Genomic DNA, 144,179 nt, shown 5'->3' with positions numbered 1-144,179 from the left:
CTGACATTATTGCTAAAGCAGCTGCTGCAAGGTGTGTATCTGGCTTCTGCTGTGGCCTCGCCTGTTGTTGATCTGCAACAACAACAGGCGACTGACCACGTCTCACTCCCTTTGGGAGGCCAGAGGTTGCTCCCGGGGCCCTGATGGCCTCTGGAGACAACACTTTTCAGGTAAACCTGTGTTGCCAACACAGCTTATCCCGTCGGTTTGCCGAATGGAACATGGGATGTGTCATTCGTCAAGAGGGGATATGGTAACCAAAATTTCACATATGGTAACCAAGATTTCACAAGATTGGTTTTGCCCAAATTTAAAGGTTTTGCCCAAATTTAACAGAACATGTGAAACAACACATTTTTAAATGTGTCACGTGCATACAATACAGAAGTCTCAAAGAGGGGAATGATGGGGAATATATTATCTATTATGCACATGTGCTTACATTATTAAAAACTATGGAGGCCTTGACAGCAGAAAGTTCTCAGAAACCTGCAACCACAATTGCCACATTGTCTTTTAGACATGTCTCATTTTATTGTCTGACACCTCACCCCCTGATACTGAGTTCGTGGGAAGACAGGATTAGGGAGAACACGTTGTTGTTGCTAGGGCAAGTTCAGGGTCAGGGGTAAACATCACGCTATGGGAAGGGAGTGCTAGTATAAAAAGCAGAGATTGTTTTAGACACTTTGCTGAACTTATGAAGAGCTATACAAATCCTGTTGACTCTGTATTAACTTCTGCTTGCAATTGCATAATGAAATATATTTTACATATACTCAGAAGCCGTTGTCTGTGTCATTTTCTAAAGTTGAAAGTTTGTTTAAGAATAAGATAATATCAGCACTGGGCAAAGAACCCTCAACACTTGCCATAATAAGGACTTGGTCTTATACTAAATAGGGCTATCTTCTGTATACCACCCCTACCTTGTCACAACACAACTGATTGGCTCAAACACATTAAGAAGGAAATCAATTCCACAAATTAACTTTTAACAAGGCACACCTGTTAATTGAAATGCATTCCAGGTGACTACCTCATGAAGCTGGTTGAGAGAATGCCAAGAGTGTGCAAAGCTGTTATCAAGGCAAAGGGTGGCCACTTTGAAGAATCTCAAACACTTTTTTGGTTACTACATGATTCCATATGTGTTATTTCATAGTTTTGATGTCTTCACTATTATTCTACAATGAAGAAAATAGTAAAATTAAAGAAAAAGCCTTGATGAGTAGGTGTGTCCAAACTTTTGACTGGTATTGTATATACAACCAATTGACACTTACACTACCGTTCAAAAGTTTGGGGTCACTTAGAAATGTCCTTGTTTTTGAAAGAAAAGCAATTTATTTGTCCATTAAAATAACATCAAATTGATCAGAAATACAGTGTAGACATTGTTAATGTTGTAAATGGCTATTGTAGCTGGAAACGGCTGATTTTTAATGGAATATCTACATAGGCGTACAGAGGCCCATTATCAGCAACCATCAGTCCTGTGTTCCAATGGCACATTGGCTAATTGATCATTAGAAAACCATTTTGCAATTATGTTAGCACAGCTGAAAACTGTTGTGCTGATTAAAGAAGCAATAAAACTGGCCTTCTTGAGACTAGTTGAGTATCTGGAGCATTAGCAATTGTAGGTTCGATTACAGAATCAAAATGGCCAGAAACAAATAACTTTCTTCTGAAACACGTGAATCTATTCTTGTTCTGAGAAATTAAGGCTATTCCATGCGAGAAATTGCCAAGAAACTGAAGATCTCGTACAATGATGTGTACTACTCCCTTCACAGAACAGCGCAAACTGGCTCTAACCAGAATAGAAAGAGGAGTGGGAGGCCACGGTGCACAACTGAGCAAGAGGACAAATACATTAGAGTGTCTGGTTTGAGAAACAGACGCCTCACAGGTCCTCAACTGGCATCTTCATTAAACAGTACCCGCAAAACACCAGTCTCAACGTCAAAAGTGAAGAGGCGACTCCGGGATGCTGACCTTCTAGGCAGAGTTGCAAAGAAAAAGCCATATCTCAGACTGGCCAATACAAATAAAATATTAAGATGGGCAAAAGAACACAGACACTGGACAGAGGAAGATTGGAAAAAAGTGACAGACGAATCGAAGTTTGAGGTGTTCGGATCACAAAGCAGAACATTTGTGAGACGCAGACCAAATGAAAAGATGCTGGCGGAGTGCTTGATGCCATCTGTCAAGCATGGTGGAGGCAATGTGATAGTCTGGGGGTGCTTTAGTGGTGGTAAAGTGGGAGATTTGTACAGGGTAAAAGGGATCTTGCAATGCCATGCCATACCCTGTTGACAGCGCTTGATTGGAGCCATATTCCTCCTACAACAGGACAATGACCCAAAGCACAGCTCCAAACTATGCAATAACTATTTAGGGAAGAAGCAATCAGCTGGTACTCTGTCTATAATGGAGTGGCCAGCACAGTCACCGGATCGCAAGCCTATTGAGCTGTTGTGGGAGCAGCTTGACCGTATGGTATGTAAGAAGTGCCCATCAAGCCAATCCAACTTGTGGGAGGTGCTTCAGGAAGCATGGGGTGAAATCTCTTCAGATTACCTCAACAAATTGACAACTAGAATGCCAAAGGTCTGCAAGGCTGTAATTGCTGCAAATGGAGGATTATTTGATGAAAGTAAAGTTTAAATTATTATTTATATTAAAAATCATTATTTCTAACCTTGTCAATGACTACATTTCCTAAGCATTTTGCTATATTTCCTACTCAAACTCATTTCATGTATGTTTTCATGGAAAACAAGGACATTTCTAAGTGACCCCAAACTTTTAAACGGTAGTGTATATATACACTGCTCAAAAAAATAAAGGGAACACTTAAACAACACAATGTAACTCCAAGTCAATCACACTTCTGTGAAATCAAACTGTCCACTTAGGAAGCAACACTGATTGACAATACATTTCACATGCTGTTGTGCAAATGGAATAGACAACAGGTGGAAATTATAGGCAATTAGCAAGACACCCCCAATAAAGGACTGGTTTTGCAGGTGGTGAACACAGACCACTTCTCAGTTCCTGTCACGGATTCTGCCGAGGCTGCTCCTCCTCCTTGCTCGGGCAGGCTTCGGCGTTCGTCGTCCCCGGAGTACTAGCTGCTGCCGATCGATGTTTTCGGTGTTTGTCTTGTGTTGTCTAGTTTATACACCTGTTGCTTATTAGTGTTGATTGTGTAGCATATAAGTTCCCAATATTGTGTATTGTCTCGTTGATGTTCGGCATAGCTATTTCGCCTCATTACGCACAGGGTGTTTTTCCCCTCCAGTGTTTTGGAGACTTTTGTTTGTGCGTTTGCATTCAGTAAAGTAGTCATCCTGATTCTCTGTGTCCTGCGTCTGACTTCACTTGCCGCGTACACATCACCCTTTTGACAGTTCCTATGCTTCCTGGCTGATGTTTTGGTCACTTTTGAATGCTGGCAGTGCTTTCACTCTAGTGGTAGCTTGAGACAGAGTCTACAACACACACAAGTGGCTCAGGTAGTGCAGCTCATCCAGGATGGCACATCAATGCGAGCTGTGGCAAGAAGGTTTGCTGTGTCTGTCAGCGTAGTGTCCAGAGCTTGGAGGCGCTACCAGGAGACAGGCCAGTACATCAGTAGACGTGGAGGAGGCCGTAGGAGGGCAACAACCCAGCAGCAGGACTGCTACCTCCGCCTTTGTGCAAGGAGGAGCAGGAGGAGCACTGCCAGAGCCCTGCAAAATGACCTCCAGCAGGCCACAAATGTGCATGTGTCTGCTCAAACGGTCAGAAACAGACTCCATGAGGGTGGTATGAGGGCCCGACGTCCACAGGTGGGGGTTGTGCTTACAGCCCAACACCGTGCAGGATGTTTGGCATTTGCCAGAGAACACCAAGATTGGCAATTTCGCCACTGGCGCCCTGTGCTCTTCACAGATGAAAGCAGGTTCACACTGAGCACATGTGACAGACGTGACAGAGTCTGGAGACGCCGTGGAGAACGTTCTGCTGCCTGCAACATCCTCCAGCATGACCGGTTTGGCGGTGGGTCAGTCATGGTGTGGGGTGGCATTTCTTTGGGGGGCCGCACAGCCCTCCATGTGCTCGCCAGAGGTAGCCTGACTGCCATTAGGTACCGAGATGAGATCCTCAGACCCCTTGTGAGACCATATGCTGGTGCGGTTGGCCCTGGGTTCCTCCTAATGCAAGACAATGCTAGACCTCAAGTGGGTCAGCAGTTCCTGCAAGAGGAAGGCATTGATGCTATGGACTGGCCCACCCGTTCCCCAGACCTGAATTCAATTGAGCACATCTGGCACATCATGTCTCGCTCCATCCACCAACGCCACGTTGCACCACAGACTGTCCAGGAGTTGGCGGATGCTTTAGTCCAGGTCTGGGAGGAGATCCCTCAGGAGACCATCCGCCACCTCATCAGGAGCATGCCCAGGTGTTGTAGGGAGGTCATACAGGCACGTGGAGGCCATACACACTACTGAGCCTCATTTTGACTTGTTTTAAGGACATTACATCAAAGTTGGATCAGCCTGTAGTGTGGTTTTCCACTTTAATTTTGAGGGTGACTACAAATCCAGACCTCCATGGGTTGATACATTTGATTTCCATTGATAATTTTTGTATGATTTTGTTGTCAGCACATTCAACTATGTAAAGAAAAAAAGTATTTAATAAGATTATTTCATTCATTCAGATCTAGGATGTGTTATTTTAGTGTTCCCGTTATTTTTTTGAGCAGTGTAGTTGGTTCAGTGTTGGTTTTGATATTTCAACCTGCGTGCCCTGATCGTGTCTGGTGTGGGCGGACGCACGCGCGCGCCTGGTCTAGTCAGCATGTTACACATTTCCTTTCTGGAAACACTTCTAAGTCACATAGACACACACTCACTGAGACTAACATGCTTTAGTTTCATGTTGTTTGACAGGTACGGGTATGAACAACAGAATGTCATTTGGAAGGTTGCTTCACACTTACACAGAGGCACATCACATACTGTAGGCCTACACTCACATACGCATCATGCACACATTTACACACTGATTTGTGTATTCATGCACTACTAAACATACACCACCTACGCAATCACATTATTTATCTGCATTAATGTAAAAAATTAAAACAAACCAAGACTCACTGCAATGAGGCAAACACATCAACACTATTCGGTATGGTACACTAGTCAACAGATCTAATTTGTTGTCAGTCGGTGACTTAGACCATTCATCTATTTCATCCAAATGGCTTTGCTGGTCTATCCCTGGTATGTGATTTAGAGCATAGTTCCACTTTAACAGAACACAGACAAGACCTCCATCCTCGTCCCTGTTTTAATCATCCCCTCCAGCATTGAGAAAGTCGATTAAAGTTTCATGATTAAAGTTTCCCATGTACCTTCTCAGGCTGGAACGGCTTTACTCCTCTCCTTTCTACTGGACAGCTGCTTGGAGCTGTGGAGAGGCCACAGATTCTAAACACTCAACAATCTAGATTGCACAAAAGACACATTTACGTTACCATTCTATAATGGACTAATAAAGTGCTATCCAAAACACTCTGTTCTTACAGCTCACACTACAATTAAACTCATAAATAAACACAAACCTGTCACTCGTAGAAAATCCTTGATTGCAAAAGAACTGTGCTTTCACAACAGGGTACCACTAGCTTCAGAATATCACTGTTTCAACACCATGGGGTTCACTGAATGCAACAGTGAATGTGTCCAGCAGGCAGCTGCTTCCAGGACCTCCGTGGTGAGACATGTGGAGGCTCAGGCTGACATGAGGCTCTCTGACAGTGGCCATGGTAATTAGATTAGCTGCTGCTCTCTGGCTCTGGCCCACTGGCTGTTCTGGTGGCCCTGCACAGCAAGCTGATGGGGGTCACTGCCATGATGCCATAATCACAGGGGGTCACACAGGGAATCATAGACCAGCCTGTCACTGAGGGAGATGCAATGTCAGGATCTTGCTCAGTGCTTGTGTTAAAAAAAGCTGCGACTAGCTGTTTCAGTATTGCAATAGAACCCGCCAGCAGTTGGAGGAAACACAAAGAGAGAAAAGCTCAAACTCAAACAGATCATATTGGCAGAGACATGTTAGCTAGGTGAGGACCTTCTAGAGCCTAAAGGTTACTGCACAATGATGAGGAACATCAAGGCTACAGTACAAAATGTAGAACAGAGTGGTTCCTAAATGGAGGTCAGTGTTACTAAACGCTACACCAAACATTGTAGCTGCTTCATAAGTACATTATATGGGACATACAGACTGAGTCAGCCCTGTACTGTGTTGATGTCTGTCAGGCAAGTTACTGTAACACTAATGGCTGTCCACCTTTGCTCTGTAATTCGCATGACACCGCAAACACTCTGCTTCCCAGTCCTGGGAGTAGCTATCTGCTATTGCTGTTAGCCTGCGTAAGCACTCTTCCTCTGTCCATCAGAGACAGTTTTGTCTGATGTTGATAAAGGACTTTATTTTTTATATTTTTTTACTGCATCTATATCTTTGTTAATGTATCTCCTCTTGAACTTCAAGCCCCTTCTAATAGATCATTTTAATAAAGTCAAACTCCTAGGTCAGCAGGGCTTGATAAAGTCCTCAATGTATTTTCTACATGACAGACATTCTGTTCTATTACAATAGCTGGGCCATTGGGTCCCTGGATCTTTAATCAAGTTCTCCAATCAATAGGGGAATATAGCTCGCCAGCTTGTAGTCCTTAAAACTGAAAATAAGTTAGCATTTTCTACCTCTGGTTCGTTGGCCATTCCTATGGTGGAAATGATTGGGGAAAATAATGGGGTTTTGGGATATACGCCGAAAATAAGGTCTGAGGTTAACACAAGCTTAGGAGATCTTATACGTTTTGTTTTATGAGATAATATCAATCAGTTAACATGACCTTTATGAATTATGGAGCCTAGCGGTTAAGAGCATTGGGCCAGTAACCGAAAGGTTCAAATCTCAGAGCTGGCTAGGTGAAAAAATATGTCGATGTGTCCTTGAGCAAGGCACTTAACCGTAATTGCTCCTGTAAGTCGATCTGGACAAGAGCATGTGCTAAATGACTAAAATATACATGTAAAATATATGTGCTCAAAATAGTCAGATGCTAACAAGTCGCTAACTGCTAGAGAAATGGAACTACAACATTAGTTGCAAAATGTTTCACTTCACTACGCTGACCCAGCAAAGTAGTGTATGCTACTAACACTAGTCCGCCAAAAAGCTAGTTTGCTTTATACTTACTAACTCGAACGAAAACGCAAGGATGGTATATTGTTTTGCTCCAGGTTGCAACCACATATCTTCAGAGGGAAGATGCTCATTTTATCGGTTCTCGAACGATGCTGTCCAGAGGAGACTTTGGGTCTGTTGGATAACGTAAGCTAAGCCTGTTAGCTATATACGTCAAAGGCATGCGACCTGAGGTGTAGTTTTATTTTTTACATGTTAGCACTGCGTTAGCTTTTTACTTGTTTTGATTACATAAATGCTTCAAAATAAGAAAAAAGTGATGTTAACTGATTAAGATTATCTCATAGAACAAAACGTATAAGATCTCCTAAGCCTGTGTTTACCACAGACCTTATTTTTGGCTTATATCCCCCAAAAACATTATTTTCCGCATAGGCTTTGGCCAACGAGCCATGGCGGAGTTAGCATCCGTTAGTGCCTACAAAAATGACTATTGCTCTCTATTAGAACAACATTAGCAGAGATTTGTAGAACACTTCAAAACTCAATTAGAAGCCCTTAGTGCATAAAAAGCATGAGCACGTCTCTGTGAACTCCAAGGGTAACAGACTTTTCTTGCTGAAGGATTTTATTTTGGGAGAGATTTGGGAAACATTCTAATACTGATAGATAAGAGTTCTATTTCTAGAATGTTAGATTGAATATGGAAAAGAATGCTGTTAAAAAGCTGAGGGACTACTTTTGTTGGTAACACATTAATGTATTAGTGTAAATGTTGAGGGTTACCTGCGGGCTGGCCTGATTGTGAGAGAGCTGAGAGTTACAGGTGGTCAAATCAGGCTGCAAGGTTGACTCAGTCTGACACAGAATGTTTCTATTTTTAACTTATTTTATTTAACTAGGCAAGTCAGTTAAGAACAAGTTCTTATTTACAATGACAGCCTACGCCACCCTATGGGACTCCCAATCACGGCCGGTTGTGATACAGCCTGGAATCTAACCAGGAGGTCTGTAGTGACGCCTCAAGCACTGAGACGCAGTGCCTTAGACCGCTGCGCCACTTGGGAGCATTTGTATATTTCCTCTTTACTAGTCTATGTTGAAGAAGGCTTTTAATAACCCCACTATTACAACATAAATAGGAATAGCCAAACAATGGTGATATTTTCATATCAGACTTTTGGCTAGCAGTTGAACCTGATGGGCAGAGAGGAATAGACTTGATCTTAGCTTAGTATAAAGAAAGATGAGAGAAGTAATGAGGCTCAAAGCGATGGAAACCTTTCATCCTAAAATGTTACAGATGAAAGAGCAAAACAACCTGAATATGCCTGAAGGAGAGAAACCTTGAGAAATACAATAGCACAGCAACAAGAGTCAGAATGCTTTGAACCCCATTTAGCGATTTTATAGCAGCAACCTACTGTTTTACATAAAGTCCGCTATTTCATTGTTTAACATCCAAAAATGATCATTTGGAGTTTCTCACCTTCAACTTCTGTTACAATGTATGATATGATGAAGTCATGGAGAATATATCATCAGTGAAGAGAAATAGGCAAATCTTTTTTTTTATCATTTCATGTATTATTCACTATAATCGCCATGTGGAGATAATATTAGCAGATTTACCTTTTTTGAGACAGCAAATCAGAACATCTCTCCAAGTTTCAGACAGTTGCTTAAAGTGTGAGCTTTGCCCATATAACTGGATTGACATTAGGAAACTGAAACCAAAAATAGACATTATATCACATCGCACGCACGCAGACACACACACACACATACACACACACACACACACACACTTACTCACATTCACATTCACATTGAAAAATAAATTGTTACATTGTAATACTTTAAATGCACTCTGATTGACCAAAGGAAAGCGACAACCATTCATTATTGCCCTCTTTCATGTTATGTCCTGGAGGATTGTCTGGTAGTTGGACATTTTGTAAGGCATGTAACATGAAATCGTATCACTTTCTCAACTTTGGTTCTTCATCTTCAGCAAATAAAACCAAAATCCACTCACAGTGATGATTCCCTGAGGGCAGTGGTGGAAAAGTACCCAATTGTCATACTTGAGTAAAAGTAAAGATACTTTAATAGAAAATGACTCAAGTAAAAGTGAAAGTCACCCAGTGAAATGCTACTTGAGTAAAAGTCTAAAACAGGGATCATCAACTAGATTCAGGCGTGGGCTGATTTTTTTTTGAGTGGATGGTCAGGGGGCCGGAACATAATTACAAATAATTTGTAGACTACAAATTGACCGCAAGAAGCCCAAACAGATTAAAACTGAAAAGTCATCAATAATATATACAGTGGGGAGAACAAGTATTTGATACCTTGCAGATTTTGCAGGTTTTCCTACTTACAAAGCACGTAGAGGTCTGTAATTTTTATCATAGGTACACTTCAACTGTGAGAGACGGAATCTAAAACAAAAATCCAGAAAATCACATTGTATGATTTTTAAGTAATTAACGAGTTCAAACAGGTGCAGTTAATACAGGTAATGAGTGGAGAACAGGAGGGCTTCTTAAAGAAAAACTAACAGGTCTGTGAGAGCCGGAATTCTTACTGGTTGGTAGGTGATCAAATACTTATGTCATGCAATAAAATGCAAATGAATTACTTAAAAATCATACAATGTGATTTTCTGGATTGTTGTTTTAGATTTCGTCTCTCACAGTTGAAGTGTACCTATGATAACAATTACAGACCTCTACATGCTTTGTAAGTAGAGTACTTGTTCTCCCCACTGTGTATATATATATATATATATATATATATATATATATATATATATATATATATATATATATATATATATATATATATATAAAGAAGCCCAAACAGATATAATGTTTGACTAAAACATAATCATTTCAAACCTTGTTTATATTTGTATACGATCACGTTGTGTCCCTCTATTATGCATGGGAATACTTGGGAACAGATTTCTTAACTTAAAATCACTTGGAGCTGATTTCCTGGTGTTTTTTTTGTGTTTTATGTCAACAAAGAAAATTCCACACAAAACAAGTTTGTATTTTTTGCTCAGAAAACTTGGGGGGCCAAATAAAACCACCCGTGGGCCAAATTCGGCCTGCCAGTTGGAGATCCCTGGTCTAAAAGCAGTATGTTTTAAATATACATAAATATCAAAAGTAAATGTATAGCGCATTCGGAAAGTATTCAGACCCCTTGACTTTTTCCACATTTTGTTACGTTACAGCCTCATTCAACAATAGATTAGCAAAACAATTGTTCTTATCAATCTACACACCCCATAATCACAGAGCAAAAACTGTTTTTTAGAAATGTTTGGAATAAAAAATAAGATAAAAACGGAAATATCACATTTACATAAGTATTCAGACCCTGTACTCAGTACTTTGTTGAAGCACCTTTGGAAGCGATTGCAGCCTCGCGTCTTCTTGGGTATGACACTACAAGCTTGTCACACCTGTATTTGGGGAGTTTCTCCCATTCTTCTCTGCAGATCCTCTCAAGCTTTGTCAGGTTGGATGGGGAGCGTCGCTGCACAGCTATTTTCAGGTCTCTCCAGAGATGTTAGATCGGGTTCATGTCCGGGCTCTGACTGGGCCACTCAAGGACATTCAGAGACTTGTCTCGAATCCACTCCTGCGTTGTCTTGGTTGTGTGCTTAGGGTTGTTGTTCTGTTGAAAGGTGAACCTTCGCCCCAGTCTGAGGTCATGAGTGTACTTTGCTCAGTTCATCTTTCCCTCGATCTTGAGTAGTCTCCCAGTTCCTGCCGCTGAAAAACATCCCCATATTTAGCTAGACATGTAGGCAGGTATTAAGGGCTGTATGGTGTCTTATTAAAAATGCAATAAAAGCTCCAAGTACAGAATGACAGTCTGATTGCTTTAATATTTCAAATGGTCAGAAAGAGTTTGACTGAATTATTCTTCTGCCAGTACTATGGGGAGTTGCAAAACATTTTAATAAGGCACCAGGGAGAGAGATCTGGGGATCTGCCAAGTTTTAAATTGTTCAATCTGTCGGTTTTGTTTTAGAGTGAAATGTTAGGGATCACTGTAATAGGGTTGCATTTCACATCAAGTAGCCGTCAGGGAGCACCCTGTTGCTTAAGAACTTTCCTCACCATGTCATTGGATTTAGGTTAAAAGTTGGTAAAGAAAAAATGACAAAATGCCCTTACATTGATGACTTTTTGCAAATTCAATTAGTTTTCCGCGTTTGTTCACTGTCATCACATTTATTTATTTTCCACCCGTTTTTGCCCAGTGGGAAACTGTCTCAAATTAAGATCCTACATATGTAGAACTTCTATAATGAAAACATTGTCACAACGGCACCCCACACTTCATGGGTCATTGTCATATCATATAAGTAAAGAGTTTTTGTGACCTCAAGCCTGTTTTAAATTAATTAACCTCTGCACAGCCACATCTGGTATGAACGTTCCCATGGCACCTAATTTCAGCTGTGTCACAGAGCAGGGGCTGGGTCTGGGTCACCTCATGGTCCTCAAGTCAAGACTAGAGCAGTCAAATGAAGCAATGTCATACATACATGCAAAGTGGAGTTCCAGTGTCCTCTGGTTAGTTTGATGACTTCATTCATTTGACTTTGACGGTTATCAAAATAGCACAGTAAAGGAAAATGGAGGTCCAGGTGTTATTCAGAGTTGGTGTTAATAATTGATATTGTGCTAATTGACCTATTCAGTGTCTGCTAAGACAGTGGTTCTCCTGTGTCAGGACTCACTTGTGGGTCGCAGCAGGGGTCTAGGTGGGTCACGAGATGGCTGTTTTGAGCCCCACATTTTTAGCAACAAAAATACCTGTCACATATCAGTTTGCAAAAAATGTACAAAAATCAATAAATAATAATTTAGTTAATAAAGACGCATACAAACATGGTCTCTTTTTTGCTTTCTTGAGTAAAGCAGCTCTAAAATGCAGGTGTTTCAGCCTAGCTCAGTGCTTTCTGTGGTGGTGGGGCAGCCAGCGGAAAATACGGAGCGTAGGGGTTGGTAATGTTCTCTAGTTATGCAGTGATTGGCTCAGTGTTCTGTCACTCATGGGGACACTATGTCACCGCCAAATCTAAGGGTAGAGCTCGAAAATGTAAGCCCCTTGGGTGCTGCGATAGAGTTACATTAGAAGTGTCCATCCAAGAAGGCTCAAGGTCATTGGCCACAGATAAAATGATGTCAAATCACGTTATATCTACAGTAGCTTTGACTGGACTGATCATGTCAACATCATACTTTCGAAATCTTAGCTAGCAGTCATCATCATGAATCAAGTTGACAATCTACTGGCAAATCCTTTTTAATCCTTGTCATATGAAGATAAATAATGAAGACAAATTATAGATGAAACGTATCGGTGCTCATCGGCCATTTGACATAAACATTACACAACAATTTGGAAATTGCAAATTCAATAATGAGTGGTTTGGAAGGAATCAGTGGCTAACTGCAAGCATTACAAAGCAATCACTAGCCTGCTATTCAGTGGAGTGGCTGTGTGGTCCCAAGTCTGGGTTCAAGGGTCTCTTGTCCAAGCTTAAAATGATAAACATTCAACATTGGCCATGCTGTCAATCCAGCATGATTACTGCCGCGCTCAAAACAACTGTTAACTCAGAACTGGGAAATCTGTCTTCAGTGAGTTCAAGACAATTGGGAACTCGGGAAAAAAACAGCTCAGACTGGGAAAATACGTTTTGAACGGTCATCCAACTCAGAATTGTAAGTCGGGAACTCTGGCCTCTTTCTTGAGCTATGACCTGAAGATCACTGACGTCATTATGATTCGACCTTGTTTTTTTCAGAGTTCCCAGTTGTCTTGAAAGCACCATAAATCCAGAGAATGCCAGACTTTGATGACAAAGTTTGATGACAAAATTTGCCCACGAATGACCGACACGCCACCTTCCTGTTCAAGTGAGCACAGCACAACAAGGTGAGTCCAAAAATGTATTGTATGCTGCTGCATAAATGATGTAATATGCCAGGGAGATATGTATACTGTAACTAAGAAAGTAATACTAAGTGTATGTTGTAAAGTAAACTGTTTGTAGCCCATGTGCCTCACCCTAATAATTTGGCCTATTTTCCCCTCTTAATTTCGCCTACTGTTCTGACTTGGTGGTGCACATGTAGCCTATAACCTGTTTTAGATAAATGTAATCATCGAATATTGTACGAGCTGTCATTGTCTGCTTATATGCCCCCTTTATTTATCCTACAGTTCTGACTTGGTGTCAGGGAGAACACTGTAAGAATGGCCCATGTTCTGAATTCTGTCGCTGTACCTTTCAAAAGTGCTGAACAAATAGTTATATTGACTACGGCCGTCCTAGCTCGCTCACTAATGTTTTAATCGAAACTACGGATTGCCTCTTATCCGTTTGTCTTCCCCTTACGCCATAGTTTGTACATCTCAATTGTCAGTAGAAACCACATTTGTTTAAGCAAGTCCATATCAGTTATGTTTTTTTCAAAGGCAGTAAATGTAGCAGTGGTAAGGTGTAGGGACTGGTGTAGGGACTGTGTGGTGGCTTTGCTGGCAAGCATCCCCCTCATAAAAATGTGTTTGCCCCACCAAGATTTACATGCTAAAATCGGCACTGCTCTCTACCAACCACACCTGCTGTCTCGACCTCTGAATGCTTGTCTATGAAAAGCCAACTGACATTTACTCCTGAGGTTCTGACCTGTTTCACCCTCTATAACCACTGTGATTATTATTTGACCTTGCTGGTCATCTATGTATGTTTGAACAACTCTTATAATCTCCACCCGGCACAGCCAGAAGAGGTATGGCCACCCCTCAGAGCCTCAGTCCTCTCTAGGTTTCTTCCTAGGTTCCAGCCTTTCTAGGGAGTTTTTTCTGGCCACCGTGCTTCTACATCTGCATTGCTTGCTCTCTGGGGTTTTAGGCTCGATTTCTATATAAGCACTTTGTGACAACTGCTGATGTGAAAAGGGCGTTTGCCCTGTAGATTAGAAGCTCTTGAAATAGGAGTTATGTATACATTTGAAGTTGCCATGTTCTTAATAAAAGCTTGGACAAAGACCTGTACCAGTCAGACTCTGCAATTAGAGCAGATGCCGGTGGACGGGGGACTCTCTCCCTCTTTGGGAAGGTAGTTCATTACCCACCAATCAATAGATGGTTTGTTAATCCATGTAAACAAGTTCATTAATGAATGCATGGTCGATAGAGCACTGTGTTACATGTAATGGAGGCTTATTTCCCAGAGGACACGGAACAAGAAATCACAGCAGGGTTGGGAGTGATTTTTGTAGCATCTCTGAAATTAATGGGCTCAAAGAGCTCAGTTAGAGTTAAGCAGACGGGGCAAGAAATGTTCCTGCCTGCATAGAAGTTATTCCACAACACTATTATCACATGTGTGAACCATTAATTAAGGAGTGGTCCTGTGTGGCTCAGTCGGTAGAGCTTGGCGCTTGCCACACCAAGGGTTGTGGGTTTGATTCCCGCTGGGCCCACCCATATCTAAAATATATATATATACATGCTAAAAGTCTCTTTGGATAAAAGCATCTGCTAAATGGCTTATTATAATGACATTGGATCTTCTGGGTTGATACTATCTTGTTTGATGAGTTTGGGATACACATGAAAACAAGAGAAGCTGTTTAAGTGAGACCAAGTCACGACTGTAATGTGATATAACATCAACAGCCAATAAACCATCCTAAATACATAAACAGGGTGATGGTTCTGTGATGATGTTGTTTTACTGTTGCCACTTAGGCATCGAAAAAACTATTAGTGTGATAATTCACTTGACGTGTAAACACAGTCCTAGAAAATGAATGAAAATGTAATAAATGATCAGTTACAGTGAGGGAAAAAAGTATTTGATCCCCTGCTGATTTTGTACGTTTGCCCACTGACAAAGAAATGATCAGTCTATAATTTTAATGGTAGGTTTATTTGAACAGTGAGAGACAGAATAACAACAACAAAATCCAGAAAAACGCATGTCAAAAATGTTATAAATTGATTTGCATTTTAATGAGGGAAATAAGTATTTGACCCCGTCGCAATCAGAAAGATTTCTGGCTCCCTGGTGTCTTTTATACAGGTAACGAGCTGAAATTAGGAGCACACTCTTAAAGGGAGTGCTCCTAATCTCAGTTTGTTACCTGTATAAAAGACACCTGTCCACAGAAGCAATCAATCAATCAGATTCCAAACTCTTCACCATGGCCAAGACCAAAGAGCTCTCCAAGGATGTCAGGGACAAGATTGTAGACCTACACAAGGCTGGAATGGGCTACAAGACCATCGCCAAGCAGCTTGGTGAGAAGGTGACAACAGTTGGTGCGATTATTCGCAAATGGAAGTAACACAAAATAACTGTCAATCTCCCTCGGCCTGGGGCTCCATGCAAGATCTCACCTCGTGGAGTTGCAATGATCATGAGAACGGTGAGGAATCAGCCCAGAACTACACGGGAGGATCTTGTCAATGATCTCAAGGCAGCTGGGACCATAGTCACCAAGAAAACAATTGGTAACACACTACGCCGTGAAGGACTGAAATCCTGCAGTGCCCGCAAGGTTCCCCTGCTCAAGAAAGCACATATACAGGGCGTCTGAAGTTTGCCAATGAACATCTGAATGATTCTGAAGAGAACTGGGTGAAAGTGTTGTGGTCAGATGAGACCAAAATCGAGCTCTTTGGCATCAACTCAACACGCCGTGTTTGGAGGAGGAGGAATGCTGCCTATGACCCCAAGAACACCATCCCCACCGTCAAACATGGAGGTGGAAACATTATGCTTTGGGGGTGTTTTTCTGCTAAGGGGACAGGACAACTTCACCGCATCAAAGGGACGATGGACGGGGCCACGTACCGTCAAATCTTGGGTGAGAACCTCCTTCCCTCAGCCAGGGCATTGAAAATGGGTCGTGGATGGGTATTCCAGCATGACAATGACCCAAAACACACGGCCAAGGCAACAAAGGAGTGGCTCAAGAAGAAGCACATTAAGGTTCTGGAGTGGCCTAGCCAGTCTCCAGACCTTAATCCCATAGAAAATCTGTGGAGGGAGCTGAAGGTTTGAGTTGCCAAACGTCAGCCTCAAAACCTTAATGACTTGGAGAAGATCTGCAAAGAGGAGTGGGACAAAATCCCTCCTGAGATGTGTGCAAACCTGGTGGCCAACTACAAAAAACGTCTGACTTCTGTGATTGCCAACAAGGGTTTTGCCAACAAGTACTAAGTCATGTTTTGCAGAAGGGTCAAATACTTATTTCCCATTTAACATTTTTGACATGCGTTTTTCTGGATTTTTTTGTTGTTATTCTGTCTCTCACTGTTCAAATAAACCTACCATTAAAATTATAGACTGATCATGTCTTTGTCAGCGGGCAAACGTACAAAATCAGCAGGGGATCAAATACTTTTTTCCTTCACTGTATCTTGCAATCCCGATTCATAAAAAAAAGTTATCTGCTAGGAACATATTTCCTAGAAAATGTGGGTTGGTACTTACATCACTGGAAATCATCAAATGTAGCTAATGTACCTCATGAGTTGGTAGTGGACTTACAGTATTGGAATTATACTGTATGTATTTTGCATAATGCATACTGCGCATGCTTGCATGTGCTGGTGGTAGGCCTAATTATACTTAATTTATGTTTGTATGTATGTGTATGACTATATGTGTTGGTACTATAACATGCATGATGTCACAAGCCCTATGAGAAATGAATTTCCTGATGTACACTACCGTTCAAAAGTTTGGGCTCAATTAGAAATGTCCTTGTTTTCGAAAGAAAAGCAATTTATTTCACATCAAATTGATCAGAAATACAGTGTAGACATATGCGTACAAAGGCCCATTATCAGCAACCATCAGTCCAATGGCACGTTGTGTTTGCTAATCCAAGTTTATCATTTTAAAAGGCTAATTGATCATTAGAAAACACTTTTGCAATTATGTTAGCACAGCTGAAAACTGTTGTGCTGATTAAAGAAGCAATAAAACTGGCCTTCTTGAGACTAGTTGAGTATCTGGAGCATCAGCAATTGTGGGTTCGATTACAGGCTCAAAATGGCCAGAAACAAAAAACGTTCTATTCTATAAACTTCGTCAGTCTATTCTTGTTCTGAGAAATGAAGGCTATTCCATGCGAGAAATTGCCAAGAAACTGAAGATCTCGTACAACGCTGTGTACTACTCCCTTCACACAACAGCGCAAACTGGCTCTAACCAGAATAGAAAGAGGAGTGGGAGGCCCTGGTGCACAACTGAGCAAGAGGACAAATACATTAGAGTGTCTAGCTTAAGAAACAGACGCCTCACAGGTCCTCAACTGGCATCTTCATTAAATAATACCCGCAAAACACCAGTCTCAACGTCAACAGTGAAGAGGCGACTCTGGGATGCTGACTTTCTGGGCAGAGTTGCAAAGAAAAAGCCATATCTCAGACTGGCCAATACAAATAAAAGATTAAGATGGGCAAAAGAACACAGACACTGGACAGAGGATGATTGGAAAAAAGTGTTATGGACAGACGAATCGAAGTTTGAGGTGTTCGGATCACAAAGAAGAACATTTGTGAGACGCAGACCAAATGAAAAGATGCTGGAGGAGTGCTTGATGCCATCTGTCAAGCATGGTGGAGGCAATGTGATGGTCTGGAGGTGCTTTGGTGGTGGTAAAGTGGGAGATTTGTACAGGGTAAAAGGGATCTTGAAGAAGGAAGGCTATTACTCCATTTTGCAACGCCATGCCATACCCTGTGGACAGCACTTGATTGGAGCCAATTTCCTCCTACAACAGGACAATGACCCAAAGCACAGCTCCAAACTATGCAATAACTATTTAGGGAAGAAGCAGTCAGCTGGTATTCTGTCTATAATGGAGTGGCCAGCACAGTCACCGGATCTCAACCCTATTGAGCTGTTGTTGGAGCAGCTTGACCGTATGGTACGTAAGAAGTGCCCATCAAGCCAATCCAACTTGTGGGAGGTGCTTCAGGAGGCATGGGGTGAAATCTCTTCAGATTACCTCAAAAAATTGACAACTACAATGCCAAAGGTCTACAAGGCTGTAATTGCTGCAAATGTAGGATTCTTTGTTGAAAGCAAAGTTTGAAGGACACAATTATTATTTATACAAAAAATCATTATTTCTAACCTTGTCAATGACTACATTTCCTATGAATTCTGCTATATTTCCTATTCAAACTCATTTCATGTATGTTTTCATGGAAAACAAGGACATTTCTAAGTGACCCAACATTTTTGAACGGTAGCGTATGTGTAAAGTCAATCCTATACATTATCGATGCCGATGTAAGCCCAGAGGAGGACTGAATATGGAGGAGCAAAGTACTTGTGGGTACTGATCTATACTATAAAATGTATCAATGGGACATTGCAGGCAGGTAGCCATTGAGTCAACCAAAATGACCACACGGGACGAAAAGCCCAGAGGAACCACAGTGAGAGCCTCATCCAAATGTACCATGTAGCACATACATGGACTCACAATCAATCGAGTTGTACATAAAGCTCAAGATAAATGAAGTAGCATTAGAGGCAGAGTTGAAGGGAGCAGGGACACTTGAGAAAACGGCACAACACTGATCCCTCTGTAGTAAATTTATGGATGATCTATGCTCTCAAAGCAACTCACTTACTGAATTAAAAAAGTTTGTGCCAATAGGGTTTTTTCTCTCAAATTGTCTTAAGAAATGGAAGAGAAATGTGCACACTAAAGTCCAAGCAACTTTGTCTTTATTTACAGCCAAGATCTGACAAAGGTCAGGTGTTACCTGTCATTCTTCAATGACCTTTGGTATTCTCTCATATTCTCCTCCATGTGTCAATCGTTTAGGAGCTGCTAAACCACTGTGTTAACTTTGTCATGATTTTAGTTAGCCTCCCAGGGGTATTGTTATTTTGTGCTGGAAGAATCTCGCTCCGGGCAGAGAATGAAATGATGCTATTTTCTGCCTGTGTGTATCTGTCTGTCTGTCTTTTTGTTTCTTTGTTTGTTTCTTTGTTTGTTTGATTTTTTGTTTGTTTTAACTGATAAAACTTGTCTACTTATATCTATTATCAGTATGGTGTGATGAAAATATATGCAATATCAGCTGAAAAAGATATAACACTGACAAAAAAGCTTAATCTGTTAGAATATGTCAAACCTTTCAAATTATTCTGTAAGATTACTACAAAGGACAATAAATATAATGTATGTAGCTATGTCTTTGGGCAATTTGACAGGAATCCTGAAAGGCACGACATGTTTTGAGCATTTCCTTTATCCTCACTGTTGGACATTGTGGCCCAGTGAATTGCAGGATGATAAAAAACACTATTTTGTTAACAAGCACAGTCTGCAAGTGCCTTGCATGGCCTTGAGTCTCCAAAGCCTCTTTCAATGGTCTGCAAATCCTTCACTTTTCAATTTCTCCTCATCTGTGGACACATTCACTGGCAGAGCGGGGAAGAGAACACACATGCCATCTCTGTCTCTCTCTCTCTCTCTGACCTTTCAGAGTTTGACCTTTCAGAGTTTGACATCGTCTCCTTGATACTAGCCGACAATGGAGGAGATACTGGAGGAAAAATACTGATACTGAGAGGAAAAAATCCTGCACTTCCATTCAGGTGTCTGCCGCTGATACACCAGCTCAAGGATAAATAGCAAATTGATTTCAGAAAACAAGTAGGTGAAGAAGGTGCCAAAGCCCACAGACAATAAGAACTCAAAAGAAAAGGTCTGAGAGAGGACAGGCTTCAAGCCACCACCAATATCAAATTGAATTGTGCAACTGACATGCACTTTAGTGACTAAAGACTAAACTTGTTTGGTGTCCATTTTCTTCCGAACAATTTCTTTTGAGGAAGTACAAAATGGATCTTGAAATAACATTTTCCTTCAGTCCGGAAGCAGGCAAAGAATTTTCCACTTTGATTACGCGAGAGATACAACCAACCTGAAGGCCAGAGACCCAGAGAGCTCTCCTGGTTATTCAACATCCCAAAATACAGTGGGGAGAACAAGTATTTGATACACTGCCGATTTTGCAGGTTTTCCTACTTACAAAGCATGTAGAGGTCTGTAATTTTTATCATAGGTACACTTCAACTGTGAGAGACGGAAAAAATCCAGAAAATCACATTGTATGATTTTTAAGTAATTCATTTGCATTTTATTGCATGACATAAGTATTTGATCACCTACCAACCAGTAAGAATTCCGGCTCTCACAGACCTGTTAGTTTTTCTTTAAGAAGCCCCCAGTATTAACTGCACCTGTTTGAACTCATTACCTGTATAAAAGACACCTGTCCACACACTCAATCAAACAGACTCCAACCTCTCCACAATGGCCAAGACCAGAGAGCTGTGTAAGGACATCAGGGATAAAATTGTAGACCTGCACAAGGCTGGGATGGGCTACAGGACAATAGGCAAGCAGCTTGGTGAGAAGGCAACAACTGTTGGCGCAATTATTAGAAAATGGAAGAAGTTCAAGATGACGGTCAATCACCCTCGGTCTGGGGCTCCATGCAAGATCTCACCTCGTGGGGCATCAATGATCATGAGGAAGGTGAGGGATCAGCCCAGAACTACACGGCAGGACCTGGTCAATGACCTGAAGAGAGCTGGTACCACAGTCTCAAAGAAAACCATTAGTAACACACTACGCCGTCATGGATTAAAATCCTGCAGCGCACGCAAGGTCCCCCTGCTCAAGCCAGGGCATGTCCCGGCCCATCTGAAGTTTGCCAATGACCATCTGGATGATCCAGAGGAGGAATGGAAGAAGGTCATGTGGTCTGATGAGACAAAAATAGAGTTTTTTGGTCTAAACTCCACTCGACGTGTTTGGAGGAAGAAGAAGGATAAGTACAACCCCAAGAACACCATCCCAACCGTGAAGCATGAAGTCGGAAACATCATTCTTTGGGGATGCTTTTCTGCAAAGGGGACAGGACGACTGCACCGTATTGAGGGGAGGATGGATGGGGCCATGTATCGCGAGATCTTGGCCAACAACCTCCTTCCCTCAGTAAGAGCATTGAAGATGGGTCGTGGCTGGGTCTTCCAGCATGACAACGACCCGAAACACACAGCCAGGGCAACTAAGGAGTGGCTCCGTAAGAAGCATCTCAAGGTCCTGGAGTGGCCTTGCCAGTCTCCAGACCTGAACCCAATAGAAAATATTTGGAGGGAGCTGAAAGTCCGTATTACCCAGCGACAGCCCCGAAACCTGATGGATCTGGAGAAGGTCTGTATGGAGGAGTGGGCCAAAATCCCTGCTGCAGTGTGTGCAAACCTGGTCAAGACCTACAGGAAACGTATGATCTCTGTAATTGCAAACAAAGGTTTCTGTACCAAATATTAAGTTCTGCTTTTCTGATGTATCAAATACTTATGTCATGCAATAAAATGCAAATGAATTACTTAAAAATCATACAATTCCGTCTCTCACAGTTGAAGTGTACCTATGATAAAAATTACAGACCTCTACATGCTTTGTAAGTAGGAAAACCTGCTAAATCGGCAGTGTATCAAATACTTGTTCTCCCCACTGTATATTTACACTGACATAATTGTGATCTGTGGTCCTCTGTAGCTCAATTGGTAGAGCATGGCGCTTGTAATGCCAGGGTAGTGGGTTCGGTCCCCGGGACCACCCATACGTAAAAATGTACGCACACATGACTATAAGTCGCTTTGGATAAAAGCGTCTGCTAAATGGCATATTATTATTATCTGACATTGAAAAAATATAGAGGGTGAATTAAATATTAGCCTATTGTACCGGTCATGGACAGTTACATTCTGCAGCCTCTTATGTTTGATATAGACAATGGGAATGGTGCACCACATTTAAAGTATGTGTGAGAGTGCAGGGCACACATGCATAAAGCATACAGTACATATGTAGGATCTTAATTTGATCACCCTGTTGCAGGATAACTTTTTGCAGGAGAACTTTCCTGCAATGCAGGAAATTTAAAACTTGTAGTGTATTTGAGGTTTAAAAATGCTTCTGAAGTTTGTAATTTCCACTTTGAAATGTCAGACTTTATTTTCCCGTACGAAAAATGTATCAACCCCTACAAAAATGTCCATTCATTATAATCCACATAATAATTCACATTTCCTGTTACTGCAGGATTATTTTCCTATTGTAACAAACTGGCTCAAATTAAAGATCCTACATTTGTACATGTATAATATCCGCATCCAATAAACCATCATCTCACTTTTGCATCCTCTCCCTGTCTCTCACTCTTCTACCAGACAGACGTATAGACAGACTTATATTTTTTAAACTCTAGAGACCGGCAGCAGTGTCGATTCAGGGGTGATAGAAAATTTCAAGACCAAACAAAGCCCAGAGCCTTATACATACAGTACACACAACCAACTCAAAGCAGCTCCAAGTTTAAACTTAACCAAGGCCAGATAGAGTTTGAGTTCTCTTGAATTCTCCTGGGGCCTGTCTGTAACAGAGTGGTGCAGTGCAGTACATCCAAGTTCTGAGATATTGTTGAGCTATACAGTATACCAAAAAGAAACACTGGCCTCCCAGTTTAGACAGAAATACAGTCATGACAACCATTGAAAATAATTGATAATTTTGGAAAATCCAATTTTGTGTTTTCTTATGCTATGTGTACTTCTAAGATTAGCCATTTAGTTTATCTATAGATGTTTGTGGGTAACACTTTATATTACATTGTCCAGTTATGATGTTGTTGATTCTCTACCATGGTGTGTAGTGTGTAGTGATGCATCTAGAACTACTGACAAATTATGAAAATAGTGTCATCAGACACTTATCTGTTGTATGAAATGTTGCTTAATTTAAAAGCAGAATACAGATGTAGGATCTTCATTTGAGCCAGTTTGAAACAGCAGAAAAAGAATCCTGCAGCAACAGGACATTTTAATTATTATGTGGATGATAATTAATGGATTTCTTTTGCATTTTTCATTAGGGTAAATCAAGTCTGACATTTTAAAGTGTAAATTACAAACTTTAGAAGCCTTTTTTAAAACTTTAATACACTACAAGTTTGCGTTTCCTGCTGTGCAGGAAAATTCTCTGCAAACATAAGCATGATCAAATTAAGATCCTACACAGTAAAAACAGAAGTGTTAATTTAACTCCTATCGAGTTGAATTTAACTCTGTTTCAGATAACATTTGGTCCCACTCAAAATCAGTGTAAAATGTACTCTTTGGTCAGTGTAAAACTTTTAGAGTTAATTCTACTCCATATTGTGTAAAAAATAACAATGAAATGTGTCAAAATATTTAACACTGTAGTTTAATCACACTGTTGAGAGTAATATGATTACACTGTATAGAGTTAAGTCAACTACAATTTTACTTCAAAAAATGACACTTTAAAGTGTAATGATATTTACTTTTCATTTCTCTACAGTGTTTTTTTTTTTTAATTTAAATCATATGATGTAGTGTTACTGAATTATAGAAATATCAATACTATCAAATAAAACAAAGCACAATAATACAAGATGAGAGCACCCACATTTATTGAAAAAAAAAGTATAATTTCAATGTCCGTGAATTTACATTGTACACCCATTGCCTTGTCTATGACAGAAGTATAACATCATAAAAATGTTCACCAGAGAAAGCAATATGGCACAACAAGGAGAGCTGTGTCATTTCCTCCATATGACCTTTGTATGTCAAAAGGTCTAGGGTAGTGCAGGTTGTCGACATGAAAAAAAACTAAATCATGCTTTGATCTGATCACCTCATATGCATGGAAATGTTCTTGAAAAGTTACTGTAACTAAAGGCACTGTGAGTAGTAACAGTTTTTCACACATTATCAGAACTGACTCAATCTGATAAAACAAGGGCACTTCAGAGTCAACTTCGCCACAGATAACCAAGTGTGGGCGATAAACATACCCATTATGTTTAGCCCAATTAACCTTCATAACCTGAATGCTACTGGGCACTTGCATTGCCAAAGCAATTTCAGAACCTCCTTTTACCATATTTAAAGCCACCATTTTTCCTGGACCAATATCTAACCGACTAAAAGTTGTTGATCTTCGCCAACTATATGCCATATGATTCTGATGCTTTTTTGCCAGCGTTTTGGTAATATTTTTAAACGATTTAAGCTGTTTTTTGAAAAAATTATGTTTGCCTTCATACCTCATACACCAACTATGAAGTACAGGCCCTATTTTCTGGATGCAGCGGGGATAGTGGATAAGAAAATGGTGCTTTGGTAAAAGTTTTTCTGAGGATACAACTTCTTAAACAGTGTATGGTGATCAACAATCAAATGTTTTAAATATACACATAGACCTTGAGATAACATGGGCGAGAATATAATGTTAATTATTTGCAATAATAAAAGAAGCAGGCCCCAGTGTTGGTCAGTAGAAGTTACCAAATCTCCAAAGATAAGAGGAACATTCCTAAGTAAGCACCAGGACTGAATTGCATTCAGTCCCAGATCATTAGATCCTTCACTTAAATTAACAGTCACAGGCCTGTTATTTCTCTCTGTGAAACCATAATCAAAACTTTGTATTCTTGAATGTATTTCTCCTGATGTAACATGTTTTTCATTCAAATACAGAAATAATAACTTCAATTCGTACTGGCCAACCCCTTCTAACACATCATGCATCACATCAACTGAGAAGTTCTCAGTTGTGTGAAAATACCTCAATGAATTTAATATGCATGACCTTTTTCACACCAAAAACATACGGAAGGGATGGATTACAAGCCATTTCTTGACAGTGAGCAGTATGCATATCTTTGGTGCGTAAAACTATTTTGGAAGAATCTTCAGAGAATTCTGTTTGAAAGTCCTCCTTTTCTGCTAAACAGAACCTGCAACAGTACCTTGCACTGAAAGACTCCACCAGACCAAACAAACTATGCAAACCCAAATTATCACCTGTTACCTGTACTACAGTGCCACGTACATAACCACTGTATAATGGAATCTCAATACCATCGCTCTCTAACACTTTAATGTCTCGAATAATGGGAGCAAAAATTTCACTAAAACCATATCGTTTAACATCTTGAGTATGAAATAAGGCGCACAGGTGTATGTTAGCCAAAAAAGAATTCCATTTTGGAGAGAAGTTTCTTAAAGTAAAATATACTCCACCCAATTTATGAATACCTCGCTTGGAACCCAATGGGTTGGCGACCTCAAAATCATCATAGAACATCTGGACCTGTATTGTCTGCTTCTCAGTTGAGAACAGGGGGTGACTTTTAAAAAAAGATCCATCACAAATATCTCTCAGTCTAGAGTTGCTGGTAGCTGAGCTTTGCAACATTTCTGCAAAATACTGACTTTTAAATATTGACTGCAGTGTAGATAAAATTGGAATATACATGAATTTATCTTGAACTACTACCTGATCATATGTTCCAGTCTTTTTATTTCGTCTTGTGTCAAATCTTGAACCAATCACACATTCAACTGGTTCTACTATTTCCCACTTGGCAGTCATAAATTTTGATCGCTTGTATTCGAATTTAGAACTGTGAAAGGATTCTCTAACCCCTCAAAACACGCCTCAACTTTCTTGCACATTTCTGTTTCTCTTTCATTACTAAATACATGCTTTATCACTGTTTCTTTAGCATGCTGATGAATATCTTGAACAATCTCTTCCATGGAAATCACTACAGTATTTACTGTACTTTGACCAACACCTGCTGCCTTTAGATCAGAAATAACAGCTGCACAACTATTTACAATGTATGGCGAAGATAACTCTGACTCAGCCTCTAAACATTCAGTCGACACTTCAACATGAGAAATATTACTGGTGTTGACGGTACTTTGAGGGTCTGAAAGATCATCTTCTATAGAATCTACTAAACTTTCTCCGTGGCACTTGTTAAGATGTTTTCTAAAACCAGAAAAGCTACCAAAAGAACGTGAGCATCCTTCTTGACCACATTTCAGAAAAAGAGTCCTGCCTGTACATAGCCCATGAATTATCTTAAGGTGCTTAACAAGGTTGTTTGGACTTCCATGGTCACTTTTGCAAAGAAAACACTTCATAGTTTTATCTCAACTAACGCACCATTCTTGCTCGCAACTCAGCAACTCTAGGAGTCTCCTTTGTTTCCCCCATGTCGATGTTATAGATGGTTGTTTGCACAAAAGTGAAAAAGCTGCTCAAGGAAGAACTGTATGACGTACCAAATACGTAATGGGCTTTAAAGACTTCGTCAAAAGCTCCTACTGAACCTGTTGCCTTGCATGGAAGAGCATGCTTGTCAACCACAATGAAGTAGGAGTGAATGCTGCTCTGTGTGGATCCCTGGGCGAGAAGGTAGGGCTGACTGCTTTGGGTGATGTTGTCAAGATGCTGCTGCACACTGGTTCCAACCTACAAAAAAAACACATTCAACAGAATTGTTTTGGTGACTAACCTCTGACAATAGATAAGATCACCTCAAACTGTGCACAAGATTGAGATGATGGAATATATATTTTAAACAACTGTTAAGCATACCTTTTGAAATCTGATGAGCTGATCTACAGCTTGATATGCAGACATCTTTCCCGGCCTCTTTCTACCTTGTGCAGATGGTGGTAGCAAATGTAGCAGCAGCAAGATGGCAGACATGTCACTGTCCCAGCCTACAAATAAGTAAATAAAAACCTGGTTAACATTGTGCCGTAGCATAACATTCTTATTCACAACTTGCACCATTATGGACATATAATGCACACCTACATTATCCACATAAAAAGTAAAACAGTTCATTCATACCATTCTCAACTTCAGCAGCTGACTCAGCATTGCGCATCAAATCCAAGAGTTCTGTGGTGGATACAAGTCCATGGCTTTCCTTTATTACTTTTGCTTTGAAAGTGGTTGGCCACTTCTCCAAGAATTTGTTGGCTGTGGCCTCACCAAACAGAAGTCTGAAATCTTGTTCTATCTGCAATGTAACACACAAAGACAGAAATAATGAGTGTTACCTTATTCTTCATTGGATATTTTTGGTGATGCAGTGAATTAAGTTGTCATACCAGTCCTGGTGTGTCCAGAAATCTTGGGAAGACCGAGAAGACATCTGATGATTTGGCTTCATCGTTGACCATTGCTTGCCGATATATGAAGGTCATTTTCATCTTCTCACGGACAGTGTTTTCATCAGCAGAGTGTCTCAAAACAGCAATAGCTGCTTCCACATCCTCATCAGATGGCTCTCTGTCATAGGTGAAGGGCTGACGATCACGGCCTGGCCCACCAACTTAAGACAAAATACAGTGTTAAGAAATCCTTTCTGTACAATTCACAGGTCACCATTATAATTACATGTCACTGATCAGAAAACATACCTTTAGGAGATTTGCTGACTGAGGCACCTCTTTCCTCTGCTGTTTTTCTTTGTATGGTCTTCAATCGCCATGCAAGGTATCCGGAACCACTCTCCGGATCGTAGTAATGATCCTATATTATTATAAATAAATTATAAAGGAGTACTATTCCCATTTCATAGAGTGAATATGTGCATAATGTTGCAATAACCCATTTACTTACATATCCATGTTGTGAGTATGGGTCTTCTAGATAGGGAAACAAAGCTACTATCCCCTGTGCTCTGACACTTTTGGGGGGATGTCCTAGCATATGAATTCAAAGTTAACATCACACTGAATTGATATTGCACAACACATTTTACATAATTAATAACCGGAAAATAATAACAATGTTTCTTTACAGCCCATCTATATGCTTAATGCTTACCCATGTGTTTCTGTCATCTCAGCAGCAAGTATGTTGATCATCTGTCTTCTGGTGGCATCTGTCAGAGATTTGGTTTTTCCATACTCTTGCATAATGCGTTCACCACCAGGCTTTGATGTTAGGATTTTTTCAATCAGCTATAGGTGGAAAGAAATGTGCTTTCCGTAATTGTAAAACAATATGTAATGCTGTCACATGATGAAACAACATTCAGATTGGACTTAACAGCAATGTTCACCACTTACTGCTTTTGCCTCATAGTTTATGTGGCATGGCCTTTTAGGCTGGCTTCCTTCGCCAGCCGCTACTTCTTCAACATCGTCACACACAGTGAAATTCAGAATGATGGTGTCATCAGATGTACCCGAGCATGATGATGAATGAGAGGTATCTGTTCATTATGAAATTTGTGCAAAACATAGAAACATATTACAATAAACTGTTATTTTTAAGACAATAAAGGTTCTCATTCTGGCCTTTAAACTAAAAAAACTAATTGAATGAATGAATACCAAGTCCATTGCCCAGCATGATTCTGAAAGTTCCAGGTGACTCCCTTTACTAATTCTTCAAAAACATCTGAGTCAACTTCTGTGTCAGACTGGTCATACACCTTAATGTCTGGCTTTCTGCTTTCTGGTATGTTGAATTTTAGACACACTGTTAAAAAAGAAGAAAAAAAGAAAAACATGCATTCCCTTCTCACAAGAATCCAAGTTCATACTTAAGGTTGCCTCATGTGTTCACAAAATGATGAAAGACAAGGATCTGCACCTGATTTTATGTTACTGAAAATATAAAGCACAGCAGAAATGACTATAGACCTAAATAGATATCATAAGATAATAGCTTAATGCTGTATTATTTTGTCATTAGGGTGATATGTATTGCTTTAACCTATTATACCTACCTTCTTTCAAGAAAGCATTGAATGTCAGCTCAGACAGCTTGACGTATTTCTGCTCTTCCCCGAGCTGAACACGCAACAGCATTTTGCCTCTGTTAACAAAGAAAATATATATTCAAAATCATCATTTAGTGCTGGTTCAACTAAGCGTTAGCTAACTATCCATTTATCTCAGTAGTACTAGCTACGCAATGCACTATGCATTACTTAGGACGTTACACTGCAATTACAAAGGCTGAAGTAGACAAAGTTGTGCTGGTTGAATATAACGTTAAGCTGCCATTTTCTGCAGCAAATGGGTGTAGGCTAGTTCAAGTTTAGAGGCACATTGTCCCATTAGCTACCAAATAACTAGCTATGTGTCAAAGTTAGCTAGCTCATTAGCCATTTTAGTTCGAACAGTAGCTAACCATTAAAATGGTTAAGCAATGTTAAACAAACCCGTCATGCAAATCAGTGATCTAAGTTATCGTTTTATAACACCAACATTAGCTGGCTAACTATCAGAAGCATGCTAACATTACCGTTATATATAGCTTTATAAAAAACAGTTAACGTTAGTGTAAGGAAGCCTGCATGGGAAGCTATACAATAACGTTAGCTAACAATACTATCTGTATAAATGTTTTGTTGTTAGCGAACGTTATTTTACGTATTTACCATTCTGACAAACTTCATTCGTGAAAATATTGCAACACAAAGAAAGACAGTTACCGATACTGATTGCAAGCTAGCTAACCGCATGACAAGCACAATCTGCGCTCATGCCAAACGGTGGTGTCCTTCAAACGAACTGATTAGCTAAGTTAACGTTACCTATTTTTAGCCATATGAAACAGCAAGCCATTCACAAAAATATCAAACATATTCCATGGGTATATCATATAACAGTTATTACTGTCAACCATCTGAACTTACAAGCTAATTTAGCTGGCTGATGACGAGGTCACTGCAAGGGGGACCGCCGCATGGAACTCGTAACTTAAAATATGACCTTGACATCAGCACAACTCTAAAATTATGTAAAGTTAAAAAATACCGGTTTGGTGTTGAAAAAACGGGGATGTAACTTACCTAGCAATATCTGTGGCCTAGCTACTCCTTCGCAATCTTCCTCCACCAACGTACGTGCCAAACTTCAGCAAAGCAGAGTGGCGGGTATTCATCACTGCTGTAGAGTTGAAATTGTCACTGCGTATCTGCAGATTTTTACACTCACTTTTAACTCCACTGATAGAGCAACTTTACTCTCAAAAATGTTGAAAATACTCTATCTGGGTTAAAATAACTTTACTCTGAAATATTAACACCCCATTTTTTACTGTGTACATCTGTAGTTTTACTTTACACTGTGCCTTAGGTATCAAATCAAAAGTTTCACATCAAAACATGACAGCTGAAAATAATGCCAGTGACAAGTAGGTCTAATGAATAAAACATTTATGCATATCAATACAATAATGCATTTGACAAAAAAATTACAGATGTAGGCATTTTTACTGTATAACAATGCCTGTATTTTAGTCTAGGCTTGCTCTAGCACATCTAAATCAGCCACAGGTGACTCGCTTCACGGCCCTCCAAAGACGGCGGAGGAATCCTCCCTTCTTGGGAAATGTATGGTAACCTGAAAGATAGGAAGAAGTATTTTTAAGCATTCACCTCCAAATCTACTATACAATTTGGAAAGAGTGTACATTGATTTGTTGACTTACTTAAGAGGTCCTCCTGTGTCAATGATCTGTGAAGTGTACATGAGGCTGAAAAGTCTGCTCCTACAGACTGTTTTTTTATTTTACTTTTACTTTTATTTGATCAGGGGAGCCCATTGAGACCAGGGTCTAATTTTCAATGGTGCCCCGAGGACAACAAATTCCACAAAATCAACAGACATTCCAATAAAAAACATATTTTTTATACTTCAACAAACAACAAAGTTAGGTAAGTCGGAAGCTTGTGTAGAGCTGTGTAAACTAAAAGGGAATAGTGAAGTGATCTACTGGACTTTAATGAGGACCAGCCAACATTTTGATGCAGGATGCTGTGATGCATATTAAAACTGTCACCAGTGAAAAAGCAAAAGGAGCTATGGTAGACGGCATCCAAAGGTTGAAGAGTAGTGGCTGCTGCATTCTGGTAAATGGTGTCACCATAGTCAAGAACTGGCAGGAAAGTTGACTGTGAAATCTGCTTCCTGTTGTTTAGGGAGAGACAAGATCTATTTCTAAAAAAGAAGCCCACTTTAAATCTTAGCTTTTTAACTAGCTCATCAGCATGTTTTTTAAACATTAAATCCTTGTCCATCCAAATGCCCAGATATTTATAGACGGGAACCCGATCGATGGGAGAACCATTCAAATAACAAATATGCAGTCCATCAGAAAATGTTTTGGAAAAATTAGAGACCAACATATATCTAGTCTTGCCCACATTAAGTACACATTTTAAACCAACCAGGGCTTTTCGTAAGCCAACAAAGTCACAACACCTGGTCTTCAGTTGGGATCATGGCATACATAACGGTATTGTCTGCATAGAGATTAATATTACAAGATTTAACAGACTAATATTATTTACAGTATACATACTGAACAAAAATATGAACGCAACATGCAACAATTTCAACGATTTTACTGAGTTACAGTTCATATAAGGAAATCTGTCACACCCTGATCTGTTTCACCTGTCTTTGCGATTGTCTCCACCCCCCTCCAGGTTTCGCCCATCTTCCCCATTATCCCCAGTGTATTTATACCTGTGTTCTCTGTTTGTCTGTTGCCAGTTTGTTTTGTTTCGTCAAGCCTACCAGCGGTTTTCCCCTTGCTCCTGTCTTTCTCAAGTTCCTGTTTTCTAGTTTCCCGGTTTTGACCATTCTGCCTTCCCTGACCCTGCGCCTGCCTGCCGTTCTGTACCTTGACACACCACCCTGGATTACTGACCTCTGCCTGCCCTTGACCTGTCGTTTGCCTGCCCCCTGTTTTTGTAATAAACTTTTGTTACTTCGACACTGTCTGCATCTGGGTCCTCCTGAAACGTGATAGTACGAACTGGCCTCGACTGACCCAGCAGACTCGGACCAGCTCCGCAACGCCATCTCCTCCCAAGGAGCCACCATTGGACGGCACAAGGAGTTGCTTCGTGGTCTCATGGAAGGGTTCCAGACATTGGCCAAACACCATGACTGAGCGTTTAACACATTGCTGGAGCAATTCAGCGGGTTCTCTGTTAGGCAGCCTACCACGGCGGTAACCTCCCAGCCCCTCAGTAACCCGGCTTTTAGCAGTGCGGCCTCCCTGGCCACCCCGGTTTCCCGAGAACCCCGCTTACCTCCCCCGAAATGCTTCGCTGGAGAGTGGAACCTGTCGGCTGGGCTACGGCAGTGTGGGAACAACAGTCGGCCATCTGCTTCAGTCTGAAGGAGTTCATGCAGGAGGTAAAGGTTTTCGATGCTCCATTGTCCAGGAGAGAGGCTGCCGGGAAGTTGCTTCAGCAACAATCTTGCAGTGAGGCAGACTATGCTGTGGATTTCCGCACGTTGGCAGCTGAGTGTGCCTGGAATCCGGAAGCGCTGTTCGACACGTTCCTGCACAGAGTATCGGAGGAAGAAAAGGACGCTCTTGCAGCCCGGGAACTACAGACGGATCTCGACTCACTCATCGCCTTGACCATTCGGATTGATGGGCGACTACGGGAATGAAGGAAGGAGAGGAAGTCCGATTCCATTCACCCGCCCAAGGATTCCACCTCACCTCTGAGGCATCCTGGAAGTCCCCGGCGGCTCCGTTGCCGAGAGAACCCGAGGCTACCCGAGAGTCTCCGAAGTCTTCCCGAGCCAATACAACTAGGCAGAGCTAGGCTGTCTCCAGCCGAACGGCAATACAGGTTTCACACAAAGAGTTGCCCGGGACTACTGGTCATTTTGTGTCCACCTGTCCACCAAAAGACCAGACGCGAGTAGTCTGGTGGGCCATACGGATAACTTTTACTCTCCCCTTACTCACACCCCCTTTCATGCCATCTTGCTGTGGGGGAACCACTCTCCAGGGACTCATCGACTCTGGGGCCGATGAGAGCTTTATGGACGCTACCCTGGCGTCCGAGCTGGGAATCCCCACTCAGCACCTCTCCATTCCCATGGACGTTAGAGCGCTGGACAGGCGCTCTATAGGCCGGGTCACCCACAATACCACCTCCATCAACCTACAAGTATCAGGAAACCACAGCGAGACGATCCAATTCCTGCTAATTAAGTCTCCTCAGGTTCCCTTGGTATTGGGTTTCTCTTGGCTCTAGCGACACAACCTCTTTATTGACTGGTCTACTGGTGCCATCATGGGCTGGAGCCCGTTATTTTAATTTTTTTAGTCATTTAGCAGACGCTCTTATCCAGAGCGACTTACAGGAGCAATTAGGGTTAAGTGCCTTGCTCAAGGGCACATCGACAGACTTTTCACCTAGTCGGCTCGGGGATTAGAACCAGCGACCTTTCGGTTACTGGCACAACGCTCCTAACCACTAAGCTACCTGCCACGCTCATTGCCTGAAGTCAGCACAGCCTGCCCCGGGACGTCTTCCTGGGTGCTCGGAAGTTGCCTCGGACCTCTCCACCATTCCTGCGGAGTACCAGGATCTGCGGGCCACTTCGCTTCCGCCGCACCGACCCTACAACTGCAGAATCGACCTTCTCCCAGACACCACTCCGCCCCGCGGACAACTGTACTCGCTGTCGGGTCCGGAGACCAAGGCTATGGAGACCTACATTGAGGACTCCCTAACTGCCGGATTCATCTGTCCTTCTGCGCCTCCCCTGCCGGCGCAGGGTTCTTCTTTCTGGAGAAGAAGGACAAAACCCTGCGCCCGTGCATCGACTACCGGGGATTCAACAACATCTCGGTGAAGAACCGCTACCCAATACCACGGTGAAGAACCGCTACCCACTACCATTCATCTCCTCGGTCTTCGAGCCGCTCCAGGGGGCCAACGTGTTCTCCAAGCTGGACCTACAGAATGCCTACCACCTGGTGTGGATACGGGAGGGGGATGAGTGGAAGACTGTCTTCAACATGGCCAGCGGTCACTACGAGTATCTGGTCATGCCATTTGGCCTTACCAATGCTCCAGCTGTGTTCCAGGCCCTGGTTAATGATGTTCTCCGCGACATGTTGAACCGGTTCTTCTTTGTCTACCTTGATGACATCCTCGTCTTCTCCAGCTCCACTCAAGAACACGTGCTCCATGTCGGACAGGTCCTCCAACGCCTCCTGGAGAACCAGCTTTTTGTGAAAGTGGAGAAATGCGAGTTCCATCGCTCCACCATCCCCTTCTTGGGCTAGATCATCACTGCAGGGAGTGTACAGATGGATCCCGGGAAGGTGAGAGCGGTGGTGGATTGGCCCCAGCCTATGTCCAGAGTGCAGCTGCAATGTTTCCTGGGATTCGCCAACTTTTATCGCCGCTTTATCCGGGGTTACAGCACCCCCCTGTCTGTGCTCACCTCTCTCAAGGTTCCATTCACATGGACCCCAGTTGCTGACAGGGTGTTACAGGACCTCAAACAAAAAACCAAGCAATGAGGTCAAAGGAATTGTCCGTAGAGCTCTGACACAGGATTGTGTCGAGGCACAGATTTGGGGAAGGGTACCAAAACATTTCTGCAGCATTGAAGGTCCCCAAGAACACAGTGACCTCCATCATTCTTAAATGGAAGAACTTTGGAACCACCAACACTCTTCCTAGAGCTGGCCGCCCGGCCAAAATGAGCAAGTGGGGGAGAAGGGCCTTGGTCAGTGAGGTGAAGATCATGATGGTCACTCGGACAGAGCTCTAGAGTTCCTCTGTGGAGATGGGAAAAACTTCCAGAAGGACAACCAGCTCTGCAGCACTCCACCAATCAGGCCTTTGTGGTAGAGTGACCAGACGGAAGCCACTCCTCAGTAAAAGGCACATGATTCACAACTGGTGAATTACTACCTCTCACATGTTTATGAATGCAGCATTATATTGACTGTATTGAGTAGAAAATGTATCATTATAGTAGATTATCTGCACATGTACCCTAAAAGGTACCGAACAGTAATTTGAATTGATGTGTACTTCCTGAATACAGTTTGTTGTACAGTATATTTACTGTAAAAATACAGTTCAGCTGTAGAAATTATAGAGACAGATTAAAAGTTGTTTCCACTATTTTCACTGCAACTCAGTAGCCGGTAACTTGCTATAAAATTACAGAATTTAAAACAAAAATGGTTTGTGCCATAAGTGCGTCTAAACAAGTATCCTGTAAGATTAGATGCAATTGCAAGTGAGGCATGCAAGTTAATTTGCAGGACGGGCCAAAAAGTATCCAAGTGCATTTAGATTCACAGTAAATACAGTGCATTCGTAATGTAGACCCCTTGACATTATCCACATTTTGTTACGTTATAGCCTTATTCAAAAATGTATTACATTGTTTTTTTTCCTCATCAATCTACACACAATACCCCATAATGACAAAGCAAAAACAGGTTTTTAGAAAATGTTGTACATTTATTAACAATAAAAAACTTAAATCACATTTACATAAGTATTCAGACCCTGTACTCAGTACTTTTATTTTTTATTTTTTGGGGGGTGGGGTAGATCAGCTTAATATTGCAGATAGATTGTAACTTCCATCAATGTAATTGTCTGCATCACTTCCAATCCCCCATGTTTTCTTTTTATATAACCAATTATGTTCTTTAATGCAAGGCCGGCAGACAAGTTCCTTACTTTCTCCTCCTGCCACTTTCCTCTTCCATTTTTGCGGTAAGGCTGCAATTATTTGGTTGTAATTTTGGGTAGAGCAGACATTTCCATATGTTTTTGTTAGCTGCATGTGCGACATAACTCCACCAGTCCTACCGATGATATCATTTTAAAATATTGTACCTTTTTTTTTTTTTTTTGTCAAAAAAATATAGTTTTGACAATTAGTATATTTTAGTTTAACCACAATATTTGTTGCATTATTTGTTCTGTCGTTTCTGGAGGATTAAATTGAAATTGCAACCAACTTTCTATGGCTTGTTTTAGAAATAGTGATATTTGGGAGATTATTTCCTTTTCAAATAACTGAAAGTGAAAGGTTGTAAATCTGAATAAAGGGAAAAGGGCCATTCTTGAACATTGGGTGAGACAATCTTACTAATTTGCTAGAGAACCAGTTCGGATTTAAGTATAACTTTTGTATGACTGAAGCTTTTAGTGATAGGTCTAATGCTTTAATATTTAATAATTTCTGTCCTCTAAATTCATATTCATTATGTAAATAGGCCCGTTTAATTTAGTCTGGCTTGCCGTTCCAAATAAAATTGAATATATTTTTCTCATATAATTTAAAAAACTGTTCGCTAGGCGTAGGCAAGACCATAAGCAAATAGGTAAACTGGGATAATGCTAAAGATTTAATCAGGGTGATTTTTCCACAAATTGACAGGCACCCACCTTTCCATGGTAGCAAGATCATTATCTATTTTTGCTAACTTTCTATTATAATTTATTGAAGTGAGATCATTTATTTCCTTTGGGATATGTATTCTGAGTATATCCACATCACCATCAGACCATTTTATCCAGAGCGACTTACAGTTATTGAGTGCATGCATTTTTCATACTGGCCCCCGTGGGAATCGAACCCACAACCCTGGCGATGCAAGCACCACGATCATTTGGTTGTAATCCAGAGAGGTTAGAAAATGTATCTAGATCCTCTATGAGGCTGTGGAGTGATTCTAGTTGTGGATTTATACTATTTTACACCTAGGGTTACTATACATGATTTTGACCCATTTTATAAGAGATTCACCAAAATTGAAATGCTCCAGGCATTTATATGTAAACCCCAGTCGTACTTTATCAAATGGCTTTTCGAAGTCTGCTATGAATAGCAGGCCTGGTTTCTCCGATTTTCCAAAATGTTCTATTGTTTCCAATACTTGCCTTATATTATCTCCAGTGTATCTTCCATGTAAAAAACCTGTCGATTAGAATGAATAATATACGACAATACCTTTTTAATTCTATGTGCTATGCATTTTGCTAGAATTTTTGCATCACAACACTGAAGTGTAAGGGGCCTCCAATTTTTAAAACGGACTGGATCTTTATATTTTTCACTTGTATCCTGTTTCAGTAATAATGAGATCAGACCTTCTTCTTGAGTGTCAGATAATCTACTATTTACATAGGAGTGGTTAAAACATGCTAATAACGGTCCTCTTAGTATATCAAAAAAGGTATACTTCGACTGGTATGCCATCCAACCCTGGAGTTTTCCCGGACTTAAAGTTTTTAATTGCATCCAGAAGTTCCTCCTCTGTAATTTCACCTTCACATGAGTCTTTCTGTTTGGCTGTTAATTTTACATTATCAATAGAAAAAAAATCTCTACAATTAGCTTCAGTTAGAGGAGATGGAGGCAACTGAAACGAAAACATATGCTTAAAGTACCTTGTTTCCTCCTTCAAAATATAATTTGGTGAATCATGGGTTACTCCGTCAAATGTAACCAGTTTCATAAAATTATTTTTGGTAGCATTCCTATGTTGAAGATTCTAAAATAATTTGGTGCATTCTTCCCCATATTCCATCCAGTTTGCTTTATTTTTATAATATATTACACTTGATCTTTCTTGAATAAGTTTCTCCATTTCTTTTTTTCCCCCTCTAATTTATTCCGAGCCTCTATGTTACAGTTTTTATTGCCATCTATCTGTTCTGTTAGACTTTCTATTTCCTTTGTTAGTATAAACTCTTTTGACCTAAATTGCTTTTGTTTTCGAGATGAGTACTGAATTCCATGGCCTCTAAAGGCACATTTAAAGGTGTCCCATACAATAAGGGGATTTGCTGTACCTATGTTATGTCGGAAAAAGTCAGTTATAAATTCCTTTGTCCTAGTTAAAAATAAATTATCATCCAATAGTACTCAGTACTTTGTTGAAGCAACGTTTGGCAGCAATTACAGCCTCGCGTCTTCTTGGGTATGACGCTACAAGCTTGGCACACTTGTATTTGGGGAGTTTCTCCCATTCTTCTCTGCAGATCCTCTCAAGCTCTGTCAGGTTGGATGGGGAGCGTCGCTGCACAGCTATTTTCAGGTCTCTCCAGAGATGTTCGATGTTCGATGACCCAAACGGGCACTTTGGAGACTGGAAGGGCAAAGGGGCATGTGCTCTGCACAGGTAGAGCCCTATCTGTGCACGTGCCTGGTCTATATGTAATATCAAGACTCTGGATGATTCATATCCACTATACCATAACTAGAAATACCATATCACCAACATTTTTCAAAACAGAGATACAGTGGGGAAAAAAAGTATTTAGTCAGCCACCAATTGTGCAAGTTCTCCCACTTAAAAAGATGAGAGAGGCCTGTAATTTTCGTCATAGGTACACGTCAACTATGACAGACAAAATGAGAAAAAAAATCCAGAAAATCACATTGTAGGATTTTTTATGAATTTATTTGCAAATTATGGTGGAAAAAAAGTATTTGGTCAATAACAAAAGTTTCTCAATACTTTGTTATATACCCTTTGTTGACAATGACACAGGTCAAACGTTTTCTGTAAGTCTTCACAAGGTTTTCACACACTGTTGCTGGTATTTTGGCCCATTCCTCCATGCAGATCTCCTCTAGAGCAGTGATGTTTTGGGGCTGTCGCTGGGCAACACGGACTTTCAACTCCCTCCAAAGATTTTCTATGGGGTTGAGATCTGGAGACTGGCTAGGCCACTCCAGGACTTTGAAATGCTTCTTACGAAGCCACTTCTTCGTTGCCCGGGCGGTGTGTTTGGGATCATTGTCATGCTGAAAGACCCAGCCACGTTTCATCTTCAATGCCCTTGCTGATGGAAGGAAGTTTTCACTCAAAATCTCACGATACATGGCCCCATTCATTCTTTCCTTTACACGGATCAGTCGTCCTGGTCCCTTTGCAGAAAAACAGCCCCAAAGCATGATGTTTCCACCCCCACGCTTCACAGTAGGTATGGTGTTCTTTGGATGCAACTCAGCATTCTTTGTCCTCCAAACACGACGAGTTGAGTTTTTACCAAAAAGTTCTATTTTGGTTTCATCTGACCATATGACATTCTTCCAATCCTCTTCTGGATCATCCAAATGCACTCTAGCAAACTTCAGACGGGCCTGGACATGTACTGGCTTAAGCAGGGGGACACGTCTGGCACTGCAGGATTTCAGTCCCTGGCGGCGTAGTGTGTTACTGATGGTAGGCTTTGTTACTTTGGTCCCAGCTCTCTGCAGGTCATTCACTAGGTCCCCCCATGTGGTTCTAGGATTTTTGCTCACCGTTCTTGTGATCATTTTGACCCCACGGGGTGAGATCTTGCGTGGAGCCCCAGATCGAGGGAGATTATCAGTGGTCTTGTATGTCTTCCATTTCCTAATAATTGCTCCCACAGTTGATTTCTTCAAACAAAGCTGCTTACCTATTGCAGATTCAGTCTTCCCAGCCTGGTGCAGGTCTACAATTTTGTTTCTGGCGTCCTTTGACAGCTCTTTGGTCTTGGCCATAGTGGAGTTTGGAGTGTGACTGTTTGAGGTTGTGGACAGGTGTCTTTTATACTGATAACAAGTTCAAACAGGTGCCATTAATACAGGTAACGAGTGGAGGACAGAGGAGCCTCTTAAAGAAGAAGTTACAGGTCTGTGAGAGCCAGAAATCTTGCTTGTTTGTAGGTGACCAAATACTTATTTTCCACCATAATTTGCAAATAAATTCATTAAAAATCCTACAATGTGATTTTCTGGATTTTCTTTTCTCAATTTGTCTGTCATAGTTGACGTGTACCTATGATGAAAATTACAGGCCTCTCTCATCTTTTTAAGTGGGAGAACTTGCACAATTGGTGGCTGACTAAATACTTTTTTTCCCCACTGTACATAATCTTTTTATTTTTCATACTGGCCCCCCATGGGAAACGAACCCACAACCCTGGCGTTGCAAACGCCATGTTCTACCAACTGAGCTACATCCTTGCCGGCCATTCCCTCCCCTAGCCTGGACGACGCTCGGCCAATTGTGCGCCGCCCCATGGGTCTCCCGGTCGCGGCCGGCTACAACAGAGCCTGGATTCGAACCAGGATCTCTAGTGGCAAAGCTAGCACTGCGATGCAGTGCCTTAGACCACTGCGCCACTCGGGAAACCTATGTACTCAGTGTGAACCTGCTTTCATCTGTTAAGACCACAGGACGCCAGTGGCGAATTTGCCAATCTTGGCGTTCTCTGGCAAATGCCAAATATCCTGCACGGTGTTGGGCTGTAAGCACAACACCCACCTGTGGACGTCGGGACCTCATACAGTGGGGAAATAAAGTATTTAGTCAGCCACCAATTGTGCAAGTTCTCCCACTTAAAAAGATGAGAGAGGCCTGTAATTTTCATCATAGGTACACGTCAACTATGACAGACAAAATGAGGAAAAAAAATCCTGAAAATCACTGAAGAAAAAGCACTGCAGGAGTGATGGAAATTACTCTGCATCACCATTCCGTGAGTGCAAATGGCTTGCTTTCCTTGGCTGCTTAACAGGACAGTTAGTACACCAGTTGTTACAGCATTAACAGGCCAGCCAATTTCTCTGATCGTCATTACAGATTGAATTAAAAAACACTTGTCTCAAGGACCATGTACCCACAGAAAAGCATGATTCAGTACTGCAGCCTACAACAACACTGTATAACATTATGTTGAACTGTTTACATAAAAGCCCCTTATACCAAGCTTTACCTATGTTGCATTCTGTCAAACTAAGAAATTATAATATGATGTACAGTGGGGGTCTCCTCAAACTTTTTCTCTCTGAAGACCACCAGTGCCCAATTGTAGGGTGTCCACCCACTCTGCCCAGAGTGGGTGAAAACGCTCTTTGGTGATGACATTTCACTTCCTTATGTTATAAAATACATTTTACCAAGACAAATATGATTATTCATGTTCTGAATAGTTCAGTGGGGTCTTTCTTTAACATTTAATTAACAGTGTATCCAAACAGTCAGATTTCATAACCTAATGCAGCCGATAATAAGCACCAAGCTCTGTTGACAGAGCGGTGAAGTTTTCTCGCAGAAACCTTTGAGGATTTACATGTGTTGGTCGTCTTCAAAGTTGTTTCCACGGGTCACAAAAAGCAAAATTAGCATGAAAAGCTGAATTAAATGTAGAAGGTTTTGAAAATAGAAAGCTTGTGGTACACTTAGTGCTCCGATGACATTTCACAGAGATACACTTGTTTTAGTTAGAAATCTTATAAAAAGAACAGGAATTTCGCATTCATATGGAAAGCGTATATTTAAATATGAAAATATCGATATCTATCTTAGCTCTATATTGTTTTATGTCCTGCGGATTTGAGAAGAAAGATGACGAGTTCAACGGGAAAGTGAGCCTTAACCTTAATCCTCGCACAGCATCTAGCCTAGCTGACATGAAGCTGTGCAATTTTCCTTATTTTTGACCACTTTTCTTCTCTGACAACAGGTTTGGACCATTGGTTTTCTTAGAGGATTATCTACACTATTAACATATTATTTTACCCATTGGTCAAAATAATAAGTATGTATTTGATTGAACACCATACCAATTGAAAAGGTTAACAGAAACACACACAGAAACATGCACACACACACTCACGTGCACACAGCACATTGAGAGGCTACTCTTTATAATCGCTCGACATTGTGATGGTGTTTATGACATGTAAACCTATCATCATCTCTGCCGTGAGAGTATCTCCAGTTCTGCTCAGTGAGAGGCTCAGAGGAGAGAGGTCTGAGAAGTCTATGAAATACTTAAGAGTCCTTCAGTATAACCAGTAAACCAAAATATATCTCTCATGAACACCTCTATTCATAGCTACTGTATAGAAACCATCTGAGACTGGCTGTGTTTAAAATCTAATATTTTACTATCCTCATGTTGAAACAAACATACAGACTTGTGTTTTCTGATTGATGTTTCTAAATCCACAAGAAACCACCAACAAATCAAACACAGTTGGAGGTGACTGAATACAGATCTACTGATTGAAATAAAGAAGAGAACAGAGGATATGGGGAGTGAGATTTCCGTGCCATTTGAGAGACCGACAACAGTCTGCCAGTGCCAATCATAACCAAACATAAGCACCCTTCTTATCCACTTTCAGTTTCATAATCCCGGAGCATAGACTGTTGTAACAAAGATCTTGTCTGTACCGTGGTCTGATGAGGTGCAGAATACTGCAGCATAAGGACTGGTGACAAAGGTTTTTACTGACCTCTAGTGGTGGTTTTAAAGACTAACAAGTAGTAAGATATGGGTTGCATACTTCTGCTCAGAGTTAAAGGGACAATCTGCAGTTCAAACAACAACAAAGCAGAATTGTAACCACCCTCAAATTCATGGCAGCGCTATAGATGCAAGGACTGACCATCCATGTATAGTATAGTTTTAACCATGTTTTGAGGCTATGCAGTGACAGTGTTTGTTTACAATTACAATGTTTACAAACAATAGAGTAAAACAATCTATTATGGGTTCTGATGGGGCATGACAGTTGAACTAAGCTCATTAGGCATTTATAAGTTTGTATCTTTGAAAATCTATCTGTATATATTGTTAATTTAGAAATACACAAATGGATGTACCAATTGCAGATTGCCCCTTTAAAGGAATTCTTCCGGGATTTTTTTTATCTACTTCCCCGAACTCGTGGATACCAATTTTATGTCTCTGTGCCCAGTATGAAGGAAGTAAGAGGTAGTTTTGCAAGCCAGTTCTAACTAGTGTTAGCACAATGACTGGAAGTCTCTGTGTATCTACTAGAACGCTAGCAGATACCCATAAACAACGCTAGTTTGGTTCACTGAATTATCCTCTCAGAAGTATGCTTGAGAATGACCAGTTGAGTCAGTGGCCACATTCAGTACCATACATCAAATGATCATCAACACAAATGACCATCTCTAAGACATATCTTTGGATGCCAGCAAAAAAAGTGATAAAATCTGACTGTCAAATGTGAAATCCATCTGATTTAAACATGTCAAGCTCAAATCATAGTCCTTAGATTATTATAACACATATACACATTTCAGACATACAGTATACTGTATATTCATTTGTTCTTATTTACAGCTGTGCTTCAGACATGGAGAGGGTTCATTTGGTGTCCCATTATAAATACCATTTCTTCACCTGACAATCTTACTTGAAAGTACAGACAAATATGATATAGTCATAATTTGTGTACTCACAAGGAAGGGGAAACTACGTTGAAATTCAGTGTCAATGCTCACACAAGTAGACACATTTCACAAGGTCTTCTTAGTCAATAATCAATATTCTATTCCTTACCAATCCAGTCTTGAGTAACAGAAGTTAACAATTATACTGCGTTGTGGATGGGAATAGGGGGAGTCCTCCATCTATGGTGAATAGTCATGCCCCCATCCGTGCCCTCTGACCACGCTCTATTGTCCCTGTCCTGGTCTGGTCTGGTCCAGTAAGTTCTGGTATGGTATGGTATGGTCCGGTCCGGTCAGTTCTGTTGACCCCTGAGGCTCTGTGGTCCTCAGCTGGACACAACGCTGTCTGAGTCTGATCCAGAGGCTTCAACCTCATCAGCAGAGGCGGTCAGTGCAGGGTAAGGCCGTGGCTGGTCCAGGTTGACGTAGGTCACCTTCAGGCTGATATAATGCTCTCCCTCCAGGCAGGACAGGATCTCTAGCACCTCCTGGCCCAGCGTGTGGAAGTCAGGCCTGAGCTCCGGCTCTGGGTCCCAGCACTCCAGCATGATAGAGTACCTGTAGAGAAACAATAGCATGACAGAGCTACAGTATAGAACAATGACAACAGCTGTCAACAACCATGACAGAGTTCCTAATGCAACAACAACAGCTATAAACGACTGTGATAGAATAGCTGTAGATCAGGGATGGGTAACTTTGATTGGGGTAGGGGCCACAAAAAAACCTGAACACATCATGAGGGGCTGCAGGGGCTCGCGGGTCTGTGTACCCACCACATCCATACCCACACATGCAGTCAGAGTTGCCCCTAGCCTTTTGGAGGTCCTAAGCAAAACATTTAAACTGCCCCCCCTCTTGACAGCGGAGAGAAAAAAATGTTCCTGCAATTCTATAGATTTTTTTCATGGGGCGAAGAGAAAATGTTGCAGTTTTAAAGCATGTTTGCTGCAATTCTACCTATTTTGCCTTGCGGCAGAGAAAAGATTTTGCAATTTTATAACTCATTTCATGCAATTCTACTCATCTTGCCATGGGGCGGAGAGAACAATTAGCAGTTTTACAGCTAATTTCCTTCAATTCTAAACATTTTGCCCTGACTTATGCCATGTTATGATATCTGAGTGAGAGTGAAAACAAAATCAATGTTTACTACAAGTTTAGATAGCTGACTAGACCAACTTACCAATCTAAAAATGTTTAGCCGCCATGCTCTAATTGAGTGACTGTCAGTGACTGACATAAAAATAGAAAAACTGCTGATGCACAATCACATTTCTAAATTGCACCTTGTGTATTCTACTATTCTAACTCTCAACAGTCAGTTTGAGACCCTGACTGACATTTTAACATGCGGCCAGTTGCCCGTTAAAATGATCTTACAGTAGATTACTTACAAAGCATCAGGGCAGAACTGTGGCTGGGGCAGCCTGCGTCCCTTCAACAGGAAGTGAGTGATGTCATAGGGGTCCACTTCAGGATAGGGGCTCGCTCCTCTGGTCAACAGCTCCCACATCAGGACCCCAAATGACCACTGTGAAGACAAGGGATAAAGAGCTCGAGTACATTTACAAGAACATTTACATAATTTAGCCAGAGCGACTTACAGTAGTGAGTGCATCCATTTTCATAATTTTTCGTACTGTAAGATAGATACAGTATACAGGTTACAGTGGCTATAAGGTAATTGGAATTGAATCATATTCACTCACCACGTCTGACTTAGTGGTGAACTTCTGTATTTGAAGGCTCTCTATGGCCATCCACTTGACTGGCAGCTTGGCCTTCCTCTGGTCCTGAATACTGTAGTACTCCTTACCAAACACATCCCTGGCCATGCCGAAATCTGCCACCTTCACCGTGAATGTTTCATCAAGCCTAAAGAGACAATAGATAATAGACAGATATTATAGATGGGACAACCAGGCACTGGATTGAGAAATAGCCTTCACGAAACACTAACGAGTGATAGAGCTGCCCTGCACTTACATGCAGTTTCGAGCTGCCAGGTCTCTGTGTACAAACTTCTTCTGGGCCAGGTACTCCATCCCTTTGGCAACCTGTAGCCCAAAGCCAATCAGGTCTTTCACTGTTGGATTCTGGAGGAAGAGAGGTGACACAGGAGTCATTCATGAAAAAGAAATACGTATATTCTCTCTGACGAGCTGACTAGTGGCTATACTTTGTTATTATGAAGTATGAGGAAGAGTAGGCCTTTAACTTACCCTCCTTTCACAGAGTATGAAGTGGCGCAGGTCTCCATGTTTCATATAGGGCAGCACCACCAAGGGAAGCCCCTCCAGAGGCAGTAGGATACCCAGCAGGGAGAGAACGTTGGTGTGATGGAACCCCTTCATCAGGATGCCCTCTCTCAGAAACTGCTCCACCTCCTCCAGGTCTGTGATCCCTGTGAAAGAGAGAGAGAGAGAATTGAACTATGTGTACCAAGCAGGATATACACCACAGGTGACTAGCACAGTTGTTTATGGCATGAGGGCTCATCCCAACAAAATGAGAAGAATCCACTTACTGTTCAATGACTTAACAGCACAGTGAATTAACTGTTCTTGATTATTGTTGTCTGTCAGGTAGCCGTGGTACACAGTCCCAAAATGACCTGAATAACGACAAAATTACATCAGAGTTTTTGGGGATATGGCTCTAGTCTAGTAAAAAAAAGAATGAACAGGTGAATGAGTAGAAATAGTTGGATTCTAATGAAGATGACTACCAGACCCATTTTGCTTCTCTCAGTCTGTATCTGAGGAGATCCCGATCTGTGTGGCGTGACAATGACCATAGGTGTCGGCAAGATCTTGGAACGGGCTATCCAGACCATACCTTTGCCGATGATCTGGTTGCGGTGAACGTTGAGCGTGTTGGCTGGGATCAGGACGTCTTTGACCTCCTCCAGGAGCTCAGGTCTCAGTGTGTCCAATGAGATCAGAGGCATGGCTGAGGGGTCAAAGGTGGCAGCGTTGACCAGGCCATGGAAGGCTATCCCTCCTGAGCCTGTCGCCTGGCTCACCTGGTTGGACCATTCTGGAGTACAGAGGAGACACGGCAAGAGAAACCATTGATTAATGAATATGAATCATAAGATTAATGAACCATAATAAATGTTCACACCAAGGATCTCACCTCGTCTATAGTCACCAGTGGGGGATAGGTCAGGGTTGCTGCTTATCTGACTGCGGACAAACATCCTTGCTAAACGAGTCTCTAATTTGGCTGAAATTTTTTAATCAACATAATGAATTACATTGCCATATACAGTACATACTCAAGTCAAAGCAAAAACTTCAGATACCTAGTAGAAAACATTAAATGTCTTAGTTGCACACATGGTAAGTTATTGATTACATAACAACAATTGTTAAAGGCATAAACATTTTGGTCTGTCTAACCCGTGCCATTATTTAAGAGTGCTGGTAAATGTACTGGTAGATGAAAGTACATCTTGTAGCGAATTCCACAGACAGTAACGGTTCTCACCGTTCTTCTTCCTCCTCATATGTTTCATGATGATGAAGGCCAGGGCAGCGCCAACACACAACGCAGTGAAAATTCCCAACATGATACCCACTGTGTTGATGGTGTTGTTGACGAAGACCACCGTGCCCACCTTATAGACACGGCCATTCACAGACACCTAGGACAGAAACCAGGATATTGCTCACACCTTACTCTGGGATCAGTTTGGTATCACTTTACTTTAGGACCAGTTTACTAATGGATTGATGGTTTGCTTTCAAGGTATGGGTAAATTACATTTCAATTCAGGAAGTAAACAGAAATTCAAATATCAATGCCTGTTAGCTCGCACGATTCTTGCCATTCTCCATCAACCTCTATAGCTCAGCTGGTAGAGCACGGCGCTTGTAACGCCAAGGTAGTGGGTTCGATCCCCGGGACCACCCATACACAAAAATGTATGCACGCACGACTGTAAGTCGCTTTGGATAAAAGCGTCTGCTAAATGGCATATTATTATTATTATTATTATCAACGAGCTGTTTTTGCCCACAGGACTGCCGCTGATTGAATGTTTTTTGTTTGTTGCACCATTCTCGGTAAACCCTAGACAATGTAATGCGTAAAAGCCCAGGAGGGCGGACGTTTCTGAGATACTGGATCTGGCGCGCCTGGCACCGACGATCATACCACGCTCAAAGTCACTTAGGTCCCTCGTTTTGCCCATTCTAACGTTCAATCGAACAGTAACTGAATGCCTCAATGCCTGTCTGCCTGCTTTATATAGCAAGCCATGGCCACGTGACTCGCTGTCTGTAGAAGCGATCCATTTTCATGACGGGGGTGGTGTACCTAATAAATTGTGTATATGGAAGTAGTTTAGTGCCCCAGAAAAATGGGTTAAGTATGGGTAAAAAATGTTTGGGGAAATAATTTCATGATCTTTCTTACAGTGAGGGAAAAAAGTATTTGATCCCCTGCTGATTTTGTACATTTGCCCACTGACAAAGAAATGATCAGTCTATAATTTTAATGGTAGGTTTATTTGAACAGTGAGAGACAGAATAACAACAAAAAAATCCAGAAAAACGCATGTCAAAAATGTTATAAATTGATTTGCATTTCAATGAGGGAAATAAGTATTTGACCCCCTCTCAATCAGAAAGATTTCTGGCTCCCAGGTGTCTTTTATAAAGGGAGTGCTCCTAATCTCAGCTTGTTACCTGTATAAAAGACACCTGTCCACAGAAGCAATCAATCAATCAGATTCCAAACTCTCCACCATGGCCAAGACCAAAGAGTTCTCCAAGCATGTCAGGGACAAGATTGTAGACCTACACAAGGCTGGAATGGGCTACAAGACCATCGCCAAGCAGCTTGGTGAGAAGGTGACAACAGTTGGTGCGATTATTCGCAAATGGAAGAAACACAAAAGAACTGTCAGTCTCCCTCGGCCTGGGGCTCCATGCGAGATCTCACCTCGTGGAGTTGCAATGATCATGAGAACAGTGAGGTTTCAGCCTAGAACTACACGGGAGGATCTTGTCAATGATCTCAAGGCAGCTGGGACCATAGTCACCAAGAAAACAATTGGTAACACATTACGCAGTGAATGACTGAAATCCTGCAGCGCCTGCAAGGTCCCCCTGCTCAAGAAAGCACATATACATTGCTGTCTGAAGTTTGCCAATGAACATCTGAATGATTCAGAGGAGAACTGGGTGAAAGTGTTGTGGTCAGATGAGACCAACATCGAGCTCTTTGGCATCAACTCAACTCGCCGTGTTTGGAGGAGGAGGAATGCTGCCTATGACCCCAAGAACACCATCCCCACCGTCAAATGACTAAAATGTAAATGTAAAATGTCAAACATGGAGGTGGAAACATTATGCTTTGGGGGTGTTTTCTGCTAAGGGGACAGGACAACTTCACCGCATCAAAGGGACGATGGACGGGGCCATGTACCGTCAAATCTTGGGTGAGAACCTCCTTCCCTCAGCCAGGGCATTGAAAATGGGTTGTGGATGAGTATTCCAGCATGACAATGACCCAAAACACACGGCCAAGGCAACAAAGGAGTGGCTCAAGAAGAAGCACATTAAGGTCCTGGAGTGGCCTAGCCAGTCTCCAGACCTTAATCCCATAGAAAATCTGTGGAGGGAGCTGAAGGTTCGAGTTGCCAAACGTCAGCCTCGAAACCTTAATGACTTGGAGAAGATCTGCAAAGAGGAGTGGAACAAAATCCCTCCTGAGATGTGTGCAAACCTGGTGGCCAACTACAAGAAACGTCTGACCTCTGTGATTGCCAACAAGTACTAAGTCATGTTTTGCAGAGGGGTCAAATACTTATTTCCCTCATTAAAATGCAAATCAATGTATAACATTTTTGACATGAGGTTTTCTGGATTTTTTTGTTGTTATTCTGTCTCTCACTGTTCAAACAAACCTACCATTAAAATTATAGACTTATCATGTCTTTGTCAGTGGGCAAACGTACAAATTCAGCAGGGGATCAAATACTTTTTTTCTTCACTGTATATCTCTCAGATATAGGAAAGACACTTTAAAACAAAGTTCCTTTTGATTTATTTTTTGACTATTTGCTTTTCCTTGTATGAATCTGATATTAAATGCTTTCTATGGGCTAATAGCCACCCCTGTTTCGACTCTTAAGGATTAAGTTCAATTAGGTTCACCATTACAGCAAGTAGAGTAGCTCACCATGACAGGCAAACCTTCACTGGGGATGATGAGATCCTTGGGGATCCTGCAGGTCAGTTCATTGTCCAGTACTTGGACTCCACAGTCCACACCTCCGATGGTCATTATGATCTCCATACAGAGGCTCACCATGCTTAGCTTGTTGTGCTGCAGAACATGCGAAAACTCTTATTGAGGAACTGGTTGAAATTACAGTTGAAGTCGGAGGTTTACAAACATTTAGGTTGGAGTCATTCAAACTCGTTTTTCAACCACTCCACAAATTTCTTGTTAACAAACTATCGTTTTGGCAAGTCGGTTAGGACATCTACTTTGTGCATGACACAAGTAATTTTTTCAACAATTGTTTAAAGACAGATTATTTCACTTAGAATTCACTGTATCACAATTCCAGTGGGTCAGAAGTTTACATACACTAAATTGACGGTGCCTTTAAACAGCTTGTAAAATTCCCAAAAATGATGTCATGGCTTTAGAAGCTTCTGATAGGCTAATTGACATCATTTCAGTCAATTGGAGGTGTACCTGTGAATGTATTTCAAGGCCTACCTTCAAGCTCAGTGCCTCTTTGCTTGACATCATGGGAAAATCAAAAGAACTCAGCCAAGACCTCAGAATTTTTTTTTTAGACCTCCACAAGTCTGGTTCACCCTTGGGAGCAATTTCCAAGCCTGAGGGTACCGCGTTCATCTGTACAAACAATAGTATTCAAGTATAAACACCATGGGACGACGCAGCCGTCATACCGCTCAGGAAGGAGACGTGTTCTGTCTCCTAGAGATGAACGTACTTTGGTGTGAAAAGTGCAAATCAATCCCAGAACAACAGCAAAGGACCTTCTGAAGATGCTGGAGGAAACAGGAACAAAAGCATCTATATCCACAGTAAAACAAGTCCTATATCAACATAACCTGAAAGGCCGCTCAGCAAGGAAGAAGCCACTGCTCCAAAACCGCCATAAAAAAGCCAGACTACGGTTTGCAACTGCACATGAGGACAAAGATCGTACTTTTTGGAGAAATGTCCTCTGGTCTGATGAAACAAAAATAGAACTGTTTGGCCATAATGACCATCGTTATGTTTGGAGGAAAAGGAGGGTGGCTTGCAAGCCCAAGAACACCATCCCAACCGTGAAGCACGGGGGTGGCAGCATCATGCTGTGGGGGTGCTTTGCTGCAGGAGGGACTGGTGCACTTCACAAAATAGATGGCATCATGAGGAAGGGAAATGATGTGGATATATTGAAGCAACATTTCAAGACATCAGTCAGGAAGTTAAAGCTTGGTTGCAAATGGGTCTTCCAAATGGACAATGAACCCAAGCATACTTCCAAAGTTGTGGCAAAATGGCTTAAGGACAACAAAGTCAAGGTATTGAAGTGACCATCACAAAGCCCTGACCTCAATCCTATAAAACATTTGTGGGCAGAACTGAAAAAGCGTGTGCGAGCAAGGAGGCCTACAAACCTGACTCAGTTACACCAGCTCTGTCTGGAGGAATGGGTCAACATTCACCCAACTTATTTTGGGAAGCTTGTGGAAGGCTACCTGAAACGTTTGACCCAAGTTAAACAATTTAAAGGCAATGCTACCACATACTAATTGAGTGTATGTAAACTTCTGACCCACTGGGAATGTGATGAAATAAATAAAAGCTATATAATAAATAATTATCTCTACTATTATTCTGACATTTCACATTCTTAAAATAAAGTGGTGATCCTAACTGACCAAAGACAGGGAATTTTTACTAGGATTAAATGTCAGGAATTGTGAAAAACTGAGTTTAAATGTATTTGGCTAAGGTGTATGTAAACTTCTGACTTCAACTGTACATCCTTAAAACCAGATTACACACTTTCAGTTGTAAACTGGTTGAAATTATGTCATTTCAACCAGCTTTGCCCACTGGTACCTAAGAAATGAAGAAATCAACTACTTGCACAACAACAATTATGGTTAGATTTACCCATCAATCAATTGGTTAATCTAGAGTTACTGTAATGGTTGAAAACAATGATGATTTATTGACTGACTGACTACACAATTGGCTCTCTTCAAAGCTGAGTCCTGTGTGTATGATTGTGAACGTACATGCAGTGAAACCTCAGTCTGTCCAGGGCTCAGGCTCAGAACGTTGCCTTCGTACTCAAAGGGGGTGATGCTAGCGTCTGGTTGGTAGTCGAAGCGCTGCTTCAGGAGATTGGCCCCATCCATGCTGATATTGATCATGCCCTTGTCTGTCTCATTTCTGTGGAAGACTGGGGCAAAGCACTCCATACGTGTGGGGGTTGCTGTGCCGTTGCAGACCTGGGTTACATTCAACACATCAAATAGTGTCTCTGGGGTCATTTAATCAAATAAAATCAAAGACTGGCATTTAATGGATATTACCCCCATCATAGGTTTATGAAGCCCAGAGTTGTGAGCCCTGAAAGATAACTTACACGCTGCAGAAGCTTCTTCTGGTTGGGTTTGAAGGATTTGTATTGGATCACAGTGTTGTACGCAGAGTCCAGATTTTTGCCTTTGATGATGATCTTGGATCCACTAAATCACAGGATTGAACAAAGAAAAAAAAAACATATACAGACTTGGTGTTAGAGGTCAACATTGCTGACTGTAGAAACCAGAGAAACCAGCACTATTTGCAGTTTATTCTCTATTATGATTCAAATGGTTGTGGCAGTTACTGAAATCTGACCCAGAAAAGACACAGCATTGTACAACAACAGGTCTTAGCATGTATATTTCTGTTGGCTAATCCCAACATCCTCACTTAGGTTTACCTCATTGCCTCAAGAGAGATTGCACATTTCCTGCACAGCATGTTTTCCATCAGCTAAAAGTGTAGGCACTGCCCTGAATACATTTGCCTTATCACTGTCTTCTCGTCATCATCATCTGTGTGCAATTAACTGTTTTCTACAGTTTTATATAGCGCATTTGCAGGTCAGTCAGCTAGGCCCAGAAGCACACAGATGATGCCTAGTGGCTAGTATACAGTTGTATGGCCTACCTTCGGAAGCTGCAGGCAGGCTGTATCTCAGTGATCACAGGGTTGATCTTGTAGTGGAACATCTTGGTAGTGGACACCTGGGATTGGTCAATGAAAACCCTCACGGGCACCTTCTTCACAGCTGCCACACCTTTAGACAGGCAGACTATGGAGGACATGGTCCCAGTACCCTCAGAGACACTGACAGAGACACAGTAAGACAAGAACATAAAATGATGGACACTGATATAGATCCAGACAGAAACAGTAAAATACATATGTACCATGAAAGGCACAGGTTCTACAGTTACAATGAGACATATTTACCTCTTGATGGGGCAGTCTTGGTCTCCTATAGTCACAGTCTTAATCATCCCAGTATTCAAGTGAGGCCCTGTCAGTGTGACCAAAGTCCCCCCTACCTGAGGCCCGTAGTCAGGCATGATTTCTGTGATATTTGGCTCCTGGATAGAATTGTAGACATTAGGGAGGATGAAATAAACTGCTCAAAAAAATTAAGGGAACATTTAAACAACACAATGTAACTCCAAGTCAATCACACTTCTGTGAAATCAAACTGTCCACTTAGGAAGCAACACTGATTGACAATAAATGTCACATGCTGTTGTGCAAATGGAATAGACAACAGGTGCAAATTATAGGCAATTAGCAAGACACCCCCAAGAAAGGACTGGTTTTGCAGGTGGTGACCACAGACCACTTCTCAGTTCCTATGCTTCCTGGCTGATGTTTTGGTCACTTTTGAATGCTGGCGGTGCTTTCACTCTAGTGGTAGCATGAGACAGAGTCTACAACCCACACAAGTGGCTCAGGTAGTGCTGCTCATCCAGAATGGCACATCAATGCGAGTTGTGGCAAGAAGGTTTGCTGTGTCTGTCAGCGTAGTGTCCAGAGCATGGAGGCGCAACCAGGAGACAGGCCAGTACATCAGGGACGTGGAGGAGGCCGTAGGAGGGCAACAACCCAGCAGCAGGACTGCTACCTGCGCCTTTGTGCAAGGAGGAGCAGGAGGAGCACTGCCAAAGTCCTGCAAAATGACATCCAGCAGGCCACAAATGTGCATGTGTCTGCTAAAACGGTCAGAAACAGACTCCATGAGGGTGGTATGAGGGCCCGACATCCACAGGTGGGGGTTGTGCTTACAGCCCAACACCGTGCAGGACGTTTGGCATTTGCCAGAGAACACCAAGATTGGCAAATTCGCCACTGGTGCCCTGTGCTGTTCACAGATGAAAGCAGGTTCACACTGAGCACGTGACAGACATGACAGAGTCTGGAGACGCCGTGGAGAACGTTCTGCTGCCTGCAACATCCTCCAGCATGACCGGTTTGGCGGTGGGTCAGTCATGGTGTGGGGTAGGCATTTCTTTGGGGGGCCGCACAGCCCTCCGTGTGCTCGCCAGAGGTAGCCTGACTGCCATTAGGTACCGAGATGAGATCCTCAGACCCCTTGTGAGACCATATGCTGGTGCGGTTGGCCCTGGGTTCCTCCTAATGCAAGACAATGCTAGACCTCATGTGGCTGGAGTGTGTCAGCAGTTCTTGCAAGAGGAAGGCATTGATGCTATGGACTGGCCCGCCCGTTTCCCAGACCTGAATCCAATTGAGCACATCTGGGACATCATGTCTCGCTCCATCCACCAACGCCACGTTGCACCACAGACTGTCCAGGAGTTGGCGGATGCTTTAGTCCAGGTCTGGGAGGAGATCCCTCAGGAGACCATCCGCCACCTCATCAGGAGCATGCCCAGGCGTTGTAGGGAGGTCATACAGGCACGTGGAGGCCTGACTTGTTTTAAGGACATTACATCAAAGTTGGATCAGCCTGTAGTGTGGTTTTCCACTTTAATTTTGAGGGTGACTCCAAATCCAGACCTCCATGGGTTGATAAATTTGATTTCCATTGATAATTTTTGTGTGATATTGTTGTCAGCACATTCAACTATGTAAAGAAAAAAGTATTTAATAAGATTATTTCATTCATTCAGATCTAGGATGTGTTATTTTAGTGTTCCCTTTATTTTGTTGAGCAGTGTATATTGTTTTGAATGAAAAGTTGTGTCAACAGTAAAATAAATGTGATCCTCCTCACCACAAAAGTGAACCCTGTAATTTGGGCCTGGCCTTGGATTGAGTAGCGTCCCTCCACCTTCCCCTCATGCACTTCCACAGTGATGTTGAGATCCTGGTATGGACCTGGAATCTTAGGGTGAATTCTACACACCAGTCTAGGAGTGGTCAGGGTGAAAGATCAGTGTTGACTACAGCCTAAATAATAACAAAATGATGAGGTGATTTGACGGAGTTGATTTGAAGTTTAGATGTGTCTGTTACTTACTGTGTACTATTGCTCTTCTCTGACAGCACAGTGCAGGGGGTCTCTCCCACCCTCACCAGGTGGGTCTCCTTGCTGATGATGGCTGGTCGTAGAGGAGACTGGAACTCCCAGCCACACAGCTTAAGCTCTGTCTCACCATCAGGGGGAGCTGTCTTTGGGAAAAACTGGATCCCCAATACAATACAATCAGATGCAGTTGACATTTCCACAAATGCTTTACACATTTTCTTCAAATGCTCAACTACTCACTTTCAAATATTCTATTGCCAATGTGTTGGTTTCTTCGACCCACGTGTTTGGTGGTCGTTGTTCTGACATTTATAACAGAGGACCGGTTTAAAAGAGCCACTCCCTACTCCCAGTAGTCTTACCTCTGTGATAACGGGAGGACAGGACTCATTCTTCCACTGGGTGGGGCACTCCTCCTGCCTGGAGCACACCCCCGAGCACCAGCCACACCCTATAAACCTGGGCGCTACCAGGCATGTGGAGCAGGTCAGGAAGTGTTTACATCCTGGCCCTTTAGGAGACACACTGAACATCTGTTACAGAGAAAGAGGAAGAGAGAGGAGTGAAGAGAGGGGGAGAGAGGGAAGAGAGAGAACAGGAGAGAGAGGAAGCGAGGGGGTGAAGAGAGGGAACAGGAGAGAACAGGAGAGAGAGGAAGAGAGGGGGTGAAGAGATGGAGAGAAGGGGGAAGAGAGAGAACAGGAGAGAGAGGAAGAGAGAGGTGTGAACAGAGGGAACAGGAGAGAACAGGAGAGAGAGGTGTGAACAGAGGGAACAGGAGAGAACAGGAGAGAGAGGAAGAGAGAGGTGTGACCAGAGGGAACAGGAGAGAACAGGAGAGAGAGGAAGAGAGAGGGGTGAAGAGAGGGAAGAGAGAGAACAGGAGAGAGAGGAAGAGAGAGGGGGAGAGAGGGAAGAGAGAGAGAAAATAAAGGGAGTGGGAAATACATTATTACAGTATGCTCTGCCTTTAGAAGTCAAAAGTAAAACAAATAAGCAAAGTGTGGTAATGAGCATTTATGATTGAATAGAAAAGGCACCTTATTTCCAACAATAAAAAGCAAGGACTCATCAGATTGCACAGCAGCTTTCCTGGACACTTCTGTTTCCTCACCCAGAGAATAGTTGGCAAAGATGATAGGACCTGACCTCCTCAGGATGAGCTACAACAGTCAAATACACTACAGTTATATCATTGAGCCATGGCAGACATATGAAAGGAATGGATTTATAATATATTCTACTTAGGTTGGTTAAAGTGCTGAGAGAGCTAATGATCTTCATTGGAAAACACTTGAGAAAAGACAGTCATGCACATGGTACAATTTTTAAATATAGCTCAATCTACCCCCACTAGACGTCTCAGTGACTTTACTGTAACACAAACACACTAACACACACACAGTGACTGTACCTGTAGCAGCCTGCCGTCCTTGGTGCCAATGTGTGCCACAGTGTTGTTCCCGATGATGGTAACCAGCACTGAGGTGAGCAGGACATTATTCATGTACCTGTTGAAGAGGTCCACTCTGTAGTAGGGTTTAGACACCAGGGTGGGACTGGCCCTGCATGTGGCATTGTTCTCTGAGCTCTGCACAGACACAACACACATAGAGACAACAACATTATTACTCAAACTGACTGACTACTCAGACATGAGTACTCTGCTAAATGTAATGTAAATGTACTAATTTCACACAATTTCCACTTCCCTTTTTACATTTACATTTTAGTCATTTAGCAGACGCTCTTATCCAGAGCGACTTATAGTTATTTTTATCTTTTTCATACTGGCCCCCTGTGGGAATCAAACCCACAACCCTGGCGTTGCAAACGCCATGCTCTACCAACTGAGCTACATCCCTGCCGGCCATTCCCTCCCCTACCCTGGACGACGCTGGGCCAATTGTGCGCCGCCCCGTGGGTCTCCCGGTCGCGGCCGGCTACGACAGAGATTGGTTTATTGGTGTATCCTCTGATTTATTTTACATTACATAGTTGTTGTTTACTTTGGCTATATTTATTGTTTGTCATAATCTCCATTAAACTGCAATAAGTTAATCTGATTTGTTTTTATAGTGTTTTTCAGACAACCCCTGAACCTACCCACCCTCCCTCCCGCGCACACACACACACACACACACACACACACACACACACACACACACAGAGGAAGTGGAGAGAGGAATCTTCCACTGTGAGGGAGGATGTACCCCAGCCCTGGCACCTCCAGCCCTCACCCCTGTAACAGAGCACAGCCCTAACAACCCTGTCACGGAAAGGAAAAAGGTTATAAAAAAGTAGTGAACCATGGCTTCACACTGTTAAAATAGAAAGACTCAAAACACCATCTTTGTGTAGTAAAACCATGAAAAGTAGTGCACCAAAGCTGATATCTGGTGTTTGGAGGGGGGTTGAATGTAAACCAAATGTAAGCGTTATGATACACAGAATGTATTTCAAAACGGAATTGAAGTACCTTGAAACACCCAAAGTAGTTCTTCAATCTGAATATTGGTGTTTTTAAGAGTGTTGTGAAACATTTTACATTTTAGTCATTTAGCAGACGCTCTTATCCAGAGCGACTTACAGTTAGTGAATACATATATATATATTTTTTTTATACTGGCCCCCCGTGGGAATCGAACCCACAACCCTGGCGTTGCAAACGCCATGCTCTATCAACTGAGCTACATCCCTGCCGGCCATTCCCTCCCCTACCCTGGACAACGCTGGGCCAATTGTGCGCCGCCCATGAGTCTCCCGGTCGCGGCCGGCTGCGACAGAGCCTGGATTCGAACCAGGATCTCTAGTGGCACAGTTAGCACTGCGATGCAGTGCCTTAGACCACTGCGCCACTCAGGAGACGAGCCCTAGTTGACAATAGATAACAATAGTTTTTCCACCTCTCCAACGTGAATTTGACCAAATTCAAAACAGCAATCCTTCTCAATCATTATTTGAGCTTTTATACAAAAATATGATGGTTCACTGATGTCATTTCATTTCTGAGTTTTTCTACTTTACTAGTGAAATAGTAATTGAAATGATTGGCAATATTAAAGGTTTTGTTATAATAGACCCATCAACTTCAATGAATGATGGAGATGAATTGGGTTTTCTGCCCATTATATCATTTAAGGTACTCCAAAGTATTTTTCCATTGTGTTTTATGTCATTGATCTTGATTTGGTAATGTAATTTCTTCTTCTTTTTTATAAGTTTAGTCACAACTAGGGCTGTTACGGTGACTGTATCACCGCCACACCGGCGGTCACGAGTCATGACCGGAGTCAAATTCCACGTGACCATAGGTCACGGTAACTAGGCTTTTCCAAGCTCTGATGCTGCTGATGGTCATTAATAGCCTACCAAACTTGCTAATTGCCTGGTACTCAGCACTCTATTGTCCCTCTAATCACTCTGACATCAATGCAAATGTAATTGAAAATCTAATCAAACACTTAATGAGAGCCCATGAGCTCATGTTGCGCTACATTTCTATAGGCTATGCAATTGCTTGAGAACACCGACTTTTGATGGCCTCTATTAAAAAGAGGAGGATCCTATATTTATTTATCAACTTTCCTAATATTAAGCACATTGCTTCGCTTTACAACAGGAGTATAGCCTACCTGGCTGGCATGAAAATGAATCACGGGAAAAGCGTCCTCCATTCGCTATTTAAGTGCATAAATTACATTTCTTTTTTTCCACTGCCCCTGTATCGAGACAGGTGCATGATAATGGTCCATTCTAAATCAAAACTAATTTCACACATATATTATTTAGTATATGTAAATACAAGATTAAATCAAGAATAGTCTGATGGGTGACAATAGTAGCCTATCACTTGTGAATGATATACAGTATTATCACTAGTGAATGATGCCCAGCTTGTGTGCAGTAAGGCCAGAAACAGCACATGCCTTTTTATTGGCTACTTTTTCTAATCATAGTCGCACACCTCATGTAGCCTAGCCCATAGGCCTATATGTTTTGATACGTTTTGTATCACAACTAAAGTGGCCAAATAACTTCTTAAAATGAAGCACATTAATCCGCTTTACAACGGGTGTAGAGCCTAACTGGCATACATAGGCGGCGCGTGAGTTTCAAGTTTGGGGAAGATCATTTTCACCATAGAAATGTACCTTTATAATAAAGCATTAAATGCATAATCGCATTTGCGTCACTTTTGAGAATGGTGTTTTCCCGCTAATTGATGGCATTTTGGAACATTTGCGCTTCTAGCCTACTGCCGTGTGCGCATTGCTGTGCTTATAATGTGAAGAAATAGCCTAATAGTTTTTCAACATTTTAAGCTAAATGTTCTGATCTGTTTCATCAGCCTCAATGTTTAAAAAAATAATAATTATGCTAGTGGTTGTATTAATTTGAGATCTATCGCATCCCACAACTGTCCCAGACTGTGTTTGGAATATGTACTTATTGCACAGAAGGACAAGTTGACCAATAGAATAGGTCAACTTTTGTACTATGTCTTCTGTGAGAAGGACCCGAGATGCCTGTGAGAAGGACCCGATCACGTGACCGGCATTGGCTAATAAGAATTGAGATATCTGAGAGAGCCATGTGAGTGAGAGGTGCTTCGGAGCACGCAGCCGGGAGAAGGGCATTATAATTATTATATTCAGCCCCAAGGGCAAAACGGCCACTGGCCACAAAAGACATGGATTTTCTTAGGGAGTATTATGGCCACACAAAGGGGATGCTGCCGGGATATTCAAGGCATTATCAAGTGCTTGTCAAATTGTGAATGAGAGACTGATGAAGCGTGTGCAGCCTACGTCAGAAACAAAGCAGAGCTCATACCTTTCATGCCACCATTTTCAAATCATCATTAGAGTCGCATCATGCAGCCTTAGAATGTATTAAAAATAAAAAACATATAGCCCAACATTTGTATCACAACTAAAGTTGGATAAATAACTCTAAATTAAGCATGATTCTCCTGAGTGGCGCAGTGGTCTAAGGCACTGCATCGCAGTGCTAACTGTGCCACTAGAGATCCTGGTTCGAATCCAGGCTCTGTCGCAGCCGGCCGCGACCGGGAGACTCATGGGGGCGCACAATTTGTCCAGGGTAGGGGAGGGAATGGCCGGCAGGGATGTAGCTCAGTTGATAGAGCATGGCGTTTGCAACGCCAGGGTTGTGGGTTCGATTACCACGGGGTCCAGTATAAAAAATAAATAAAATAAAAATATGTATTCACTAAAACTGTAAGTCGCTCTGGATAAGAGCGTCTGCTAAATATGTAAAATGATTTAGGAGGACCTACAGTGAGGGAAAACAGTATTTGATCCCCTGCTGATTTTGCACGTTTGCCAACTGACAAAGAAATTATCGGTCTATAATTTTAATGGTAGGTTTATTTGAACAGTGAGAGACAGAATAACAACAACAAAAATCCAGAAAAACGTATGTCAAAAATGTTATAAATTGATTTGCATTTTAATGAGGGAAATAAGTATTTGACCCCCTCTCAATCAGAAAGATTTCTGGCTCCCAGGTGTCTTTTATACAGGTAATGAGCTGAGATTAGGAGCACACTCTTAAAGGGAGTGCTCCTAATCTCAGCTTGTTAAATGTATAAAAGACACTTGTCCACAGAAGCAATCAATCAATCAGATTCCAAACTCTCCACCATGGCCAAGACCAAAGAGCTCTCCAAGGATGTCAGGGACAATATTGTAGACCTACACAAGGCTGGAATGGGCTACAAGACAATCGGCAAGCAGCTTGGTGAGAAGGTGACAACAGTTGGTGCGATTATTCGCAAATGGAAGAAACACAAAAGAACTGTCAATCTCCCTCGGCCTGGGGCTCCATGCAAGATCTCACCTTGTGGAGTTGCAATGATCATGAGAACGGTGAGGAATCAGCCCAGAACTACACGGGAGGATCTTGTCAATGTACTCAAGGCAGCTGGGACCATAGTCACCAACAAAACAATTGGTAACACACTACGCCATGAAGCACTGAAATCCTGCAGCGCTCGCAATGTCCCCCTGCTCAAGAAAGCACATATACAGGGCAATCTGAAGTTTGCCAATGAACATCTGAATGATTCAGAGGAGAACTGGGTGAAAGTGTTGTGGTCAGATGAGATCAAAATCGAGCTCTTTGGCATTAACTCAACTCGCCGAGTTTGGAGGAGGAGGATTGCTGCCTATGACCCCAAGAACACCATCCCCACCGTTAAACATGGAGGTGGAAACATTATGCTTTGGGGGTGTTTTTCTGCTAAGGGGACAGGACAACTTCACCACATCAAAGGGACAGTGGACGGGGCCATGTACTGTCAAATCTTGGGTGAGAACCTCGTTCCCTCAGCCAGGGCATTGCAAATGGGTTGTGGATGGGTATTCCAGCATGACAATGACCCAAGGCAACAAAGGAGTGGCTCAAGAAGTAGCAAATTAAGGTCCTGGAGTGGCCTAGCCAGTCTCCAGACCTTAATCCCATAGAACATCTGTGGAGGGAGCTGAAGGTTCGAGTTGCCAAACGTCAGCCTCGAAACCTTAATGACTTGGAGAAGATCTGCAAAGAGGAGTGGGACAAAATCCCTCCTGAGATGTGTGCAAACCTGGTGGCCAACTACAAGAAACGTCTGACCTCTGTGATTGCCAACAAGGGTTTTGCCACCAAGTACTAAGTCATGTTTTGCAGAGGGGTCAAATACTTATTTCCCTCATTAAAATGCAAATCAATTTATAACATTTTTTACATTCGTTTTTCTGGATTTTTTTGTTGTTATTCTGTCTCTCACTGTTCAAATAAAACTATCATTAAAATTATAGACTGATCATTTCTTTGTCAGTGGGCAAACGTACAAAATCAGCAGGGGATCAAATACTTTTTTCCCTCACTGTATTTCTTTGTTAACCGCTCAACACAGAATAGCCGCATGTGCACACTCCCTCAAATCGTTAGGATAATATATCCTTTCTATTTTATTCAGCTATGTTCAATTTGATTCTTCATACCATAAAATAATATAAAATAATGCCACGGAATTCTAAGCAAATCTTGTCTGCTTAATGAACGAGTGTAGCCCACAGCCATATGGCATAGCCAAATCAGGGCCTAACATAAGGACATCTCAGAGTATGCTATTATGTTCTTCTGAAATAGACGACATTTTATTCATATCATGTTTCTTTAGACCTGTCTAAAATAAATAATGGATTTATTGTGATGGTGTAGGCTATATTAAATGGATTTATTAGACTTTTTAAAATGTAGATGTTCTAAAGGTCTGCATCAGTGGGTTGTGTGGAAGACAGGAGATGCTAAATGTGTTTATGTTAATTCGCGGTCAATTACTGTGAGACCGGCAGTTCTTTGCTTGACAATCACTGGCTGACAAAATGTCATGACCGCCACAGCCCTAGTCACAACATTTTTCAATTTACTGTGTGTCAACCAATCAGCTGCGCAGCCTGACTTGTTTGCCTTCACTTTTGCATCATTTCTTTGAACCATAAAATATTTATCTTCATCATCAATCCAGAGGGCTCTATCAGTTCTCACCGTTAATTTATTAACAGGTGCATGCTTATCAACAATTGGCATGAATAATTTAAAAAATATGGATTCACTTCATCATACACATCAGACCAATACATTTTTTTTTATATATCTTCAACAAAAGTGTCCTGAGAATGTTTTTGTATGATCTCTTATAAATTACTTTAGGCCCAACCTTTGGCTTTCCTTGTTATTGACACAATGTTATGGTCACTACAGCCAATGGGAACTGATATTGCTTTGGAACAAAGCTCTGCAGCATTAGTGAAGATATGATAAATGCAAGTGGATGTCACAGATCCAACACTATTGGTATGCACTCTAATTGGTTCAGTGATAACCTGTGTAATATTACAGGCATTATTCACAGTTAGAAGCTTCCTCTTGAAAGGACAGCTAGTTGCTAACCAGTCAATGTTCAGGTCACCCAGAAAATAGACCTATCTGTTAAGATCACACACTCTATCAAGCATTTCACACACATTATCTACATAGATACTGACTGTTAGCCCTTGCAGGCCTATAGCAACACCCTAAAAGAATAGGCTTTAGATTAGTCAGGTGAACCTGGAACCACAACACTTCAATAACACTTGACATGAGATCTTCTCTAAGCATTACAGGGATATGGCTCTGAATATATACAGCAACACCCAGAACTAGCAGCGTACTGTATCAAGAATTAGGGCTAGGAATTGCCAGGGACCTCACGATACAATATTATCCTGATACTTAGGTGTCGAAATGATATGTATTGCGATTCAAACAATTCTCACGATTCTATATGTATTGTGATTCGATACTGTGATTTTATTGCGATTCGATGTTCCAAACATATTGCTTAAAACAAATTGGCTCCCTATTTAAAAACATGGAGAACAAGCTATGATGGAAAATACTGTCACGGTTTCGGCCGAGGCTGCCTCTCTTCCTTGCTCGGGCAGGCTTCGGCGGTCGTCGTCTCCGGAGTACTAGCTGCCACCGTTGTATGTTTCGATGTTCGTTTGGTTTTGTCTTGATGTTGTACACCTGTTATCGTTTAGCGTTCATTATTTGTCCTATAAGTTCTCGTTGTGTTTGTCATGTGTTGTGTGTGATTGCGCTACTGTTGGTTGTCTGTGCTTCGTTGTTTTCCTCCTCTGTTTGGGAGGGTTCTCGCACATGTTAGTGCGCATTTTGTTTTACGCCTGTGTGCGTATTTTCTCGCCTCCGGCCTTTTTGGCTCGTGTTCTAAGTGATTGTTCACTAAAGTCTTTTGGACTGAGTTTCTGCGTCCTGCGCCTGATTCCTGCACCACACCCACCTACAGCACCCGCTGACAAATACTGGAGTTTTGGTAAAGGTATAGCCAACTAGCGCTAAAATTATATTGTCAAAATGATACGATACGATATATCATCAAAAATAATATCCTGATATGTTACTGTATCTATTTTTTCCACCATCACTATTAAGCATGGAGTGGAATTTTAGCAGGATATACCAACACAAACACGGCTGAACATAAATAAAGCTACTTCAGCACAGTGCAATTAGCTAACCTACCCTGACTTGCCTCTACCATTATTTTGAGTGTCTTCAATACACATTTTCATCTGATCTTCCCCACTCACTCAAAAAAAATGCTGGGTTAAAAACAAACCAATTTGGGTAGATATTGGACAGAACACACGTTGGGTGATTTTGACCCAGCCAGTTGGGTCACAAACAACCCATTGTTTTCTTTAAGTTGGGTTGTTGATGCAGAGTTGAGCTATGATCCACCGGGTAAGATCAGAAGACTGGAGGCGGTGCTTTCAGATATATATTTTTGGCCACCCATGACAGTAAATGTCATTCCGGTTAATTAAATTTTACATTTTAGTCATTTAGCAGACGCTCTTATCCAGAGCGACTTACGGTTAATGAGTGCATACATTTTTTTTTCTCATACTTAATCTGTTCTGTTCTATTGACAACATGTTAAGGTTGAGCACATGTTAAGGTTGAGCACTGATGCTTTTGTAGCTTTAATAAGGCGTACACAAGAGAATGAGTTCATTAAATGCCTATGCATATCCCAACGATGGGACAGTTGCCACTTTGTTATAATATTTAAATAATAATGTCATACATTTTTATATTAAAATGTGTAATGCACAAAAATATTGAAAGAAAATTTAAATGTGCAGTTTACTAACTTAACATGATGATGAATGACATTTACTCTCACATGTGGCCAAAAATAACTCTGAAAGCCACGCCCCCAATAGGCCATGCCTTTGGATTACACAAAAAAAGGTTAATTTAACCATCAATTGGGTTTCTATTCGCTTTCATGCTGGGTTGACCCAGCAGATGGGTATTTTTTTATGTAATCAATAGGTTATTTTCAGGAGGCATGGCCTATTGGGGGCATGGCTTCCAATAGGCCATTCATCTTATGTTTGTGCACTGCAAATTTACCTTTCCCTTCAATATTTTTGCACATTACATATTTTAATATACAATGAATAACATTATTTCAACATCATAACAAAGTGGTAACTAACCCAACACTGGGATATGCATAGGAAATCAACTTGTGCAATCCTCATTAAGATACAAAAGTGTCAGTGCTCAACCTTAACATGTGCTGACAATATAACAGAACAGATCTAACCCGGTGGATCATAGCTCAAGTGACCCAACTGGCTGGGTCAAAGATAACCATACGTGTTCTGTCCACTATTTACCCAGCGCTTGGTTGTTTTTAACCCAGCTTTTCTTTTGAGTTCTCCTACAAATACTATAATCCATTGAAATGTTTAACATTGACAATATGGCTGGCTGTTACACTTTTGTAACAGTGTACTTTATTGACTTAAACACTAATGACAGTACTGACGAACGACAGCAGACAACTCATGGCGTCATCCACTTAAAACATCTCAGAGATGGAATAAGTTGAGTCTTCCTATAAACAGTAACCCCACACACTGTTCTTCCTCTATTGGTTGAGTCAGACAGTAAAATGCTTTGAAGTGACACAGCTACTTTAAATGGAGGCCATTCCCTGCTCCTTGCTCTTTCCTGTGCTTGCTCTCTCTGTCTGTCACGTGTGCCTGTTTCCATGCACACATACAAAACGTGTAGGAGCCAGGCACGGGGATACACTCCCTCCCCTTCACATTCCGTCTCTTTATGAACACCATTTATAACCTCTGAGTTGGCACACCATACCTGCAGGTGTACACATAGTCCTATGAGCTCAGAGGTGTCAAGTTTAAAAGTCACAGTGATAAGACCACACCTTGACAGCGGATATTGCACAGCCAAACACTATTGTTTTAAATGAATACAGTTTGTTTGAATACAGCTGCTGTCTATTTTTCCAACTATTCATACACTACATTTCCAATTCTCATTCTTCTTCTTCTGTAATAATTAATGTCATACTGTAACCTGGTCATAGTCATAATATTATTAAACAGCTTAATTTGTTTTGCTCAAACATAGGGCATCATACAATAGATCAAGTCTACCGTAACCTAACATCGTTAAGATTTCAGGAACAAAGATAGCAGGGCTTTCATGTACTGAGGTAGTATCAACAGTTCCGACCCTTTCAGCACATGGTAATAGCCATGATTGTAACTCAAAAGAGCAGAACAACAGTGTGGCAATTGTGCTGGTGAGATCTGACTCATTCACCCCTCCCTCCCTCTTTTCCTCCCTGTTCTCATACACCTGACTTCCTCCTCTCATAGTACTGGGACATCTAATAGACAATGCAATAAGAATAACCTATATATCAGATTTTGTACTGTTGAATATCAATCAAACTATTAAATATTCCTGTCTACCATCAGGCTTCACCAACTACCCAATTGAAGCCCTGGCAGAGTAGAACAGAGCGGAGCGGAGTAGGCCTGTCACTGACCTCATGAGGGCAGCTCTCGCCGTGCTGGAAGTGGCAGAGCCCCCTGGAGAGCTGCTCTGGGCTGGATCTACAGCAGTCCTCCACCCCCTCATCAATGGCCCTGTTCACGTTGGCCATGGGGAAGGCACACAGGGCTGAGTTACTGTAGGGCTTCCCAGAGTCATCTGTCTCTACAAACACCCCATAGAGAATGTCATCCTTCTCCCCCACCCCCAGCTCCTCTGCCAGCTCCTTCCCGGCCCGGCTGAAGTGGGCTGCCTGCAGCCTGTTATACACCACGTCCTCGAACACCTTGCTCCCCGTCCTTCTCCTCCTCCGCCTGCGTTTGGGCTCGAAGCGACACTCCAGCACCACCTCACGGTACATCCACACCTCTGTGTCCTTCACCGGCAGACGGCCCAGTCGCGTCTGATACAGAGAGGACTCCAGGAAGTTCTCCCTCTGGACAGACAGGAAGTAGACATAGTCCTGTGTGGAGAAGCTGTAGATGTAGTCGATCCGGTAGGAGTTCTGTAGTTCAGGGAGCACGGTCAGACCCTTCATGACCATGTCAAAGCCGTCCAGGGTCGACAGTGGCCGGCGGACCGATATGGACAATCTGCCATACCTCTGTGCCACACTTTCATTGAGTGTAGCCACTACAAAGAAAAGGGCTGTGTAGCCTTGCTCCACGATGATGACCTCAGTGCCCAGAGGGCTGGCCAGGCAGTCAGGGCAGTCGGAGGGTGAGTTAGCATCCTTCCTGAAGAGACATTCAGATTTAGGTGGGGTACCATCAGCGTTAATTTCATGTAAGTAACAGACCCCATGCTGAGAACTCCCACAGGAGTACAGAGAGATAAGATAAGATGATGGGTCCAAGAGCAGGACCTCATTGTTCGTGTCCACTGAGTCCTCAGGATCAGCCTCGATGCCACACAGGCCACAGGTCTGACACTCTGGAGTGCCCACTGGGCCTGTCCTCAGCTCCCATACCTTACTGAGCCCCTCACTCACTGCCTCAATTACATTCTGAGAAGCCACATAAACCTCAGGCTTGTACGGGTTGACTACTATGTTCTGGATGGGTTTGGCTGTCTGGAAGTGGGGTATCGAGTAGCTAACGGTGAAATCCACCTCCTTGCAAGGGGTCCTGGGACAGGTGTCCAGTCCTGAGGCTTTGAGGGTTTGTATCCACATGCATGTCACCAGGAAGTAGGCCCAGGGGACCATCGCCACTCCACACTCCACTGCTACTGCTACAGTCTGTTACCTACAACGACAAGAAAAGGAGACTTCTCCTCTCCTCCTGAACATTCTGGGGATCAGCAGGAGCTCTGTGTGGAGAGAGAGAGAGAGAGAGTTAGAGAGAGAGAAAGAAAGAAAGAGAGAACAGTCTGCAGCACCCGGCCTCACCCTACTAGAATCTGAAGTAAAATGTCTACTGTTTGCTGATGATCCGGTGCTTCTGTCCCCAACCAAGGAAGGCCTACAGCAGCACCTAGATATTCTGCACAGATTCTGTCAGACCTGGGCCCTGACATTAAATCTCAGTAAGACAAAAATAATGTTGTTCCAAAAAAGGTCCAGTTGCCAGGACCACAAATACAAATTCCATCTAGATACCGTTGCCCTAGAGCACACAAAAAACTATACATACCTCGGCCTAAACATCAGCGCCATAGGTAACTTCCACATAGCTTTGAATAATCTGAGAGACCAGGCAAGAAGGGCCTTCTACACCATCAAAAGGAACATAAAATTCGACATACCAATTAGTATCTGGCTAAAAATACTTGAATCAGTTATAGAACCCATTGCCCTTTATGGTTGTGAGGTCTGGGGTGCGCTCACCAACCAAGAATTCACAAAATGGGACAAACACCAAATTGAGACTCTGCATGCAGAATTCTGCAAAAATATCCTCTGTGTACAACGTTAATCACCAAGTAATGCATGCAGAGCAGAATTAGGCCAATACCCGCTAATTATCAAAATCCAGAAAAGAGACATTAAATTCTACAACCACCTAAAAGGAAGCGATTCCCAAACCTTCCATAACAAAGCCATCACCTACAGAGAGATGAACCTGGAGAAGAGTCCCCTAAGCAAGCTGGTCCTGGGGCTCTGTTCACAAACACAAACAGACCCCACAGAGCCCCAGGACATCAACACACTTAGACCCAGCCAAATCATTAAGAAAACTAAAAGATAATTACTCTACACATTGGAAATAATTTACAAAAAAACAGAGCAAACTAGAATGCTATTTGGCCCTAAACAGAGAGTACACAGTGGCAGAATACCTGACCACTGTGGCTGACTCAAAATTAAGGAAAGCTTTGACTATGTACAGACTTAGTGAGCATAGCCTTGATATTGAGAGAGGCCGGCATAGCCAGACCTGGCTCTCAAGAGAAGACAGGCTATGTGCACACTGCCCACAAATGAGGTGGAAACTGAGCTGTGAGGTGGAAACTGAGCTGCACTTCCTAACCTCCTGCCAAATGTATAACTATATTAGACACATATTTCCCTCAGATTACAGACCCTCAAAGAATTTGAAAACAAATCCAATTTTGATAAACTCCCATTTCTATTGGGCGAAATACCACAGTGTGCCATCACAGCAGCAATATTTGTGACCTGTTGCCACAAGAAAAGGGAAACCAGTGAAGAACAAACACCATTGATAATACAACCCATATTTATGTTTATTTGTTTTCCCTTTTGTACTTGAACAATCTGCACATCATTACAACACTGTATATAGCCATAATATGACATTTGAAATGTGTAATATTTACTGTTTATTTTTTATTGTTTATTTCCCTTTTGTTTATTATTTATTTCACTTGCATTGGTAATGTAAACGTATGTTTCTGATGCCAATAAAGCCCATTGAACAGAATTGAATTGAGAGACACAGAGCAAAAGAGCGAAAAAGAGAGAAAGAAAGAGAGCAAGAGAGAGAAAGAGAGGGCGTGAACTAAACAGAGAACTACAGTGGCTTGATGTATTCAGCTTTTTAAACTTGGGGATAGGACCTTTAATGACCAGTGAGTCACAGTTTTGTTTACTTTGCTCTCCCTGAATGTGCTGTAAAAGAGACAAGATAGTATGTGTATTATTGGGGGATGGGAAGGTTTGCTAATACAATCTGTGGTTGAGGGAGTGTTTTTTTGTGCAAACATTTTAAACATGATTTCATATTTATGCAAACAGATTGGTATGCATGACTTAAATGTTTGAGTAGCAGTCCAGACTGAGTCATTAGAGTTGCACTCTATGGGAAATGCCAACTTGTTCAAAGTTGGACAAAACAAAACATGCACCATGTTGACGTACCTGCGGAAATGTACTGTATTATTCTTGGAGTCTCGTTTTTACCTCAACTAAAAAATAATACCTAACACTTTGTTTAACGCTATTTCATATGTTTCATTACATTGTCTGATATATTTACTATAGGAAAGTGCTTGTCAGAATGAAAGAGAGTTTCTATACACATAGGTGCAACATCGCGTGACTTCCGGGAACGCTTGCGAAACAGACCAGGTTTGGGTTTGAGAAGTCAATGAGAGAAGTGAAAAATTCGTCCTTAGTTGTTAATTTTCTCGAAATCGAAAGGCACATCCTAGATTTGTAGTAGTTGAACATGTTATTACTCCAAGCTCGTAAAAAACTACTTTATATCGAACCAGTGCCTTTGATTTGATGGCCTGGATATGCGCAGTTCGGCCCGAGACAACCGTTAGACCTTATGACACGTTCCTACGCATGTGCTTATAGCGTGATCGGGGATTTCTATTGGAGTAGTTTTAGCCCATCTAAAAACGACTGTCTTTAGCTAAAGCGTGATTTTAACAAAAAAATTACAACTACAGCATTGTCTACATTTTTGTAAAAACATTTTTTTTTTTAAGAACACTATAAAACGGATAAAACGGAATGATTCTGAACCCTTCCCCAAATCCCAATTTCGGCAGACAAGGTTCAAATTCTCCCTGAAGTTTCTAGCCACAAGCACTAGCTAGCTGCGACGCGCTCATCATGAAGATTGACTAAAGTCCCCTGTAGCTCAGTTGGTAGCCAGGGTTGTGGGTTCTTTTCCCACGGGGGGCCAGTATGAAAATGTATGTATTCACTAACTGTAAGCCGCTCTGGGTAAGAGCGTCTGCTAAATGACTAAAACATTTTTTTTTAAATGTAACCGAATCCGTTCGTCTCCACTCTCTGCTGCCTAACATATGTCATCATTTTGGGCAACAGGCGTAGCCTCTCCCGAACGACAGAGCAGCGTAAAAATGTAGTATGAGTTGCAATTTTGCCTACTATGTCACGAGGAAGATGAAGAATAATTCAGATGGAAAAATCTCAGTCAGGATGAATTGGTATTAGAAGGAGAGCAAAATACTAGGTAGCCTAACAACCGGCATGCATGTTTATAGACACTGTATAAACAATTTACAAACGCACTGAATTGGTGTAAAGTCATATGCCAGTCAGATTGCCATTACATACCTGAGTGCTTAAATTATGCCGCGCATCCAGGTTAACTGAAAAGTCTTGATTCCCAGACACAACACCGGTTGTCTTGTTGTTGTCTAGTTGTATGTGGCACTATTACACGCTTTTCCCGTTCTGTGCGCAATTATGGAGCAATTTCAGAAATTCCGTGTCCACTCCTCACATGCCCCGCCTACGGCAAGGAATTATGCACTGGTTTTGATTGCACAATCTCAGTTTTGAGGTTTCTTTTCTTTCCTATGTAAGATCCAGATGCTTTTTTACTCTCTTGAGATCCTGATCTGAAGTCACTTGAAGGACAGCAATTTTCACACTCATGAAAGCAAGAGATCACGCACTCACACTTCCGGGGGTGTAAGGGGTACAGGAGACCCAACATTCCCAACTACAGTATGTCCAAGCATTCTTGGCAGAAGGAATGATGCTGTGGGATAGGCCTGCCTGCAGACAGTTGCCAGATATGCATTGCTATCATAAGAAACTCAAACACATCCCAGGAAAGAATGGAAAGTCTCAAGGAACAAAAATATTACATTTTACATTTACGTCATTTAGCAGCCGCTCTCATCCAGAGCGATTTACATGAGCAATTAGGGTTAAGTGCCTTGCTCAAGGGCACATCGACAGATTTTTCACCTAGTCGGCTCGGGGATTAGAACCAGCGACCTTTCGGTTATTGGCACTACGCTCTTAACCACTAAGCTACCTGCCGCCCATATTATTCTTTACATGTAAAATAAATATAGTTGTCAAATCAACAAGACATTAAAAGAATAGCAAGCTCAATTACTTCATGGTAAGTGTGGACATTTAGCCACTGACTAGATTTATTAAAACCGTGTTCTTCTGGGGGACCAGGAACAGATACAAAAGGCATGGGTCAATGTTGTCAGAAAGGCACTCATGTCTTACTTCCTCACTTTCAAAATACATAAAAAACATATCCTTCCACCATGGTGCACATATCCAAACATTTACCTATGAAGCCAAAGTACACTTTTCGAAAAAAGTGCTGCAGCACCCCCTGATTAAAAAAAAATATATATATATATATATATTGCACTGGGCCTTTACTAGTATTGGCGGACTGATATAGACATCTGTAGCGTGGGCAAACATGTTTTTTCAGCATCTCCACTTTAGCAAGAAAGGTAGTAGTATAATTAAGAACAGTATCTTTCAGGATTCAATAGCTGGAATTGTAAGAGTTGTTGTTCAGTCCCTTTCTCTGTGATTGTAATTCTAATGGAATCCAGAAGGAACAAGTCCCTGTCCTCAAACATTTACATAAAAAAGTGCAAAGTTATGGGCAAAGACACAAAGCATCAAATTACATATTTTTTCTTGATCAAATAACATGGAAAACAACCACTTTTTATGCAGTATTAATTTACCATCCTTACAAACCACTTAATGTAGATGTACATTACTGTATTGTAAATAGGCTGGTCATCTAGGTTTGTACCTGTAGACTTTCCATCACCATGAAGAAAAACAATGCACAATACAGTAATTGAGTATGTGATGTGATAATGTGGCTCAGTTGGTAGAGCATGGTGCTTTCAATGCTAGTGTTGTGGGTTCGATTCCCACGGGGGACCTGTATGAAAATGTATGCACTCTACTGTAAGTTGCTCTGGATAAATGTGTCTACTAAAAAGGAATAAATAGACCATTTTAGTTTTCACATAGAAATAAGTTGCATTTGCGAAGTATTTCAAGAATCTGGAAAACATATCAAGCAAGTACTTTTATATTCAGATTAACTGTTTTGTACAGATAATTATCAGACTCAAGTTACAAATGCTGGTAATACATTTAGTTTATATTTTTTTCACAAAAGTAGTGCACTGGGCCTTCACTAGTCCTGTATTAGCGGACTGATATAGACGTCTTCAGCGCAGGCAATTTATTTTTCTGTTACGTTACAGCCTTATTCTAAAATGGATTAAATTAAATGTTTTACTCATCACTCTACACACAATACCCCATAATGACAAAGCAAAAACAGGTTTTTAGATATGTTTGCAAATTTATAAAAAATAAGAAACAGAAATACCTTATTTACATAAGTATTCAGACCCTTTGCTATGAGACTCGAAATTGAGCTCAGGTGCGTCCTGTTTCCGTTGATCATCCTTGAGATGTTTCTATAACTTAATTGGAGTCCACCTGTGATAAATTCAGTTGATTGGCCATGATTTGGAAAGGCACACACCTGTGTATATAAGGTCCCACAGTTGACAGTGCATGTCAGAGCAAAAACCAAGCAATGAGGTCAAAGGAATTGTGTCGAGGCACAGATCTAGGGAAAGGTACCAAAGATTTGTCTGCAGCATTGATGGTCCCCAAGAACACAGTGGCCTCCATCATTCTTAAATGGAAGAAGTTTGGAACCACCAAGACTCTTCCTAGAGCTGGCCGCCCGGCCAAGCTAAGCAATCGAGGGAGAAGGGCCTTGGTCAGGGAGGTGACCGAGAACCCGATGGTCACTCTGACAGAGCTCCAGAGTTCCTCTGTGGAACCTTATTTTTCAGCGACAGGGACTGGGAGACTAGTCAGGATCGAGGGAAAGATGAACGGAGCAAAGTACAAAGAGATCCTTGATGAAAACCTGCTCCGCTCAGGACCTCAGACTGGGGCGAAGGTTCACCGTCCAACAGGACAACGACCCTAATGCACTGTTAGTACTGCACTTTTGGAGCTAGAACACAAGCATTTCGCTGCACCTGCGATAACATCTGCAAATCTGTGTATGCAACCAATAAACTTTGATTTGAAGTTTGTTTTCCTGTTCCCTTAATCACAGGGGGCTACAAGGGAGCCTAGGGCTCCCTCTCTAATGGGTTAAGTATGCTTGAAGCAAAGCACAAATAACACAGTATCATCTCCTTCACACAGTCATACCACATTCAGCCCCCCTGGGTTGCATAAAGGTTAGTTCAATGGTGCAGTCATTTTCTAATCTGATAGAAAAGCCTTTCCCATTAGCAGCCAGACCACTTAGTCCCTGTCAACAACATGACTGGCTGTTTTCAGTGCAGCTCTCTTTGACTTGGACTGACTCACAGGTCTGTTTGGAGGGACTTGGCAGTCCTAGAATGAACTTTCATTTGTACAGGAATGGAACCTGGCTGGAAAAACGAAACAAATCTCTCCTAAATACACCATTGCATAAACTCACCTCCCCTTACACTGATGCATTTTTCCTATTTTCTTTTGGTCAGGAATTTAAAGGGCAACTCCACCACTTTTCAACCTCATTTTCATTATCTCCAGCACAATACCCTAGTAGCAGCCTAAACACAGCTCCTGTAAATGTGTACATATTTTGTTATTTTTGTAGGTGTTTTAAATTGTTCATTTTTAATCAGCTCTTTTGTTTTTGATAACATTTAGTTTTTATTGCATATATCTGGTGTTTTTGAACCACAGATTTGCAGATTGACTGACAGGTTAACACTTTTTGGCTTGTCTAGCTAGCTAGCTGGCTAATGCACCTGGACACAGTATCAGCTTTTTGATTCACGTAGCTGCGAATTCCTGATCTTCTGAGAACATAATTTGAGGAGTCGCCTGAAGTGTGAGAGGAATGGGAGATACAGGAATACAGCAGCGCTGAGGCAGAGGGCTCGTAGTGAGGACGACTGGCTACTGTTCTGAACTTTGTTTGGTGAGCTTTCTGGCGCCCAGAGCTGCTGAGGCATCACCCAAGTGGGTGCTACACAGAGTGGAAGAGGAGATGTCCTGTGGCTATAACAGTCAGGCTGGTTCCCGTGCTTCTACATCTGTATTGCTTGCTGTTTGGGGTTTAGGCTGGGTTTCTGTATAGCACTTTGTGACATCTGCTGATGTAAAAAGGGCTTTATAAATACATTTGATTGACTTTCACATATGTAGACACTGATTTAGTGCTGGAGATGATGAATATGAGGTTCAAAAGTGGTGCAATTTCCCTTTAAACACTTGATAAGTCCTTTCCAATATGGAAGGAGAAACCAGACACAAATATTTATTCAAGAAATCTATAATCTATTCATATTTCTGAAACAGGAACAACAAGTCAAACTTGACCAAATGATAATCAATGCCCAGGGGGCAGATAAATCCAGTTCTCCACTCTGTCACCCATGTTTGGATCCTGGACCTCTGCCAGGACCTGCCAGGGTCACCATGGGGAGGAGTGACTCAGCCTCACACCCTTCATTACATCATTACCGCAGCCAGTGTGCCAATGATCCACAGTATAACTTCCTGCCCACGTGACCGTGCACTTTTCTAATCAGTGATCACGGATTAGTCTCTCTAGGCAGACGGGTTGCCTCCCACAATGTCTGGGATTTCTGATATTAATCATGAATGAGAAAAGGACACATTAATTTGGCAGACTGAAAATGCATCAACTTAGTCGGCAGAGTTAATGTGGCCTTTTTCCATGAATGATACAGGCACCACAGACAAATATACCCTGTAGAATGTATGATCTGATCTGTATTCACTGTAATTCAATTGGATATACAAAGGGCATTGTAATATACTGCTAGGATATATTATGTTCAGTGTGATTACGTCTAGCCTATCACATGCTGCATCATTGCTCCCTCACTAACTTTAAGCATCAGTTGTCAGAGCACCTTACCGATCACTGCACCTGTACACAGCCCATCTGAAATTAGCCCACCCAACTACCTCATCCCCATATTGTTATTTATTTTGCTCATTTGCACCCCAGTATCTCTATTTGCACATCATATCTTGCACATCTATCATTCCAGTGTTAATACTAATTGTAATTATTTTGCACTATGGCCTATTTATTGCCTTAACTCCATAACTTGCTACATTTGCACACACTGTATATATATCTTCTGTTGTATTTTTGACTTTATGTTTTGTTTTACCCCATATGTAACTCTGTGTTGTTTTTATTGCATTGCTTTGCTTTATCTTGGCCAGGTCGTAAATGAGAACTTGTTCTCAACTGGCTTACCTGGTTAAATAAAGGTGATTTTTTAAATATATATTTTTAAATACAATTGGCATAAAGGTCACGTAAGTTTACATCAAGCACACATACGTCACTTTTTGATCAAGATGACAAAAGTCAATTCAATATTGGTTGTCGATCCTTTTCCTTTAATTAGACACCAAGAGTGACAGTTCAGAGGAAATATAACTGGCATCCTTACTGAGGACTGATTGAATCTGTCTTCAAGACTTGTCTGATGTATTAGCATTGAGAATTATTTATGTTTATAGCCTAGGGCACAGTATTTGTACTTCAATCACTGCCATCTAACTGGATATTGTTGTTTTGTCACAGCAGATGTAATGTTGCTTAACAAGCTTAAGGTGTAGCCTCATATAACCAACCACATGATCACTGTTGTAGTGTCAAGTTCTCTGTGGATAGCCCTACCCTTATCTGAACCAACCTGCATCGTATCCTAATTGATCTCAAAGCAAGGACATTGTGAAAATGGGGTTGTTAAGTGTAGTTTTATTGATACTCATAGATATGAGTCCAAACTTTATTTTCAGTAGTCTAGTCTAGATCGGTAGACCTTGACCACAAGGTGTGTCCAATGCAGAAGTGTAGTCCTACTAGCCCTATTACTGCACTGTCCTTCATCTTATTGTTCTGGAATCCTTTCTGGGTCAGATAGCATTGTAAAAGTCATCCAACGAATGCACGATTGAAATGAAAAACAAATAATTTAACGTTTTTTACTAACAAAAATGATTGTCAGGGGCTTTGTTGAGCAGTAGGCTTATTCCTACAGAGGCAGAGCAGCGTACTCCAATGGCCACGAATGTGTGCCGTGTGAAGGTGTGCCGGGCACTTTTGGCACATCATAAAATCCGGTGGTGGTTAAGCTAAATCTACATATTTTCTAGAAACTTCTATATGAATTTAAGACGATATTTAAAGTAGCAGCAATATGTCTACTATTATAACTGTGATACACATAATAGTAGAACGTCGATGTCATTTAGAGAGAAACAAAACTTCTTAACAAGTTTCACAGGTGGCACTTAATAAGGGGCAAGTTAGATTTTCTGCATTCTTGTTCTAAACCCTGTTCAGAACAGTTATAATAATAACTTTATTTGAAACAATTAAACTAAGACAGGAGGAATGAGAATGAAAAAAAAGATAGCTAATTAAAATCATACATTGGAATCATACATTAAAAGCATCTTTATAAAAGTGTGTCTTCAGGTTTCAAGTTTCAAGTTTTATTAGTCGCATGTACAGGATACACATGGTATACACCGTCCAACTAAATGCTTACTTGCAGGTTGCTTCTCGACAATGCAGCAATAATAAGAAATAAGAAAAGATAAGAATACGAAGAAAAATGTTTTTGCTTAGTCGAATAGAATAAACATTTGAGCATAAGTATAAAACAGGAAGGCACAATTTATAGTCCAATGTTTACACGTGTTTTGGGGAAGGGGTGATTGAGGGGAAAGTGTTTCAATCTTTACAAGTGTTGTTGCTCCATGACAAGTCCTCTGTGATGTGAACGCCGAGGAACTTAAAACTGCTGACTCTCTCTAGTGATGGGGAAACAGTTTCCTGAAGCATTGAGCATTTCCAGCCAAATATGTTGAAAATAGGTTCATTACTCAAGGCTTTGAAAAATGTGTTTTAAACGGGCTTGGTTAAAGTCACCTGCAACAATAAAGACTGCTTCCGGGTGAGAGGATTCTTGCTGACTAATGATCTTGGTCAGTTCGCTGAGAGCCGCCTTCATGTTTGCTTGTGGCGGTATGTACACCGCTGTGATAATAGCACACGTGAATTCCTTTGGCATGTGGTGGGGTTGGCATTTTAGCATCAGAAACTCCAGGTCGGGAGAACAGGTGCTCGAGGTGTTTTCAACTTCGATACACCAGGAATTGTTAATGAGGAAACATACCCCCTCCCCCCTACTCAGCCACCGTTCGATCCATACGGAAAATGGAAAAGCCATCTGGTTGAATAGCAGAGTTGAGTGTATCGTCCGTAAGCCATGTCTCTGTAAAAACAAAGACACAGCATTCCATGATGTCCGTCTGTTTTTGAAGCCATGCTCTGAGCTCACAAAGTTTATTTTCCAGCGATTGGACATTGGCCATGAGGATACTAGGAAGAGGAGGCCGTGTAGCCAGTCTTTTCAGCCTAGCTTGGAGTCCCCCTTTTCTTCCTCTTCTTTGTCACCGGCGTTGCCTTTGGTCATCTTGGAGAGATAAGTGTGTAGCTTCCGATTCATGATCCAGAACACACTAACATTCTGAGCAAACAAAGTAATAATTAATGCTAAAATAGTCACCTTGCTCAGGGCCGCCATCAGCAGGGATTTAAAAAGAGGCCCTGAATCTGTAAGCTTGATCTCGTCTGGTAGACCATTCCAAAGTCTAGGGGCCCTAATGGCAAATGCCTGGTCTCCTTTCGCTTCAACCTACACTTTGGAATGGTCAACAGTAGCCCTGCCAGAGGATCTCAGGCTGCGTCCTGTCTCGTAGGGAGATAAAAGATCTAAGATATAGAATGGTGCCAAACCAAGCCCTAAACATGATTAGTGGTTAATATCATTTTTTATATTCTAAAGATAGGGTCCAAAATTGACCCCTGACGGACACCATAGTGAATAGGTGCTGGGGACGATATGGAACCACCCATGCTCACTGAGAAACGTCTGCCACATATATTTGACCTGAACCAGTCGAGGGCAATGCCAGAGATTCCCACCCACCACTCCAGCCGGTCAACAAGGATGTTATGATCAATAGTATCAAACGCGGCACTGAGATCCAAAATAACTAGAATAGAGCATTCAACAGCATTCGGTTCTGCATCCGAATAGAAAGTGGAATAATCCCACATTTACAATATTTGTTATATTCTTATCCAGAACATGTCTGAAAGCAATGATATCGACAAGGGCTTTTACTCCCTACAGCTGTAAGTATAGCCTACCGGTACACCCAAAACAAACTGCAATTTGACAATAATGGCATGCATCTAATAACAGTCTTGTCATTTGGGCACTGTACTGTGTGGCAGGTATGTGTTGGTTCATGAGGTGATGCGTGGCATGGGGACAGCTGAAGTCCTCATCGCCGGGATGCTGGCCCTCCGGGTGGAGATCGCTAAGAATGTCATCCTGTCCAGAGTGAAGACAGTCACTGTGCAGGAGAGGGACTGGCTGAGTGTATGGACCTTTCCTCACAGGTAGGCTACTGAGGGACCAGAGTATGTGAGCGGAGCAGAGCGTGCCCAAGTTGACTGGAGCATGGAGCTAGATTCCCAAAGGATGGAGCGTCAGCCTTCTTGCCAGCTCCAATTTCACTCCAGTAGCGCTCACTTCAGGAGCTCAGGCCATGCCCGCCCCAGCATGCATTTGTAGTCTAATTGTGTGCTGCTAATAGCCCCTTGCTTTAGCTACTGTCATGGAGTTAGCTAAATATTTGATAAAACACACAGGTGCTAAATCAAGGTGACTTACAAAGATGAGGACCAACGAGGTGGGTAGATAACTAAGTGTTTCATTGTAGCAAAGTATTTATAAACAGAAAATCAGATATCTTGGACAAAACGTTCATTTTCGTTCTATTTTCTATACAATAGGCCATAATTGATTTTGGCCCAATAGGCCTAGAATATTCCCACGTTCAAGGAGCTTTCCGTTTTGATTGGGTTATTTTGCGTACCTATATAATACAAAATACAAAATAAATTTGCATCTCTGCCCAGCCTGGCAAGACTGTCCAAAAGGGTGTTTAGCATCCCAAGTGGCTCTGCAAGTGTGGAGAGGACATTCTCCGCTGCTGGCCGGCTCTCCAGGCACCATCGCATGAGCCTGAAGCCACAGACTGGCCAAACTCGTGTTTCTAAAAATGATTTCTAAAAATGAATTCAAAGGCACTGATAAGTCATTTTTCGTTTAATTTGTATTTCATTCTAAGTAAGTCACAGCCTATATGCGCAATTTATAGACTATAGTGATTTAATACAATGAAATGTTGTTAAAATGCTGAGCGCTTAACGTAATTGACTCCCTACCAGCCTAGTGTGTCGCACTCGCAAATGCTTCACAATGTATTTCTTTGTAGGCTATAGCCTTGAAATAATATAGCCTAAATAATTCATTTTCGTTCCTTCTTAGGCTCCCTGTCTGGCTCCTGACCTATTTAGAGTGTTTATATGCTGTTTAATATGACATGTAGCCTATTTGAAATGATGTTCGCTTCTTACATTCACCTTTTCATGTTTATTCAAATACTTTTCATTCAAATCCATATGGTTTGTTTTCAATACTTAAAAACCAATTGATAGGTCCAGGTAGTCACAAAAATAGATGGGTGTTGATTAAATTGTGATTTTAATCAATGGAACGAATTTGAAGCGGGAGTTTTTTTTCCCTGTCCAACCAATTTACATTTACGTCATTTAGCAGACGCTCGTATCCAGAGCGACTTACAGTTAGCGAGTGCATACATTTTCATACTAGCCCCCCGTGGGAAACGAACCCACAACTCTGGCGTTGCAAGCGCCATGCTCTACCAACTGAGCTACAGGAGGGCCAATGTGGCCTACAATCTAGGGGGTCAAATCTAGTCTAATTGCGATCAGTAAAAATATATAAATTGGCAAAACACCAAGTATCTTTGATACAATCTTCTCAATAACCATGTCTAAAGCACATGTTGATACATATAATTTTTAGATCAGTTGTATTGCCTACCTTCGAGTACAATGGGTGCGTTCGTAAATTAATTCAGAGAACTCTGGTTTGACAGTGCCAGAGCACAGAATGATTGATGAATTTACGAATGGACAATCTGACAATGCTCTGAATTTACTGAATTTATGAACACACCAAATACAGTGCATTCGGAAAGTATTCAGACTTTTTCCATATTTTGTTACGTTACAGCCTTATTCTTTAAATTGATTAAATTGTTTTTATTCCTCATCAATCTACACATAATAACCCATAATGACAAAGCAAAAACAGGTTTATAGAAACTGAAATATCACATTTACATAAGTATTCAGACCCTTTACTCAGTACTTTGTTGAAGCAGCTTTGGCAGTGATTACAGCCTAGAGTCTTCTTGGGTATGATGCTACAAGCTTGGCACACCTGTATTTGGGGAGTTTCTCCCATTCTTCTCTGCAGATCCTCTCAAGCTCTGTCAGGTTGGATGGGGAGCGTCGCTGCACAGCTATTTTTAGGTCTCTCCAGAGATGTTTGATCGGGTTCAAGTCCGGGCTCTGGCTGGGCCACTCAAGGACATTCAGAGACTTGTCCCAAAGCCACTCCTGCGTTGTCTTGGCTGTTTGCTTAGTGTCGTTTCCTGTTGGAAGGTGAACCTTCGCCCCAGTCTGAGGTCCTGAACGCTCTGGAGCAGGTTTTTATCAAGGATCTCTCTGTACATTTTCATTTTACATTTTAGTCATTTAGCAGACGCTCTTATCCAGAGCGACTTACAGTTAGTGAGTGCATACATTATATATATATTTTTTATACTGGCCCCCCCCGTGGGAATCGAACCCACAACCCTGGCGTTGCAAACACCATGCTCTACCAACATCCCCTGCCGGCCATTCCCCTCCCCTACCCTGGACGACGCTGGGCCAATTGTGCGCCGCCCCATGGGTCTCCCGGTCGCGGCCAGCTACGACAGAGCCTGGATTCGAACCAGGATCTCTAGTGGCACAGCTACATACTTAGGCAGCCTATTGGCACTGTTGAGTTGTGGGATCTTGTTCCGGTTAAGGTTTGTTGTGTGTCTACCTTAGGACTTCACGTTTCGTTTCGTTTCGTTTATTGTTTTGTTGTGTGTTTATTTAGTTGAATAAACATGTACGCATATCACGCTGCGCCTTGGTCTGACCCGTCATTGAACGAACGTGACAGAAGATCCCACCAAACGAGGACCAAGCAGCGTGCCCAGAAGGAGCAAACGCCTGGGACTCAACGGGAGGTAACCTTAGTGGATGTCCTCCTCGGTTGGGGGAGAATTACTAAGGAGGAGGCCGTCCGTTATCGGGAGGCGATGAAGGTAGATGCCCAGGCAGGAGAGGAGAAACGGCGCCAACAGTGCCGACGACGGAGACCCGAGAGGCAACCCCAATAAAAAAAATGGGGGGGCACACGGGGTGGACGACGAGGCAGCAGGAGGCCGTGGAAGGGCGGATCTGCAGGTTCGGAGAGGAGGCCACCATGTTACGGGGGTTGTTGGTTCAGAGGGTGCAGGTGTTATTCGGTCAGAGGGAGGCGCTACAGGAGGCTAAAAGGGAGAAGGAAATAGTGGAGGCACGGAGAGAGGAGCTGGTTAGGTAGCAGAAGGAGCGGGGGTTAATATAGGAACCCAGTGGTGCGTGTCGCCAGTCCGGTCCGGCCCATTCCTGCTCCTCGCACCAAGACAGTGGTGCGCGTCACCAGTCCAGCACGGCTTGTTCCTGCTCCTCGCACCAAGCCAGTGGTGCGCGTCGCCAGTCCAGCTCCGGTTAGCGGCTCCAGTCCAGACCATGACGTCAGCCCTTCTCCAGGTTCGGGGTCTCCCACACCAGGGACCAGACAGGGCCTGGCGTATCGTTGGAGGAAGGAGAGGGGAAGCAGCGCGCCGAGGTCCAGACCAGACCAGGGGCGCAACAGGGAGGCGGAGAGTAAGAGGTCGTCACGCCCGGAGCTGGATCCGCCTCCGAGGCGGAATGCCCACCCGGCCCCTACCCTGTTATGTTTATGTTGTGCGGTCGGAGTCCGCACCTTTGGGGGGGGTACTGTCACGCCCTGACTCAGGGGACTCGTATATGTTGAGTCAGGGTGTGTATATTCTGTGTGTGTATATTCTAATGTTGTCATTCTAGTATGTATAGTTCTGTGTTGGCCGGTGTGGTTCCCAATCAGAGGCAGCTGTCGCTCATTGTCTCTGATTGGGGATCATACTTAGGCAGCCTATTGGCACTGTTGAGTTGTGGGATCTTGTTCCGGTTAAGGTTTGTTGTGTGTCTACCTTAGGACTTCACGTTTCGTTTTGTTTATTGTTTTGTCGTGTGTTTATTTAGTTGAATAAACATGTACGCATATCACGCTGCGCCTTGGTCTGACCCATCATTGAACGAACGTGACAATAACGTTTACACATTCCTCTAACAATTTTTACCCTTTGTACGCTTGACGGATTTTAACTTTTTAATACAATTATATGAATTTTATCAATCTCTATGAACTAGTACTGCATGATCTTTTTAACCTTAGATATTTTAAGATCCTCACATACTATGAACTTACTGATACTTTTTAGTGTATAACAGGCTATGAGTATTTCCTTTAACCTGTCACACTGCCACCACCATTCTTCACCGTAGGGATGGTGCCAGGGAGACGTGACGCTTGGCATTCAGGCCAAAGAGTTCAATCTTGGTTTCACCAGACCAGATAATCTTGTTTGTCATAGTCTGAGAGTCCTTTAGGTTCCTTTTGGCAAACTCCAAGCGGGCTGTCAAGTGCCTTTTACTGAAGAGTGGCTTCCGTCTGGCCACTCTACCATAAAGGCCTGATTGGTGTAGTTCTGCAGAGATGGTTATCCTTCTGGAAGGTTCTGCCATCTCCACAGATGAACTCTGGAGCTCTGTCAGTGACTATCAGGTTCTTGGTCACCTCCCTGACCAAGGCCCTTCTCTCCCGATTGCTCAGTTTGGCTGGGTTGCCAGCTCAGGGAAGAGTCTTGTTGGTTCCAAACTTCTTCCATTTAAGAATGATGGAGGCCACTGTGTTCTTGGGGACCTTCAATGCTGCAGACATTTTTTGGTACCCTTCCCCAGATCTGTGCCTCGACACAATCCTGTCTCAGAGCTCTATGGCACATGGCTTGGTTTTTGCTCTGACATGCACTGTCAACTGTGGGACCTTATATAGACAGGTGTGTGCCTTTCCAAATCATGTCCAATCAATTGAATTTACCACAGGTGGACTCCAAACAAGTTGTAGAAACATCTCAAGGATGATCAATGGAAACAGGATGTACCTGAGCTCAATTTCGAGTCTCATAGCAAAGGGTCTGAATAAATGTAAATAATGTATTTCTGTTTTTGTTTTTTTTATACATTGGCAACCATTTCTTAAAACCTGTTTTCACTTTGTCATTATGGGGTATTGTTAGTAGATTGATGACGAAACATTTTTATTTAATCAATTTTAGAATAAGACTGTAATGTAAAGGGTCTGAAGCAAAGGGTCTGAATACTTATGTAAATAAGCTGTTTTTGTTTTTAAAACATTTGCAAAAATGTATAAAAACCTGTTTTGTCTTTGTCATCATGGGGTATTGTGTGTACAGTGGGGGAAAAAGTATTTAGTCAGCCACCAATTGTGCAAGTTCTCCCACTTAAAAAGATGAGAGAGGCCTGTAATTTTCATCATAGGTACACGTCAACTATGACAGACAAAACGAGAAGAAAAAATCCAGAAAATCACATTGTAGGATTTTTAATGAATTTATTTGCAAATTATGGTGGAAAATAAGTATTTGGTCAATAACAAAAGTTTCTCAATACTTTGTTATTTACCCTTTGTTGGCAATGACACAGGTCAAACGTTTTCTGTAAGTCTTCACAAGGTTTTCACACACTGTTGCTGGTATTTTGGCCCATTCCTCCATGCAGATCTCCTCTAGAGCAGTGATGTTTTGGGGCTGTCGCTGGGCAACACGGACTTTCAACTCCCTCCAAAGATTTTCTATGGGGTTGAGATCTGGAGACTGGCTAGGCCACTCCAGGACCTTGAAATGCTTCTTACGAAGCCACTCCTTCGTTGCCCGGGCGGTGTGTTTGGGATCATTGTCATGCTGAAAGACCCAGCCACGTTTCATCTTCAATGCCCTTGCTGATGGAAGGAGGTTTTCACTCAAAATCTCACGATACAAGGCCCCTTTCATTATTTCCTTTACACGGATCAGTCGTCCTGGTCCCTTTGCAGAAAAACAGCCCCAAAGCATGATGTTTCCACCACCATGCTTCACAGTAGGTATGGTGTTCTTTGGATGCAACTCAGCATTCTTTGTCCTCCAAACACGACGAGTTGAGTTTTTACCAAAAAGTTATATTTTGGTTTCATCTGACCATATGACATTCTCCCAATCCTCTTCTGGATCATCCAAATGCACTCTAGCAAACTTCAGACGGGCCTGGACATGTACTGGCTTAAGCAGGGGGACACGTCTGGCACTGCAGGATTTGAGTCCCTGGCGGCGTAGTGTGTTACTGATGGTAGGCTTTGTTACTTTGGTCCCAGCTCTCTGCAGGTCATTCACTAGGTCCCCCCGTGTGGTTCTGGGATTTTTGCTCACCGTTCTTGTGATCATTTTGACCCCACGGGGTGAGATCTTGCGTGGAGCCCCAAATCGAGGGAGATTATCAGTGGTCTTGTATGTCTTCCATTTCCTAATAATTGCTCCCACAGTTGATTTCTTCAAACCAAGCTGCTTACCTATTGCAGATTCAGTCTTCCCAGCCTGGTGCAGGTCTACAATTTTGTTTCTGGTGTCCTTTGACAGCTCTTTGGTCTTGGCCATAGTGGAGTTTGGAGTGTGACTTTTTGAGGTTGTGGACAGGTGTCTTTTATACTGATAACAAGTTCAAACAGGTGCCATTAATACAGGTAACGAGTGGAGGACAGAGGAGCCTCTTAAAGAAGAAGTTACAGGTCTGTGAGAGCCAGACATCTTGCTTGTTTGTAGGTGACCAAATACTTATTTTCCACCATAATTTGCAAATAAATTCATAAAAAATCCTACAATGTGATTTTCTGGATTTTTTTCCCTCAATTTGTCTGTCATAGTTGACGTGTACCTATGATGAAAATTACAGGCCTCTCTCATCTTTTTAAGTGGGAGAACTTGCACAATTGGTGGCTGACTAAATACTTTTTTCCCCACTGTAGATTGATGAGACATTCCTTTTATTTAATCCATTTTAGAAGAAGGCTGTAACATAACAAAATGTGGAAAAAGTTAAGGGGTCTGAATACTCTCTGAATGCATTCCCTAATAACCCTTTAACTGGCACACCAATAAAAAATTATCAGAAAAATGATTTTGCTGCAGAATTTGTGTATTTAGCCTCAGTACAGGCCATAAATGAATAATTGTTGTTTGCATTACTTAAACTTTGATAGATAATGCATTGCAAACATCTGTTGCCAAATTAGAGTAAACACATTTTGTATTGGAATTTGCACACACTTTTTAAATCGACCCAAAAAATTATACATGAATTTACATTATGTCTGCTTCAATTATAATGGAAGATAGGCCTAGTTTATGAGGACTGAAATAAATAAAATATTAATAAAATATGATACATTTGTGTGTCAAAATAAATGTAAAGTAATGCATTTACAGTTTATATACCAGTAAATTTACATATACTGAAAAATATTGTGAAACCTATTGAAGATAACTGGTAGACAGTAAATAATGAGATGTATTTGAAAGGATTTTTGTATTTACACAGGGAAAAGAATCCCATAACAATTTTTCTACATTGTCCATTATCACTAGCTTTGAATTAATAGCATTCCTTTAATGGGCAACTGAACCTCCTGGTAGAGCATATCTTTCAAGAGTTCCTAAAATTGTAAAACAACAACATATTAGTAATTTAATCATTCTTTAATTATGTTTTAGAGGTCAACAACATTTTACAAACTTGTCATTTCCCATTTTATACACAATTAGTACATTTTCTTGTGGTAAATGCGGTTCGGTTTTTGGTCACGTTCACTTCCTGGTTTTCAACCATCTTTGAATGCGTGTTTCATAAAATATGGGAGTCCGATAATGAAAACCATTTTACTAAATGGCATTGGTTGAGATGGTAAAATATGCCAAACAAAGTTCATGTTTTTATTTGATTTAAAATTGGTTGTCAAAATTTGCTCAACCACCCGGTTGAGCTGCCTATTAAAGGGATGACATGTGAAGGCCTAATAGATCTACTCAGGGTTTTCTACACTCCTATAAAAAAAAGTGCTTTGTAGAACCATATAGGGTTCTTCGGTTTGTCCCAATAGGGCACAGGTGTCAAACTCATTCCACTGAGTGTCTGTGGGTTTTCGCTCCTCCCTTGTACTTGTTTGATGAATAAAATCACTAAGTAGTAAGGAACTCCCCACAGCTGTATGTCTATGGATTAATTGAAAGGAAAAAAAAAAAACATGCAGACACTGGGCCCTCCATGGACACGCCTGCAATAGGGGAACCCTTTTTGGTGCTAGGTAGAACCAACCATTTGCAGAGGTTTCTACCTAAAACCCTCTATGTAGGGTTCTTCATAGAACCCCCTGTATATGGTTCTACCTAAAACCCTGTATGAAGGGTTCTAACAAGAACCATTTATATCATCTAAAGGTTATTCCTAAAACCCTCTGTGAACGGTTCCACCAGCCTTATTAGCCTTTACAATTAGATGATTCATGACAATACATTATATATATCATATGGCCTTTCGTTGAGGGCCTAGATATACCCTAACACAGTGGTGTTAGGAAACCCCTGGTATACAGGCCACATCATACTGGCTTGCAAAGTGATGTGTAATTCATATTGGAATCCAGAACCATTTTATAATCTAAAGGTTCTTCCTAGAACCCTCTATGAACGGGTAGAACCCACCAGCCTTATTACCCTTTAAAATGTAATCAGTTATGACAATGCAGTATGCTGTCTTGCAAAGTGATGTGTAATTCCATTTGAAATCCAGCCAGAGTCAGAATTACTGCCATGGTAGAGAGGACTGAAAAATGAGATTAATCTGTATTACGACCCCATAATTGCTATTTAAACTCGACACATTAAGTAATGACTGAGAATGATTACCTGCTGGATTCAAAGACATCCAACATTTGAAGGGTAGCTACACTAGCTTGGTCACTGGGTCTGATTGGTAAATAAAGCTGCGTGTCATCTGTATAGCAGTGTAACTGAAAGTTATGATTGCGGATGATGTCACTGTCAGCACAATACTTAAATATTTGTTTCCTGCGTTCATCGTGGGGTAATTTTGAAAACGCTTGGGAGTTTTAGCTAATTTCCTGCAATTCTTCACATTTTGCAATGGGGCAGAGAGAACATTTAGCAATTGTATAGGTAATCTCATGCTATTCTACACATTTTGCCATGAGGCTAAGAGAAAATGTTGCAGTTTAAAAATTAGTCCTTTTAATGCGATGCGGCCATGTGGAGAAGTAGATGACAGTGCGTCACACAGTGCGACCAAAAGAAAGATCTACACACATGCAAGAGGCATTTGTCACTTAATACATTTCTGACTTCTCTCTGTTTTTTGTAGAACCACCTGCAACTGAACACGGACATTTATAAGATACACTTTATTCCTGAATGGAGAACAAAGAAAGTAATGCCAAGACCAGGTTAGTTAAAAAATATATGTTTTCCATTAGCAAAGCTTGATGATTAGTTGATTATTTGAATCAGCTGTGTAGTGCTAGGGCAAAAGCCAAAACGTGCACCCCTTGGGGTCCCGAGGACCGAGTTTGGGAAACCCTGTAGGTAAGGTGTAACGGCTGTATGGAAGAATTCACATATCAACGTCGTAACAATGTGTAGCCGGGGTGTCAAACAAATTTTCCCCGCAGACCACATTCGGTCTTCACTGAGGTCTGGATGACGTAGTAGACAATTGTACACAATTTTCCAATTTTGCCATGTGAGCACTACTGGCTGAAATTATACAAAACCTTTATAACGCATCTTTAAATGTATTATATTTCCTTGCTGTCAAGATTTGTAAAAAACAAAAAGTATCTAATCGCTTCTGGAATTTTCGATGTGTCCTGTGTCACATCTGCTCCTGCAACGCCCTCTACTGCTCATCCTGTGTCTCCTTGACCTGCCGCCACTCCCCCAGTACTCTCTCCCTCTCCCTCTCTCTCTCTCTCTGTGTGTGTGTGTGTGATTGTGTGGGCGGAGACAGGTGTGTCAGAGCAGATCCCCACCAGCTGCAACCTGTTCCATAATCAAGACCTCTACAAATACTCAGTCCTGCCACTTCCACACTGTCGGATCGTAATCTCTGCTCAGTCAGTCTACGGTTCTAGCCGTTTGTTCCTATTCAGATCCTGTTGTGTCTGTTTTCCTCTCCGCTACAGTTCTGCCCGCTCTGACTCTGGTCCCTGTCTCCAGTCCCACGTCTCGTCATCCTGCTACTCTGTCCTGGATTCCCCACTCTACTACTCCCTTGGATTCCCCTCCGGACCTGCTCACCCTGTCTCAACCCCCCTCGCTCCAGCCTCAGCCTCCACACCTGGTTTCCAGCAGTTTCCCCTGACCTGCACTCCATCTTCCCCCTGTGTTTCAATAAATACCTTGGTTACTTCATCCCAGTCTCCTAGTGTGAGTCTGCTCTTTGGTTCCAATTGTTCCACTCTGTGTAACAGTACGATCTGGCCAAAGAGATGAACCCAGCAGACTCCGCTACTCTCCACCAAACCCTCATCAGCCAAGGCGCCCTGCTCGAGCAACATGACCAAGCCCTGAAGACCCTTCCGGAGCACATCAATTAGTTTTCACAGAGCCTGTCTGACCGACAGGGCCGACCCTTCGCCCAGAGCTCACAACCAGTTCCTAGTTCGTCTCCTCCGCTCCGGGAGCTGTTAGTTCCAGCTCCCGAGCGTTACGATGGCAACCTTGGAGCTTGCAGAGCCTTTTTGGTACAATGTTCAATAGTATTTGAGCAACAGCCCTACTCTTATGCTAGCGAACGGGCCAAGGTTTCCTTTCTGATTGGCTGCCTCCGTGGAGCAGCGCTTTCCTGGGCCAAAGTGGTGTGGGAGAGACAGTCCCCCATCTGCCTCGCATACTCCAGATTCACGGAGGAGATGAAGAAAGTCTTCAACCACCCGGTCTGCGGTAAGGATGCCGCTAAACGACTCCTGTCCCTCCGTCAAGGGCACCATAGTGTTGCTGAGATGGCATGTGAGTTCCGCACCCTCGCCGCTGAGAGCAGCTGGAATGAGGAGGCCCTTCAGGGAGCATTCCGGAACGCGCTCACTGAGACCCTCAAGGACGAGTTGGTGTCCAGGGATGAGCCTGATGGACTTGATGAACTCATCTCTCTCGCTATCCGCATCGACAACCGTATCTGTTAGCGTCGGAGGGAGAGGGTAGGAAGGGTTGCATGTCCCATAACATCAGCTTCAGTGCCTTGTCCTCCTTCTTCGACTGCATCCCATCCCCAGGCTCGTCCAGATCCTGAACTCATGCAGCTCGGCCGGGCCCGTCTCTCTCCTGAGGAGAGGCAACGACGAATCGATGCTAGAAGCTGCCTATACTGTGGCCAGGTTGGTCACTTTGTCTCCACTTGTTCCCTGCATCCAGCAAAAGAGGGGGCTTGGCAGTAGTGGGGGACATACTGTTGAGCCAAATTGCCTACCCATCTTCCCCCAGATCCCTGCTTGAAGGCAACCTTGTGTGGCCGAGCCAGGCTTTTCCTCTGTCTGCTCTCATCGATTCGGGCGCCGACGAGAGCGTCTTGGACCGAGGTGTCGTTACCCAGTTGGGCCTGTAGACTGTTCCACTCGATTCACCCCTCGATGCCAATGCTCTCAATGGACAGCTTCTCACCCGTGTCTGTAAGAGAACCGTCCCTGTCATCCTGCGTCTCTCTGGAAATCACCAGGAAAAGATCAGTTTCCACATAATCGACTGTCCTTACTCTCCCCTGGTTCTTGGCCATCCATGGTTAAAGCTACACAACCCACAGATTGACTGGACCGACAGAAAGGTAACCACTTGGAGTTCATTTTGTCACTAATTGTTTACATTCTGCCCTTCCCCTTGCCTTGTCTGTGTTCCAGTTCATTCCAGAACCTCCGGACCTGTCATCAGTTCCTCCCAAGTATCACAATCTAGCTCCTGTGTTCAGCAAGCACCACGCCCTGTCGCTGCCGCCTCATTGTTCATACGTCTGCCCCATTGACCTCCAGCCTAGAGCTCCTCTCCCCCGTAGCCGGTTGTTATCCTCTCTTGTCCCGAGCAAGAGGCTATGGAGAGGTACATCCAGGATTCTCTGGCTGCAGGACTTATCAAGCCATCTTCCTCCCCGGTGGGTGCTGGGTTTTTCTTTGTGAAGAAGAAGGATGGGTCACTGAGGCCGTGCATAGACTTCCGTGGTCTGAATAATATCACTGTTAAGAACAGGTACCCCTTGCCACTCATCAGCTCTGCTTTTGTCCCCCTCCATGGTGCCACTGTGTTTACCAAACTCTACCTCCGGAATGCCTACCACCTTGTCCGCATAAGAGGGGATGTAGCTCAGTTGGTAGAGCATGGCGTTTGTAACGCCAGGGTTGTGGGTTCGATAAAATAATGTATGCGCTAACTGTAAGTCGCTCTGGATAAGAGCGTCTGCTAAATGACTAAAATGTAAATGTAAGAGAGGGGGACGAGTGGAAGACTGCATTCAACACACCACTTGGTCGCTTTGAGTATTTGGTCATGCCTTTTGGTCTTACTAATGCCCCTGTTGTTTTCCAGAACATAGTCAATGACGTGCTGAGAGATGTGATTGGACGCTTCGTTTTTGTCTATTTAGATGACATCCTGATTTTTTTCCCAAGGAACCTGAGGCTCACCAGCAACACGTTCGCCAAGTTCTTCAATGGCTGTTTGAGAATAAGCTTTTTGTTAAAGCTGAAAAATCTGACTTCCATGCTGCCACAGTGTCTTTCCTGGGTTATAGTATTGCACAGGGACAGTTAGCTAATTTTTACAGACGTTTCATCCACAAATACAGCCGTCTTGCAGAACCTCTCACCACTCTCACCTCCACCTCCACTCCGTTCCACTGGACTCCTGAGGCAGAGGCAGCATTCCTGGAACTCAAGCGTCGCTTCACCTCCTCTCCGGTCCTTACTCAGCCCGACCCAGAACTCCAGTTCATCGTGGAGGTGGAAGCCTCTGACAACGGGGTAGGTGCTGTTCTGTCTCAACTCCACCCCCCGAAGGTCCACCCATGTGCATTATTTTCCCATAAGCTCTCACCTGCAGAGAGGAATTTTGACATCGGAAACCGGGAACTCCTGGCATTTAAGTGGCTCTGGAGGAATGGCATCACTGGCTGGAGGGCTCTGTAACCCCCTTCATCGTGTGGACTGACCATAAAACCCAGTCTCCTCATCTGAGTCTGCTCTTGGGTTCCCCTATTCCACTCCGTGTACCATCCTGACTGTCTAGCTTTTGTTTTGATGACTGTTAGCAAGACGGACTGGGTGAAGACTATAAATGTAGGTCCATTATCATTTCTGCACAGTTTCGATTTCTTTTTAGTCATTTCAATGTCAATTGAGATCGTATAATTTTTTTTTTACTCAAACCACCTGTGGGCTGGTTGAATGGGTTCGGCCCGCGGGCCTTGAGTTTGACACGTGCAGTAGGCTATCCATCACATGCGGCATATTACATAGTTCTGAAAATGTTAAATTACCTTTAAAATTGGTTTTCCCAGGTGGTGATGCTCACTGGAAGATCAGCAGTGTTCAGGGGCATTTTGTCATTCAGTTGAAATCAAGTTCATTGTGGCTGACACCAAAGGGCATTGTGGGGGAGGAGGGTGTCACATCTCCACTTTAATTAATAACAACTGTCTCCTATATAGTCCTCCTCCATAGATATGAGTGATACATAGCTGTTTTAGTTGCCATTAAATGCTTATACCTTTTGGTTATATTGCAGTCAGTTATTTTGTGACTGGGGATGAGTTTGAGGTCTTGGACACTGATGGGGAGACACCTGCATCAGCCATGATAGATCATATCACCAGGGTATTCAACATTTTACCTTTCCTTAACTATTGAAGACGGTGGCATTTGCATGTTATACCTGTGAATACAGTATGTCAGCGGACAAGATCATATAAAAAACACATACATTCTTCTCTCCCATCTGTAGGTGGATCCTGGAGTGGTCACATGCATTGAACAGAGGCATGGCTTTGTAGGTAATAATAATTTATTCAACTTTTATGTCACTATTCATTACATAAAAAAATCTCAAAGTGCTGTAAAGCAACAACAAAAAACAAGCAATTGAAAAACGTCATTAGTCAAGAGACTGAAGGTTGAACGAGTTTATGGCTTGATTGAGGTCAGCGGAGGGATGAGGTGGTCAAAGGGTTAGAGCTGGGAGCAGGCAGGGAGCAGGCAGCATGTTGTCATCACGGTGTCTCAACATCCACGCCGTCTGTGGCTTCGTAGTAGGACTCGGTCAGATTTAAGTTTGAGTTCCGTACTAGCCACTTGACTAGTAGCTAGCTAGCTCTCACTACTACCAAAATGCAGCACCCACTTGGGTGATGCTAAGGCAGTCACAAGGCGCCAGAAAGCACACCACACTTCAATAGTAATTCAGGAGTGGTCTTATAACTTAGTCCTCCATACAGTTATGGTCATCTGTCATCTCTGTACACCTCTGCTTCGGGTTTCTCTCCATCCTCAAAGTCCAGATAGTTGGCATAATCGAATCAAAATATTGCATGTTAGCCAGTTAACATTAGCTAGCTAGCTAAAAAGCAACCACCAATTTCAATGGCTGCAGTGTGTCCTTCTCTGAAGTGTATGGCATGACAGAGCTCAATGGCTATGGGCCAGTGGACATCAAAGTCCTGGGTGAGTTCTTAAAGAAACCGAAATAATGTTGAACATGTCATGAAAGAAAATGTCATGACATTTAATACTAGCTCAGTGAAACTCTTAAAGCCCAAGCCCTTAGGAGTCTATCACCCTCCCTCCGCCACAGCGGGAGAAATCATTGCTGTCTCAGGTAATCCTCTACCATTATATCACAGCATTATCGTCGAACTGTTACAAATGTTCATATTCCGAGAAATGTTGTCAATCATAATCCTGTGCCCATAAAGCTGAATTCCATTGTTGGCTCTGTTACGTTTAGCTCAACTGGGAAACCCACAAGTGGCCAGCTCAACCAGTGCTATTAGTTCAAATGTGAATTCCATAAATATAGATATTCCCTCTGCTTTTAAATCACATAAAGGGCTTGGGCGGTTGCACATAAACATGCAGAGTTTGATTTCTAAAATGCATCTTCTTGATATCTAGGTACAGGACACGGATCCTGATATTCTGGTTCTCACAGAGACTTGGCTGAAGGATTCAGTCTCCGATAAGGACATCGAAATTTGTGGTTACAATATCTGCAGGTGTGGCAGATTGCAAAAAGGGGGAGGAGTGGCTATTTATCTAAAATCGACATTCATGGAATGCAGGAACCATCATTTTAGGGAATTCTAAACTAATTGGCTTACCCTGGCCTCAGATCATTTTAAGAATATTTGTCTTTACTTTAACCCAACTCAGCTGATTTCAAAACCCACATGGATTAATGTAAAAAACCAGCAAACTCCTCGCTGCTTGACCTAATCCTGATGAATTGCCCCCATAAGTACTTGGCCAGTGGTGTCTTTGCAAATGATCTCAGCGACCACTGTCCTATTGCTTGTACTAGCAATACCAAACTGAAAAACGTGGATCCTCGTATAATTATGAAGATAAAAATAAATACAAATCTCATCCCAGGCATTCCTTCATGATCTGTATTTTCAGAGCTTTCTCTGTCAGCTGCATGCCTGACCCTAATTTGGCTCTAGAATTGTTCTAATCTATGTGAGGGAAAAAAGTATTTGATCCCCTGCTGATTTTGTACGTTTGCCCACTGACAAAGAAATTATCAGTGAGGGAAAAAAGTATTTGATCCCCTGCTGATTTTGTACGTTTGCCCACTGACAGAGAAATTATCAGTCTATCATTTTAATGGTAGGTTTATTTGAACAGTGAGAGACAGAATAACAACAAAGAAATACAGAAAAACGCATGTCAAAAATGTTATAAATTGATTTGCATTTTAATGAGGGAAATAGGAATTTGACCCCCTCTCAATCAGAAAGATGTCTGGCTCCCAGGTGTCTTTTATACAGGTAACGAGCTGAGATTAGGAGCATTTAAAGGGAGTGCTCCTAATCTCAGCTTGTTACCTGTATAAAATACACCTGTCCACAGAAGCAATCAATCAATCAGATTCCAAACTCTCCACCATGGCCAAGACCAAAGAGCTCTCCAAGGATATCAGGGACAAGATTGTAGACCTACACAAGGCTGGAATGGGCTACAAGACCATTGCCAAGCAGCTTGGTGAGAAGGTGACAACAGTTGGTGCGATTATTCGCAAATGGAAGAAACACCAAAATAACTGTCAATCTCCCTCGGCCTGGGGCTCCATGCAAGATCTCATCTCGTGGAGTTGCAATGATCATGAGAACGGTGAGGAATCAGCCCAGAACTACACGGGAGGATCTTGTCAATGACCTCAAGGCAGCTGGGACCATAGTCACCAAGAAAACAATTGGTAACACACTACACCGTGAAGGACTGAACTCCTGCAGCACCCGCAAGGTCCCCCTGCTCAAGAAAGCACATATACAGGGCCGTCTGAAGTTTGCCAATGAACATCTGAATGATTCAGAGGAGAACTGGGTGAAAGTGTTGTGGTCAGATGAGACCAAAATCGAGCTCTTTGGCATCAACTCAACTTGCCGTGTTTGGAGGAGGAGGAATGCTGCCTATGACCCCAAGATCACCATCCCCACCGTCAAACATGGAGGTGGAAACATTATGCTTTGGGGATGTTTTTCTGCTAAGGGGACAGGATAACTTCACCGCATCAAAGGGACGATGGACGGGGCATGTACCGTCAAATCTTGGGTGAGAACCTCCTTCCCTCAGCCAGGGCATTGAAAATAGGTGTATTTCAGCATGACAATGACCCAAAACACACGGCTAAGGCAACAAAGGAGTGGCTCAAGAAGAAGCACATTAAGGTCCTGGAGTGGCCTAGCCAGTCTCCAGACCTTAATCCCATAGAAAATCTGTGGAGGGAGCTGAAGGTTCGAGTTGCCAAACGTCAGCCTCGAAACCTTAATGACTTGGATAAGATCTGCAAAGAGGAGTGGGACAAAATCCCTCCTGAGATGTGTGCAAACCTGGTGGCCAACTACAAGAAACGTCTGACCTCTGTGATTGCCAACAAGGCTTTTGCCACCAAGTACTAAGTCATGTTTTGCAGAGGGGTCAAATACTTATTTCCCTCATTAAAATGCAAATCAATTTCTAACATTTTTGACATGCATTTTTCTGGATTTTTTTGTTGTTATTCTGTCTCTCACTTTTCAAATAAACCTACCATTAAAATTATAGACTGATCATGTCTTTGTCAGTGGGCAAACGTACAAAATCAGCAGGGGATCAAATACTTTTTTCCCTCACTGTATTATCTCTCTGGCAGACAAATATACTCCTTTTAAGCTCCTCAGAGTCAAAAACAGAACAAGTCCTTGGTCCTCTTCAGACCTTTCAGATCTCTTTATGGCCTGGGCCAAAGCTAGACAAACTGACTCTGTAGAAATAGATGCACTTCCTCAGTTAAAAAAGCTCAATAAAGCTACTTCCTAAGCTCTATTGCTGACTCTACTGGTGACCCATCTAAATTTTGAAAAACCATTAATGCAATGAAGTGTTGGAATTCCTCTCCTTCCCTGCCTAAGCAAGTAGTTTCAGACTCCAGCGAAATTGCTGAGAAAATTAAGATAAGTGATGCTTTTAATCAGCATTTTATCTCGGCAGGCTTCTTATTCGAAATAACTGCTGGTATAACTGACCCTGGTCAGTCAGCTGACTGTTCTTCCCTCAGACAGCTTTCAGTTGGCTCGATGGAATATCAGTCAACTTCGAGTGAATCCTTGTTCTCACTTCAGTAATTCTCTACCTGTAATGAGCTAGACGCCTTGCTTAAGATTGATGTAGAAAAAATCCAATGGCGACGATTTCTTTGATTCTTTCCTATTGCAGCTTTCTGCTCCACTGATCGCGGAGGCTCTGACTAATATTTTTAACCTATCAATGGTCTCAGGCACTGTCCCTATACAAAGGTGGTGACCCCTCTGACATGAATAACTGTCGCCCCATATCTAAATTGTTGTGTTTAGCAACATTTTTGGAATCATTAATCAACTGTCAGCTTAGATCAGCTTTATATCTTTAGTCCCATCAATCTGGTTTCAGACCGGGTCACAGCACCAGATTTGAAGATTGTTGAAAATCGGCATGGATCAGGCATCACGTGGTTCAAAGATTACCTGACAGACAGGACACAGTGTATTTTCTGATGGTGTTGAGTCTGGTTTCCACGATATAATGAAAGGTGGTCGATTTACTGTCTATATAAACGATATTGTTCTCTCTGCAATTTATTTTTTAACATTCACTTGTATGCAGATGACACGGTTGTATATGCTATTGCCCCCACGGTTGAGTAGGCTCTTTCTGAGCTTCAATCTGCCTTTACTGCCTTGCAGAACCACGTATATGCTATTTTCTAAATCACATAAAATAATTCTAATGATTTATGCATACATACATTGAATGGTGCACTCATTGATCGTGTCCCTGAGTATAAATATCTGGGCATCTGGACTGATGATAGGCTTCCCTACAAAAAAACATATTGATGACATTGTTATTTAAGAAATTGAGAATGAAAATAGGCTTCCTTTACAGTAACAGGTCTCATTCAGTCAACATTTATTCTGATTATAGACTATGGCGATAACATCTATATGAATGCAGCTGCCACTGTATTGAAGCAATTACAGTGGTTTGCGAAAGTATTCACCCCCCTTTGCATTTTTTCCTATTTTGTTGCCTTACAACCTGTAAATAAATGGATTTTTGGGGGGTTTGTATCATTTGATTTACACAACATGCCTACCACTTTGAAGATGCAACATATTTTTTCTTGTGAAACAAACAAGAAATAAGACCAAAAAACAGCTAACATGAGTCAATACTTAGTAGAGCCACCTTTTGCAGCAATTACAGCTGCAAGTCTCTTTGGGTATGTCTCTATAAGCTTGGCACATCTAGCCACTGGGATTTTTGCCCATTCAAGGCAAAACTGCTCCAGCTCCTTCAAGTTGGATGGGTTCCGCTGGTGTACAGCAATCTTTACGTCATACCATAGATTCTCAATTAGATTGAGTTCTGGGCTTTGACTAGGCCATTCCAATACATTTAAATGTTTCCGCTTAAACCGCTCGAGTGTTGCTTTAGCAGTATGCTTAGGGTCATTGTCCTGCTGGAAGGTGAACCTCCGACCCAGTCTCAATTCTCTGGAAGACAAACAGGTTTCCCTCAATAATTTCCCTGTATTTAGTGCCATCCATCATTCCTTCAATTCTGACCAGTTTCCCAGTCCCTGCCGATGTAAAACATCCCCACAGCATGATGCTGCCACCACCATGCTTCACTGTGGGGATGGTGTTCTCGGGGTGATGAGAGGTGTTGGGTTTGCGCCAGAAATAGCGTTTTCCTTGATGGCCAAAAAGCTCAATTTTAGTCTCATCTGACCAGAGTACCTTTTTCCATATGTTTGGTGAGTCTCCCACATGCCTTTTGGCAAACACCAAACATGCCTGCTTATTTTTTTCTTTAAGCAATGGCTTTTTTTCTGGCCACTCTTCCGTAAAGCCCAGCTCTGTGGAGTGTACGGCTTAAAGTGGTCCTATGGACAGATACTCCAATCTCTGCTGTGGAGCTTTGCAGCTCCTTCAGGGTTATCGTTGGTCTCTTTCTTGCCTCTCTGATTAATGCCCTCCTTGCCTGGTCTGTGAGTTTTGGTGGGCGGCCCTCTCTTGGCAGGTTTGTTTTGGTGCCATATTCGTTCAATTTTTTTATAACACGGTGCTCCGTGGGATGTTCAACGTTTCGGATATTTTATTTATAACCCAACCCTGACCTGTACTTCTCCACAACTTTGTCCCTGACCTGTTTGGAGAGCTCCTTGGTCTTCATGGTGCTGCTTGCTTGGTGGTGCCCCTTAGTGGTGTTGCAGACTCTGGGGCCTTTCAGAACAGGTGTATGTATGTATGTGTCTGTGTGTGTGTATGTGTATGTATATATATATATATATATATGTATATGTATATGTATATGTATATATGTATATGTGTATAATATATGTATATGTGTGTATATATACAGTTGAAGTCGGAAGTTTACATACACTTAGGTTGGAGTCATTAAAACTGGTTATTCAACCACTCCACAAATGTCTTGTTAACAAACTATAGTTTTTGCAAGTCGGTTAGGACATCTACTTTGTGCCTGACACAAGTAATTTTTCCAACAATTGTTTACAGAAAGATAATTTCACTTATAATTCACTGTATCAAAATTCCAGTGGGTCAGAAGTTTACATACACTAAGTTGACTGTGCCTTTAAACAGCTTGGAAAATTCAAAAAAATGATGTAATTGCTTTAGAAGCTTCTGATAGGCTAATTGACATCATTTGAGTCAATTGGAGGTGTACCTGTGGATGTATTTCAAGGCCTACCTTCAAACTCAGTGCCTCTTTGCTTAACATCATGGGAAAATCAAAAGAAATCAGCCAAGACCTCAGAAAAAAGCCATGGGACCACGCAGCCGTCATACCGCTCAGGAAGGAGACGTGTTCTGTCTCCTAGAGATTAATGTACTTTGGTGCAAAAAGTGCAAATCAATCCCAGAACAACAGCAAAGGACCTTGTGAAGATGCTGGAGGAAACAGGTACAAAAGTAACTATATCCACAGTAAAACAAGTCCTATATCGAAATAACCTGAAAGGCCGCTCAGCAAGGAAGAAGACATAAAAAAGCCAGACTACGGTTTGCAACTGCACATGGGGACAAAGATCGTACTTTTTGGATTAATGTCCTCTGGTCTGATGAAACAAAAATAGAACTGTTTGGCCATAATGACCATCGTTATGTTTGGAGGAAAAAGGGGGTTGCTTGCAAGCCGAAGAACACCATCCCAACCGTGAAGCACGGGGGTGATAGCATCATGCTGTGGGGGTGCTTTGCTGCAGGAGGGACTGGTGCACTTCACAAAATACATGGCATCATGAGGAAGGAAAATTATGTGGATATATTGAAGCAACATCTCAAGACATCAGTCAGGAAGTTAAAGCTTGGTCGCAAATGGGTCTTCCAAATGGACAATGACTCCAAGCATACTTCCAAAGTTGTGGCAAAATGGCTTAAGGACAACAAAGTCAAGGGATTGGAGTGGCCACCACAAAGCCCTGACCTCAATCCTATAGAAAATGTGTGGGCAGAACTGAAAAAGCGTGTGCCAGCTCTGTTAGGAGGAATGGGCCAAAATTCACCCAACTTATTGTGGGAAGCTTGTTGAAGGCTACACGAACCGTTTGACCCAAGTTAAACAATTTAAAGGCAATGCTACCAAATACTAATTGAGTGTATGTACACTTCTGACACACTGGGAATGTGATGAAAGAAAAAAAAGCTGAAATAAATCATTCTCTCAACTATTATTCTGACATTTCACATTCTTGAAATAAAGTGGTGATCCTAACTGACCTAAGACAGGGAATTTTTACTGATTAAATGTCAGGAATTGTGAAAAACTGAGTTTTAATTTATTTGGTTAAGGTGTATGTAAACTTCCGACTTCAACTGTGTATATATATATATATATATTACACTGAGATCATGTGACACTTAGATTGCACACAGGTGGACTTTATTTAACTAATTAGGTGACTTCTGAAGGTAATTTGTTGCACCAGATCTTATTTAGGGATTTCATAGCAAAGGGGGGGGTAATACATATGCACGCACCACTTTTCCGTAATTTTTTTCATTTCACTTCACCAATTTGGACTATTTTGTGTATGTACATTACATGAAATCCAAATAAAAATATATTTAAATTACAGGTTGTAATGCTACAAAATAGGAAAAACGCCAAGGGGGATGAATGCTTTTGCAAGGCACTGTAGATGCAGTTTATCATAGCGCACTATGCTTTAATACGGGCGATTAGGTTCAGCAGACGTCACTGCATTTTGTATCATAAAGTAAGCTGGGCCTCTTTGAAGTCTCGTAGATTGATGCACTGCACTCTCTTTGTTTATAAAGCCCTCTTACATAAACTCCCGCCTTTCCTTACTACATTGTTGAAGTACAGGCATACGGGCTACTGGACTCAGGCTCAGGGATGCCTAACATTGGAGATCCCTTTGATCTCCACTGAATGGGGTATATCTGCTTTTAGTTTTTCTGCACCTTTCATGTGGAACAATCTCCAAAACACCCTGAAATTTGAAAAAGTGATGCCTCTAGGGCTTTTCAGACTGCTGTTAGGAGACCTTTTAGTGGTTAATGTATTTGTTTTTTCTGATTGCATTGTGTGTATGATTGTGTAGTTCGTTTTTTTTTATGATTAACATGTATATTAAGGGTTTTTATTGTATAGATATGTATAATTGTATATCTACAGGGCTCACTTGTAAAAGAGACCTTGGTCTCAGTGTAACTTCCCTGTCAAAATAAAGGTTAAATAAATAAAAAAATATGCAAATGAATATGATGATTCCCATTTCACAGACTATGTCTGTGTAAAATATGACATCCTCTTTCATTTCCAGGCTCTGTTTCTATCAGTATTTGCTTTTCAGAGAATGAGAAAGGCAGTGTAGCAACTGAGGTAAAAAAGTCAAGGATACTCAGATTTGTAAGCATTATTGCTTCATGTTTTTCATATTAATTATAAAGGGTTAGGCTTTAATCCATATCAAAATAATAATATTCACAGATTTACTTAAAGTATCATAAAACTATACAATGTTAAAGATGACAGTGGTCAGTTCACGATGCCTTTCTGTTGTAACTCTCCCTACTTGTTACAGAACCCCCTGGACGAGGCCTTAGTTGATGCTGAGTTACTAGTAATGACTGATTATGGGAAGATAGCGAAGCGCCAGACCCTGCACCTGGCCTTCCAAGCCCTGCATTGCTTTGTGAAGAGCGAGGGACGACTGCCTAATGCAAGGTCCCAGGTCAGTGATAGTACAAAAAACATTTATTTTTCTCTTACGGAACATTCATACATTGATATGTATTGCTCAATAAAAACTGGAATTCCCTCAACAAATATTTTTCTGACATATTTGCCTGTTTCACCAAGTGTTGTAACAGTAGGCTAATAAATCATCTTTAGAATCTGTGGAAGCCACTTGAACTAGCAGATCAAGTGTGATATAATCCCTAAAGAAACTGGTCATACATGTTGATCCATTGGTGGATATTTATTCCCTGTCTGGGTGCTCTAACCACTGCTCTATTGCAGAGTGTCCGTCGTACCGAGAGCCTAAATTAGTCTTCCAGGAGAGGCTTGGTAAACAATTTCATTGTGCGTGCACATCTCATCTCTCACCAGCAGGGGGTGTCCTCTGCATGGCCAAAAATACTGCAGCGTCAGTGTTTCCTTCTGGTAACGAACGGGCTGCTGTTTGAAAATGACACATGCAGGAAACGACTGTGATTCAGGTGGCATTTCCTGTTAGCGTTTGGTCCTGGGCGTGCAGTAACCAGTCAGCACTACCAAGCCCTCTGTCACCAGGCTTCCTTGCTGTTGTTTGTTTGTTTGTTTTGTGTGTGTGTGCGTGCGTGCGTGCGTGCGTGCGCACGATTCCTTAAGGCTTCCTTAAGGGTTCTTTGGGACGGGTGATGGTTCTATCTGGAACCATAATGACTCAAAAAAACCTTTGAGCTCTTCAATGCTTCTTTACAGTTCACAAAAGGGTTCTTTGCTTATTTAGTGATAATTAAAATGTTGCCTTATTAGTTGGCTTATTAGAATATTTTTGGGTGTGGTTTGCACACAGCTCTTTTTATGCAAGTGAGTGAGAGTGTCATTACAGTTTATCTAATGTGTTGTGTTAAGCCATCACAAATGATACACTGAGTGTACAAAACATTAAGAACACCTGCTCTTTCCATGACATAGACTGGCCAGATGAATCCAGGTGAAAGCTATGATCCTTTATTGGTGTCACTTGTTAAATCCACTTCAATCAGTGTAGATGAATTGAGACATGGATTGTGTATGTGCATGTGTGCCATTTAGAGGGTGAATGGGCAAGACAAAAGATGTAAGTGCCTTTGATCGGGGTATGATATTAGGTGCCAGGCGCACCGGTTTGTGTCAAGAACTTCAACGATGCTGGGTTTTTCACGCTCAACAGTTTCCTGTGTGTATCAAGAATGGTCCACCACCCAAAGGGCATCCAGCCAACTTGACACAACTGTGGGAAGCATTGGAGTTAACATGGGCCAGCATCCCTGTGGAACGTCTTTGACCCCTTGTAGAGTCCATGCCCCGACGAACTGAGACTGTTCTGAGGGCAGAAGTGGGGGGTGCAAGTGCAACTAAATATTAGGAATATGTTCTTAATGTTTTGTACACTTAGTGTATATGAATCAGTGAGTGTTTCTCAATTCTCTCCTCAGGGACCCCTAGCTGTTCCAGAGGTAGCTCACTTGACTCAACTTGTAAATTAACACAATAATACCACCTATGGAATTTTAACAATATAATATGGCTGACCAGAATAATAAAATAAAAACTTTTATGGTTCTTCAAAATGATCTACAAAGAACCTTTCAGATTGAAAAAGGTTCTTTATAGAACCATTCCTTATGAATTTCTATAAAGAACCATAAAAAGGGTTATATATAGCCCCAAAAAGGGTTGTACCTATAGTGGAACACTTTATTTTGGTGTAGGACCTTTTTTAATGTCTCTTTATTGAACCTTAGGAAAGGGTTATTTTTAGTACCATACAGGTTGCATTTAGAATCTTATGAGCATGGTCCTTTATTGAACATTCATTGGTTACAAGCCAAATAACCCCTATCTGGTACTATTTAGAACCACATTTGTTTTAGTGGGACAACATGACAGCACATGTGAAAACATGATCTCATGTAAAATAAAAAATATGAATTAACCATATTAATAGATTGCTTTGTATAAATAATGTTTTGTTACATTTAACTGCTGAGAATGCTGTTATCGATGTTATTTCCTTAGTAAGTGATGTCAGAGGTACTGTATGTGGGAGAAATTGGAGCTCAGGTGTTATCGGTGTTCAGCTATCGGTGTTCAGCTAAAGTACGGCTAAACCTGAAATTTGAACTCACAACCTCTTGATTTGAGGTACACTGACCTTTCTGCTGTGCCACAAAGTCTGTAGCGTTCCCATTCACATTCATTACCTATACTCTTTTGCACTGGTGTGACACAGTTTCTTCTTCTCTTATAGTGGATATTACCTTGAAGATCTGACGTTGTTTCAAAGTTACCAATTCAGCATATTGTATACAAGGTTTGTCTATGTTGAAAATTGGTTACCATGATGACATAATCCTGTGGTTGAAAACAACAGTTTACGTTGATGACTTTTTTCAAATCCATTGTATTTTCAATGTAGATTCCACATCACAAAATGTTGACAAATTGCATTGAAACCACATTGATTTAAGCAGTTTGTGCCCAGTGGGATACTACAGTGTGTAGTATAGTATTCTACAGTATACTACAGTTTATTACAGAAATCTATAGTAAGTACTGTAGTATTTTTCATGTGGGGAAGCTGTCCACAAGGAAACAACTACCAATTTCAAACAATTGTTATGCTGATAAGTTTACTAGAGATTCCCATAAGAATTGATCAATGTACAAAACAACATGTTCATATCTATTTACTTTTCATATCACGTTTCTCAGTATCATCCATAAACAGGAAGATATATTGCTGAATGGGCAGGTTGTGAAAAGTGATCCTATTATGTTTTTTTTTCTTTTCTGTCCACTCAGCCAAATCAAAACAAAATTAATGCGAAACACACACACGTACCCACCCCCAATGGTGGAAAAACCACATATCTGTCTTCTCTAAATCTTAACATACAGTATTTAGGACATAATTGTACGTAGGAAAAATGGTGCCAGCCAAACTGTTATATAGCTAAACCTAATGTGGGTAACCGTATGCCACAGTAATGTTGATTTAGGTTATGCGGCGAGTGATTTGAAAGGAGTCAGGCGCAGGAGGGTAAATCACATAATAAAAAGGTTTATTCCAAAGGAACAGCGGTACGCAGCAATGCGTCAAAACACTCCAGTGCGTAATCAGGCGCACTGGGAAACAACAAGGCAAACGGGTGAAATATCCCGGCGATACAAAATACAAGGAGCTCCACCGAGCTAAACTAACCTCCACAATAAACAAACACACACAAAGACATGGGGGCAGAGGGAACACTTAAACAGGCACTGATGAGGGGATATGAACCAGGTGTGTGTGTGTGTGTAATAAACAAGACAAAACAAATGGAATGATGAGATGAGGAGCGGCAGTGGCTAGAAGGCCGGTGACGACGAACGCCGAAGCCTGCTCGAACAAGGAGAGGAGGCAGCTTCGGAGGAAGTCGTGGCAGGTTTCCTTTCCACTGCATTTGAATGTAGCCGAGTGCCTGCCATTGGCTTTTTTACCAACTTCCAGATGTCCTTCAGAAGTAAAAATATACATGGCACTGCTGTATCAGATCCATCTATGATGAATGAATGTATATCCCGATTTCCCTTACTACTGTGTAAATATTTGGGTTTTCCAATCCCCACAGTTTTCTCTGCTGTCGTTTTCTTGTCTTTCCCACTCTCCCACCATTTTCCCTCCTGTTCTCGCTTTCTGCCTTTTGTGTCTGTATTTTCTTTTAAAGTTTCTATTGGTTTGCTCTATTGCACATATTCTTAGTATGGGAGAAGAGCATCGTTAATCAAGAGAGACTGATTTCTCCTTTACTCACTGACCACTTCTCCTTCCACAGAGACAGAAGTCGGAGGTAGCAGCCTAGGCGGTCAGGGTCATGAACCCCAACATGAACATCACTGCCCAACAGAACCGCCTGGACCCAGACAGTAAGCAGGTCTATGGACACACCTGCTTCATGGGGCTGGATGGAGTGGCTGCAGCTCTGGACAAAGTGGAAGCCAGTCAGTACCAGTGCCTGTAGCACTCCCAGTGTCAATATCATATTACTGATATTAGTATTAGTAATAGTGGCAGTATCCATACACTGGCAACACCCACCCACACTACTGTCAATATCAGGACCAACAAACACTTCTAGCTGTATTGACACCAATAACATCACTAGTACCACAACAAATAGCTAATAGTCTCATCAGCATCAGTAATAAACACCAACAGAGGCATTTTATTATCCTTTATTTGTGTAGTAATAGCTGTGGTAATAGCACCTAGGCCTACATGTCACCAGTACCAGCACCAGTGTAGTTATCAGCCTCAGACAGTCCATTAGCAGCTGCCTGTCTGGTGGTGTTAGCTAGACTATCCTCATTCCCCAGTGTGACTGTGACTCTGAGGTCATTACGTAACTGATCTTGTAGATAGCTACTGGCTCAGAAGGATTGTGGGATGCATGGGGTTCATGGCGTGGCCATGGTTCATGGCGTCCTCTATATGCATGGTTGGGGAGTAACATAATACATGTAAAGCAATTTTTTAAGTAACCCAACATGTCTATATGATCTGGCACTTTAAGATTTTCCTATTGTATTCAGATTTGGGTGCTATTGCTGTCTGTGTGTGTGGACTACAGTAGTGTACCTGGATGGCCACTGTGTGCCACACCAGAGGCCCATGCTGGAGAGGGGTACCCTGGGTAGTAAGGGCCATACTCCAGTGGTGGTTCCCCACTTTACTGAGTCCTACGGACAGGCCAAGACAGGCTCCGAGAACACCGTCCCACTGTGTACCCTGAATAACTTCCCACACCGCATAGAGCACACCCTGCAGGTGAGGCATGGAACCACAGTCTGATTGTATGTGTTTTGGATCACATCCCAGTATCCTAGCATCATCCTATCACCATCCCAGCAACCTAGCATCATCCTCTTACCATCCTAGCATTATCCTATCACCATCCTAGCAACCTAGCATCATCCTATAAGCATCCCAGCAACCTAGAATCATCCTAGCAATCTACTGTAGCATCATCCTAGAATCCTAGCATATTAAAGGAGTTTGGTTCATGGCATCCCTCTACCCCACGTGCTGCCATCCATGATATGTTTTACCCACTTTAAACACTGCTGCTCTCTGACTGACTGACTGGCACGAGGCTGGCAAGCTATCCAGAGCAGGGATTACAACGCTAACCTTCTGTCAACATACCCAAAACGTTTTATTCCAACATTGACTTAACTTTACCCCATCCACGCAGTACAGGACTCCATTTATCTCTTAATCCCACACACACAACTCATCTAAAATGCAAATCTATTTACACTCTTAGCTCTCAAACATGCCCCAGAATGGATAAGCCTTTTGAGAGTGATTGAGACCAGGCCAAAAGGAAAAGGGTGCATCAGACTGGAGTTCAAATGAAAACCACGGTAAAGCAGATCTAGCATCAGGTCCCTGTCGTGTCTTTGCAGTTGGCCAGAGATCAGTTTGAAGGGCTCTTTAAGCAAGCAGCTGAGAACGGGAATCAGTACTTGAGGTAAGTCTTCTTCCATAACATACTCAAACAGTTGCAATCAGGCACACATGATGAGCAGAAATATAATCTTTAAATCTCAGAGTGCTCATATGTTAGACCGGATGCTCATGCTACTAGTCATACCAGCCATAGGCCAATCATCCAGCCTTCCACCATTCCTTTTTGATGCCTTAGTCTCCCCTCATACATACATGCCCCTAATACGTAGTGAGCCCTACAGATGGTAATGCAGTAGTAGTGCTGTTTGTAAAGAACATACAGTGCGGCAGTAAAGCTCAGGTAAGAGAGGTGCTGGGTAAAACCACACTCTCTCAAGGGGACGTCTCTCTCATGTGGGCCTCAGAGCTGCTCACCCTCCTGGTTTAATGAGCTGGCACACAGTCAGTCAGCTAATTAGACAGAGAGCTCCAACTCATATACATCCATCCACCAAAAGGCCTGAGGCATAGTTTACTTACTGCTGATAGAGTAAGTGTTAGTGATACAGTAAGTGTTTTTTTTACAAACCTTCTGAAAAGCAGTTGATGTCTTGCTATGTTTCCTGTATATTCTGTATATTTTTCTGTGTTTCTCTGCTTGTCTGTGAGGGTGACAAAGCGTCTCAGTAGCTCAGCGGCTCCGGAGCCCTGTTAATACGCCCCAGTAACAGTCCAGTTAAGAGTCATGGCATGCCTGTGTTTCCCTACCAGGCTCAGTTTATCTTACTGATATTTAATGTAAGCCCCTTAAAATGTGGAGACTAGTATTCCCTGGAGACGTGTGAAGACCTCACCCGGCAGGCCCACAGACTCAGCAGAAACCATTGGAATGTCTCAGGCTAAAAGAGTAGGAGAGGATGCTATCTAGCACAGGAGATATGCTCTGTTAACTGGACCCATCCTCTCTCAGGGCCTCCTAGACACTTCCCCATATTGGAGCCATGGCAAATATTCCCTCACAGAAATGTGTTTCGGTTGTAAAGAAGTGATGGGAAAAAGTGTTGAAAATATAAGAGGAACCATTCATAGCATTCAAACCCCCAATGGATCCTTCTGAAATCAACTCAGCCCTTATGGAAAAAACACATAATTTCACATGTGGAAAATCACATAATTTCACGTGACATTTCCACATTTTTTGCACATGTGAAATCATGTGAAACCATGTTTTATTGGAAGTTTCACGTGGATTTTCATGTGATCGCATAATGTTTCACATATGTATTCACATTTTCACATGAGATTTCACAGGTGATGCCCAGCAAACAAAAATGAGTCTTTATGATTCACTGACAGTGCTTTCAACCTACATATTTTCCTTACATGACTACGTTGTGTGTTTATTTATGCAGTAATTATTATTCAAGATGTCCTTGCCTTGGATTTGAATTCACAACCTCTTGGTTAACTGCATTCCAATCTTCCGGCTATGCCACCATGTCTGTGTCAATAACTGATATCACCTACACTTTGGACTTCAAAGTAATTCTCAGCTTTAATAAAAAATACATTCAAGTGATTTAGGAGTAACATTAAAACAAAATAATATGCCACACCAACATTAGACAACTATACAGAAAACACTCTAATTTCTGAAATAAGTAAATTAAATCAATGCTGACCGAATAGTCAGAATAACAGAATAACTGATAACTTCGGAAAGTATTCAGACCCCTTGACTGATAACTAAGCTTCGGAAAGTATTCAGACCCCTTGACTTTTTCCACATTTTGTTACGTTACAGCCTTATTCTAAAATTGATTAAATTCGTTTTTTCCCCTCATCAATCTACACACAATACCCCATAATGACAAAGCAAAAACAGGTTTTTAGAAATGTTTGCTAATTTATTTAAAAAAACACAAAAAAAACGGAAATAACACAATTACATAAGTATTCAGACCCTTTACTCAGTACTTTGTTGAAGCACCGTTGGCAGCGATTACAGCATCGAATCTTCTTGGGTATGACGCTACAAGCTTGGCACACCTGTGTTTGGGGAGTTTCTCGCATTCTTCTCTGCAGATCTTCTCAAGCTCTGTCAGGTTGGATGGGGAGTGTTGCTGCGCAGCTATTTTCAGGTGTCTCCAGAGATGTTCGATTGGGTTCAAGTCCGGGCTCTGGCTGGGCCACTCAAGGACATTCAGAGACTTGTCCCAAAGCCACTCCTACGTTGTCTTGGCTGTGTGCTTAGGGTTGTTGTCCTGTTGGAAGGTGAACCTTCACCGCAGTCTGAGGTCCTGAGCACTCTGGAGCAGGTTTTCATCATGGATCTCTCTGTACTTTGCTCCGTTCATCTTTGCCTCGATCCTGACTAGTCTCCCAGTCCCTGCCACTGATAAACATCCCCACAGCATGATGCTGCAACCACCATGCTTCACCGTAGAGATGGTGCCAGGTTTCTTTCAGAAGTGACACTTGGCATTCAGGCCAAAGAGTTCAATCTTGGTTTCATCAGACCAGAGAATCTTGTTTCTCATGGTCTGAGTCTTTAGGTGCCTTTTGGCAAACTCCAAGCGGGCTGTCATGTGCCATTTGCTGAGGAGTGGCTTCCGTCTGGCCACTCTACAATAACGGCCTGATTCGTGGAGTGCTGTAGAGATGGTTGTCCTTCTGGAAGGATCTCCCATCGCCACAGAGGAACTCTGGAGCTCTGTCAGAGTGACCATCGGGTTCTTGGTCACCTCCCTGACCAAGGCCCTTCTCCCCTGATTGCTCAGTTTGGCCCGGGCGGCCAGCTCTAGGAAGAGTCTTGGTGGTTTCAAACTTCTTCCTATTAAGAATGATGGAGGCCACTGTGTTCTCTTGGACCTTCAGTGATGTAGTCATTTATTGGTACCCTTCCAAAGATCTGTGCCTCGACACAATCCTGTCTCGGAGCTCTACGGACAATTCCTTCAACCTCATGTCTTGATTTTTGCTTTGACATGCACTATCAACTCTGGGACATTATATAGACAGGTGTGTGCCTTTCCAAATCATGTCCAATCAATTGAATATACGACAGGTGGACTCCAATCATGTTGTAGAAACATCTCAAGGATGATCAATGGAAACAGGATGTACCTGAGCTCAATTTCGAGTCTCATAGCAAAGGGTCTGAATACTTATGTAAATAATGTATTTCTGTTTTTTTTTTTTTTTATACATTTGCAACCATTTCTTAATACCTGTTTTCACTTTGTCATTATGGGGTATTGTTAGTAGATTGATGACGAAACATTTTTATTTAATCAATTTTAGAATAAGACTGTAATGTAACAAAATGGGGAAAAAGTCAAGGGGTCTGAATATTTTCCGAATGCACTGTATTTCACAACCTCCGCAGGCTTTTGGAGTTGCCTATACGCAATTGAGAAAAATAATAGGCCTACACTTGATTTAGGCTACATTATTGCATGCTAAATGTTTCTGATGAGTGATAGATGAGCAAACTAATATATGAGCTATACCACCTCCTCTTGTTTTCCCAGCCAGAAACCAATTAAACAAATAGCCTATACAGACGGAGATTCAGTGAAACAAAATACCATTAATTGTTTCAGGTTTTAAGTTTTAATTTCACATGCAAAAGTATAGTGAAATGCCTTTCTTGCAAACTCAAAACCCAACAATGCAATAATCAATAACAATGTAACACTAGAAAAAGACACATGAGAAATAAGAATAGGAAATTTTAAGTAAGTAAGCATACTATATACAGGAAATATTAAAAAAGTCAGGTCCAATACCATATTTACATGTGCAGGGATACTGGAGTGATGGAGGTAGATATGTATAGGGGTAAGGGGACTAGGCAACAGGATATATGATAAACAGAGTAGCAGCAGTTTGTATGTGAGTGGGTGTGCGGGTGTGTAGAGTCAGTATAAATTCTACAATTGGTCTTGCTAACTCTGGCAAGACCAAGGGTGGTGGGCTCTGCTTTATGACAAACAAAACATGGTGCAACAGGGGAAGCGTACAGGAATTTGTGAGCTTCTGCTCCCCCAACTTGGAATACTTGGTCATCAAATGTCGCCCTTTTTACCTTCCGAGAGAGTTCTCTGGGATTATCGCCATGGCTGTGTACATCCCGCCCCAAGCCGACACCAAAAAGGCTCTCAAAGACCTTCATTGGACCCTGAACAAACTGGAGACCTGTGCTCCCAAATTATCACAAACACATCGACTGTCTAACTCGCTTAAATTCTACTCTTGACCACTGCTACATGACTTTTCAACCAGGCCCTCTCTCGTCCTCCTTTCGGAAAATCCGACCATGACTCCATCTTGCTTCTCCCCGCCTACAAACAAAGCCTCAAGAGGGAAGTTCTGGTAGGCAGGTCTGTACAGCATTGGTCCGACCAATCAGAATTTACGCTCCATGTTTTGATCACATGGACTGGAATATGTTCCTGGTCGCCTCTGGAGATAACGTCAATGAATAAAAATGCATAGATGGTGTAATACCGATGTATTTGTCTTTCAAAACGTAGGCAAATCAAAAACCGTGGATTGATAGCAGCCTTGTAGGAAAACTGAAAGAGAGAGATGCTGCTTATAAACAGGGCAAGGTGACCAGGACAATAGTTTGCTTAAGGAGTACAAATATGACTTATGCAGATCGATCAAGATGGCGAAACACAAGTATAGGGACAAAGTGGAGGAGCAATTCAGCGGGTCGGAATTAGCCGTGCCCTCAGAGCATGTGTAGACCAGCTGGCTGTGGTGTTCTCTGACATTTTCAATCTCTCCCTAGCTCAGGCCGCTATACCCACCTGCTTCAAGATGTCCACTATCATCTCTGTGCCTAAGAAAGGGAAAGTAACTGAACTAAATTACTACTGACCATTAGCACTCACTTCCGTCTTCATGAAGTGCTTCGAGAGGCTATGTGGCAGGGGCTCCTAACAATCACGGATGACAAAAAGAATGCCAGCCACATCACGATCACCATCGCCACCCTACCGGACGAGCTAAACACCTTTTTCTCAAGATTCGAGCCCAATGACCCTGAGCTGCCGAGGAGAGCCCCCGATGACAACATGGGCTACACACTCACAGTCTCCACTGACAACGTATGTAAGTCATTCAAATGTGTTAACCCTCGCAAGGCTGCCGGCCCAGACGACATCCCTAGCCGTGCCCTCAGAGCATGTGTAGACCAGCTGGCTGTGGTGTTCTCTGACATTTTCAATCTCTCCCTAGCTCAGGCCGCTATACCCACCTGCTTCAAGATGTCCACTATCATCTCTGTGCCTAAGAAAGGGAAAGTAACTGAACTAAATTACTACTGACCATTAGCACTCACTTCCGTCTTCATGAAGTGCTTCGAGAGGCTAGTCAAAGACCATATCACCTCCTCCCTCCACGACACACTCAACCCTCTCCAATTCGCCTACCACCCTGACAAATCCACGGACGACGCAATCGCCATTGCACTGCTCACTGCCCTTACCCACCTGGACAAAAGGAATGCATATGTGAGTATGCTGTTCATCGACTACAGCTCGGCCTTCAATACCATAGTGCCCTATAAGCTCATTACAAAGCTCACGGCCCTGGGTCTAAACTCCTCCCTATGCAATTGGTTCCTGGACTTCCTGACGGGCCACTCCCAGCTGGTGAAGGTAGGCAACATTACCTCCTCAACACTGATTCTCAGGACAGGGGCCCCCACAAGGGTGCGTCCTCAGTCCCCTCCTGTATTCCCTATATACCCACGACTGCGTGGCCTCACACAGTTCCAACTCCATCAAGTTCGCTGGTTACACGACAGTAGTAGGCCTGATTACCAACAACGACGAAAGAGCCTACAGGGAGGAGAGTAGGCACTCTGACAGCGTGGTGCCAGGTAAACAACCTCTCCCTCAACGTTAGCAAAACCAAGGAGCTCATTGTGGACTTCAGGAGGAACCAGACTGGACACGCCCCTATCGTCATCAACGGGGCAGCCGTGGAGATGGTCAATAACTTCAAATTCCTCAGCGTACACATCTCAGAGAAGCTGAAATGGTCTAACCACACAGACACCGTAATGAAGAAGGCACGAAAGTGACTCTTCAACCTCAGGATGCTGAAGAAACTGAGCCTGTCCCCGAGGGCCCTCACAGTGTTCTACAGGAACACCATCGAGAGCATACTGTCGGGCTGCATCACAGCCTGGTATGGCAACTACACCGCCGCGGACCGCAAGGCTCTTTAGAGGGTGACACGTGCAGCCGAACGCACCATTGGGTGCACACTGCCTGCCCTACAGGACACCTACAACACCAGATGTCGCAGGAAGGCCAAGAAGATCATCAGGGACCCCAGCCACCCCCCGCTACTAACCCCTATGGACATCCCTCCCCCTCCCCCCACCCCCCCAAGTCTTTACTCTGCCTCCAACCCAATGGACATAACATTTATTCATCACTGCCACAGTTGTTATTATGTCTATAGTGCTATTTCTATTTCTATTGTTGTGTTTTATTGCCATTTTCATTATTGTATTTTACTTACTCCTGCATGTTGGAGCTATAAGCCTATGATTTTCACTATACCCTGAAATCACCCCTGCAACCCTGTACATGTGACTATTAAACACTCTGAATCTGAATCTGCTTGCCAATGCCGCCTTAGCATTGCGGCTACGTTTCATACTAAGCCATGAGCAGAACTTTACCGAAATTATTACTTGGTCATTTGGAGGAAATAAATGTTTCGGCTTTGATATCGGCAATACCTTTCAGATAGAAAGAAAAGGAGGAAAAAAGTTGGCAGTTTGGTAAAGTTGGCGAAAAAACGTCATAGGGCTCTATTTTTGGCTGGTGCTAGTGTCAAAAGCACGTTAGTTTGCAATTTTGTAATGTAAAAATTGGCACACTGGCATTTTCCAGCCCTAACGCCAGGGTTGGTAATTTACCTGTCTTATATCAGCTCGCTTGCGCTCTGATGGGCGGGGTGGAAATATTTGAGGTGTGTCCTTAAAAACATGAACCAAAGTGCTAATTTCAGGCAGCGCTGATCGGGATATTTAAGACCAACCAAAAGCTGGTTTTAGCAGTAACACAGTCGGTTATGGTATGAATTTTGACAGCGGAAACGCAGTCTATCCAGCCGGGACACACACTGCCTATATGCTCATGGAACAAGAGTAGCATGGAACAAGAGTAGCCTTAATGCAGGGAAACTTAAATCCGTTCTACCTCATTTCTACCAGCATGTTAAATGTGCAACCAGAGGGAAAAAAACTCTAGACCACCTTTACTCCACACACAGAGACGCATACAAAGCTCTCCCTCGCCCTCCATTTGGCAAATCTGACCATAACTCTATCCTCCTGATTCCTGCTTATAAGCAAAAACTAAAGCAGGAAGCACCAGTGACTCGGTTAATAAAAAAGTGGTCAGATGACGCAGATGCTAAGCTACAGGACTGTTTTGCTAGCACAGACTGGAACATGTTCCGAGATTCTTCAGACAGCATTGAGGAGTACACCACATCAGTCACTGGCTTCATCAATAAGTGCATCGATGATGTCGTCCCCCACAGTGACCGTACGTACATACCCCAACCAGAAGCCATGGATTACAGGAAACATCCGCACTGAGCTAAAGGGTAGAGCTGCCGCTTTCAAGGAACGGGACTCTAACCCGGACGCTTATAAGAAATCCCGCTATGACCTCCGACGAACCATCAAACAGGCAAAGAGTCAATACAGGTCTAAGATTGAATCATACTACACTGGCTCTGACACTCGTCGGATGTGGCAGGGCTTGAAAACTATTACAGACTACAAAGGGAAGCACAGCCGCGAGCTGCCCAGTGACACAAGCCTACCAGACGAGCTAAACCACTGCTATGCTCGCTTCGAGGCAAGCAACACTGAAGCATGCATGAGAGCACCAGCTGTTCCGGATGACTATGTGATCACGCTCTCCGTAGCCGATGTGAGTAAGACTTTTAAGCAGGTCAACATTCAAAAGGCCGCAGGGCCAGACGGATTACCAGGACGTGTACTCCGAGCATGTGCTGACCAACTGGCAAGTGTCTTCACTGACATTTTCAACATGTCCCTGACTGAGTCTGTAATACCAACATGTCTCAAGCAGACCACCATAGTCCCCGTGCCCAAGGACTCTAAGATAACCTGCCTAAATGACTACCGACCCGTAGCACTGACGTCTGTAGCCATGAAGTGCTTTGAAAGGCTGGTCATGGCTCACATCAACAGCATTATCCCAGAAACCCTAGACCCACTCCAATTTGCATACCGCCCCAACAGATCCACAGATGATGCAATCTCTATCGCACTCCACACTGCCCTTTCCCACCTGGACAAGAGGAACACCTACGTGAGAATGCTATTCATTGACTACAGCTCAGCATTCAACACCATAGTGCCCTCTAAGCTTATCACTAAGCTAAGGATCCTGGGACTAAACACCTCCCTCTGCAACTGGATCCTGGACTTCCTGATGGGCCGCCCCCAGGTGGTAAGGGTAGGTAACAACACATCTGCCACACTGATCCTCAACACGGGGGCCCCCTCAGGGGTGCGTGCTCAGTCCCCCTCCTGTACTCTCTGTTCACCCATGACTGCATGGCCAGGCACGACTCCAACACCATCATTAAGTTTGCCGACGACACAACAGTGGTAGGCCTGATCACCGACAACGATGAGACAGCCTATAGGGAGGAGGTCAGAGATCTGGCCGTGTGGTGCCAGGACAACAACCTCTCCCTCAACGTGACCAAGACAAAGGAGATGATTGTGGACTACAGGAAAAAAAGAGGACTGAGCACGCCCCCATTCTCATCGACGGGGCTGTAGTGGAACAGGTTGAGAGCTTCAAGTTCCTTGGTGTCCACATCACCAATGAACTATCATGGTCCAAACACACCAAGACAGTCGTGAAGAGGGCACGACAAAGCCTATTCCTCCTCAGGAGACTAAAAAGATTTGGCATGGGTCCTCAGATCCTCAAAAAATTCTACAGCTGCACCATCGAGAGCATCCTGACTGGTTGCATCACCGCCTGGTATGGCAACTGCTTGGCCTCCGACCACAAGGCACTACAGAGGGTAGTGCGTACGGCCCAGTACATCACTGGGGCAAAGCTTCCTGCCATCCAGGACCTCTATACCAGGCGGTGTCAGAGGAAGGCCCTCAAAATTGTCAAAGACTCCAGCCACCCTAGTCATAGACTGTTCTCTCTGCTACCGCACGGCAAGCGGTACCGGAGTGCCAAGTCTAGGTCCAAAAGACTTCTCAACAGCTTCTACCCCCAAGCCATAAGACTCCTGAACAGCTAATCATGGCTACCCGGACTATTTGCACTGCCCCCCACCCCATCCTTTTTACGCTGCTGCTACTCTGTTAAGTATTTATGCATAGTCACTTTAACTCTACCCACATGTACATATTACCTCAACTACCTCAACTAGCCGGTGCCCCCGCACATTGACTCTGCAACGGTACCCCCCTGTATATATAGCCTCCCTACTGTCACTTTATTTTACTTCTGCTCTTTTTTTTCTCAACACTTTTTTTGTTGTTGTTTTATTTTTACTTTTTTTGTTTAAAATAAATGCACTGTTGGTTAAGGGCTGTAAGTAAGCATTTCACTGTAATGTCTGCACCTGTTGTATTCGGCGCATGTGACCAATAAAATTTGATTTGATTTGATTTGATAATCTGCTTTTGGTGCAATGGCGTCCCGTCATTCAGGGCAGAGCCCCACCTATTTTGAGCCCCACATGTTTAGCAAAAAACATTGCCTGTTTTGTATGTTATTTTGTCATTAACACGTGTCACATATCAGTTAGAAAACAATGAAAAAGAAAAGAAAAACATCCTTGAGTTTATAAAGCCGCATACAAACAGTCTCTTTTTTGCTTTATTGAGTAAGGCAGCTCCAAAATACAGGTGTTTCTGCCTAGCTCAGTGCTTCCTGTGGTGGTGGGGCAGCCCACGGAAAATACAGAGCGTAGGAGTTGGCCAATAAAAAGAAAAGATTAAGATGGGCAGTCTGAGATACAGTGAGGGAAAAAAGTATTTGATCCCCTGCTGATTTTGTACGTTTGCCCACTGACAAAGACATGATCAGTCTATAAATTTAATGGTAGGTTTATTTGAACTGATTTCCCTCATTAAAATGCAAATCAATTTATAACATTTTTGACATGCGTTTTACTGGATTTTTTTGTTGTTATTCTGTCTCTCACTGTTCAAATAAACCTACCATTAAAATTATAGACTGATCATTTCTTTGTCAGTGGGCAAACGTACAAAATCAGCAGGGGATCAAATATTTTTTACCCTCACTGTATGGCTTTTTCTTTGCAACTCTGCCTAGAAGGTCAGCATCCCGGACTCGCCTCTTCACTGTTGACGTTGAGACTGGTGTTTTGCGGGTACTATTTAATTAAGCTGCCAGTTGAGGACCTGTGAGGTGCCTTTTTTTCAAACTAGACACTAATGTATTTGTCCTCTTGCTCAGTTGTGCACTGGGGCCTCCCACTCCTCTTTCTATTCTGGTTAGAGCCAGTTTGCGCTGTTCTGTGAAGGGAGGAGTACACAGCGTGGTACGAGATCTTCAGTTTCTTGGCAATTTCTCGCATGGAATAGCCTTAATTTCTCAGAACAAGAATAGACTGATGGTTATTTGAAAGTTATTTGTTTCTGGCCATTTTGAGTCTGTAATCGAAGCCACAGTTGCTGATGCTCCAGATACTCAACAAGTCTCAAGAAGGCCAGTTTTATTGCTTCTTTAATCAGCACAACAGTTTTCAGCGGTGCTAACATAATTGCAAAAGGGTTTTCTAATGATCAATTAGCCTTTTAAAATGATAAACTTGGATTAGCAAACACAACGTGTTCTGATTGTTGCTGAAAATGGGCCTCTGTACACCTACAGTGGGGGAAAAAAGTATTTAGTCAGCCACCAATTGTGCAAGTTCTCCCACTTAAAAAGATGAGAGAGGCCTTTAATTTTCATCATTGGTACACGTCAACTATGACAGACAAAATTAGAAAAAAATATCCAGAAAATCACATTGTAGGATTTTTAATGAATTTATTTGCAAATTATTTGGTGGAAAATAAGTATTTGGTCAATAACAAAAGTTTCTCAATACTTTGTTATATACCCTTTGTTGGCAATGACACAGGTCAAACGTTTTCTGTAAGTCTTCACAAGGTTTTCACACAGTGTTGCTGGTATTTTGGCCCATTCCTCCATGCAGATCTCTTCTAGAGCAGTGATGTTTTGTGGCTGTCGCTGGGCAACACGGACTTTCAACTCCCTCCAAAGATTTTCTATGGGGTTGAGATCTGGAGACTGGCTAGGCCACTCCAGGACCTTGAAATGCTTCTTACGAAGCCACTCCTTCGTTGCCCGGGCGGTGTGTTTGGGATCATTGTCATGCTGAAAGACCCAGCCATGTTTCATCTTCAATGCCCTTGCTGATGGAAGGAGGTTTTCACTCAAAATCCCACGATACATGGCCCCATTCATTCTTTCCTTTACACGGATCAGTCGTCCTGGTCCCTTTGCAGAAAAACAGCCCCAAAGCATGATGTTTCCACCCCCATGCTTCACAGTAGGTATGGTGTTCTTTGGATGCAACTCAGCATTCTTTGTCCTCCAAACACGACGAGTTGAGTTTTTACCAAAAAGTTCTATTTGGTTTCATCTGACCATATCACATTCTCCCAATCCTCTTCTGGATCATCCAAATGCACTCTAGCAAACTTCAGACGGGCCTGGACATGTACTGGCTTAAGCAGGGGGATACGTCTGGCACTGCAGGATTTGAGTCCCTGGCGGCGTAGTGTGTTACTGATGGTAGGCTTTGTTACTTTGGTCCCAGCTCTCTGCAGGTCATTCACTAGGTCCCCCCGTGTGGTTCTGGGATTTTTGCTCACCGTTCTTGTGATCATTTTGACCCCACGGGGTGAGATCTTGCGTGGAGACCCAGATCGAGGGAGATTATCAGTGGTCTTGTATGTCTTCCATTTCCTAATAATTGCTCCCACAGTTGATTTCTTCAAACCAAGCTGCTTACCTATTGCAGATTCAGTCTTCCCAGCCTGGTGCAGGTCTACAATTTTGTTTCTGGTGTCCTTTGACAGCTCTTTGGTCTTGACCATAGTGGAGTTTGGAGTGTGACTGTTTGAGGTTGTGGACAGGTGTCTTTTATACTGATAACAAGTTTAAACAGGTGCCATTAATGCAGGTAACGAGTGGAGGACAGAGGAGCCTCTCGAAGAAGAAGTTACAGGTCTGTGAGAGCCAGAAATCTTGCTTGTTTGTAGGTGACCAAATACTTATTTTCCACCATAATTTGCAAATAAATTCATTAAAAATCCTACAATGTGATATTCTGGAGAAAAAAAATCTCAATTTCAATCAATCAATCAATTTTATTTTATATAGCCCTTCTTACATCAGCTAATATCTCGAAGTGCTGTACAGAAACCCAGCCTAAAACCCCAAACAGCTAGTAATGCAGGTGTAGAAGCACGGTGGCTAGGAAAAACTCCCTAGAAAGGCAAAACCTAGGAAGAAACCTAGAGAGGAACCAGGCTATGAGGGGTGGCCAGTCCTCTTCTGGCTGTGCCGGGTGGAGATTATAACAGAACCATGCCAAGATGTTCAAAAATGTTCATAAGTGACAAGCATGGTCAAATAATAATCAGGAATAAATCTCAGTTGGCTTTTCATAGCCGATCATTAGAGTTTAAAACAGCAGGTCTGGGACAGGTAGGGGGTTCCATAACCGCAGGCAGAACAGTTTAAACTGGAATAGCAGCAAGGCCAGGCGGACTGGGGACAGCAAGGAGTCACCACGGCCGGTAGTCCCGACGTATGGTCCTAGGGCTCAGGTCTCTCAGTTGGCTTTTCATAGCCGATCATTTAGAGTTGAAAACAGCAGGTCTGGGACAGGTAGGGGTTTCGTGAGCCGCAGGCAGAACAGTTGAAACTGGAATAGCAGCAAGGCCAGGCGGACTGGGGACAGCAAGGTGTCATCATGCCCGGTAGTCCTGACGTATGGTCCTAGGGCTCAGGTTCTCAGAGAGAAAGAGAGAACGAGAGAATTAGAGAGAGCATACTTAAATTCACACAGGACACTGGATAAGACAGGAGAAGTACTCCAGGTATAACCAACTAACCCCAGCCCCCGACACATAAACTACTGCAGCATAAATACTGGAGGCTGAGACAGGAGCGGTCCGGAGACACTGTGGCCCCATCCGAAGAAACCCCGGACAGGGCCAAACAGGAAGGATATAACCCCACCCACTCCGCCAAAGCACAGCCCCCGCACCACTAGAGGGATATCCCCAACCACCAACTTACAATCCTGAGACAAGGCCGAGTATAGCCCACAGAGGTCTCCACCACAGCACAAACCAAGGGGGGGCGCCAACCCAGACAGGAAGATCACGTCAGTAACTCAACCCACTCAAGTGACGCACCCCTCCCAGGGACGGCATGAAAGAGCACCAGCAAGCCAGTGACTCAGCCCCTGCAACAGGGTTAGAGGCAGAGAACCCCAGTGGAGAGGGGAACCGGCCCGGCAGAGACAGCAAGGGCTGTTCGTTGCTCCAGCCTTTCCGTTCACCTTCACACTCCTGGGCCAGACTACACTCAATCATATGACCTACTGAAGAGATAAGTCTTCAGTAAAGACTTAAAGGTTGAGACCGAGTCTGCGTCTCTCACATGGGTAGGCAGACTGTTCCATAAAAATGGAGATCTATAGGAGAAAGCCCTGCCTCCCGCTGTTTGCTTAGAAATTCTAGGGACAATTAGGAGGCCTGCGTCTTGTGACCGTAGCGTACGTATTGGTATGTACGGCAGGACCAACTCGGAAAGATAGGTAGGAGCAAGCCCATGTAACGCTTTATAGGTTAACAGTAAAACCTTGAAATCAGCCCTTGCCTTAACAGGAAGCCAGTGTAGGGAAGCTAGCACTGGAGTAATATGATCAAATTTCTTGGTTCTAGTCAGGATTCTAGCAGCCGTATTTAGCACTAACTGAAGTTTATTTAGTGCTTTATCCGGGTAGCCGGAAAATAGAGCATTGCAGTAGTCCAATCTAGAAGTAACAAATGCATGGATCAATTTTTCTGCATCATTTTTGGACAGAAAATTTCTGATTTTTGCAATGTTACGTAGATGGAAAAAAGCTGTCCTTGAAACAGTCTTGATATGTTCGTCAAAAGAGAGATCAGGGTCAAGAGTAACGCCTAGGTCCTTCACAGTTTTATTTGAGACGACTTTACAACCATCAAGATTAATTGTCAGATTTAACAGAAGATCTCTTTGTTTCTTGGGACCTAGAACAAGCATCTCTGTTTTGTCCGAGTTTAAAAGTAAAAAGTTTTCAGCCATCCACTTCCTTATGTCTGAAACACAGGCTTCTAAGCGAGGGCAATTTTGGGGCTTCACCATGCTTCATTGAAATGTACAGCTGTGTGTCATCCGCATAGCAGTGAAAGTTAACATTATGTTTTCGAATAACATCCCCAAGAGGTAAAATATATAGTGAAAACAATAGTGGTCCTAAAACGGAACCTTGAGGAACACCGAAATGTACAGTTGATTTGTCGGAGGACAGACCATTCACAGAGACAAACTGATATCTTTCCGACAGGTAGGATCTAAACCAGGCCAGAACTTGTCCGTGTAGACCAATTTGGGTTTCCAGTCTCTCCAAAGAATGTGGTGATCGATGGTGTCAAAGGCAGCACTAAGGTCTAGTAGCACGAGGACAGATGCAGAGCCTCGGTCTGACGCCATTAAAAGGTCATTTACCACCTTCACAAGTGCAGTCTCAGTGCTATGATGGGGTCTAAAACCAGACTGAAGCATTTCGTATACATTGTTTGTCTTCAGAAAGGCAGTGAGTTGCTGCGCAACAGCTTTTTCTAAAATTTTTGAGAGGAATGGAAGATTCGATATAGGCCGATAGTTTTTATATTTTCCGGGTCAAGGTTTGGCTTTTTCAAGAGAGGCTTTATCACTGCCACTTTTAGTGAGTTTGGTACACATCCGGTGGATAGAGAGCTGTTTATTATGTTCAACATAGGAGGGCCAAGCACAGGAAGCAGCTCCTTCAGCAGTTTAGTAGGAATAGGATCCAGTATGCAGCTTGAAGGTTTAGAGGCCATGATTATTTTCATCATTGTGTCAAGAGATATAGTACTAAAACACTTAAGTGTCTCTCCCGATCCCAGGCCCTCGCAGAGTCTGTGCAGATCCAGGACAGCTAAGCCCTGGAGGAATACGCAGATTCAAAGAGGAGTCCGTAATTTGCTTTCTAATGGTCATGATCTTTTCCTCAAAGAAGTTCATGAATTTATCACTGCTGAAGTGAAAACCATCCTCTCTTGGGGAATGCTGCTTTTTAGTTAGCTTTGCAACAGTATCAAAAAGAAATTTTGGATTGTTCTTATTTTCCTCGATTAATTTGGAAAAGTAGGATGATCGAGCAGCAGTGAGGGCTCTTCGGTACTGCACGGTACTGTCTTTCCAAGCTAGTCGGAAGACTTCCAGTTTGGTGTGGCGCCATTTCCGTTCCAATTTCCTGGAAGCTTGCTTCAAAGCTCGGGTATTTTCTGTATACCAGGGAGCTAGTTTCTTATGACAAATGTTTTTCGTTTTTAGGGGTGCAACTGCATCTAGGGTATTGCGCAAGGTTAAATTGAGTTCCTCAGTTAAGTGGTTAACTGATTTTTGTCCTCTGACGTCCTTGGGTAGGCAGAAGGAGTCTGGAAGGGCATCAATGAATTTTTGTGTTGTCTGAGAATTTATAGCACGACTTTTGATGCTCCTTGGTTGGGGTCTGAGCAGATTATTTGTTGCGATTGCAAACGTAATAAAATGGTGGTCCGATAGTCCAGGATTTTGTGGAAAAACATTAAGATCTACAACATTTATTCCATGGGACAAAACTAGGTCCAGAGTATGACTGTGGCAGTGAGTAGGTCCAGAGACATGTTGGACAAAACCCACTGAGTCGATAATGGCTCCGAAAGACTTTTGGAGTGGGTCTGTGGACTTCTCCATGTGAATATTAAAATCACCAAAAATTAGAATATGATCTGCTATGACTACAAGGTCTGATAGGAATTCAGGAAACTCAGAGAGGAACGCTGTATATGGCCCAGGAGGCCTGTAAACAGTAGCTATAAAAAGTGATTGAGTAGGCTGCATAGATTTCATGACTAGAAGCTCGAAAGATGAAAACGTCATTTTTTTTTGTAAATTGAAATTTGCTATCGTAAATGTTAGCAACACCTCCGCCTTTGCGGGATGCACGGGGAATATGGTCACTAGTGTAACCAGGAGGTGAGGCCTCATTTAACACAGCAAATTCATCAGGCTTAAGCCATGTTTCAGTCAGGCCAATCACATCAAGATTATGATCAGTGATTAGTTCATTGACTATGACTGCCTTTGAAGTGAGGGATCTAACATTAAGTAACCCTATTTTGAGATGTGAGGTATCACGATCTCTTTCAATAATGGCAGGAATGGAGGAGGTCTTTATCCTAATAAGATTGCTAGGGTGAACACCACCATGTTTAGTTTTGCCCAACCTAGGTCGAGGCACAGACACAGTCTCAATGGGTATGGCTGAGCTGACTACACTGACTATGCTATTGGCAGACTCCACTAAGCTGGCAGGTTGGCTAACAGCCTGCTGCCTGGCCTGCACCCTATTTCACTGTGGGGCTAGAGGAGTTAGAGCCCTATCTATGTTGGTAGATAAGAGGAGAGCACCCCTCCAGCTAGGATGGAGTCCGTCACTCCTCAGCAGGTCAGGCTTGATCCTGTTTGTGGGTGAGTCCCAGAAAGAGGGCCAATTATCCACAAATGTTATCTTTTGGGAGGGGCAGAAAACAGTTTTCAACCAGCGATTGAGTGCTGAGACTCTGCTGTAGAGCTCGTCACTTCCCCTAACTGGGAGGGGGCCAGAGACAATTACTCGATGCCGACACATCTTTCTAGCTGATTTACACGCTGAAGCTATGTTGCACTTGGTGACCTCTGACTGTTTCATCCTAACATCGTTGGTGCCGACGTGGATAACAATATCTCTATACTCTCTACACTCGCCAGTTTTAGCTTTAGCCAGCACCATCTTTAGATTAGCCTTAACGTCGGTAGCCCTGCCCCCTGGTAAACAGTGTATGATCGCTGGGTGATTCGTTTTAAGTCTAATACTGCGGGTAATGGAGTCGCCAATGACTAGGGTTTTCAATTTGTCAGAGCTAATGGTGGGAGCCTTCGGAGTCTCAGACCCCGTAACGGGAGGAGTAGAGACTAGAGAAGACTCAGACTCAGACTCCGACTCGCTACATAATGGGGAAAACCGGTTGAAGGTTTCTGTCGGCTGAATGAGCGACACCGGTTGAGCATTCCAACAGTATTTCCCTCCAGAAGCCATGAGAAAGTTGTCCGGCTGCGGGGACTGTGCGGGGGATTTATACTAACGTTACTGTCTGTACTTGCTGGTGGCACAGACGCTGTTTCTTCCTTTCCTACACTGATATTACTCTTGCCTAACGATTGCGTCTGAAGCTGGGCTTGTAGCACAGCTATTCTCGCCGTAAGGCGAGAATTCTCCTGTATATTATGAGTACAGCGACTGCAATTAGAAGACATCATGTTAATGTTACTACTTAGCTTCGGCTGTTGAAGATGTTGATGAACCATGTCCAGATGAAGCGTCCGGAGTGAAAAAGTTGAATAAGGGAAAAAAGTTGCGATGGAAAAAGGAAAATAACGTAAAGTTGGCAGCTAAAACGCACAGGAAAGTGACTCTTCTGTCTCGGGATAAACGTCCGGGGTGAAAAAGTTTAACGAAAAAAGATGAGTGAGGACAAAACTAAAAAGTTGGTAAATTTGTTGAACACAGAGATTAATTAAACGTTTATTAAAAGTAAAACGTGAATAGTTTGGCAGGTAGCCAAGTAGCAACAAACAGCAGAGCAGCACGGAGACAATGCGGAAGCGAGACGGAAGTCACGTCTGTCATAGTTGACGTGTACCTATGATGAAAATTACAGGCCTCTCTCATCTTTTTAAGTGGGAGAACTTGCACAATTGGTGGCTGACTAAATAGTTTTTTTCCCCACTGTACATACATACATACATAGAAATACATATACATACATATCCATAAAAAAAATATATTTCCATTTATTACTTTCCAACCCCACCTCCCCTTCCCTAGTTGGAGTAAACTAGTGAACAACAACGCTTAGGCCTCTACTTCCACCTTATGCTATATACATTTTATGGACACAGTCAATTTAACATAATTCTATTTTGTTTGTTTTTACTCCTGAACTTCCTCTACCCTCAACCTCTCCGATCATTTTCATGATTTCATGATCCGGTTTGCTTCTAAATGCCATATCCTTCTAACTGTGCTCATTCACAAAACCTCTCAACCTATAACCTATATACTTATTATGGACACAGTTTGCTTTACATTAGTTATCTTGTTGTTATTAGTCCCATCCTTCAGCTCCGTTCAACACCTCCCATCTATCTCCTAACACCATCCAGATTGGATTTCTATTTGCCATATATTTTTCAACTGTACTGTGATGTTTCACAACTGCCAAATTCTCTAAAACGATGTTGGAGGCGGCTTATGGTAGAGAAAATAACATTACATTCTCTGCCAACAGCTCTGGTTGAAATTCCTGCAGTCAGCATGCCAATTGCACACTCCCTCAAAACTTGAGTATTGTGTGACAAAACTGCACATTTTAGAGTGGCCTTTTATTGTCCCCAGCACAAGGTGCACATGTGTAATGATCAGCTTCTTGATATGCCACACCTGTCAGGTGGATGGATTATCTTGGAAAAGGAGAAAAGCTCACTAACAGGTTTGTAAACAAATTTGAGAGAAATAAGCTTTTGTGCGAATGGAACATTTCTGGGATCTTTTATTTCAGCTCATGAAACATGGGACCAACACTTTACATGTTGCGCTTATATATTTTTTCATTATAAGAAGAGACGAAGAGGGACATTTCCTTTAACAGGCCCTTCATATCCAGCCAAGCCACATGTGTTGTATGTTGTAAAACAGACAGCCTCAAACTGCTGCCATGCTTCCTGTTTAGAGCACTTTAAAGTGTTAGTGTCTGCAGGGGAGACATTCTGCTTCTACTTCACTCTGCTTGTCTTTCTTGTGCAGCACTGAGCTGTTTAAACTAAAGCAATGAGTGTTTACAGAGGAACTCTACCACTGGCCGTGGCACAGGAACCAGGCAAACGTGACAGGCTGATAGATGCTACTCATGGAGCTCTGCTGCACACCACTCACACACACACCACCACCACCACCACACCAACTCGCCGAACACTTCCTTCCCCTCAGATGCAGGGTGACCTCTGGCCAGTTTCAAAGGCAACCCCCCTAACCCACCGCTCACCTACTCACTAACAATACAACCCCCGACTGACTGACTCCGTGTACAGAGTTGTTCATCTTCCTGTTAGACAGACAGGGAATGAGTATATCTTGGGTTTGCCATGCACTGACTCACCCACAGTAATACCCTCAATGTACAGTGAGGGAAAAAGTATTTGAACCCCTGCTGATTTTGTATGTTTGCCCACTGACAAAGAAATGATCAGTCTATAATGTTAATGGTAGGTTTATTTGAACAGTGAGAGACAGAATAACAACCAAAAAATCCAGAAAAACGCATGTCAAAAATGAGGGATTTTAATGAGGGAAATAAGTATTTGACCCCTCTGCAAAACATGACTTAGTACTTGGTGGCAAAACCCTTGTTGGCAATCACAGAGGTCAGACGTTTCTTGTAGTTGGCCACCAGGTTTGCACACATCTCAGGAGGGATTTTGTCCCACTCCTCTTTGCAGATCTTCTCCAAGTCATTAAGGTTTCGAGGCTGACGTTTGGCAACTCGAACCTTCAGCTCCTTCCACAGATTTTCTATGGGATTAAGGTCTGGAGACTGGCTAGGCCACTCCAGGACCTTAATATGCTTCTTCTTGAGCCACTCCTTTGTTGCCTTGGCTGTGAGTTTTGGGTCATTGTCATGCTGGAATACCCATCCACGACCCATTTTCAATGCCCTGGCTGAGGGAAGGAGGTTCTCACCCAAGATTTGACGGTACATGGCCCCGTCCATCGTCCCTTTGATGCGGTGAAGTTGTCCTGTCCCCTTAGCAGAAAAACACCCCCAAAGCATAATGTTTCCACCTCCATGTTTGTCGGTGGGGATGGTGTTCTTGGGGTCATAGGCAGCATTCCTCCTCCTCCAAACACAGCGAGTTGAGTTGATGCCAAAGAGCTCGATTTTGGTCTCATCTGACCACAACACTTTCACCCAGTTCTCCTCTGAATCATTCAGATGTTCATTGGCAAACTTAAGACGGCCCTGTATATGTGCTTTCTTGAGCAGGAGGACCTTGCGGGCGCTGCAGGATTTCAGTCCTTCACGGCGTAGTGTGTTACCAATTGTTTTCTTGGTGACTATGGTCCCAGCTGCCTTGAGATCATTGACAAGATCCTCCCGTGTAGTTCTGGGCTGATTCCTCACCGTTCTCATGATCATTGCAACTCCACGAGGTGAGATCTTGCATGGAGCCCCAGGCCGAGGGAGATTGATAGTTATTTTGTGTTTCTTCCATTTGCGAATAATTGGACCAACTGTTGTCACCTTCTCACCAAGCTGCTTGGCGATGGTCTTGTAGCCCATTCCAGCCTTGTGTAGGTCTACAATCTTGTCCCTGACATCCTTGGAGAGCTCTTTGGTCTTGGCCATGGTGGAGAGTTTGGAATCTGATTGACTGATTGCTTCTGTGGACAGGTGTCTTTTATACAGGTAACAAACTGAGATTAGGAGCACTACCTTTAAGAGTGTGCTCCTAATCTCAGCTCGTTACCTGTATAAAAGACACCTGGGAGCCAGAAATATTTCTGATTGAGAGGGGGTCAAATACTTATTTCCCTCATTAAAATGCAAATCAATTTATAACATTGTCCCTCAATGTAGTTGTGGTAAGCTCAGAGAAATGCATATAAAGGGCACAAGAGGACACTTACAGTATGTGTCCATGTCTGACCAGAACAGGATCCATAAAACCGGTGTTGTTGAACAGGACTTGGCTGCTCCTAACACCACTGTTCAGTTGTTAAACAATTACCATTGGAATTTGAAACAAGCCAGGCCAGAACAATGCGAGTCAATCCCTCTCTCTCTGGAAGCATAAACCCTGGGAGAAGGGAGTATGTTATGAGACCTTGAGATGGTTTAAATGAGCTTTAAAGCCAAACTCATCCTGTCCACCATCTTACATCATCCCCTATTGTTTTCCTTTGGGTTTTTCTGTCTCTTTCTGGAGAATCATCCTCTTGAAAGAGGATTACATGCCAGCCCATTAGGGGAGGGGTCCTGGTCTAATGGTGCTTATGCTGCTGTTCCCTGCAGGGATGCTGCTGGGTTCCTGGAGCGTACCCTGGGCCGGGGGGAGGCAGAGACTCTGGAGGTCCTGCAGTGTGTGTGGGGAGGCGTGGGGGGGGCAGCGGCCCCAAGGCCGGGAGGACTGTGTTGGGTGGGGCCCGACGCCAGTGGGAGACCATCTACAACAACAACATTGCACATCTGCTGCATTGCTTGCCCTTCAACGGGTAACAGTAAATCAATCTCTGTTACATGTGATAGTGTGCTTATACATGATCAAGACCTATGCCATAGGTCTAGATCATGTATAATAATTCAGTTTATATACAGTAACATTTTCAATAATTGGAAACTCTGCAGCTTTAACATCTGCAGCTGTCCAATGTAATGTTTTCCTTGAAAGGCATAATGCAAGAATATACAGCTAGCTCAAAGCTGGCTTTCCAGCGTTATTGAACACAACATGAACATATCTTGGGATATTTAGTATTTCACACCCCACTGATATGCTATCCTCAAAAGTGTCTGTTGGGATCCATATAATCTCCTGTGGCATGTAGACTGATGAGAGAGCAACATTACATGCTGTCACACCTGGGGGACTCTAGAAGAATTAGTGCCAACCCATATACTCCCACTGTGACCCTCGTCATATGGATTAAGCCTTTACAGGACTCTGACAACTGGACCTGTCTGGCCTAGTCTGATAAACACTATCTCCCCTGCTTGAAATAATATGGGTTAATAAACATACCTCTGACTGATTAACTGATTCCATTCTACTCGTATCCTGTTTAAAGCCTTATTGGTGGGAGGCTGGGTTCGTCTTGAAGAAATACATTGCATTTTTGCTCCAAGTCCCCTGAGAGAAGCCCTTTTGGTATTGGACTCATTTAGCAGGAACATTTGTCATGGGTTAACAATGGTCCAGGCCGTGCCTCACATGCTGAAGTTTCTCAATTTTCTGGGCTATGGTTCTGTTGAGCAGCTGCAATACATCACATAAAGATTGTAACGCATCAAAACAAAGAGAAAAGATCCCTTTGTGAGTGTAGCTTATTATTCTGTAGTGGCTCAAGCCTTATGGGAGCAGGAGGCTGGGTTTAGATGTTTTAAAAATGACTTAAATCCATTGTTGTTTTCAGTTAGTTTTTTTGGTTCCTGATTTTCTTCCCCTGTTCTCTCTTTCTCTTTGAAGCCCAAGTGTTGTAAGCCTGTTGGTAGACTGTTGGGACTGTTGGCTAAATCAAAGCTGTCAGGTTCCTCTGTTCTTTTTTACTCAGGACAACAAATGGCGTGATAAACACACCTGATAACAACATTAGTCTGTCTCTCTGTCTGCCTGCATGGCCACTGGGAATGTGATGTTGGTATGTCAGATGATGACTTAGGGAAAGTATTTGATTAGACACCCATTAGATTAGAATGTGCTTGTCATGTATTTACCAACCATGAGGAGAAAGGGTAGGATCCCTTTTTGAATGTACTCTGTGATTATGACCATATCATGTTATCATATTTTCTTGAAAAAAATATACCCATGATCATCTAAGTGCATCATGTATTTTTCCAATGGATTGGTGTAGACAGTCACATGTATCTTTAGCCTCCTCTTGCTTTGAATACCCTCATTGTATTGATGAGTGCGGGGTAAGAAAATTCAGGAATTATTGCTGTGATTGAGTTATGTCATTTAGAAATCCCTCTTTGTCTGTCTCTTCTCAGTTGACGAGTTCAGAACTGCCTTTTTGGTCTGGAGCAAAGAGATGTCCCCATCCCTGACCTTCGACCCCAAAAACGTACGTTTTACACAACCTACTATATTTTTCTCAGTCACATACTGCAGTTGCCCTCATTTGCCTCTCGTAAGGGTCAGCAGAAATGATCGAAATGTCATTATCTCGGCAGATAAGACTCCTCACTTTCTCTCTGGTCGTGTATTGAATTGATTCTTATCCTAACTGCGAGAACCACTTACCTGCTGCTGCAGACAAAGCAAGGTGGATGAAATCACCGTCATTCACACATGCACACACAAACACACACACGCACACACACACACATGCACGCACACACACACACATCCCCAAAGCACAGGCACACAAAGGAGCTATTGAGGTGAAAAGTCTGTTACCAAGGGGTTAATTAAAATGGTGTTTTGAGTGTGAACTCTTCACACACACTACTATTGCCCTGTCCCACCTCTCCTCTCTTATCTTTTACACTATGCTCATCTCCTATCTTGCCTCTTCTGCTCTCCCTCCCTCCTTTCTCCTCTCCTTTCCAATCCTCTCCTCCTGTCCTCTCCATTCCTCCTCCCCTCACCTCGTCTTTCTTCACCTATTCTCTGTTTCTCTTCTTTCTTTCTCTCCTGTTCTCTCCTCTCTGTTCCCCTCCTCTCTCCCGGTATGAGGGGTTGTCACCTCAGTTGTCCTCAGGTCTGGACCTGCAGCTCTCACAGACAGACAATGGGACAACAGCAATGGTATTTAGGAATGCTGCTTATCAACAGACTCAATGCACATACTAGCTATTATCTTGTCCAGTGATTTTTTTTTAGACATTTAGAAAGTATAGAAGTATAGAAAATAGATGCAACAATTGCCTGCTACGGTGCGTTTCCATTGAACTGTCTTGAGCTGATAAAAACTGCTGGATGTAATGAAGGTACACCCAAAATAAAAAATCATTTTCGCCAAAACCTAGAAAGTCAAATACAAATTAAGTGATTAAAGTGTTTCCATTAACCATTTAGGCAAATTGCTAATTAACAAATTGGCGACAACTGTATGCCCTCCCACCCATCTGTTTCATGTCTCAGGTAGCCCGCAAAAGCCAGCATGGATAGAATGCAATAATTGACTAATATTTGCCATATTCTAATAATTCTCATGTGCACTCCTGTAGTTCTGAAATAATTGTTGAAACTTGCATCCAGCCAACCAGAACAGCAAGGCAAAGGAATTCAGGCATTCTTGAAAGTCAGGACAATCCTTGTCCTGCAAAGAAACATTTAGCAAGCAGTAGGCATTTAGAATTAAGTGTGGATTGGAGCTTTAGAGTTACGTGATGACATCACGTGTACAGCATACCATTATTTGGCAATCATTTCATTACCTTGAGACTGTAAGGTTTTATTTCCACAAAGCATAGTTATGAGATATTGAGTGTCAACATTTTCACATCCCAGCTCTCAGAACTGTTTTGTAGTGAATTCTTCTTCATAACCCATTACGTACCTCAACTAAAGTGTAGATATCAAAATCCTGAAACATTAGTAAATCCGTTTTTCTAGGAGGGTGCAATCACAGATAGATAGAAGGTTCAATCTGACACTTCTGAATTAGACATTTTCAGCTTTTAATAAAACTGTAGCATAAATTACAGAATAACATTATTTTACCAAGATAGTCAGAACACATCATAAAATACATTAAGAAATGTATTATAATGATCAGACAAATTACTGTCTCTACTGAGCAACGATGTGACAACATCATTTACTTTAAGATTTCTGACAGTGTTGTTTTTTGCTTGCGTGCCATTATTGCTGGCTAGACTAGCCTAGACCATACTTAGAGGGAGATGGCAAAGATATGTGTTCTGACTGGTCCGTCTGTGTTTGTTCAGGCTTGTGATTGGACTGCAGATAGAATTTTATAGCGCCAAGTTCAAACGGGTTTCTGCATTTTCAGTTAAATGTTTTTAAATGTAGCTTCACAGACATACAGTGAGGGAAAAAAGTATTTGATCCCCTGCTGATTTTGTACGTTTGCCCACTGACAAAGACATGATCAGTCTATAATTTTAATGGTAGGTTTCTTTGAACAGTGAGAGACAGAATAACAACCAAAAAATCCAGAAAAACGCATGTCAAAATGATATAAATTGATTTGCATTTTAATGAGAGAAATAAGTATTTCATCCCTCTGCAAAACATGACTTAGTACTTGGTGGCAAAACCCTTGTTGGCAATCACAGAGGTCAGACGTTTCTTGTAGTTGGCCACCAGGTTTGCACACATCTCAGGAGGGATTTTGTCCCACTCCTCTTTGCAGATCTTCTCCAAGTCATTAAGGTTTCGAGGCTGACGTTTGGCAACTCAAACCTTCAGCTCCCTCCACAGATTTTCTATGGGATTAAGGTCTGGAGACTGGCTAGGCCACTCCAGGACCTTAATGTGCTTCTTCTTGAGCCACTCCTTTGTTGCCTTGGCCGTGTGTTTTGGGTCACTGTCATGCTAGAATACCCATCCACGACCCATTTTCAATACCCTGGCTGAGGGAAGGAGGTTCTCACCCAAGATTTGGCGGTACATGGCCCCGTCCATCGTCCCTTTGATGCGGTGAAGTTGTCCTGTCCCCTTAGCAGAAAAACACCCCCAAAGCATAATGTTTCCACCTCCATGTTTGACGGTGGGGATGGTGTTCTTGGGGTCATAGGCAGCATTCCTCCTCCTCCAAACACGGCGAGTTGAGTTGATGCCAAAGAGCTCGATTTTGGTCTCATCTGACCACAACACTTTCACCCAGTTCTCCTCTGAATCATTCAGATGTTCATTGGCAAACTTTGACGGGCCTGTATATGTGCTTTCTTGAGCAGGAGGACCTTGCGGCGCTGCAGGATTTCAGTCCTTCCCGGCGTAGTGTGTTACCAATTGTTTTCTTGGTGACTATGGTCCCAGCTGCCTTGAGATCATTGACAAGATCCTCCCGTGTAGTTCTGGGCTGATTCCTCACCGTTCTCATTATCATTGCAACTCCACGAGGTGAGATCTTGCATGGAGCCCCAGGCCGAGGGAGATTGACAGTTATTTTGTGTTTCTTCCATTTGCGAATAATCGCACCAACTGTTGTCACCTTCTCACCAAGCTGCTTGGCAATGGTCTTGTAGCCCATTCCAGCCTTGTGTAGGTCTACAATCTTGTCCCTGACATCCTTGGAGAGCTCTTTGGTCTTGGCCATGGTGGAGAGTTTGGAATCTGATTGATTGCTTCTGTGGACAGGTGTCTTTTATACAGGTAACAACTGAGATTAGGAGCACTCCCTTTAAGAGTGTGCTCCTAATCTCAGCTCGTTACCTGTATAAAAGACACCTGGGAGCCAGAAATCTTTCTGATTGAGAGGGGGTCAAATAGTTATTTCCCTCATTAAAATGCAAATCAATTTATAACATTTTTGACATGCGTTTTTCTGGATTTTGTTGTTGTTATTCTGTCTCTCACTGTTCAAATAATTTCTTTGTCAGTGGGCAAACGTACAAAATCAGCAGGGGATCAAATACCTTTTTCCCTCACTGTATGTAGAACCATCTAAAGATCAATTATATGTGATTAACTCATTTTTAACAAAAATGTCAGATATAACCTTCTAGTCACAAGGTCTCGATTTGCCGCAATAAAGAAAGATCAACAAAAGAAAATCCACCCCTGTCGACCAGATACAAATGCTCTAGAGCTTTAGAACATATCTCCTATAGCTGCCTTTTCCATTACACACGTCACAATTGCTTTTGTCTAATAAACCTGGGTCAATGGAAACCAGTCTACTGACTGCTTCTAAAGCTTAGAGCCTGTTAACTGCCATTTAATATCAGTTGTAAGTCAATGGAAACACCCAATGAATCTTTCATAATCCTCTGATGTATTCAATAGCAGACATGACTTTTGAAATCTACATGAAGAATCACAAGGGTTTAGTTGGTTACCGATGGGAGTTTTTAAACTGATGTAAATATTATTGTTTTCTGACTTGTAAGTTCAGAAGGTTTTTTCCTTTGGTCACTAACGGGTGACTCTGCTCCTAGCTCATTCAGCCCATTCATCATGTGGTTGCCATATTCCATGAGGAACATCCTGTCCGATGTGAACATTTTCCACAACCTTTGCTCCTGGCAACTGTGCAACTGGCAGGAAATGATAAAAAATTACTAGTGGATTTTGTTTGAGTTAGCATATGTGTAACATAAGTATGTATTCTAACTCAGCAGGTCTGGTTCTGAATGTTGAGGTGGGAGGGCCATTAACAGTTTGTGCTATCTTGTCATGTATTGTAGTCCATCCATATAGACTGTGTGGTGGCAGCAGCCAACCTTTATGGGCCGATCTATGGGATTGTGGGTACACAATCTCTGCCATTAAGAGCGTCCTAGAGAGGGTCAATGTACAGTTGAAGTCGGAAGTTTTACATACACCTTAGCCAAATACATTTAAACTCAGTTTTTCACAATTCCTGACATTTAATCCTAGTAAAAATTCCCTGTCTTAGTTCAGTTAGGATCACCAATTTATTTTAAGAATGTGAAATGTCAGAATAATAGTTTTTTTATTTCTTTCATCACATTCCCAGTGGGTCAGAAGTTGACATACACTTAACTTCCTGACTGATATCTTGAGATGTTGCTTCAAAATATCCACATAATTTCCCTTCCTCATGATGCCATCTATTTTGTGAAGTGCACCAGTCCCTCCTGCAGCAAAGCACCCCCACAGCATGATGCTGCCACCCCCGTGCTTCACGGTTGGATGGTGTTCTTCGGCTTGCAAGCCACCCCCTTTTTCCTCCAAACATAACGATGGTCATTATGGCCAAACAGTTCTATTTTTGTTTCATCAGACCAGAGGACATTTCTCCAATAAGTACGATCTTTGTCCCCATGTGCAGTTGCAAACCGTAGTCTTGCTTTTTTATGGTGGTTTTGGAGCAGTAGCTTCTTCCTTGCTGAGCAGCCTTTCAGGTTATGTCGATATAGGACTTGTTTTACTGTGGATATAGATACTTTTGTACCTGTTTCCTCCAGCATCTTCACAAGGTCCTTTGCTGTTGTTCTGGGATTGATTTGCACTTTTCACACCAAAGTACGTTCATCTCTAGGAGACAGAATGCGTCTCCTTCCTGAGCGGTATGACGGCTGCGTGGTCCCATGGTGTTTATACTTGCGTACTATTGTTTGTACAGATGAACGTGGTACCTTCAGGCGTTTGGAAATTGCTCCCAAGGATGAACCAGACTTGTAGAGGTCTACAATTATTTTTCTGAGGTCTTGGCTGATTTCTTTTGATTTTCCCATGAAGTCAAGCAAAGAGGCACTGCGTTTGAAGGTAGGCCTTGAAATACATCCACAGGTACACCTCCAATTGATTCAAATGATGTCGATTAGCCTATCAGAAGCTTCTAAAGCCATGACATCATTTTCTGGAATTTTCCAAGCTGTTTAAAGGCACAGTCAACTTAGTGTATGTAAAATTCTGACCCACTAGAATTGTGATACAGTGAATTAAAAGTGAAATAATCTGTCTGTAAACAATTGTTGGAGAAATGTCCTAACTGACTTGCCAAAACTATAGTTTGTTAACAAGAAATTTGTGGAGTGGTTGAAAAACGAGTTATAATGACTCCAACCTAAGTGTATGTAAACTTCCGACTTCAACTGTACCTGCCTTCACCCCCAAATCTACTGTCAAGATCCACCTCACTGACAAGGAGATGGAGGAGGAGAGGGAGAGTGGAGGTTGGGGTGAGTAAACTGTCCTTCACACACTGAACAAAAATATTAACGCAACATGCAACAATTTAAAAGTTACAGTTCATATAAATAAATCAGTCAATTAAAATAAATTCATTAGGCCCTAATCTATGGATGCATCTGTTGGACACAGATACCGTAAAAAAAAAAAGTAGGGGTGTGGATCAGAAAACAAGTCAGTATCTGTTGTGCCCACTATTTGCCTCATGCAGCGCGACACATCTCCTTCGCATAAGGTTGACCAAGCTGTTGATTGTGGCCTGTGGAATGTTGTTCCACTCCTCTTCAATGGCTGTGCGAAGTTGCTGGATATTGGCGGTAACTGGAACACGCTGTCATACACGTCAATCCAGATCATCCCAAAAATGCTCAATGGTTGACGTCTGGTGAGTATGCAGGCCATGGAAGAACTGGGACATTTACAGTTTCCAGGAATTGTGTACAGATCCTTGCGACATGGGGCTGTGCATTATCATGTTGAAACATGAGGTGATGGGGGCGGATGAATGACACGACAATGGGCCTCAGGTTCTTGTCAAGGTATCTCTGTGCATTCAAATTGCCATAGATGAAATGCAATTGTGTTCATTGTCTGTAGCTTATGCCTGCCCATACCATAACCCCATGGTGCACTCTGTTCACAAAGTTGACATCAGCAAACCGCTCGCTCACACGACGCCATAACACTGTCTGCCATCTACCCGGTACAGTTGAAACTGGGATTCATCCATGAAGAGAACACTTCTCTAGCGTGCCAGTGGCCATTGAAGGTGAGCATTTGCCCACCAAAGTCAGTTAAGACACCGGACTGCAGTCAGATCAAGACCCTAGTGAGGACGACGAGCACGCATTTGAGCTTCCCTGAGATGGTTTCTGACAGTTTGTGCAGAAATTCTTTGGTTGTGCAAAACGGCTTTATTTAGGCTTTTTTGCAGACAGACATACTCCTCAATTTCATCAGATGTTCGGGTGGCTGGTCTCAGACCATCCTGCAGGTGAAGAAGCTAGATGTGGTGGTCCTGGGCTGGCGTGGTTACACGTGGTCTGCGGTTGTGAGGTCGGTTTGACGTACTGCCAAATTCTCTAAAATGACGTTGGAGGCAGCTTATGGTAGATAAATTAGCATTCAATTATCTGGCAACAGCTCTGGTGGACATTCCTGCAGTCAGCATGCCAATTGCACGCTCCCTCAAAACTTGAGACATCTGTGGCATTATGTTGTGTTACAAAACTGCACATTTTAGAGTGGCCTTTTATTGTCCCCAGCACAAGGTACACCTGTTTAATGATCATGCTGTTTAATCAGCTTCTTGATATGCCACACCTGTCAAGTAGATGGATTATCTTGAGAAAGGCTCACTAACAGGGATGTAAGCAAATTTCGCTTATATGTTACTCACTTTTCCATTTGACCAGATACATGGCGACTGGATGTGTTGCAGAAGAAGCTGTCCTCTCCTCCAGTGAACAGCTCAGCCCTGCAGATGCACCCCATTGACTTTGAGAAGGTAATAAAACCACAGTGTCATGCTTGGCATATCTCCACTGCTCACGCTGCATAATGCTAGAGGCCACAGACACACTGGCGGCTGGCCCCTGGGAGGGGGCCACGCTAAACTCTACATGGGGCCACAAAATGGCAGTTTCATCTTTGAGTCCTCTGTGAGTCTGGTCTGTACCAGTCCTTAACAGGGTGTCTAGGAAACAGGGCTGTCCTGTGTTCTGGGGCCTTTCTTTTGCACTACCACTGCAAGGGGGAGCGTTTTAGAGAGTGCACATCCTGTTAAAACCAGTCTGGTGAATGAATAGTCACCAGTGTGAGGACCTCCAGCTCTGTTTGTTAGGCTGTAGGGTGTTTTAGCCACTGAGGATCCCTGTCTGCAGTGTCCCCCCCTGTCCCCCCACTCCCCATCTCACATGGTCTACCACCACCATGTCACCCAGCCCTTTGAAGTGGCACACTCAGACAGCCCTGAGGGCAGCAGTTCCTCCATAACACTTCCATTGTGCAGCTAGTCACGGTCTCTCTCCTTTCTTTCTCTCACCCCCACTCTCTCTCTCTTCTTCTCTCCCACTCCCTATCTAGCACTCTCTAGACATTAAAATGAGGTTTAGAGGCATGTAGGGTAGATGACTGATTTGAGTGTGGTTAGGAGAGGGGAATAGGCTGGATGAGGTAAGTCAGGTGCGTATCAGATGTCATCTTTAATGGGAGTGAGACCCTCAAAATGGCCATGCTCTTCTTCCTCCTCCTCCACCTCCTCATCCTCTCTACCCCTACTACCTGGCCAGGTCATGTTGCGGATGCCTGGAATGTGTGGAAGCAGATTCCACAGCATTGGGTTGCCAGGTGTGACTACCTCACGACCCCTCCAGCTGCCCCTGATTGACTTTCGCCTCACCAGGCATTGTTGAGCCGTGCTGGCTGAAGTATGAGCTCATAGATAGTGTCGCTCACAGGGTAAATCTGATTTAAATCGCAGAGGGGTGAATAAGCAATGTATTATTGTAATTAAAGTGACACAGACACAAAGGCCTCAGAGCTCAAACCATGGCATCACGTCATTGACTCATTCAACTTTAATATGGCTAACAGAGTTTAGACAGGGATGTGCTGTGAAGGATTCTGTTCCTGGAGTCATTTGTTCTCATCTTATCTTCATCTCACAGCTGTTGATGTAATGTATGTCAGAATGTTTCTCCTCTTGTCTCCTCTTTTAAAGGATGTCCCTACTGTGGCAGGTGTTCCCTGAAAGAAAACATAACAATCTCACTAGGGTCTTTGGATATTAACGGTTAATAAATGAATGTATTATAAAGATAATAAATTGTATTTACAGGATGATGATAATAACTTCCAAATGGACTACATCGTTGCTGCCTCTAACTTGAAGGCAGAGAACTATGACACCCCAACTGCTGATCGTCAGAAGGTTAGAATCTTCCTTATTTTCCCTTATCACAACGACACTACTGAGAGAAACTGAGAGTTAACGGCAACCCTCTCCACCCCCTCACACACACGCACCACACACACACTCACCACACACACACACATACACTCTTCCCCGTCCCCCTCCGTCCTGGCTGTGTTTTCTATTGTTGCTCTCACCTGCCCTGAAGCCACCAAGCGAGCATTAAAAGAGGAAAGACGGCCCACTCACCTTTGTTCCTGAGGCAGAACAAATCACTTTACCCGTTGTCCCCTGGGATGTGTTACCTGAGCCGGGCCAGGGCCCCACACACACAGACACCCAGACAGATGGGGGGGTGTCTGCATGCTTCCCAGCCGAAACAGTTGAGAACAGTTCGTGCTCATATTATGACGACATTTTGGGACGTTTTTGTTTGTTTTTGGCTGTTCGGGCACACAACATTTTTTATCGAGGTAAGCCGACATCGGTAGCCGAAGTCTATGCCCCTTCGTCGGTGATTGGTCAACAGTAGGGATTCTTCAATTATGTGTTTGTTGTAATTCAATGAGAGATTAATCATTTCAGGCACATTTTTTCGCTTGATAAATATTTCACCAAACATCTTAGCTAGATAAAATGACATATTTCTTGAGTTATCTTCAATTAATTCTGACTTTGAGGAAGTGATACTGGCTACGCCATCTCAAAATGGACAAGCAGTACTATTGCCGCTTTTTTCTTGTTTTTCAAGCGAAGGTATTTTTAGGGAGTACGTGAGCACACTCGTTCGGTTCGCCTAGCCGAGTTCGGCTAGGTGCCAGTCGAACTGAACTGAAGCATGCAGAAACCTTTAGACGGGGGGACACTTTTCAGCCGTACTGGAACTAATGCATGTTTGATCTTGTTTATAGATGACATCACCTTTATTCCCCCTGTCCTTCCTTTTTGTTCTCCTAATAGCACCTTAGCAGACATCCAGGAACACACACACACTCTCAGACTGACAGTTTCTTTCCCATCTCATCCACAGAGTAAGCTGATTGTGAGGCACATAATCCCGGCTATAGCCACGACCATGGCTGAGGTGACAGGTCTGATGTGTGTGGAGCTGTACAAGGAGGATCAGCTCCTACCGCTCAGCCTACATCAACCTGGCTGTCCAATACACTCTTAGAAAAAAAGGTGCTAAGTAGAACCATACAGGGTTCTTTGGTTTGTCCCCATAGGCGAACCCGTCCTGGTTCTGGGTAGAAGCCTTTGCAGAGAGTTCAAAGAAACCCATGCCTATGGTTCTACCTAGAACCCTCTATGAAGGGTTCTACCGAGAACCCTTTTATCTTCGGAGGGTTCTTCCTAAAACCGGCTATGAATGGTTCCACCAACCTTATTAGCCATTAAAATGTATTTATGACAATACAATACATATTTACCAAAAATTAGGAACACCTGCTCTTTCCATTACATAGACTGACCAGGTGAATCCAGGTGAACGCTATGATCCCTTATTGATGTCACTTGTTAAATCCACTTCAATCAGTGTAGATGAAGGGGAGGAGACAGGTTAAGGAAGGATTTTTAAGCCTTGAAACAATTGAGACATGGATTGTGTATGTGTGCCATTCAGAGGGTGAATGGGAAAGACAAAAGTTTTAAGTGTCTTTGAACGGGGCATGGTAGTAGGTGCCAGGCGCACCGGTTTGAATGTGTCAAGAACTGCAACGCTGCTGGGTTTTTCACGCTCACTATTTCCCGTGTGTATCAAGAATGGTCCACCACCCAAAAGACATCCAGACAACTTGACACAACTGTGAGAAGCATTGGAGTCAACATGGGCCAGCATCCGTGTAGAACGCTTTTGACACCTTGTAGAGTCCATGCCCTGACGAAATGAGGCTGTTCTGAGGGCAAAAGGGGGTGTAACTCAATATTAGAAATGCGTTCCTAATGGTTTGTACAGTAAGTGTATATCATACGGCCTTTCCTTGAGGGCCTAGTTATACCCCAGCACAGTGGTGTTGACTACCAGGGTAGGAAAGATTGAATATTGATACAACCTCAATCATCTAAACTAGAACAACCATCTCAGTAACGGGTGCAATAAATCGGGGAGAGGAAACTCCAACCGAATGCTTCACATGAATGAAACATCTGGGCCATTTTTCTATCTGTGCTTACACTAATAAGTTAGCTTGTGTTTAGCTACATTGGAAAGGAACTAATGTTACTCATAATGTATGTTGACACACGTAGCTAGCTAATGTTAACATGCTGTGTGAGCTCCGTTTGCATCACTTTCAATAGGGGACTTTTATTATGAAGGCGAACCGTAAATTCCAATGTAGTGGCTAATTGCTATTGTGGCTAGCTTCACACATAGGTGAGCCCAGCTTGCTATCTAGTTAGTTAGCGAGTAGCAACCATAGCATAGCTATTTGACAGCTTTAGGTTAGAAAACTAGCTAGCTAGCTAGCATGTTAGCTAATCCAAACAAAACTCAACAGATTGCATGGAAAGTATATTATGTAGAATGTGTTATGGTAACTAGTTAGCTAGCTAGCCTAGTTGGTAGGCCTAACAAAAACGCCAGCTAAAGTTTGCTACCTAGCTAGCTATGTTTGCTAACTAGCTAGCTACAGTTAGCCAGAGCCATATAGGGCTCTGCAATGAGCTAGCTGAGGTAGCTGGCAAATGCTAGCTAGATAGCTGACTTCCTATGTTAAATTGTCCAGTAGAAATCATGTATCCCCCAAAAAAGCTAAACAAATTGCATGGAAAACATACTTTCTCTCTCCTGTCTTTTTTTCTTTCATGGCAATCTATCATGTCTGGATTTTGCACACTGACCTTCTCGACCCCGTTCTTTGCGTACTGTCACATGACGTCAGTGTCAACACAAATGGACATGTTCGAGGTCGTTATTTCGAGTGTGTTGCGCAGATGGGCAGACATTCATTTAAGCCTTAATTCCTTGACATGATGCCTTAATAAATATATAATTACACCAATGCATCACATCCAAAAGTGAAAATGTTCTTCAACAGTGAAAGGTTACACGATCGAATAAGAGTTTGTCTTATGACCATTTTAATTGCATTTATAAACCATTATTCAACCAAGCTTAAAATTTGGCAAGCACAAATGACTATATCACAATTTTAACCATAACTGTTTATTAATGTGTAAAAAAAATAATCTTGATGATTAAAGCAATTGACCCATTGTCAAAAACACTTACATCATTTAACAATTTAAACTATTGTCACGCCCTGACTTATGGGACTCTGTATGTTGAGTCAGGGTGTGATGTTCTATGTTAGTAGTTCTATGTTTTCTATCTAATATGTGTAGATCTATGTTGGCCGGTGTGGTTCCCAATCAGAGGCAGCTGTCGCTCATTGTCTCTGATTGGGGATCATACTTAGGCAGCCTATTGGCACTCGTTAGTTGTGGGATCTTGTTCCGTGTTTAGGCTAGTTTTTTGTTCAGCCTTTGGACGTCACGTTTCGTTTGGTTTGTTGTTTTGTCGTGTGTTTATTCGTTGTAAATAAACATGTATGCATATCACGCTGCGCCTTGGTCTGACCCGTCCTTAAATGAACGTGACAACTATTTTGGGATGTGAACCATTTGTGAACCTGTTTTTGCCATTGCGCTCATAAACTTCCATGAATTTCAAACAAAAGCTTGACCTGGGCCTGGGAATCAGACTCCAGAGCCCATTATAGGCTCTTTGCAGAACGTTACTTCCGTATTTAGTGAACAGTACCCACTATTTCCGGCGCAGCTGGAAGTTGTCACTCAGTGAGTGAAAATGGCGGATGTTTTCTCTCGGTGCCTTCAGGAGTTGCCGAAGTTGACCGTAAACAATATCCACGAATTGTCCAGGCCACAACTTCAGTGATGAAAAGGTAATTGGAGAAGGGCTTTAAATTCTACGTGTCGTTCCATTTAACCGATTACGAAGGTATGTATACTTAACATTATTAGCCAACTAGCTAGCTAGCTAAGCTAGCTCAGTAATTGCCAACAGCGACAGCGTTAGCCAGCTCACTAAACTAGTAAACAAAACCACCGAAGTGAACTTACTACATGGCGATCTAAACAGAGTTGTGACAATGAGGAGATCGGTTCTCAGTTGGCTAACACATATCACAGGGTTTGTGCAGGCTGAAATATGGTGTGCTGGGATGCTATCGGCAGTGATGTAAACTAAAGTACCAGCACTTAAAGATGCACTCTAGGATCTTAAGCACAACACATTTGTAACATGTCATGCAAATTGCAAAATGTGTTGTTGTTTTTTGCAGCACGTAAAATATCATACGAAATGGGTGACATAGTACACAATTTGATGACGTAGTGCACAAAAAATGGGGACCATTTTTGGCTCATGAGTACCACTTTCAAAACCACTGTCTGAAATCATACAAAAGTTTGAGAGTGCATCTCAAATCAAATCAAATCAAATTGTATTGGCCACATGCGCCGAATACAACAGGTGCAGACATTACAGTGAAATGCTTACTTACAGCCCTTAACCAACAGTGCATTTATTTTTAACAAAAAAGTTTAAAAAAACAACAACATAAAAAGTGTTGAGAAAAAAAGAGCAGAAGTAAAATAAAATAACAGTAGGGAGGCTATATATACAGGGGGGTACCGGTGCAGTGTCAATGTGCGGGGGCACCGGCTAGTTGAGGTAGTTGAAGTAATATGTACATGTGGGTAGAGTTAAAGTGACTATGCATAAATAATTAATAGAGTAGCAGAAGCGTAAAAGGATGGGGTGGGGGGGCAGTGCAAATAGTCCGGGTAGCCATGATTAGCTGCTCAGGAGTCTTATGGCTTGGGGGTAGAAGCTGTTGAGAAGTCTTTTGGACCTAGACTTGGCACTCCGGTACCGCTTGCCATGCGGTAGCAGAGAGAACAGTCTATGACTAGGGTGGCTGGAGTCTTTGACAATTTTGAGGGCCTTCCTCTGACACCGCCTGGTATAGAAGTCCTGGATGGCAGGAAACGTGGCCCCAGTGATGTACTGGGC

General features: G+C 42.6%; 2 protein-coding genes and 1 pseudogene across 2 annotated transcripts; 1 reads left to right on the top strand and 2 right to left on the bottom strand.

Moving 5' to 3' along the window:
- Positions 1–25,819: 25,819 nt before the first annotated feature.
- LOC121578390 lies at positions 25,820–27,920 on the bottom strand. The gene is made up of 6 exons (XM_045223919.1): positions 27,849–27,920; positions 27,647–27,758; positions 27,335–27,558; positions 27,072–27,243; positions 26,811–26,938; positions 25,820–26,684 (listed from the first exon to the last, which is right to left on the bottom strand). Exons 3-6 carry the CDS (start codon positions 27,434–27,436, stop codon positions 26,367–26,369), a joined length of 720 nt encoding a protein of 239 aa, XP_045079854.1. The 5' UTR covers positions 27,437–27,558; positions 27,647–27,758; positions 27,849–27,920; the 3' UTR covers positions 25,820–26,366.
- A 13,977-nt stretch (positions 27,921–41,897) lies between these two features.
- On the bottom strand, positions 41,898–70,869 carry LOC121578388 (macrophage-stimulating protein receptor). The gene is made up of 21 exons (XM_041892745.2): positions 70,760–70,869; positions 66,257–67,572; positions 56,216–56,392; positions 55,842–55,964; positions 55,164–55,334; positions 54,793–54,956; positions 54,547–54,682; positions 52,761–52,897; positions 52,455–52,634; positions 51,883–51,985; positions 51,530–51,745; positions 49,437–49,583; positions 46,737–46,893; positions 46,383–46,472; positions 46,083–46,283; positions 45,772–45,858; positions 45,467–45,648; positions 45,231–45,340; positions 44,954–45,119; positions 44,639–44,775; positions 41,898–43,799 (listed from the first exon to the last, which is right to left on the bottom strand). Exons 2-21 carry the CDS (start codon positions 67,466–67,468, stop codon positions 43,568–43,570), a joined length of 4,128 nt encoding a protein of 1,375 aa, XP_041748679.2. The 5' UTR covers positions 67,469–67,572; positions 70,760–70,869; the 3' UTR covers positions 41,898–43,567.
- Positions 70,870–78,669: 7,800 nt separating this feature from the next.
- On the top strand, positions 78,670–140,312 carry LOC121578495 (annotated as a pseudogene).
- The last annotated feature ends 3,867 nt before the right edge of the window (positions 140,313–144,179 follow it).

Source organism: Coregonus clupeaformis, chromosome 12 (assembly GCF_020615455.1).
Source record: "Coregonus clupeaformis isolate EN_2021a chromosome 12, ASM2061545v1, whole genome shotgun sequence".
NCBI classification, from domain to species: domain Eukaryota; kingdom Metazoa; phylum Chordata; class Actinopteri; order Salmoniformes; family Salmonidae; genus Coregonus; species Coregonus clupeaformis.
This window is presented reverse-complemented; position numbering and strand designations above follow the sequence as displayed.

Excerpts from the sequence above, each read along its gene's own strand:
- LOC121578388 (XM_041892745.2), bottom strand. The coding sequence starts at position 67,468 with ATGGTCCCCTGGGCCTACTTCCTGGTGACATGCATGTGGATACAAACC. Across the intron at positions 56,393-66,256 it reads GCGAGAGCTGCCCTCATGAG|AGCTCAGAGAACAATGCCAC; the intron begins GTCAGTGACAGG and ends GTGTCTGTGCAG. Across the intron at positions 52,635-52,760 it reads CAAGACTGCCCCATCAAGAG|TGTCTCTGAGGGTACTGGGA; the intron begins GTAAATATGTCT and ends TGTCTCTGTCAG.
- LOC121578390 (XM_045223919.1), bottom strand. The coding sequence starts at position 27,436 with ATGAAAATGACCTTCATATATCGGCAAGCAATGGTCAACGATGAAGCC. Across the intron at positions 27,244-27,334 it reads TTCTGGACACACCAGGACTG|ATAGAACAAGATTTCAGACT; the intron begins GTATGACAACTT and ends GTTACATTGCAG. Across the intron at positions 26,685-26,810 it reads AGCTCATCAGATTTCAAAAG|GTTGGAACCAGTGTGCAGCA; the intron begins GTATGCTTAACA and ends TTTTTTTTGTAG.